Consider the following 144,179-nt stretch of genomic DNA (forward strand, 5'->3'; position numbering starts at 1 on the left):
TATTCCTTTGGTTGAAATAAAGTATAGCATCAATATATATTTTCTAAATATGTAATGTAATGTTAATATATAGTAATCGGGAGAGAGAGGTCTGAGGCACTTACATGCCATGGTGATAAGCAAAGCATAAAAACATAGATAGATTTGATGGCATAGGATTCTAGGATCTCCTGCGTTCTAATCTGGGCTCTGACACTCACACCCCTGGCAGATCACTACAGGCCAGATTCTTTCAGCCTTGCTTGCAATGGATAGTGTCTTACTCTCTGAGTAGTGCTGTCAGGATAGCACAATCTACCCCTTAGTCTCCCCATGCCTCAGTTTCTCCATATGAAAAATGGCTATAACAATACTTACCTGCCTTATTGGAGTAAGGACACCATAAAAAGTTAATATTTGTACATTATGAAAAATGAGATGTAAGAGCATAACATTATGATCTAATATCTGATTTATCTTCTATAACCAGTCCTTGCAGGGAGACTAACTCAATGATCCCATGGTCTTTTTAACTCTAAATTTGTGACTCCGCTGTGGACAACAGTAATTTATTCCATCTTCAGAATGAAGTCTAGAGTTTAGAAGTAATAATCCCAACTATAAATATAAAATGATGGGGTCTAAATTAGCTGTTACCACTCAAGAAAGAGATCTTGGAGTCATTGTGGATAGTTCTCTGAAAACATTCATTCAGTGTACAGTGGCAGTCAAAAAAGTGAACAGAATGTTGGGAATCATTAAGAAAGGAATAGATAATAAACAGAAAATATCATAATGCCGCTATATAAATCCATGGTATACCCATATCTTGAATGCTGCGTGTACATGTGGTCGCCCCATCTCCAAAAAGATGTATTGGAATTGGAAAAGGTATAGAAAAGGGCAACAAAAATTATTAGGGGTATGGAACAGCTTCCATCTGAGGAGAGATTAATAAGACTGGATTTTTCAGCTTGGAAAAGAGATGTCTAAGGGGGGATAAGATGGAGGTCTATAAAATCATAACTGTTGTGGAGAAAGTAAATAAGGAAGTGTTATTTACTTCTTCTCATACTACAAGAACTAGGGGCCCCCAAATGAAATTAATAGGCAGCAGGTTTAAAACAAACAAAAGGAAGTATTTCTTCACACAGTGCACAGTCAACCTGTGGAACTCTTTGCCAGAGGATGTTGTGAAGGCCAAGACTGTAACAGGGTTCAAAAAAGAACTAGATAAATTCATGGAGGATAGGTCCATCAGTGGCTATTAGCCAGAATGGGCAGGGATGGTGTCCCTAGTCTCCGTTTTGCCACATGCTGGGAGTGGGCGACAGGGGATGGATTACTTGATGATTACCTGTTCTGTTCATTCTCTCTGGGGGACCTGGCATTAGCCACTGTCGGAAGAAAGGATACTGGGCTAGATGGACTTTTGGTCTGACCCAGGATGGCCGTTCTTATGTTCTTAAGTACTCATGTGACACAGGACAAGAATTTTGCCTAAGAAATTATGGAAATGGAAGACCACTCTGCTCATATTTATCCAACAGGAAGCAAAAAGCAAATATGTTTTTTATCCATATTACAGCCAAAGAAAATGAAGACTAAACCTTATTCAAAATCTCTGCCAAATGAGGAATTCAGGAATGGTATTTCTTTCTTCCTGTCCTGTTATTGCTGGCCTTTCTGTGATACTCAATTAGCCAACACTAGATAATGTTCCCATCATAATTAATATTTTTCTTCTTTGCCAAGAGTTACAGAGCACATACAGGAAGAAATTCAACAACAATAGAGGTGAGGTTGAATGTTAGCTTCTTTACTGCAGCAGAAAAGGAAGGAGCTACTGTTCACCTTCAGGCAACCTTAAGTTACTTAACAGTGTGGAAAATCTTTCTTCAGCCAGCCATCTCCCTTTCCAGGAAAATGGGATTCTGGACCCAGTGGATTCTGCAGGGCTGGCCTTAAGGCAGGTAAGCAGGGCAGTCGCCCAGGGTGCCAATTTATGGGGGTGCCACTTTGCATTTCCTGAGTGCCACAGAGCACGTTTCAATGTAGAACCACGAGCCATTCCTCTCACACTATGAACTTGGTGCAATGCTGGGAATTCAAGAGGACCTATGGAGTGGTTCCACTAACACTCCTCAGTACAATGCTTTTCCCTTTCAGCTGCCATCCAGAGTGATATATTCTTAACTCTGAAGCCTAACAATAACCATTGGAATGTCAACACTGTTAGCTACTTCACTGTGGACCATTTTAGCAGAAACACCCAGAATGCAGGTGGAGTGTGGGCAGAGTACTTCCACTTCTTTTTCATTCTGTTCTCACCTGGGATGTTTCCACAAATGCATGTTATTTTAGGAGTTAGGCTTTGCAGGTCAGGCTAGGGGTGTGAAATGGTTGCAATGAACCCTAAACCATTTGAAATGCTTCAGGTTTCTTTACAAGCTCTAAGCCCTAACAGTACTCATTAACAGATGTCAATTTTTTAAATTTTACTTCAAAATCACATACAGTTCAATTTCGGTGGGGAAAACTTGGCAGTTTCACTTGAGTTTTCCTTTGAGATGTTGGGTGGGTTCAAAAAACAAAACTAGAGATGAGCCTGAGCTAGAGTCCTGGATTTGAACACTCTGCTCATTCCAAACTATGCAGAAGTTCAGCTCTCTAAATGTGGGTGCGATCTTTCCAGTTGGGTCCTGTGTAGTATGGACTGAACCATTTCTTTTTTGTAAAACCAACTCGAGATTCCTATGAGTCTGTTTTGCGATTGTGAGTTGACATTTTTATTTTAGGATACACTGTCCTTGCTTGCCAGTGTAAGCATATCTTCCTAAGTGAACATATTTTCATTACAAAGGACAAGGCCAGCTCTGAGTGTAACATACAGTTTAAGAAAATGCCTCTGAAATACATTTGCAGGCCCCAGTCTGTGGTTCTTGATACATGTCCCAACAGATGTTTTGAGAAAGGAAGGCCTCAATCCAGCACTGTGCTCTGCATGGGCAGACCCATATGCCTGAGTGGAATCCCAATGAAAGTCAGTGCAGAGCTCAGAAAGCTCAGGCATTTATCCACAGGCAGCTCAGTGCAGGATTCAGACCTAAAGGACTTGCCGTTTTTAGCACATTCATATCATGGACTCATTTTAAAGTTGGCCACATCACAACCTGTTTAAAAAAAATAGAGATTTTTTCCCCTTCTCTTCTTGTTAACAGTCAAGCTGCTTGATCAACAGGAGCACAGACAGCTTCTTCTGTTCACATCCAGGTTATGAAACAGATGAGGCAAGATGTCAATACATGCAGGGAACACAGCAATTCACCTTCTGTTGTGACCCAGCCATGATCGGCTTGGCCCTGTCAGGCTCCACAGCGTATTACTGACATTTAGACTCTTTCTCTCTGACGGCTGCATGGCATTTCAAACTACTCTGGCCCCACTGTGGGTCAAAACATTCTGACTTTAATGGGAGTTCCCACACAACTGACTAAAGGTGGAAATACTGGGGAGAAGGGGAGAAAACAATCAGTGTGTGTGGGTGTGTGGGTGCTCACGCATGCTTTGGCGGGGGCAGCATGTTGGATTATTGAACTATTCTTTTCTCATATATCATGCAGCATCAATGTGCTGCTTCCAGCATTACATCTCCAGGGCTTACTAGAGTAGTTCTCCTGTTTAAACAGGACAGTCTAGACAAAAAAAGATACGCTGACACTGAATGGCATCTCTTGGAAAAGAGTATCTGGCTTTTAACTGTTCATAGGACCACTGTAACGTTCTCTAAACCACGAGACCGTTGTTAGGAAGTGCACAGGAGTTCAGGTCCGACCTGGGGTGCCATTTTGTAACGAGCCGTGGCTGCGTGTGCACACACTGACGCAGACACCAGTTGTAAGCAGGGATTTAACCCTGGGGCCTTCAGCACAAAACCCACAGGCTTCTACCACTTGAGTTAAAAAAGAAAACAGCAACCTGTGTTAGCCACTGGGAGGAGTCCTAATGTTGGTAGCCCATCGCTGACGCTGACAATGTTATTTTCACAATTCTCATCTCTGGCTACGCGTATGACTCTGAAGTCCAAACCCTGATGCGCAGAGTTGGCCGTATTGAGGTCATGGAAAGTCAATATCTGATATTTGACGATGCAGCCTGGAGATGATTTCGTCAACCCCACTCAAATCTGTTACATGCTGATCTTGTCAGAGATCGCCAGTGAGTACTGTTCTGAGCCATTCCATAGAATTCAAGGGTTGGAAGGGACTTCAGGAGGTCATCTAGCCCAACGCCCTGCTCAAAGCAGGATCAATCCCCAACTAAATCATCCCAGCCAGGGCTTTGTTAAGTTCTTTGAGATTAATACCAGTCCACTGGACACTGCTCTTCAGGCTGTCTTTAAAGAGCTTAGATGGATGATTCTTTTTTCTTTTCCCCTGACCCAGCCCCGCATACAAGATCTGTTTTGGGAGACAGCGGTCTTCCACTTTGATGACACGTCGTGTCCACTTAAGTTGTGCTCAGTGCTGGTTGTGTGCATTTCCTCAGTGCTGGTTGTGTTCACCCTTTTTAAGGAAGGGGCTAAAAAAGGTGCCCTAAACACTGCCTGCCCCATAAAATCTGGTCAGACTACCCTGGCTGACAGATCATCCTACAGCGGGTCAAAAAACAATAAACATTCTAGAAGCATGGAACGTCTGCACCCTTATGGATGGAGGCAATGCACAAAGGCCTGAGAGAAGAATAGCTCTTGTCTCCAGAGAACTCGCCCACTACAATATTGATATTGCAGCACTGAATAAGACTAGACGGGCCAGAGAAGGTTCCATCAGTGAGCTAGGAGGCAACTACTTCCTTTTGGAAAGGAAAAGCAGAGGATGAACACAGGATCCATGGAGTTGGATTTGCAATTAAAACATCTTTCCTGAAACAACTTCCTAATCTCCCTGTTGGCCTGAATGAATGACTCATGAAACTTTGATCCCCCCTGAATCCTTTACAGCATGTCACTGTCATCAGTGCCTATGAGCCTACACTGACCAGCACAGAAGAAAGCAAGGAGCCGTTCTACTCTGACCTGGACTACATCCTCAGATCAACCCCTGCATATGACAACTCCTCTTGGGAGACTTCAATGCTAGAGTTGGTAGAGACAGCAGTGACTGGAGAGGTGTGATATGACAACACAAAGTGGGAAAGATGAACAGCAACAGATTCCTCCTCTTGGGTAAATGTGCAGAACCGTCAGCTCATCACTAACACTGTCTTTAGGCAAAATGATAAATATAAAACTACATGGATGAACCCATGGGCCAAACAATGGCACATGATTGACTGTTATCACTCACCAATGAGACAACCGTGATGTCAGAATTACCAGAGCCATGCATGACACAGAATGATGGACAGACCACAGATTGGTAAGAGCAGTGCTCAACCTGCATATAGCCCCTCACAGTGCAAGCACCCCAGCTCAACAGAACAGCCTTCAACATAGCAAGGCTCAAACTAGGGCTGTCAAGCGATTAAAAAAATTAATCGTGATTAATCACACTGTTAATGATAGAATACCATTTATTTAAATATTTTTGGATATTTTCTACGTTTTCAAATATATTGATTTCAATTACAACACAGAATATGTGTACAGTGCTCACTTCATATTTATTTTTGATTACAAATATTTGCACTGTAAAAAACAAAAGAAATAGTATTTTTCAATTCACCTAATACAAGTACTGTAGTGTAATCTCTTTATTATAAAATTTGAACTTACAAATGTAGAATTATGTATAAAATATAACTGCATTCAAAAATAAAACAATGTAAAACTTTAGAGCCTACAAGTCCACTCAGTCATAGTTCTTGTTCAGCCAATCGCTCAGACAAACAAGTTTGTTTACATTTGCAGGAGATAACGCTGCCTGCTTCTTGTTTACAATTTCACCTGAAAATGAGAACAGGCGTTTGCACAGCACTGTTGTGGCTGGCGTTGCAAGATATTTATATGCCAGATGCACTAAAGATTCATATGTCCCTTGATGCTTCAACCGCCATTCCAGCGGACATGCGTCCATGCTAATGATGGGTTCTGCTCAATAATGATCCAAAGCAGTGTGGACCAATGTATGTTCATTTTCATCATCTGCGTGAGATGCCACCACCAGAAGGTTGATTTTCTTTTTTGGTTGTTTGGGTTCTGTAGTTTCTGCATCACAGTGTTGCTCTTTTAAGACTTCTGAAAGCATGTTCCACGCCTCGTCCCTCTCAGATTTTGGAAGGCACTTCAGATTCTTAAACCTTGGGTCGAGTGCTGTAGCGAGCTTTAGAAATTTCATATTGGAATCTTCTTTGCATTTTGTCAAATCTGCAGTGAAAGTATTCTTAAAACGAACAACATGTGCTGGGTCATCATCCAAGACTGCTATAACATAAAATATATGGCAGAATGCAGGTAAAACAGAACAGGAGACATATAATTCTCCCCCAAGGAGTTCAGTCACAAATTTAATTAATGCATTATTTTTTTAATGAGCATCATCAGCATGGAAGCATGTCCTCTGGAACGATGGCCAAGGTATGAAGAGGCATATGAATCTTTAGCATATCTGGCACTTAAATATCTTGTGACGCCAGCCTGTTCTCACTTTCAGGTGACACTGTAATTAAGAAGTAAGCAGCATTATCTCCAGTAAATGTAAATAAACTTGTTTCTCTTAGCGATTGGCTGAACAAGAAGTAGGACTGAGTGGACTTGTAGGCTCTAAAGTTTTACACTGCTTTGTTTTTGAGTGCAGTTATGTAACAAAAAACCTACATTTGTAAGTTGCATTTTCATTATAAAGAGATTGCACTCCAGTACTTGTATGAGGTGAACTGAAAAATACTATTTCATTGTTTATCATTTTTACAGTGCAAATATTTGTAATAAAAAATAATATAAAGTGAGCACTGTACACTTTGTATTCAGTGTTGTAATTGAAATTGATATATTTGAAAATGTAGAAAAACATCCAAAATATTTGATAAATTTAAATTGGTATTCTATTGTTCAACAATGCAATTAATCGCGATTAATTTTTTTAAATGACGATTAAATTTTTTGAGTTAATCGTGTGAGTTAACTGTGATTAATCGACAGCCCTTGCTCAAACACATTGACTATCATGTGCAGTTTCAGCAGCCTTGTGATGACAAGCTTTTTTCATGGCCACCAATCTCTGGCAACCCAACAGAAAAATGGAACTACAAAGATGTGATTATTGATAGTTAAATCAGTGCTGGGGCCAAAGAAAAGGGTATACCAGGATTGGGTCGATGAGAACAATGAGGACATTTCCAGACTCCTAAGTGACATGCAGAATGATTTCACTTCCATCTCAAAGAAAGATAGGTGTAAGTGCCTACAAAGCAAGACCCAGTTTGAACTGAGGAGAATGCAGGATGAGTGGTGGGAGAGGAAAGCTGCAGAAGTTCAGCCTTACGTGGAGTCCTAATAGCATGTATTAAGCCACCATGTTACAGTTACACACTTGTCTTTTTACTCTCCAGTGCAAGCTGCAACGTACCTATCCAAATCATTAGTTAACATATGGCCTGTCACCCTGGCAGATGCTGCCATTTGAATGTGATGGCTTCCCCAAGATCATGTTCTATTACCTCTGCAAACCATTCAGTCCTGTGGTACCTTACTGGAAGCGCAGGAGTTCCCACCCCTGCACACACACTGTGATCTTGGCTGAAATTCCTTTACAGGCCACTGATTCAGACCTGTGTAATTTTGCTATCATTTCAACTACATAAGAAAAACCTTTATTAGATTCTTCCCACCCTAACTCTTATGTGGGGTCAGACTACCCCATGAAGGTGAAGACACAAGTTAGGAATGGTGGGGAGACAGCACCTCCTGGCATAAGTGCTGGAACTATGAGTGCTGGGGTGCTGCCACACCCCCTGACTTGCAGTAGTAATAACAACCCAAATACAGAGTTTCTGCCATCAACAGCCCCTATAATAATTGTTCCAGCACCACTGCCTCTGGGAGGCACTTAAGGGGAGCGCACACCCTTACAGAGTAAAGCATGTACCTCCCGCACAACAAGCCAGCTTTGCCTCCCATGACAGGCCCTGCCTTCTCCCAGCCCCATTTGGGGTGTCCCATGTCCCTGGGAGTGCTAACAGAGAGCAGGTCCTTAACAGAACAGACCACAGGAGCTGCAATTTTGTCCCTGTATGGGAGAAGATATGCTGGATTGGGGGTGAAGCTGCTTGCAGCCAGCCCCCACAACTTGCATGATCAACTGGGGGTGGGGTGAGGAGTTACATCATAGCCCATAGTGTGCTGGAGGGAAATACCAGTCACATTCCACCTTACAGGGCTAGCCACACTCCAGCAGTATTGCAGGGCTCCTCCCTCTGCAAGTGTTGGGATTTCTGTGTGAATGAAAGGTGTTTGGTCCATATCCTCCAAGGTATTTAAGTACCTAACTCCCATTGATGTCATTGGGAGTTAGGTACTTAAACACCTTTGATGACCTGAGACTATAGGTCATAAATTTCATACTGTCCAAATCATGAGTGCTATAGCATATCTGCTGGTAAAACAACAATGACACTAGAAGGATTAACATATGAAACCATACAGAAGCTGATAAACACTCAGCAAAAATGCATATTTTTTAGCATTAATGGGTGAGAATTTGAAATCGCCAACATCAACTACTGCTATAATACACACAAAGCAGGAAAACTGGAATTTGGTATCCACAAAGGCACAGGTGAAAAAAATACATGACTGAAAATTTCAAAGGATACATTACAGGCAGTAAAAGGGGATGTTTCCTTAGGAACAAAGAACTAGCCACACATTTACTACAAGTGTAGCAGCGCCTTGATATTTGATTCTTCTGTTATCTTCCTGATTTTTATTCATACCCTTGACTTTGTTCATATTCTGGGTTCAATCTGTGTTACTCTAAGGAAGTTCCAGTACAATACTTTTCATAGTAACATCCTATCAAGGCACTGTAAGTATGAAATCTCATAGTCACATAGCTGCTGATTGTTCAGTGCACATTAGGAATATGTTCCTGCTAATGTAAATGCTTTATAAATAGAAAAGGAAAAAAAGCAACCTCAGAAACAGAGTTACCATCCTTAAACTATAAGAGTAACAAGTTTTATATAGCATATGACATTAACAGTTGATGAAGAAAGTGCATTTCAAATGACACAAAACAGTAAATTAAGATCTAATATTTTTACGGATGGCAACGGTATCAACAGGTTTAAGAACAAGATGTGTTGGGGAAAATATCTTGAGTGCAGTACAAATAGAAAATCCTACAGTATGTCATATACGTATGGACCATTGGCAAGGAACCACACAGAAAACATACATCCACTGGGAATCGAGTGGTGGTGGAAAGGACAGATGCAAAAAAGGTTTTCAGGTTTAGCAGATAAAAGTAAATGTCTTCTGCCTTTCATTTTAAAGAAAACATACACAATCAAAGAGAATATTACAGATTACTCCAAGAAAGAATAATGATAGATAGAATTGTATATTGCAGGCCTCAATGCCAAAGAAATTCTTTTCATAGCAACACCGTGAAAACTGCATACTTTTTGCATGCTAGGGAACTTATATTTGGTCCATAACTTAAAATTGGGATGTAGCTAGCCAGCCTGCTGGGATGCTGTGAAACTTTGCAAAAATAATATTGAGGCCATTTCGATACAAGATCCCTATTTACAGTTTCAGCAGAAACATATTCTTAAATAGACAACTCTGTACATACCGAGCAGAACCAAAGGGCAGTAGAAAGTAACTGATGTTCAAAAGAACATTGAAAAATTAGATTACACAGTTTGGCAATTTATTCTGATAATGGCCAATTCACCCCCTACTGTCTGTGTAAAGGTCAACACACTAATTCTATGGCTCACAGAGAACAAGCAAAGTATTGGTTTCATTCCTTTAGCATCATTTAAAATGTACTCTTTATAGGAAGATGATAACTAAGACTATTGAGCAAAAATAAAACATTAAGTAGAACTAGATGGTGAATGATGAGCGAGAGGTAAAAGGATATATGAGCATTTCTTGGAGATTTACCTTTTTATTCCTTCTCCCCCTGCCCAAGGGCTCTGTATCAAGCCAACCAGTCCTTTCAGCCAAGGGAAGTTGGCTGGGGTGGTGCCTCTCTCTCATTTCTAAGGCCTGGTCTATACATAGGTTTTACACTGATTTAACTAAATTGGCTTACAAACTGATTTTGTTAAGTTCATACAACTTTTATGTGTAGACAAGGCCACAATCCCTTTGTGATTGTGTGCAACACAAATAACTGAGCATCAAAGAGGGGAGGCAACTGATCCATAGTGACATTCACATATTTTCAATACCTGGAAAGTGTTTGGGTTGGCAGCTAACTCCATTGTGCCTGAGGAGTTTCTATTTAATTGTTTCCAGTTAGGCTTTTAGAACTCTGCAGACTCTCCACTGGATTTACTTCGGGGCCAAAGTAAAATATAGTCATGTTCCTAGTCGAAGCAGTATGGAGAATCTCACAGTGGTTCAGAGAGTGAATAAAGAGTGTACAGATACACAAAGACTTTAACCAACACATGGAGACATAACATTCAACCTGTCATTTTGACAAAATAAAAGCAGTGGAACCCTTCATTTGGTGAGATCAGGGGTGGGAGAAAAGTTATGTCCCACTCTGAAGATTTATGATTTCTTTGTTCTGGAGGCTCTGTCCCTTCAGAAGCTCCAGCATGGCAGCTCTTCTCAATCTGAGCTAACACTGGGGAAACTGGAAAGACAGCTAGTACCCCTTCCTCCTACAGCAAGTAAGAGCATATGTCAGATCACTAAGGCTACTTAAGACAGCTGCTAAGCTGTGGTTATCACAATGCTGGGAACTGACTCTGCCATGCTTACTCCTGCAAAGACAACTTCATTTTAAACAGACGTATATTAATATTTCTAAAATCAATATGTCCAGCTAGTCTTCTCGGGTATTTATAGTGCACAAATTACTGAGATCTCTAGATGTCAAAACCAAGGTATATGCATGAGAGGGACTCAGAAGATCTTGACAAAATGGACTTGTCCTTGACCTATTAGTTTACCTCCATAACTTTCTGTTAATTAAAGTTACATACACCAGGGAATACCACAGGTTTTTGTTCCTTTCTATGGTTTCAGAGTAGCAGCCATGTTAGTCTGCATTTGCAAAAAGAAAAGGAGGACTTGTGGCACCTTAGAGACTAACAAAATTTATTTGAGCATCTCTTCATCCTTGCTCGGGGGTCGCATAACTAGTTACGCGACCCCCGTGCGTTTATGCGACCCCTGAGAGAGGATGAAGGGATGCTCAAATAAATTTGTTAGTCTCTAAGGTGCCACAAGTCCTCCTTTTCTTTTTTGTTCCTTTCTATGTTATTCAGCAAGTTGATAATCAAAAGTAGGCAGTAAATATCAGTAAACTGAAGAAATATCTTAACTGGTTGTTCATCCCTGCTACGCATCTGGCAACTTTATGGTGGGTACAAATTTCTAGAATGGAGAACACTGTTGTTACAAAAAGTGAACAAAAATGCTGAATAGTGTCAATATTTCATTCAAAAGGTGGGAAGGGAATAAGCCAGCCTACACACACAGCATTCTAATGGCCAATAATATACAGACAGATGAGGGCAAGAACATACTTCTAATGCCATCAGTCTAGGATTCCTGGCACCACAATGATCATATCTCCTTCAGCTCTTGAGGCAATATATATGTACTGTATGTAGGCTGTTGCCAGAATACAAGCAAACTTCATAACTGACTGCCACTTATACCATTCACAGGAGCAGTAAGTTAGCTGTTGGCTTACACTCTATGAAGTCCAGTATCAAAGTAAGAAAGCCTAACTACAGCATTTGGTAATCCTAGCATTCCTTATTCTCCTGCTTTCACTGAAAGTAAACAGGTTAAATTTCTCTGATGTAACTATACTTTTAAATACAGTGTTTAAAGAAAACAAATTTGAAAGAATTACCATGCTTACCATCCTTTTCTTTCCTCCATAAACTGTATATTTACAATATAGCTGAAACTATAGGAGTTAATTCCCTACAGTAGGTTATATTAAATGGCACGTATAAAGCATTTTAAGGCAGCAGAATGTTTTAGGAATATCTCAGGTGATGAAAAAGGCTAATATAGTACTAATCATACAGTATTTTAATTCCAAAAAAATATGCCCAGCTATATTGACCCTAGCATCGTAAGGGTTGAAAAACCAAACAAGTATGCCATCAAGCACGTCCGAGGAATCCACTGAGCTTGTCTGCTTCTGATACATATTGTGCAAGCCCTTGTCGCTGCAACTATAGTCAAAAAAGTGTACTCACTATACCTGTGAACCTATATAAAAGATGTACAAAATATAAATGTCATCAGGGCTTTATATTTTCAAAAATTTTAAATAAACACAAAGTATATATAGGCATATATGTTGTAATTTCAGTGTCAATACTAGCACAGAGTTTGTCTCTTCTAAATACAGACCTGTATACTTCCTATTCCAGCACATGCACCTACAAACACATGATCATGCATACAGCTTTACTTTCTGCTGTTTGCAGAAAAGTCAGAATATACAGAACTATACATTGTATCAACTCAAAATAGATTGGCAAACCAAGGAGGATGTCATTCAAAAGTAATTATTTGTGAGCCATTTAAGAAAGAAAGAAAGAAAGAAAGAAAGAAAGAAAGAAAGAAAGAAAGAAAGAAAGAAAGAAAGAAAGAAAGAAAGAAAGAAAGAAAACGAGGGGTATAATTATTTCATCAATAAAAACACTGAAGACTGCAATGATGATCTGAGATTGAAAACGCTTTGCCCAGTAAGTCAAGTGACAGGATTACTTTTGGACGATATACACAGTGTAGAACTGGGTGCTATCACAATCAGAGAACACACAGTTATAAAGAGGCGCAGAGCTTTCACATTTCACAACAGCATCAAATTCATCCTTGAGTTCAGACTACTGTCGTCTCTGACTGAAGTGAGAGAGAATAACTGTGTGCAGTCATTCTCACAGCAGGTGGTGCTGAAGGTGATCTGGATGCCCACCTGGAAGGTAAGCGTCGATTTGCTGGCCGCGCTGGCCGGGAGAAGCCTTTCCCAGTTGAACATTTAGCTGGCACAGATATCTAGAACACAAATGAAACTACTTGCCTTAACAAGTTATAACACAGTCGTTAATGGAATGTAAAAGGAATGAAGTGGCATACCTCAGAACAGGTGGTCTTGGGCTATTAAAAGGACCTGAGGATGTGTTTACATAGCAATGTATAGAATGCAAAGGAACAGACACTTCTATATATAGGAATTCTTACATCAGTTGCAGCATGAGATATGTGGACATGGATGCTAGATACAAGGGAAGATATAAGATTTTAACCCATATGCAAACCATAAATTAATTGCTCTTGCAGGCACCTTTTCATTTTTGGAACTTATGTGGATGAACTTTTATGCTGGTTCATAAACATAACTCAGTATACAACAATACACTGAAACAGGATTCCATGTACCTTTCAGGTATCTTTTGATGGATCCTGTTGTAACTGTCAAGGCTCATTATAAAGGACTGTGTTTCCATTACTGTTATGTGAAGATGTTTGTACTTCATAAATTGTTAATAATGATAATTTATGACTATAGTATCATAGCTGCATGCAGAGCTTCACAAACGTATGAAAGACAACAGTCCAGACTCTGTTCTTTGTTTCAGTGGTATAAATACAGAGTAATTACCATAGGTGTGATTCTTCAGTGCATTGTGCCATGTGTGGTTCTTTATACCTTTGCCAAGTGAGTGCAGGTGGGTTTAAAATGCTGCCATTCTGATTAGTTAGTATTTTACACTCACTTTACATAGGCATAAATGACTACACAAGGAGCAAGACAGTGGAGAGTCAGGCCCATTGGCTTTAGTAGAGTTACTCTGGATTTATGCCAGTAAAAATAAAATCAAACTCTGGCTCATTGTTCTTACTCCAAATATTCACTAAGGAAATTTCCTATCACATTTGCACAGAGCAAAAAAATCAGAAGCTTCTCCTTTTTTCTTTTTTTTTTTTGCTGTGGTAGAACAAAGTTGTTTCTACTGAAAACTATAGGGATGCAGGGGGTGTTGTAGCACCCCCAGGTTTTACGCAGGTTTCCAGCTGCCTTCCCCACTCTGGGGTCCTGGCCCAGCGCCCAGGGCTCCACTGCCACCCTCCCCAGGGGCCAGGCTGCCAGCCCTGTGCATGGGGCTCTGCTCCCAGTTGCACTCCCACCCCCAGCTGTGGCCCCAGCCTCAGCCCCTTTACACAGGTCCCCCCTCCCAGAGACACAGGCCTGCTCCCAGCCCCAGCTCTGGGGGGGGAGAGGGGGCATGGACAGAGGTAAGGGGGCTGGCTTTCAGCACCCCTACTATTAAAAGTGTTCCAACACCACTGCTGCACACTGGTGAAGCTGACCCAAAAAACCCCAAACCAACAAGAACATCCTTATGTTAGGCTCAGCCCTTGGTCAGAAGAAAATCTACAGAATCAAATTCTCAGCTGTTAAAATCAATGTGGCTCCACTGAAGTCAATGGAATTGTGCCAATTTGAATTATACCAGTTGACGATCTGACATACTTTTTTTCCCTATGGGGTTTCACAGCTCCAAGTGAGTCTTCCCCATCTCTGTGAGGCGCTAAGGAGGGTATCACAGAATCATAGAAGTTAGTAGGATCAGCAAAGGTCATCTAGTCTAACCCCCCTGTCAGGATGCAGGATTTGTTGTGTCTAAACCATCCAAGACAGATGGCTGTATCCAGCCTCCTTTTGAAAACCACAGTGAAGGAACTTCCACGACCTCCGAAGGCAGTCTGTTCCACTGTCCTACTGTTCTTACTGTTAGGAAGCTTTTCCTGAGCTTTAATCTAAATCTGCTGTGCTGTAGTTTGAAACCATTGCCTCTTGTCCTGCCCTCTGTGGCAAGAGAGAACAACTTTTCTTTACCTTTTTTATGGTAGCTTTTCAAATGTAGCTGAAGACCGCTATCATATCCCCCGTTAATCTCCTCTTTTCCAAACTCAGCATACCCTATTCCTTCAGCCTTTCCTCATATGGCTTTCATCCCCATCCCTTTGATCATCTCTGTCGTGCACCTCTGGATCCTTCCCAGTTTCTCTACATCCTTTCCTTTGTGTGCTTCCAGCCAGTAGTCTGCCTGAGCCAGTAGTGACGTCCACTTCCCAGCAGCCACTGGCAGGACCAGTAACTTCAACTACATTTTTCAAAATACTTGTTTCATTTTTTTTTTAGGAGTTTGAGAAAAGGGCAACTTTTCTACACTCTGCCAGTAAAATAAGGCCAAATGCAAAATGCTGTGGCTGGACCAGCCCCTCTCTTTCCCCTGGGTCAGTGTTGGGAGCGATGCACAGTCTGGATTTGAAGAATGTGTGAATGCTCCGTTACTGGACACGTATAGAAACCCCAGCATGGCACCTTTAGGAGACAAACAACAGCCATTGTTCTGGAGACTGCTCTCTCAGCCCCTGTAGGTTTTGCCATGGGAGGCTGTGTTAAAATCCTTTGAATGGGTTTTTGAAAACAGTCATGGGAGGGGAGAGCGGGGGAGAGAATGGGCCAGATTCTGATGTTAGCTATAGCAGTGCAAATTTCAAGTAGCTACACTGAGGTTAAACTCTAGATTTACACCAGTGTCACTGAGATCAGAATCTGATCCCACAGGACTCCTATATTATACTGATGTAGCTCCATTACCTTCCATGGAATCACTCCTGATTCACACAGGTGTAAATGAGAAAAGGATCACACCCAAAGTATCTAATATTACACAAACAGATATTTTAAACTGTCCCATTTTAGTGGCTTGTTTCTGAAGTTGGGTATAAATCTTACCTCTGGTAACTTCTGTCTCTCTTTGCCTTGTTTGACTTGCTGCCCAACACGCCTGGCTGAATTCCTCTGAAACTCTTGCTTTCCTTGCTCTGTCTGGAGCATTTCTAAATACCCACTCAATGTCTCACAACTCCCATCTGTGAACTCAGAATCTGACTGTGTCCCCTTATCTTTGCAGCATTTAGAATTATATAAAGATGTCACTGTTGATTTTTCATAGTTTTTCAAAAGTTTTTCAACAACTCCATAGTTTGACCTCGAGTCAGCTGAACGTGGGCGACCAGATAAATTAATTGGTCTCCAATCACGCTCGTGAAGCATATGCCGGTAGCCACTGGTGCTTAGAAGTCCATTTATTTGCTTTTGTTGCCCTGTTGTTCTGGCAGCTTTGGTTGGATTGCAGGGATCCTGTTTCTTTGCTGCAGAGAGTCTGGGATTTGAAACATAAGATGCATTTACAGTTTCTGTTCTGTTAATCATCCAGTCACACCCTGGGCCACAGTGTTTATGATCTCCAGTTGGTCTTTGAAGCTTCTGATTTTCTTGCAAAGATTTGTTGCATTTATCTGTATGAAATACAGTCCTGTTAAATTCATCGATCTTTGCTGCCAACGTTTCATTTTTTGGGGTCTTCTTTGGCAACATTGCAGGGTCACAGGAGTCATTACCATAATGTAAAACATTATGAGATTTAGGGCAATGTCTTCTGTGCAAATTCTCTGTTTGCACCATATTTCCATCTGAACAGCTTTTCTGGGCAGACAACGGGGAAGATCCATTCGGAGTACCTTTTCCAAGCTTGCCCACATCACATGACCATGTGTTGTGACAAAAACCTGCCGCTACACTGCACTCAGAGACTCTCTCTTTTTTGGCTATAGGTACTGAAGCAGTTACCACTGCACCATCTTTCACAGACTTTCCTTCATTTGCATGTGCCACTGGATCTTCACTCTGTTTTGCAAGAGAAGGATTAATACATTTCCTTCCATTCCTATCCTCCTGAACCTTACAGTTGCTTCTGCTGTCTTCATCTTTTACGGGTACTTCAGAGATCTGTACAGCTGCAGAAAGTGAGTTTGTCAGATGTCGAGAAGTGCTCCGTGGAGGAACTGGTGGGGCTTCTTTTTTTGGCCAGGGCATGAAGTCTCTTCCTCTACCACCAGTAAAAGAGCTACAAGGCATATCTTTCAAACCCCTGTTGGCACTCATCAAGTTCTTCCTGTTATTTTGTCCTTCTGTTTCAAAAGTGATGGAAGAAGTTTGTGGTTCATTGCTGGACATGCAGTTCATCTCAGGCATAATAACTGTGTTTTGGGTTTCTTCAAATTCTTCCAGAAAAGGAAGTGACTTCATTCTGTACATAAAAGAAGAGGCGTTTTTAGTGATGAGGATGTTCCTCCTAAGAAGTCATCTGGGGAAAAGGAAGGGAAGGCTTAACCTGTAGACATGTGACAGAGCATGGGGCACTGTCTGACCCCTAAGGGGAACAAAGGATTAACCCCAGCACAGCTTCCCACTCCCAGTACACAGGCACCCAGAAGAAGGTCTTTAAGACTGGCTGTTGGAAAAGATTTTGGGGCAATTCCACTGCTAAGAATACAGGGAAGAAGTCCCACTCTATGATGGAAGAGTTTGAAGGAACCTCAGCAAAGGAAATCTTGCAGTGTACTCCTCCCCTCCATCCCCCAACCTAGGTCCCCTATAAGAGGTTTTACTGTAGGAAGGAGGACGGGCCCTCTAATTTGTACTCAATTCAGTGGGAGTTGGCATGAGTATTTGAGTGAGGAGCGCCTCTGCGCGTAGTCATTGGCTTGTGCAAATGTCTTAATATTCAATGTGAGAGCACAAATGTGTCATTTATGGTTCCATGCAATAATCACATTTTCCAGCACACATTCACAAAGTGTACAGCAGTTCCTTCACAGATATTGATGCTAAAGCAATCATACACTGTGGAAAAGACTGTAGGCTGCCCATGCATGGATGTACTGGGGAAAGACTCCAAGGAGCCCCTTTGTACTTCTTGAATCTCTCAGCAAGAGCCTGGCACAATGTGCGTACATACCTACAAGGCGACAGGTGTTAGCTGCCTAGAAAATTACAGGGTGAGGTCAGGTCTATGCTCAGCAGAGTTGGCTGAGAATGGAGAGGGAAACACAATGCTGCCTCTCCAAGAGTGGTGTAGCTGCCGCACAAGTGTGGGCTTCCCAGGAGCCCCAAGGAGGAATTCTGGCAGAATCAGCCAGAAAACCTTCTGGGCACTTGGCTGCCATGTGGCCTCACCGAACCCCTGCCAGACAGCCTGTCACACCAAGGGCACAATCTAGCCCTCTGTGCACTTTATGTACATCCGTGTGTAAGGAGCAGTGTCTAGCGGTATTTCCTCATGAGGAATCCAAGGGCATTATGTTTGCAGTGGACGGGGTGCTGGTGGAGGGGAAAAATGATTTGCTACTGTTCCTTTCAGCATGCAGCTTACTTCTCCCTGATGTGGCCAGCCATCTCCCCTAGTGTGTGTGTGTGTGCAAAGTGGGAGGGAGGGGAGAGAAGTCACTCCCTGCCCCCTTGCTCCTTGTAGGGAGTATCTGGTGAAAATCCCCTGCAGTCCCTCCAGCATCCAGTGCTGAAATCTAGGTAACCCTAACATGACACAGAGGGGGGACAAAAAGAAAAGGAGTACTTGTGGCACCTTAGAGACTAACCAATTTATTTGAGCATAAGCTTTCGTGAGCTACAGCTCACTTCATCGGATGCATACTGTGGAAACTACAGAAGACATTATATACACAGAGACCATGAAACAATACCTCCTCCCACCCCACTCTCCTGCTGGTAATAGCTTATCTAAAGTGATCACTGTCCTTACAATGTGTATGATAATCAAGGTGGGCCATTTCCAGCACAAATCCAGGTTTTCTCACCCTCTGCCCCCCCCCCCCACAAACTCACTCTCCTGCTGGTAATAGCCCATCCAAAGTGACCACTCTCTTTACAATGTGTATGATAATCAAGGTGGGCCATTTCCAGCACAAATCCAGGTTTTCTCACCCGCCCCCCTTTTTTTTTCCAAAAACCACACACACAAATTCACTCTCCTGCTGGTAATAGCTTATCCAAAGTGACCACTCTCCTTACAATGTGTATGAAAATCAAGAGGGGGGACAGAAATCTTTCATCCTGTCTACTCCACTACTGTGCTAGGGCGAGGCACAATCTAGCCCTACGTAAATGCAGATAACAGTTTATATATTTTGGAAGCACACTGCATTTTTTGCAATTAAAACATGAGTTTGAAACATATTTTGGTTTTCACTGGGATTCCTTACGCTGAGCACTAACACACTGAGCCCTATCCAGCTCCTGACCAATTCAATTGCAAATTTCCCTTAACTTGAATAGCCTCAGGAATAGGCCCACTGTTGCCTTTCTTCCCCTAACATAAATAGGCCAAATGTGTTTTTACCTTCTGTGGTTGGGCTTCTTTCGAATTTCCTCTTGATAGCTGCATAACTCTTCACTAACTTTTGCCAGTTCTTTAAGAGCCTTTACAAATAAAATAATGTTACCTTAGCATGAACAGTAATCTCCAGAATTGTTTTATACCCAATGATGATTTACATGGGAGAGTCCTGTGCAGAAGGGAGTAGCACAGAAATGTCTCCAAGTTATGGACCAAGGTAAATAGCATGCCACTAGTGTATTTAACAAAAGTTTATATATTCAACAGTCACAAACTGAGGGGGAAGGGGAAACATTCCCTGGCTGGGAAGTTGTTGCATTCTAAGACTCAGAGGACATATACTCTGGGTAGAGAGAGAAGGATTTCATCATGTTCCCCACATTTGCTGAAACACTGTTACTGTCATACTTACTGCATTGAGATCACCAGCATAACTACTGGTATCTTTCTTAGGAATTTTCAAGCTGAGGAGGTCTTCATATTTCTCCTGGTTGTCAAAGGCCAGACTGTTCCTTAACAAAACATTGTTTTTCCCCTGAGTTCTAGTTTCTTTACATTCTTGTTCTGTTTTACTGAGCAAACTCTTTTCTTCCATCCGGTCACTTGCCAAGTTATGTCGACAGTTCAGTTCTGCTGTGTCACTCCCTTCTGAAGTAGGGGAATATACAGATAGCTGCAGCATCTTGCTTTGAATGGCCTTATTATCCCGGACATTCATATTGCTCTCCCGCCTTAGTTTTACCTCCTGGTAAAGCTGAAAAGGCAATAAAACACCCTATTTAATCTAAGTAGAATTATGAGCTTCTAGGATAAAGGACCATATTTATTGTCTGCTTTAAACTGTGTTACAAAGCTCCTAAGCATTTTCATTCAGTAAAATCACATATGGGCTGAAAGATTTGATATGTATTTTTAGCTAAGAGATGCTGAGTCCTTAGCGGAATGGCCAATGGACCATTCTGTTGTCACAAGGTGTGGAGAAGGTTTGTTACAATTCCCAAAATCTTTGCTATATTTTAATCAAGGGCTTAGAGCTATGGAATGGGTTCCAGAAGATCTCACATGTTAAGTACCTCTGAGCTTGGTCAGTAATTAGGTGGTAGACTGCCAGAAACACCAAGGTGCTCCAGCAAATTTTGCTGGTCCATAAATAAGTGAAACATCCTCTATGAATCAATACTGAATCAAAATTCCAGGATGGTGTTGGATGGTAATGTGCTGGTGTCTTTTTGATCAGGTCCTGACCATGAATAGGCATTTAAGATCCTCTGACTCCACTAGTAAAAGTAAAGGCATTGTCAGCTCAGGTATGCTGGCATATTCTAATTTGGGGAATTATAATACAAAATATATGTTTAATGGTTGATGGCAGGATGCAAGGTCTGAGCTGTGGGACTGTTTGAGATATTGTTAATTTTATAACCATGGATAAAGAGTAAGAACTTGAGATGTCACTTTGAAGCATTGTACAATGTATATTTCCATTTACTGTCCCTTGCATGCAAAGATCCCAAAGCTCCTTATCAACATTAATTAATTCTCACAACATCGATGTGAGGTAGACAACGGATGTAGCCATTTCTGAGCTGAAACACACCTGCTCTTTAACAGTGCACAGCACAGTCTGTAACACAATTTTGGACAGGCAGAAAAGAAAAATAGTGCATCTGCTTGAAACTGCATAGCAAATACGGGTAGGTAGAATGCAATGACTAGAGTTGGGAATTTGGCTAGGACATGGAGGTTTACATATTCCTGTTTTTATTTGAAACTGTTAATGACCACGAGCGATCATTACATCTCACTCAAAAGCTATCAGACCTGATTCTCCCACTAAGGCTGCTTTACACTGCTCTGGCAGCATAAAGGGGCATTACAGTGTGTGTAAATTACAATTACATTCACTTTAAAGTCCCTTTCCACTGCAAGAGCTGGGTCAAAGGGCCTCAGTGTAATTGAGAATTAGGCCCATCATCTCCAACACCATAGAGCCAACTAACAAACTAGCAGATGATTATTAATTGTAATAATACTCATTTATTATTTATATTACAGTAGCATATAAAGGCCCCAATCAGGTTGGAGCTCCATTGATTTAGATGCTGTAAATGATCGAAAGCAAACCTGATTCCTGCCCCAAACAGCATAAATATACATATAGGGCTCACGTTACTAAGCACTGAAATGTAGTTTGCCACTTCTGTGGCAAAACAAGGCAACTAGTTAACAAATCACAGCAACATCACCACATTTAAGGCAAGAAGTGGAGAAGAATATCATATTCAAATCCAATAGAAATTACAGCTGAAACATAGGAGGCAGACATCACGGAGTTACACTGTAGCCTGAGAGCAGCCTATGTCTGAGTCATTTGGCTCCATTTTCCTTTTCCATTTTATTATTTTCCTTTCATGTGAACAATCTCTTCCTTACATTCCTAGTGGTTGCAGAAAGCAAGCAAGAATATTTTCATGTGTATATTAGAATAAATTTGTGCACTAGTGAGTGGCAGAGGATTTTATTCAGATGACAACTTTGGTGTAAAAGAATAATAAATAAATTACTTACGCTATCCTTGAAAGGAAGTGAATTAGGATTGATAGAAAGTAAATGATCGCTAACAGGTGTAAATATTCTTTGTGTCTAGCCTTTGTTTACTGTAATCCTTTTTTCTAATAAAGGTCGTCAATAAATATAGTAGGTCTTTGCAGGAATAAATCTCTCATTTCCTGAGCCACTCATTCTTTGATTCATGGAATTCCCTTTGATGTTAACGAATAAAGTAGTACATAATTTATCCCAGACAGAGAGATATATTTTATAATGCCTGTATTAGAATTTTGTTGATAAATATGCATTCACCTAAGCCAGTGGTTCTCAACAAGGGGTATGCATACCCATGGGGGCACGCAGAGGTCTTCCAGAGGTACATCCATTCATCTAGATATTTGCCTAGTTTTACAACAGACTACATAAAAAGCACTAGCAAAGTCAGTACAAACTCAAATGTCATACAATGACTTGTTTATACTATTCTATACACTAAAATGTAAGTACAATATTTATATTCCAATTGATTTATTTTTAATTATATGATAAAATGAGAAAGTAAACACTTTTTCAGTAACAGTGTGCTGTGACAATTTTTTGTATTTTTTGTCTGATTTTGTAAGCAAGTTGTTTTTAAGTGAGGTGCAACTTGGGGTACACAAGACAAATCAGACTCCTGAAAGGGATACAGTAGTCTGGAAAGGTTGAGCGCCAAAGACCTAAGCCCCATACAGACATGTCTGCTACCTTTTAAAATGTATGTACGATGCACACTGTGCCCAGAATCTCTGGCTATGGTATATACTGCCAGCAATACTGCAGCAAATTTGACCTAAGACCAATGCTTCAAAGTGACATCTCAAGTTCTTACTCTTTATCCATGGTTATAAAATTAACAATATCTCAAACAGTCCCACAGCTCAGACCTTGCATCCTGCCATCAACCATTAAACAGTGGCAGACACTGAACTGGAAAACGGTTCAGAGAGAAAAACCATGAGGTGGCCTTGGGCTATCATATAAGACTTTAGAAAAATGTTCATTTTTACAGTGTTGTTTACACTCAAAAATCCAAAGTACCTCTTCTATTTTCTTCTGCATGACCTTCCACTGACTTTCCCACTCCTTCCTTTCACTGTCAAATCTCTCCAGCAGTTCCATCTTCTCTTTAGTCCAGTTCTTTTCAGTATTCTCCAGTTGTTTATGTAGGTCCATTGCTGCACTATGAGTATCAACTAAAAGGTGTTTATGCTCCTCTTCTTTCCTCAATGTTTCCAGGAAGCTGGGATTGATTTTATCAGAATAAGTCTTTCTTGTCTTTGATTCTAGCTTCAAGCAAAAAGAAAAAAAAATGTAACAGACAGCCCATTCCATTCATTTCAATTGTATCAAAGATTGCTTGCATGAGTCTATATCAGGATTATAATGATAAACATATACACTACAGTAGAAGTATGGATGAACTGGAATACACAGCAGGAAAAGGAGTTCCAATCCCTTCTCCCCCACAAAAAGTGATATCAGATAACAAATTTAGTCTATCATTCTACATGCTGTACCTAAATAGCATACACATAAGCAACAGTCCTACAAATGGGTAGTATTTAAACTTGCTCTCCTTTAGATGAAGCAGAAGTGCTATGACAGCACTTGATCGTGCAATATACAGAGAGCCTCTTTCAAGATGCTGAGCACCCTCAATTCCCGTGGTCGTGAATTCAAGGCCTTGGAACCTTCCAAGATCTGTCTTTTAGTCAGAATGGCCAAGAATGCTGTCTCTGTGCTATATTTGAACTGTTCACAACAAAACTAGAAATCTAAAGATAGGAAGTTTGCTCAGAACAATTGAGATTTTACACTGGCACATTTAAAAACATTAGTGTTATATGTATACTTTTAATTACACAAAAGAAAACATGCAGTTATGGGGGGGGGACCATAAATCTTTTATGAACATACATACACATCAGAACACAATACAAAAGCTTAATGTATTTTGGTTTTACACGTCTTAATAAATAAATATATTAGTCCCATGGCATGGGCTTGGAAGACAGCAGAAAGGGACTCTATCCCCAACTCTGACTGATTGTGAGACCTTGCATAAATCATTAAACCTCTCTGCACCCCAATTTCCTCTTCTCTCAAAATACAAATCATGATCCCCACCACCCTCTGTAAAAATCTCTGAGTTCTATGGATGGACAAGTGCTAAGTAGCATTGTTATATTATATGTTTCAGAGTAACAGCTGTGTTAGTCTGTATTCGCAAAAAGAAAAGGAGTACTTGTGGCACCTTAGAGACTAACCAATTTATTTGAGCATAAGCTTTTGTGACCTACAGCTCACTTTATCGCATCCGATGAAGTGAGCTGTAGCTCACGAAAGCTTATGCTCAAATAAATTGGTTAGTCTCTAAAGTGCCACAAGTCCTCCTTTTCTTATTGTTATATTATGATACACTTGTAGAGGGAAACCTTTTACCGAATGGTGATAGATTTTATAGACCCGATTCTCACTCACTCAATTTTTACATCAGTGACTCATTAAAAATCAGTAGATTTGCTGCTGATTTACACCAGCATGAGGTTAGAATCACACCCATTAATTCATTCTTGGGAGCAACAGTTTGGTAGCCTGACATGGGATGATGTACTGTATGCACAGTTGTGTGTGTTCCCTGAATTTGGGTTTCAAATCAGACTACTGTGTTAATCTGGTGAACACAGATATTCATATCCATTCACAATAAACTTGCAGATTGCATTGGTTCATGCTCAGAGGCTATATCAATGTTATTTGTCTGGTCTCAAAAACGACTCCCTTTATTGGACATGTTTGTGATTAGTAGTTTGTATCTAATTTTGTAATTCCTTTTGTGCTTCATGCAAAGCTATGCTCAGCCCTTTACTGGGCAAAGCAGATTGATTCAGCTGTGGCTGCTACATGATCACAGCTTCCCACTGTCTGTTTTTTTTCTAGCCAGCTGACAAGTTGACATCTAATTCAGACTCAGCTTCTTTCATTAACAAGTGAGCTGTGAGCTCAGCTGAGGACCAACAGGTTACTTGCAACAGTGTGTTAGATGAAGTCCTGATACCATACATCTCAACTGACAGCATTTAAGGCCTGATTCTACTGCCACCACAGCCAATGGCAGTCATGCCTCTAACTTCAGTACAAGTTGGATTGGGGCCTCAGAGGGCGGGACCTCCCTTCATTGAGCCTCCCTGTCACTCCCTTTCAAGATCACAGTAATACCATAGAGTTATTTAGCTGTGCAATGCAGCGTTTGAACTCCGCTCTTTCAAGCTCCCACTCAGCCCTGTCATTGGAACACTGAGACACTGAGAAAAGCTTCTTCTTTTCTCTTCCATCTTTAGCTCTGCCTGAACCATAGGTGCCAACTCCCTGAGTGCTCTGGGGCTGGAGCACTCACAGAAAAAAAATTGTGGGAGCTCAGCACCCATCAGCCACAGTTGTTCGGGGGCATCGCTGATCAGCTATTTGGTGCCCTCCCCCATCAGCTAATTGGGGTGCTGACAAACAGCTGTTTGGTGGCACAGGGAGGGTTTGGGGGAGAGCAGAGAGCAGTGAGCAGTGGGTGGGTAGGGGTCTCAGGGAGTGGGCAGAGCACAGGAAGAGGTGGAGAGAGGGCAGGGCCTCAAGGGGGTGGTGTGAGGGCAGGAAGAGGTGGAACAAGGGAGGGGTCTTTTGGGAGGGGCTGGAGTGGGGGCAGGGCCTCAGGGCAGAGTGGGGATGGAGCACCCCTGGGAAAACTAAAAGTCAGCACCTATGACTTGAACCACTTCCAAAACAGACTTCAGATCCAGCAAAACACTTCTGTTTTTATCTACCTGGAAACATTCAGGGTAGCTTTACAAATAAAGATCTTTGACACTAACAGAGCTGCTCCAAGACAACTCAGCATTCTTAATATGAAATAAGTCCACTATTAGTTTGTTGTTTAAGACAGGCTCACGGCTTCATGTTGAAGCCAGCCAGTCTATGGAGCTGGCCCCTCTCCAGGGCCAAGGTTCAAGCTCAGTACCAGGGACTGCCTTAAATGTTGATGAAAAACAACTTCTTATATAAGAATTCCATGCACTGAAAATCTGTTGCAATCGAAACATCTATTCATGGAACATCTACAGCCATATCAATATTTTTTTCACTTCACTACTACAAAGGTTGTATTTTTATGGGGGGAGGAAGGTACAGCAGTAATTCACTCTTTTGCTATACTTACTCTTTTAATCGACTTTTTTTAACTTATTCAAGAAACTTCAGAAGAATTAACCAAACTGATCTATTTACTCACTTGACTTCTCTGGACTGATTCAAATGCATGTAGCAAAGAACAGTATGAAGACATAAACTAGAGACAGGCTGAGATACATTTTGCCTACCATTTGCACAAGCCTTTGTCAATGCAACATTTGGAATAACAACTGTGATTCAATCAGAAGTAAATGGTAAATCTTACTGGAACCAATCTGAAAGCCTACATTGCAGCCTAATATTTCCTGAATGTGCTCCTGTCATGCACACATTTGCAAAGCAGGTTAGCATGTCAAAAGACTCTTGATGTTCTTTTAGAGTGATTACTTATCAGGTATTACTCCCTTGCTTACATCCATCTTCAAAATGTGCATATGCCTCATACAAGATTCCATTTAGAAAAATAGAATGGAGACCCTCAACATGCAATCAAGTCCTGGAAAAAGTTAGTTGCAGCTATTTACTTGTAACTGTATCTTCCCTCAAAAGTGCTTCTCTCTTTCATTCATGGTTTCTTTTCCTGTTCATATCACGACTTATTCCCTTCAAATTTCCTCTTAAGATGCAACTACTCATAGTGAAGCTCATGATTGTTGATGTTCGCTCAGATGGCTGGGTGACCATATGCTGCGACTGCTGTTGCTATGGTGGGTAAATTCCTTAGAGGACTTTGACTCCTGTCCCTATCTTTGTCTCTTTCTCTGCTTGTTGATTTCCCAATCTCTAATACTGTGAGTATACTCACTACTTGTATAAAACACGGGGCTGTTCCCACAGGTATTCCACATGGCTTGAGCAAAACAAACAAATGTCAAAAGCCACTGCTTCCTTTTTATTAAAATACCTTTTTCTTTCACATGTGAAGTCCTATCACCCCAACACAGCCACAATTTTAGCTTGCCTTGGGGAGCAGTACAGTGTCTGAAATCTGGCTGTATTGGCACTTTCCACACGTCCTAGACAAGGTCAAAAGCTCATTACAGCAATCAACTTTAAACAAATAATCAATTTTGTCAACATCAGCTGTATTTCTCCTTTCAGCGTACCCTTCTCGCCTCTCAAATAAAAAGGTTTTATGCTGCTCCTGGTCTCTGATGTTACTCTTTCTTCCCTCTACCTCCCCTCTATGTAAATATCAAAAAATGCAAAATAATTTGAACTAAATCTCTGCTGGGGTATGGCAACTTCTAAAAATAATCTGCTGTGACATCAGAAGAGGAGGTGTTATTTTTCAACAGAGATTAACTGGAGTGGATATGCACAGCTAATCAGGTGAACTGATCTTCCTCTGTTTTACTAGTGATTAATTCACAGTAAGATAGGGTGCTGGCTTCTGGATGGGTCTATTTATATTTTTTTAAAGAAGTGGCAGGCATCATAGATTCTATGCACTTTATATTAAACCTATAAGAAACTCTCAGAGTCTCACTCTACTATTTAAAAAACAAAAGATCAAATGTGCAAAAATGGGCTGTCATCTCTGTCTTGTTAATAAATCATTCCATAGTTTGGAAACACTGACTGAACCACTGAACAGCCTTTCCTTGAGAATAAACAACCACCATCACACTTTTAAACTATTATTGGTCTAGATACAAATATCAAAATGAGGCAGATGTTTACAAGAGCCGTTAGTCAAACTGTTTACAGCCTTAATAATGTGTATTGTTACCTTTCTTTTCTATTTCACAAATAAGGCCAAAACTCTTCAAAAACCACTGTGATTTTTAAAAGAAAAGAAAAGAACTTACCTTTTGTGCAGTAAACAATCCTTCAGAAATTTTTCAGTCCATTTTTCAGTGTAGTAGTGAAAGCAGTGAAATGCACAGCTAACTGGGATAAAGAGTTCCAGTTCTGTGAATCCTGATCCTTAAAGAAAACAAGAAACCAGGAAAGAGAGAATTTTTCAATTGGAGCAGCACTTGCAACTCTCTTTGATTAACTTCCCAACTTCGGTTTTGCAAACTGAAAAACAGTTCTGTCTGGCATCATCCCGGCAGCTGGGTTCCATGTGACGTCAGTACATGGAGGATGGTTTTAAAGCCACTTCTTCCAGCCCCCAGCTCTGTAACTTTATATCTCCTCATATTTTGTGTAAACAACTTCAAGTCCAGGACATTTTTAGGTTTTATAGTGCAGCTAGTATTTAAAGCTTGCCAAAGCAACCAATGTTAATGTTAAAGCTATGACAATGGACAATTTTAGATTTCTTTTATTAGTTAAAGGCAACTCTGTGTTTTAAAGAAGGATTCTTTTCTACATTCCACGCCCAATTTTGAGGGATACATTTTAAGTTCTTTAGGAGCTTTGAAGCTAAACCACATTTGTTTAAACAGGCAACTTTTCATGATCCACAGCTCCTCTAAAATACCCACTCTTCCCCCATACTAAAATCTTTACTTTTTGCATTCAATTACATTATCACTTCTGAAATAAGACATTACTAGTCATTGTGTAATCTTATTTTACTTGTATTCTAGGAATGTTGACAATGGCTTGTTCAGAAAATACACAAACATTTTTGCTACTGTATAAGGATATTAGGCCAGATTCCCTGGTCCATTAAGTCCACTTTTGGACTACTTAGAAGCACAGAAACTGGCCAGAAATAGCCAGCAGAGAATCTCCATGCACAGGGGAGCTCTTCACTGGCAGAAACCTGGCAGAGATGGTGGAGATGTCTCCTGTTACAACTGCACCCCTCAACCCTGGCACAAGGGGATGGAGGAGACATCCAAGATTGGCTTGGGGCAAAGAGAGGGTGTGACTAAGTTGAGTTCTGCTACAAAAAATCCTCCTCAGCTACAACATCAGTGAAGGACCTTATGCCAATACAATAAGTTTGAGCTGCTACCCTGCAATGCTTCAGCTGGAGCTGGACAGGCTGGAGGCTCGAGCAAGACAGCAGAGAATCAAGCAGCTACAACCAATGAACAACCACTGTGCCCCTGCTCTCCTGGGTCTCAGTGGAGCAGGGTAGAGTGTCTAGCCCACTGTGACAAATCCTTTCATTTGCATATCTAATTGGATAGTATTGTTGCACTGCATTGTAGGTTATAAATTCCATGCTCACGTGGTATTGGTCTGTGCTGGATATACTGTGGACCTACATCACCTCAGAGGGAACTCTGGCAGCCATCTGCCCCAAGGAGCACCCAGGTGTGCGGTGGGGTGGGCATGCATACAACTTTGCCATCAGCAAAAGCATCAGGGGAATGGAGGCATGTCTCTTTCCTGCCCCTATTTCCCTCTTTAGCCAGTAGTAGTTCTGGAGCTTAGTTGTGCTGAGAGACTGCAACTGAGATTGGCCCCTGCTTGAGGCTGGGGGCTAAGACTCCTTGTGCCCTCACCCATTTGCACACCTGCATGACTCATATTGTGGATGGCCAATCTCCAGCTGTATGCAGTAGCTTCTGTCTGTGCTGAACAGAAGACTGATGGGCATCTGCTATCAGGCATGTGAATGCAATTCCCATTCCCTTGATTGGAAACAATGTTCATGCCCTCAAGAGTAGAATTTGATCATCTTATAGACAATAGGAGTTGCTTGTGGGATCAAGAACATAGTCTGCCCTAGGTGCTGCTGTGAGGAGCCAGGAGCACTTTGCCTACTCAGCACTTTCCCTCTTTGGAATGACAAGATGCGCCTATGTTAAAACACATGTACAGTAGAAGGGTTTCAGCTCAGGGTGCATTTTACAGTAAACACCAAAGTAGGTTGCAGGGAAAATACATTTTTTCTCCTTATATGGTCAGAAAGTAAGTCCCAGTGAAGACATTATTTGGGTGCTTATTCTGCCCCTGTGAAAGATATGCAATGGGACTCGGACTGTTTATACAAGTTTCAAAAGCCATTTAAAAAAAGAACAAAGATGTCTGAATATGACAGACAGTCCCTGAGGAAAATCCTCAGCCCATTCATTTAGAAATCCTTCTTTTTTAAAACCTCAGAGCTACTTTCTGCCCTCAGTTACACTCAAGCAACCCAACTGTTCTCAATGGGAGCTGTGCCTATGTAAAGCAGGGCAGAACTGAGCCCCTAACCCAGGATTATGGATCAGACCCTCCTCTCACAACACTGCAGCTTCAATGGGGTCAACAAGGTAAGTGAGGGCAGAATACTATCCTATGAATTTTTACTCCTATCGTTCCTTAATATAGACTGTAATTCCAATGTATTTAATTACATTTTACTGAATTAGTGCCTGTCATCATCCAAGTGCTGTGAAACAAAATATTAAAACACAGACTCAGCCAAATCCTGAACTCAGTTTTTACTGAAATTAACTTGATATTTGCCTCAGTCAGAGTGAGGATTGACTAAAAACAGTGCAAAGGCTTCAGGGGTAGTCCTGTGAATAATATGATGCTACTCAGTAGGAGGCCAGACCCAAGACCCACTGAAGTCAGTAGGAATCTTTCAGATTACTTCAACAGGCACTGGATCATATCCAGGCCTTGTAAGCACCACAGAAAGAGGTGTATAAGGATTGTAGCTGCTTTGGATTCAGTTAAGAGTGTTAGAAGATTCGAATTAAAATTTATGGAATTGTGAAGGAGCTGAGTTTGTAGCCCACCTCTGCACTGACCATATGCAGCTCCCCTTGAAGTCAAGAGAGGTATTTGCCTGAGTGAGGGCAGAATTTGAGCCCTACATTTTATTTTTAAAGTACGGTTCTACTTGAAAATGACTGTTTTAAAATGGCATCTTGTTATTCAATAGACAAGATCCCTGTGTGACTGGCACCTGCTGGCAGAGTCTACCCGGCTCTTACATGGGCATGCTGTGATTAGGAGGGCACAAGAAGTCTTATCCCATCTGCAACCCATTTAAAGGCCAGGCAAAATTGCAGCACTTGTGCTGAGGGAGTGCAGGGACTCCTCAATCCCCATTCTCCTGGGGGCATACAACATGCCCCTGGGGGGAAAGCAGAGACAGCACCTTGGCCTTCCCCCCAACCAGCCTGCAAAGCAGAATGGGGACACCCAGCTAGCAGACTGCACCCAAGAAAAGGATGTAATAGCAGGCATGTTCCCATTACAAGCTGGAGAGCTCAGAGAAGTTTTCTGCTAAGTGCCTCCTCAAACTCTCACTGAGGCAATGCAGTTCCGCACTAGGGTTGCCAATTTTGGTTGGAAGTATTCCTGGAGATTTAAACACATGATGATCTTTAATTAAAGATTAATCTTTAATTCCTGGAGGGTTGGCAACCCTACTCCGCACTGTCCCCTATTCTGGACATGATCTAGCCCTTAGTGACAAGAAAAGATTTACTACTGTAAGCACCAGAGTCAACATGGCTACAAAGGAGATTCCTGTATTCTATTACTTTTTATACATCAGCAGTCTTGGTAACTAAATTCCATCTGCAAAAGGGGTTTCGTGGAAAATACAAACACTGTTCAACCCCTCTGGTTTCACTGACACCACTGTGAGGGAGGGAAATATCATCCACAATTTACAGTTGGGGGAACAGAGTCACAGCTACATCATGCAACTTGCTCAAGGTCACATTCGAAATCTATGGCAGACATTTATAACTTGTTTACTCTCCTAAATTACAGCATAGTTTACCAATAAGCACTGCATATCTAATGGCAGAACCTGGTCTTGCATATTGTTTCCCCATCACTAAAAGAAAATAACAGTGTCAGAAATTTAAGTCAGTAGGTGTTAGGTGCCTACCTGACATTTCTGCCTTTGAAAATCACCCTCCTATCCCATTATATTCTGGGCTGATAAGAAGAAATGATGTATTATATTCAAAGGCTCTGCTTGTTTGTGTAAACAACCCTTGAAGTTCATGTGCAGTTCATATTTTTTTATAATGCACATTTAGACAGTTATGGTTTTGTCAATTTTTTATTATTCAACTGCTGGGTATATTTTTGCTTCATATGGGCACCTGCTCTCTTCCAGTTCTGATTCTAAAGCACTGGTGACAGATGTCAGCAGACCCTTGTCTTATTATATCTGTAATCTGGAGCTTCAGGCAACCATATTTTCAGAAGAAAGAAATATCTTTGTCCCTGAACAAGATCTTTCAAACTACCATTTATTTTCATCTGTGCAAGTTACTTTACAGTAACAATTTAGAAAACATTTTAGAGGCATTTATTATTTAAAGAATGTACATCTGGATCTTAAAAGGAAACAGTCTTGACTCAATTTCTCTGGTTGCATTCAAAGAGAAAATACATTCAGAATCTACCCAGGTAGGAAATCAGTGAAGGCCAGAGAATGACCTAAAATGTTCATTTTTTAATACTGCTACCATAATGATGCACACATGGCAGTAATCTTTAGGGCTATCAAACAATTAAAAAAATAATCACAATTAACCACAAGATTAAAAAAAATAGTTGTGATTAATCACAGTTTTAACGGTGCTGTTAATAATAGAATACCAATTTAAATTTATTATAAATATTTTTGGATGTTTTTCTACATTTTCAAATATATTGATTTCAATTACAACACAGAACACAAAGTGTACAGTGCTCACTTTATGCTATTATATTTTATTACAAATATCTGCGCTGTAAAAAAGATAAAAGAAATATTTTTCAATTCACCTCATGCAAGTACTGTAGTGCAATCTCTTTATCATGAAAGTGCAACGTACAAATGTAGAATTATTTTTAACATAAACACATTCAAAAACAAAACAATGTAAAACTTTACTGCCTACAAGTGCACTCAGTCCTACTTCTTGTTCAGCCAAAGAGGGGAACCAATAGGAGATTTCTAAAGATAGCTACAGCACTAGACCTAAGGTTTAAGAATCTGAAGTGCTTTCCAATAGCTGAGTGGGACCAGGTGTGGAATATGCTGTCAAAAGTCTTAAAAGAGCAACACTCTGACGCGGAAACTACAGAACCCAAACCACCAAAAAAGAAAATCACCCTTCTGTTGGTGGCACCTGACTCAAACAATGAAAATGAATGTGCGACAGTCCACACTGCTTTGGATCTGTAAGGATAAGGCCATTTCCTGTAGCCATATTGTAAGGCCCAAGGCCTTTGTCTGCAGCCATATTAGGAGAGTAGCAGCCATAAGTCAAGAAGCAGAAAGTCACATCCTCACATTCCATCTAAATTACATTTAAACAATATAATATTGGGCTGTTAAGAAGGCGATCCTGTCCTAATAGTACCCACTATTAAGTAAAGAAACAGATCTTAAGGTGGTTAAAGAAAACTTGATAGCATTCTGTCTGGCAAGCAATCACTTACCAATAGTTGTGGTTGTAAAATCCTGATTTCTTTATTGTTTTGTCTTTATGGTCCCCATTTCTCTATTGTTTGTCTGTATGGTCTCTTTCTGGTTCTTTGATTGTTTCTGTCTGTTACATAATTAATTTTGCTGGGTGTAAATCAATTAAGGTGGTGCGGTATGATTGGTTAAAGAATTGTTTTACAATATGTTAGGATTGGTTTGAGAATTGTTTACTAATATTCTAGTAAAATGATGGTTAAGGTAGAGCTAAGCAGGACTCAAGTTTCACTATATAAACTGGGGTCAAAAAGGAAGTTCTTCGGAACCAACTCCAGGACACAGCCTCAAGATCAGAGCTGCGAGACCTCAACACCCTGCCAACCATGCTGTGCAGAAGTTGGAGTCCCCCAAATGACCTGATCCTGACTGGCCATCAGGGGAAAATACATCTGCCCTAATGTAAGTGGCAAGCACTGTATGCTTAGCGTGCATTCTGTTTTGGTAATTGTTAATAAATAGAGGGTAAGTAGGATACTACTGTGTAAGGCTCTTTCACTGGTAAAAGACCCCACAAACCCGCAGAGTGTAAGGTTACGACCTGAGCCCACAGAAGGGTAAGGACGGGTGCTTAAATTAACAGAGTTACGCCTGAGCCCTAGGGTAAGGGGTAAAGGTGGGTGCCTAAATTAAGAGGGTTACGCCTTGAGCCCTAGGAACTCCGTAAAGGTGGGTGCCCCTAGAGTGTGCAAGTAACAGAGAATTTTGTGTGGGTAATAGATTGTTATCTAGCAGAACCCATCATCAGCATGGAAGCATGCCCTCTAGAACAGTGGTCGAAGTAGGAAGGGGCATATGAATGTTTAGCATATCTGGCACGTAAATACCTTGCAATGCCGTCTACAACAGTGCCATGTGAAGGCCTGTTCTCACTTTTAGTTGACATTGTAACTAAGATGCTGGCAGTATTATCTCCCATATATGTAAACAAACTTTTTTGTTTTAATGATTGGCTGAACAAGAAGTAGGACTGAGTGGACTTGTAGGCGCTAAAGTTTTACATTGTTTTATTTTTGAATGCAGTTATGTAAAAAAAAGAATTCTACATTTGTAAGTTGCACTTTCACGATAATGAGATTGTACTACAGTACTTGTATTAGGTGAATTGAAAAATACTATTTATTTTGTTTATCTTTTTTACAGTGCAAATGTATATAATCAAATATAATAATATAAAGTGAGCACTGTATCCTTTGTATTCTTGTTTAATTGAAACCAATATTTGAGAATGTAGAAAAACATCCAAAATGATTTATAATATCTTTAAATTGGTATTCTATTATTGTTTAACAGTGTGATTAAAACTACGATTAATCACAACTTTTAAAAAATCTAGTTAATTTGTTTTGTGTTAATCGCTTGAGTTAACTGTGATTAATTGACAGCCCTAGTAATCTTGTTATTATTTCACTAGTAGGGTAAGACCTGTTCAGTGCTAGAATAGGGGACATTTGGAAAAACTCAAGCGTGCTTCAGGAGCAGCATTAATGATTCAGGACCTGATTCAATTCTCAAAATGAAGTCACTTCTGATTTACACTACTGTAAGTGGGATCAGAATTAGGCCTATATAAGTGGGACTCTTCCCTCTGAGGCAATATTGAATGAATGCTCCAGAGGCATTGTATTGCAGGAAGAGCTGTCTTTCAGACAGATATAAAGCACAGAAGGTCCTTGTGGTCAAATCCCAAGGCATTTTTCGCAAAAGCAGGATGTTAATCCCACCATTCTGCCCAAATTCAAATTTGTGTTAATTACATTCTACCTACCAAAATTCCTTCTGCAGCTTCAAATAGATGTTAATTTCACTTCCTGCCTTAACTGTGGTGTAACATTTCTGTGCATGTTTTAAGAACCAGTCCTTCAAATGATTACTATGTGGTGTGTAGCCCTTTCTACCACAAATAGTCCCATTTACTTGGATGGGCCTACTCACGACAACAAGCACTGTGCCTGGTAGTGTTTGCAAGTATTTTGGTGCTAAAACAGCTGTATCATTCTACTGCACCTGTGCCTGCATTTCAACGGTTGGTGAAGTGATTCCTATGTAAACTTGTAAAGTGAATTGGTTTCCTTTGTGGTGAAATTTATTATATAGAGGTAGGTTATTACAATGAAGCTGATGATGATGCAGACACCTTTAACATGAAAGCCAGATTTTTAATCAAATCTAAGGATATGTTGTACAGTCATGTTGACTAATATTAATGCTTACTTTAATAAAACAGGTTCATGGTCAGTGGGAGCTCCAGAGCCGGCGCTTGGGGCAGGGGCAGCGCACGGAGCCCCCCTGGCTGCGCCTCCGCCTAGGGGTTGAGGGACATGTTGCCGCTTCCAGGAACCACGTAGAGCCAGGTAGGGAGCCTGACAGCCCTGCACCAACCAGACTTTTAATGGCTTGGTCAGTGGTGCTGACTAGAGCTGCCAGGGTCCCTTTTCGACTGGGTGTTCTGGTCGAAAACCAGACGCCTGGCAACTCTAATCAGGGGCCCTGGAAAAACTGGCACCCCTATGCCCCAACCCTTCTCCCTGGCTCTGCTCACCAGGGTTGGGATGGGCTTTGTCATTTCCATACTGAATCGTCCCCCTCTTCCCCCTGCATGTTTTGGCTCATGGAGAGCAGACAGAGCAGGATGGAGCACATTTTTCCCTACACTCTGGGTCCTGCCTCAGCAGCTGGACACAGCCTCCTGGGTCCTAGTGCCCACCTGTTTCCTCTACAACAGTGAGTGTGTGCGGGTGGTGTGGGGGGCAGAACAAGGGAGACAGGGTGAGAAGAAAAGGGGAGAGGAAGGAGGAGGGGATGAGGAAGAGACAGGGATACGGGAATGGGTGGGTGCAAGAAGCATGTAGCATACCCTGGGCAGCAGCAGCCCCAGCAGGGAGGCAACAACAGCAGTGCCAGAACAGGGACATCACTGCAGCAGACGGTGCCGCAGTGGTTGCCAGCAGCAGCTGGGGCTCCCCCGCTGCACCATCCTGTCCCCCCCAGCACTTACAGCCCAGGTACCACTGTAGGCCGAGGGTGAGAGCCAGTGAAACAAGGGGACTGACTTCGGCATGCATGTGTGCGTGTGTGCATGGGCACGCTTTGTCCCCACAAATATAGCAGCCAAACTACACCTATGGCCCAGGACTGGAGGAACTCTAGCTCCCTGCTGTGGCCTCAGGGCTGGGGGAGTTCTCACTTCCTGCTGTGGCCCAGGGCCATGGTGGGGAAAGGGGACGGAGCTTCTCCAGTCTTGGGGCCACAGTGGGTGGGGGGAGGAGGGGATAAAGGAGTAAGGTTGTGGGGCCACAGTGGGGGGGCAGAATGGGGCTGTGTGTGGAGAAGGGACAGAATGGGGTGGGGGCTGTGGGCAGGGCCACAGGCAGAAGGGTTAGAACGGGGGCAAGACTGCAGGCGGAAGGGGTTTGGGGTGGGGGGCCCCCCACTTGCTCTGGCAAAACCTTAATCTGCCTCTGGCTGGAAGAGCTTTCAGCCACCCTCCCACCCTAGCAGCGGGGCTCTTTTGCTATAATGAACCCGTAGCTATAACGAACAAATGGCTTGGATCCTGATAGATTCATTATAGTGAGGGCATACTGTATAGCTACATCTCTCAGCAGTGTCGATTTTCTGCCCCCCCAAGATATGCAGACATACCGATCTAACTTCCTATTGTAGACCAGGCCCTAGTCTGCAGAGTTTCATTCTGTCAACCCTCTTGTTCAACATCGATACAAGGCCTCTAGGGAGAGTGTGAGATGATTTGGGTTGCAGTACCATATGCTATGCTGATGATATTCAGCTGTTTGGGGCAGATACTCAGCTGATATAAATCAGCATAGTTCCATGGAACCTGGACTCTGGTCTGCTTTCCCAATGCCTAACTTAGAGCATTGAAAGAGTTAAACTCAGTTCAGAAAAAGTGGATGTGACATTGTCAAGGCAAAGGAAGGCATCCTGAGAAACTGATGGGGTTACAAATTCTCTGTCCTATGCAGGGGTATTCCCACCTCTTGATTCAGATGTCACAATTTCAGGGTATTATTGGACCCATCGCTGCTGCTGAATTCCAAGGTAGAAGCAAATCCCTGCAAACAACTTTCACAGATGGATTAAAACTGTTCTGTGTGAATGATTTGTTGTAGTAGGAATACAAATAAATAGTTTTTGTAAAGCATAAAACCCCTATAGAAATCCAGTCATACTGTTTACAGAAAGAATTCTGCACCATTATAAATTAATAAACATATTGCACCAGGGTATAACTTTACAGGAACATTGATACACACACATCAAGATAATTGAGGGTTAACCCAGATTCTGATCTCACACCATTGCAAGCCGAGTGACTCCACTGACTTCAAGGGACTCATTCTGGATTTAAACTTGGGTGAGGGAATTTAGAATCAGGCCCTTATCAGGCACTTTTATTAAATAAACGATGCAGAAAGGTATGAGTTAAAATCCATGCCCAGCATTCGAGGCTCAGATCTGAATGTTCCTTTTTTATTGAGTTGGTAACATTTAAAAATGCCAAACTGATCTTTCCCTCAAAGGAGATTTAAAAACAAACAAACAAAAATCCCTTTGTGCTAAATTTTTTATATGACAAGCTTTAGCTTGGAGAAATATTTTTTTAATTGCAGCATTGCAACTCTCTGGAAATAGGAGTTTCTCAGGAAGTGCTGAGAAATCCTGATTGGGGGTGGGGAAGGAGAGCAAAAGCGAGGGCTTTCTTCTTCAGTGACCTTTCAGTGGATAAGGAAAGTCACAAAGCAATAAGTGAATGTCCCTTTGGAGATTATGAGTGTTCCTTGGGAAAAGATGATCTAGCCATAGCATCCCTAGCCCCACTAATCTCTGATGGATGGAATGGTCCCTTGGGCAACTGGGCATGAATTAGAGAAGCCTTCAGGGTCCTCTGACTTACTCCAGGAACCAGACCAGGTCCTATCCTTCCCCAGAATCTGAGAAATATGAAGATGGTTTAAGGCCACTTTTTCTAGCAACACCCTGGCAGGTCCTCCAAGACCTGAGAACCTGGGCTTACTCGTTATGTGGTGCTCATTACCATCGCATCTGCACACCTCTCAATAATTTATAAAGAAATAACAAAGACAGTTTCCTTTGCTTTCTTCACAAAAGATAGAAGTAAATTTCTTGATTAAATTATAGTTAGGGGGTTTTGATTGTTTGTTTTGTTTTATTTTTGTTGTTATGGGAGAAGAGCTTTTTGAGAGAAAGCTCAATCAAAGAAATGAGGTTTGCATTTAATTCTGTGAAGTTACTACTTTCTTAGCTCCTGTGGAATGAATTCCACAAGTTAGGTCCAAGCTCCTCTGAAAGTTAAGTCTCTAGCACTAAAAGGCATTCCTTCAATTAGCTGATCCCCAGGAGGGTTCTGAATACTAGGACAGAGACACTGACCTGAACTTTATTTATTTGGGAGCAAGTGCAGATAACAGAGCACTGCTGTGATAGGTCCATGGCAACCTATGTTGCTAAGCAGAAAGGCTGCTGCATTTTATACTAGTTGACGCTTTTTCAGGATGTGTGGCTTCATTCCTAGATAATACTTAGTTGCTATGCTCACTCTTAAAAATCAGAAATGCACGGACCACTATGGCCAAAAGGGTGGGCTGCAACCTTTAGATGGGTCACAGATAGAAGTGGCCTTTTTGCCACTGTGAGCAGTCCAAAAGACTCCAGGGTTGAAGACTGATTTAACAACCTGAGGGCAGATGCCTTAGTGGGGAGCACATTACAGAGAAGGCCTATTCTTTGAGGCATTTCCCTCTTCCCAGTAGTATCACCTCCATCTTACCAGAGCTCAGTTTTAGTCAGTTGTTGTTTATGTAAGGGCTGATTTCAGCTAAGCAAAGAGAAAGCTGGAAGATGGTGTTGTTTAGATCTGACATAAAGGAGATGTAGAGATGGGTGTCATCTGAGTACTGGTGTCACTTCAGACCATATTGTCCCCACCAGCTGTCCCAGTGTCCCATGTTGAATAATACAGGGGAGAGGATTGAGCTTTATAGGACTCTTCAAGTGAGGGCTCTACCTCTGCCAGATGTGCTCGCTCTCCATATCTGACTCAATTCCAGTGGCTGCCAGTTCCTGACTTCCTCCTTGAGCCAGGAACCAGATCTGGGGAGGTGAAAAGTCAGGCCAGGGTGGAGTGAGCCAGCAGATCTTACAGTAAGGTAGGGAGGCAAATTAGGGTTAGTGGCCAAGAGAGATGGACTGACATGATAAGGCTGGTGAGCTGATCAATATGGGGTCAGAGGGATAGACCAGGCGAACACTGCAGTTTTTCCTATCCCTATGCCACCTCTCAACCTATGTTTTCACACAAAACTGTCTTATTACACATCATTCTAATTTTGACACCTCCTCCCTACCATTCACCACTGAAGTGATAAGGACCTCAAACAGGATAGGATATAAAGTCCACTCTATAGGCCTGATCCTCAACGGTGCTGAGCATCCACAACTCTCAGCAATGTCAACAGAAGCTGTGGATGTCCCTCCCTGCCAGGGAGCAGGTCACGTATGTGAGGAAGACTAAATGCAAAGTTCCTGTTTTTATCATTTGGATTTGAGCGTCAAATCCACACCACACAGTGGTGAAAAACATCAGTATCAAATGGGCCCACCATCACACAAAATGTACAAAAGCAGTGAAAAACAATTGTAACATACACACTGGAGGTGATTTTACTGTTCACTTGGGATTGCAATACAAATATTTTGAAATAAAGAAAACAAAATGACCCAATCAATTCTAGTAAGTAAAAATGAATGAATACTAGCTAAATTGGCTCAATTTTCTCAAGAACATTTTTATTATAAAAGTATAAAACAATTTTCTTAAGACAAAATTTAAAAAGTTTATATTTTATATTTTCCGTCAGCTTACCTGGAATACCTTGGTGAGCAGAATTCTTATTCAACTGGGTGGCTTTTTTAGATTTGGTTTTGCTTTTTGTTTTTGTTTCACTTTGTTTTGTTCTTTTTTGCAAACAAGTAGTCTTCAGTGTTTTTACAGCAGTGGCTACTACAGAAACTATATCTCTTGTACTTCTTATCTTGGAGGGTGGACAAAATGAACAAACTGAAAATAATACTACAATGAACAGTAAATGATTAAAGGTTTACAGTACAAAAAATAGTGTAAAAAGGAAGACAAGTTTAAATATTGTTGTGTAAGAAAGGGATGAAAACAACACAAGGATGAGAATAAGTAAAATGATAGGCTGGAACATCTGGGAAAGTAAATACAAAGACACAGAGAACGGTTAATTAATAAAAAGGAAACCTCAACATTTCAACAGACTAAGCAGTGAAGCAGGATCTAATACCATATTTGTTTGTTCGTTTAGAAAACACTAAGTTATCAATTTTACTTACATAGTGTGAGCCCCTCCTTCAAATGCTCCATGCACAGGTCTCCTTTTAAATTAATAGGGGCTCTACATGTGCAGAGCAATTGGCTAGGTGACAGAACTGTTGAAAAGGATCTGGGGTTTATAGTGAGTCAACAGTGTGATGCAGCTGTGAATAACGCTAACAACATTCTTGGGTGTATTAACAGGAGTGTTGGATATAAATCATGGGAAGTACTTGTCTCACTCTACTCAGCACTGGTGAGGCTTCAGCTGGAGTACTGTGACCAGTTCTTGGTGCCACACTTTTAGAAAGATGTGGACAAACTGGAGAGTGTCCGGAGGAGAGCAACATAAACAAGAAAAGATTTAGAAACTGACCTATGAGGAAAGGATTAAAAAACTGGGCATGTTTAGTCTTGAGAAAAGAAGACTGGCGGAGGGGGCACCTGATAACATACTTGAAATATGTTAAGGGCTGTTATAAAGGGGACCGTGATCAATTATTCTCCCTGTCCATTGATGGTAGGATGAGAAGTAATAAGCTTAATCTGCAGCAAGGGAGATTTAGGTTAGATATCCAGAAAAAATTTCTAACTATTTCTAACTATAAGGGTAGTTAAACTCTGGAATAGGCATCCAAGGGAGGTTGTGGAATCCCCATCACTGGATTTTTTAAGAATAGGTTAGACAAACACCTGTCAGCAATGGTCTAGGTTTACTTGGTCCTGCCTTAGCACAGGGGGTTGGACCTAACTCTTTGAAGTCCCTTCCAGCCTTTTATGATTCTTTGATTATAAATGCCAGATCGGGTCCATAATCTGGATGAGAATATGGTATAATGTCTTTTCCTTTTGTTAAAAGATGCAATGCATCCGGTCTCACCTTGATTTTATGCAGTGCACTGACAGTAATTGACTCTGTCTGTGACTTTCTGATACAAGGAAACAAATAATTAAATTAGTCAACATATGAATAAGAAATAGCTTTCAGCTTCACATGGCAACAATTCTGACTGTAGGGCTAGAAGTACTGTACAAAGTTAATATAACCTAATATGAGACTTTCTAGGAAAGATCAATAGCAACATTTGAAGTTACTCATGTTAAGATTAGGGTAGTTAAATCTTATTCTTAAGGGCATAAGATGATAGTCACAGGGGTCAGGAAGGAATTATCTCCTTGAATTCAGCATGGCATAACACCGCATGTAGTATGGAGGAGTTCTGTTGTTTTTTGTTTCTTTTCCTTGCGCTGCAGCATAGGCTTGACTCACTCTAGATCAGGGGTCTCAAACACGCGGCCCGTGAAGTTAGTTTCTGCGGCCTGCCAGTTCCCCGCAGCCCTCCCGCCCCCTCAGCGTTTACCTAGAGCAGCTCCAGCCCGGCCCGGTGGACACCTGGGGCAGGGCAGGCTCCCTGCCTGCCTGTCCTGTCCCCACGCTGCTCCGGGAAGCGGCCAGAACCTGGGGGGGCGGGGAGCACAGGGGTCTGGCCCTGGCCACTCCTCCAGGTACCTCCCCCGAAGCTCCCATTGGACACGGTTCCCCATTCCCAGCCAATGGGAGCTGCGGGGGGCGGTGCCTGGAGGTTCGGCCAGGGCAACACACAGACCCCTGTGCTCCCCACCCCCCCAGGTTCCGGCCGCTTCCCGGAGCAGTGCGGCGACAGAACAGGCAGATGGGGAGCCTGCCCTGCCCCTGGTGCGTGCTGGGCAAGAGCCCACCCCCCGAACCTCTGCTGCAGCTGAACCCCCTGCGTACCCCACACCCATCCTGCACCCCAACCCCCTGCCCTGAGCCCCCTGCTGCACCCTGCACCTCTCCGGACCCCATGCCCTGAGCTCTCAGCCGCACCCCACACCCCTCCTGCACCTGGACCCCCTGCCCTGAGCCCCCTGCCGCACCCCGCACCCCTCTAGCACCCCGATCCCCTGCCTTGAACCCCCTGCTGCACCCCCTGGGGGCAGGGAGGGTGTGGAGCTGGGGTGGGGATTTCAGGGAAGGGGTTGGAATGGGGGCAGGGAAGGGGTGGAAAGAGGTGGGGCAGGAGCGGGGCCTCATGGAAGGTGTGGAGTGAGGGTGGGGCAGGGGCAGCGGGGGGAGGGGGCGGTCAGTGATGCGGCCCTCATGCCAATGTACTAGTCCTCATGTGGCCCTCGTGGTCATTTGAGTTTGAGACCCCTGCTCTAGATGCAGTACACCATACTTCATTAACCATCTGATCTGTTAAAGCACTTGCTATATTCTATTCTACAGTTTGTTTTTGGTCATCACCTAGATTACGCTTCCATTTCACTCCCTCAGGCCAAAGAACATTTGTGCACTGACATTATTGGTGATGTCAGAACAACTCTGGCAAACACTGCCGCAAAGCCAGAATGTTCTGTCTCCCACAATAATAGTATCTACAGTATTTTGTTTATTTATTTTTTTAATGTTGAGGAGCCTGTTCTACAAACCCTTCCTTACATGAATAGTCATTACTCACACGAGTAGCCCCATTGACTCCATTAGGAGGATCAAATCCCATGTGACGGACTGGGGGATTTAAAATTAAATCATAGATATTTAGAAATGCATTATAGAGCAAATTAAAGGCTTAAACTATTTGGCAGTATCTTTTTACCTCTAGGCTGTAATAAGTAAAAAACTACCTGACTCACTGACAAAGGTTCATCTGCACTTCGGTCATCTGATGACTTTGGAACTTCTAGTCTGTCGATGAAAGTCTGGAGTTCTTTCCTAAATGCCTTCATCTGTGCATTGATTCGATAAAGAAGCTCATGCTCCCGAATCCTACTGCCATCATCTTCTTCATCCATGAGTCCGAATAGATCCCCATTGGCCACATAAATTCTTGCCTCAGTTATGATGGTACTCGTGTCAGAAATCAGACGATCTATCGTCTTGCCCAGTCGCTCGGCTTCAGAGCGGATGTCCTTCATCTGCTGCCGATCTGTGAAGCTCTTCTGCCACCCAGTTGGCGTAGGATAAAAAGACCTAGTGGGAGTCAGGCACCGGATATTGCGTACCTCCTCAGAGTCGCTTTCCCCTCCAATGGGACCTTCCCTTTTGCGGTGGGGAGGGCGGGAATCATCATCACTTTCTTTTTTCCCTGCATCACTTTCAGCATCACTGTCTCTGGGGCTGCCCCGGATCCCGAGGTGAGAGGCCAAATCATAGCGCTGCATGTTGGACATTAACACTCTGTTTTCATACTGAAGTTGCATGACTTTGCCACTGAGCTCATTGATTTGCATTCGGGCAGCTTTTAGCTCTTCTTGCAGTGCTTCCGTCTTGGCATTATCATGGTGCCTCGAGCTCTCATGGGTGCCAGACTTGTACTTGTATTTATTTAGCTCAGTTGTGATGCGCTTGTTTTGTTCCTCCAGGTCAGCCAAGTTTCTCCTCAGCAATTCTGTCTCATCTTCAACTAGCTGCAAATGCTGCCGTAACTCTGAGAGAGATTCGCTCTGTTCCCCCATGAGGGGATTTGCTGTTCCTGAGAAATCATCTCCTCTTAAATCATCAAGCTCTGCTTTCAGTCCTCTGTTTTCTACTTCCAGTTCTACTATTTTCCTTCCAAGGATGTTGGCTTCTTCCTCTACTAATCTCAATCTAAGTTTGAGTTCTGCTTCTCTTGTGGTAGGCGGTCCTCCAGCTTCACCTTTAGGTAAGGGACTGTCTAGATCCCCATAAAATGATCTATATTTTTGAAGCTCATGTTCAAATCTGTCTTTCTCCTTATCAATTTTAGCCATTTTTTTCCTCATAAGGGCAGCTTCTTCTTTAACAAACTGCAACTGGCATTTCAGATCTTCATTGTCCTCCTTAAAAAAAAATGAAAATAATTTTATGTCAATAAAGAGAGCATCACGTGAAATCAAACAACTTCAAATTAAAAGGTTAACAATAAAAGCAATATAACTTTAGAAGTTAAAATATGATTATAACAATTATTTTTCTACATCTGAAGATGAGATTAAGACAAAAAAGCCTTCTTTCTTTGCTATGAAAGCCTGCTCTGTTCCCAGAAAACATACGTTTTCAACAGCCTTTCATGAAAGACTAAGATTTTATTGGCTCATGATGGGTGGAAAGTGAAAAGAGAGTGAAAGGATACTTTCTAATCTTCGTACCCAACAGGCTGAAAAACCAAAATTGAAAGTCAGTTAAATAAGGCAACAGACCCATAAAAGCATCTCAAAGTCAGCACCCAAAGGGCCAAGTCCTGGAGTCCCGATTCAGATGAAACTCTTGTTGACATCAGTGGGAGTTTTGCCTTTCACCCGGATACTACAAATTGGACTTCTGAGCCCATGCGGAGCCCTACTGCAGTCAATGCACAGGTCCACTTGTACTGTTGTCAATGCAGGATTGGGTCAGTTGTCAAGACTGCAGATTTGGGCCCAAGATCCCCATTTCCCAAACAGCAGTATGATATAATACTAAACGTCAAAACTAACAACAAAAACAAAGGGCCAGATCCTCCGTTCATGTAGACTGGGGTAGCTCCACAGAAGCCTCAAGCTGAGGATCTGGGCTGTTATTACTTCAACATACCTCAGTGGGTGTCTGCTGTGACTTTTTTTCTGATTTTTGCAAGTCTTTGCTCCCTCTTCTTTTCAATGACAGCTACAAAAAAGTGAGAGACATTGAACTTGTCACCAACCATGTATCTAATTCAGTCCCCTTTTCTAAAACATACCAAATCACAGACAATTATTTGGACTGCTTCTTCTAATTCCTGTAATATCACAAACAAGGGAGATAATTCTACCTTAAAATAACACAATAGAAATGCTGTACAAGACACAGTAAAATAGTAACCACTCTTGGTTGCATTTTCAATATTCAAGCATCAAATAATAAATCCTTACAACATCCCCATGAGGCAGGTAACAAACTTATTATAATTCATATTGTACAGATGGGTAAACTGAAGCAAGAAATCCTGGCTTCATTGAAGTCAATGAAGTTCTGCCATTAACGTCGATGGGGCCAGGATTTCACCCAGGGAGCTTAAGTGACTTCTGCCCAAGGCCAAAGAAGGAATCAGAAACAGGCAGTTCCCAGAGATCAGGAAATTAGGCCTCCCTGCTTTCATTTAAAAATATTTAAAAAAATAAATTTTAACACTAGAGCTGGTGAATTAATTTGTTATGAATCAATTATCTGATGGGCTTAGTCCTCTTTTCTGTTCACTGTTATTTGCAAACGAATCCTGATGTATGTGAAAGTATTAATTAGTCACAGGTATTAACCAAATTGTCTTGCTGGCCAGTTTTCAAGTAGTAGAGCGTTTGCAAATGGTTCACTACTCACAGAGTAGGATGGGTCACCAAAGTCACATGACATTGTTCTTCTGGCTGATTAAATAACTGGAAGCTTTTAAATATGGGAATTATAGACATGTAGGCCTGGAAGGGACCTCAATAGGTCATCTAGTCCAGTCCCCTGTACTGAGGCAGAACTAAGGTATGGTCTACACTACAGAGTTAGGTCGATGCAAGGCAGCTTATGTTAACCTAACTATGGAAGTGTCTACACTTAAATTTTGCTCTCATCAATGTAACTGCCCCACTACACGGACTTAATAACTCCACCTCCATGAGTGGCACAAAGTCAAGGCTGATGTAGTTAGGTTGATGCAGTATCAGCGTAGTACTGCACTGCTTATGTGGACAGTTACTGGCTTTCAGGAACCATCCCACAATGCCCAAAACTGACAGTACAATCCATACAAGCACTCCTGGTGAGGACACACACCACTGACACAAGGAACAAAGTAGACATGCACAAGCAATGTACAGTAACTCCTCATGAGTGAATAACTCCTCACTCATGCACTCACGAAAGCTTATGCTCCAATACATCTGTTAGTCTATAAGGTGCCAAAGGACTCTTTGCCATCCTCACTTAAAGTCGTCCTGGTTAACGTTGTTTCCTTGTTACGTTGCTGATCAATTAGGGAACATGCTCATTTAAAGTTGTGCAATGCTCCACTATTACGTTGTTTGGCTGCCTGCTTTCTCCACAGCTGGCAGCCTCCCTACGCCCCCCACTCCCTCCCACCGCCTCCGCCTGCCAGCAGACCCCGTGGATCAACACCTTCCCCCCCCCCCCCCCACCTCCTGCCCACGGCAATCAGCTGGCTTGCAGCGTTTAGGAGGCAGGAGGGAAGGGGGAGGAGCGAGGACTCAGCGCGCAGGTTCCCCCTCCTTCCTGAACACCGCAAACCAGCTGATTGACCCGGGCAGGAGGGGGAAGGAGGGGGAGCCTGCATGCCAAGTCCTCGCTACTCCCCCCTCCCTCCTGCCTCCTAAATGCAGCAAGCCAGCTGATTGCCTTGGGCAGGAGGGAGGGGGGAGGAGCAAGGACTCAGCGCGCCTCCCCCCTCCCTCCCCTGCCTCCTGCCCGCATTCTCAAAACTACGATACCCGCACGAGGAAATAAGGAAACAGATCAGCAGAGCCAGACGTGTACCCAGAAGCCTCCTGCTGCAAGACAAGCCCAAGAAAGAAACCAACAGAACACCACTGGCCATCACATACAGTCCTCAGCTAAAACCTCTCCAACATATCATAGGTGATCTACAACCCATCCTGGACAACGATCCCTCACTTTCACAGGCCTTGGGAGGCAGGCCAGCCCTCGTCGACAGACAACCCGCCAACCTGAAGCATATTCTCACCAGCAACTAAACACCGCACCATAGTAACTCAAACTCAGGAACCAATCCATGCAACAAACCTCAATGCCAACTCTGCCCACAAATCTACACCAGCGACGCCATCACAGGACCTAACCAGATCAGCCACACCATCACTGGTTCATTCACCTGCACGTCCACCAATGTAATATACGCCATCATGTGCCAGCAATGCCCCTCTGCTATGTACATGGGCCAAACTGGACAGTCCCTATGTAAAAGGATAAATGGACACAAATCAGATATTAGAAATGGCAATAGACAAAAACCTGTAGGAGAACACTTCAATCTCCCTGGACACACAATAGCAGATTTAAAGGTAGCCATCCTGCAGCAAAAAAACTTCAGGACCAGACTTCAAAGAGAAACTGCTGAGCTTCAGTTCATTTGCAAATTTGACACCATCAGCTCAGGATTAAACAAAGACTGTGAATGACTAGCCAACTACAAAAGCAAAAAGAAAAGGAGTACTTGTGGCACCTTAGAGACTAACCAATTTATTAGAGCATAAGCTTTCGTGAGCTACAGCTCACTTCATCAGATGCATATCGTGGAAACTGCAGCAGACTTTATATATACACAGAGAATATGAAACAATACCTCCTCCCACCCCACTGTCCTGCTGGTAATAGCTTATCTAAAGTGATCATCAGGTGAGCCATTTCCAGCACAAATCCAGGTTTTCTCACCCTCCACCCCCCCACACAAATTCACTCTCCTGCTGGTGTTTCTCCTCCCTTGGTGTTCACACCTCAACTGCTAGAAGAGGGCCTCATCCTCCCTGAATGAACTAACCTCGTTATCCCTAGCCTGATTCTTGCTTGCATATGTATACCTGCCCCTGGAAATTTCCACTACATGCATCTGACGAAGTGGGTGTTCACCCACGAAAGCTTATGCTCCAATACGTCTGTTAGTCTATAAGGTGCCACAGGACTCTTTGCCACTTTTACAGATCCAGACTAACACGGCTATCCCTCCAATACATAATGCCTTTTGTCTGGCAAAAAAATATTTCCCTGGAACCTAACCCCCCCGCTATTTACATTAATTCTTATGGGGAAATTGGATTTGCTTAACATCGTTTCACTTAAAGTCGCATTTTTCAGGAACATAACTATAATGTTAAGTGAGGAGTTACTGTAATTACTGCAGCAGCTGTATGCCAATGTAAGTTAAGTCAACTTAATTTTGAAGTGCAGACATAGCCTAAGTATTATCTAGACCAGGGGTTCTCAATCTTTTTCTTTGTGAGCCCGCCCCACCAACATGCAATAAAAACTCCATGGTCCACCTGTGCCACAACTGCTTTTCTGCATATAAAAGCTAGGGCCAGCGTTAATAGGTAGCAAGCAGGGCAGTTGCCTGGGCAGTTGCCATGCCACAGGGGCCCCCACAAAGCTACATTGCTCAGGCTTCAGCTTCAGACCTGAGTGGCAGGGCTCAGGGCCTGGACTTCAGCCCCATGCAGCAGGGCTTTGGCTTTCTGCCCTGGGCCCCAGCAAGTCTAATTCTGGCCCTGTTTGGCGGACCCCCTGAAATCTGCCCCCAGACCCTTGGTTGAGAACCACGGATGTAGACCATACCGACAGGTATTCGTCTAATCTGTTCTGAAAAACCTCCAATGACGGAGATTCCACAATCTCACTAGGTAATTTGTTCTAGTGCTTAATTACTTTTACAGTTAGGAAGTTTTTGCTAATGTCTAACCTACATCTCCCTTGCTTCAATTTACGGCCATTACATTTTGTCCTGTCCTCAGTAGTTAAGGAGCACAATTTATCACATTCATCTTTAAATCAACCTTTCACATGCTTGAAGACCATTATCATGTCCCCTCTCGTCTTCTCTTCTCCAGACTAAATAAATCCAATTTTTTCAATCTTTCCTCGTAAGTCATATTTTCTAGACCTTTAATCATTTTTGTTGCTCTGATCTGGACTTGCACCAATTTGTCCACATCTTTAGTGAAGTATGGTGCCCAGAACTACTCTCTGACTATGCTTTTTCAACCAGTTGTGCACCACCTTACAGTAGGTTCATCAAGGCTATATTTCTCTAGTTTGTTCATGAGAAGGTTATGTGAGACAGTACCAAAAGCCTTACTAAAGTCGAGATATATCGCATCTACTGCTTCCCCCCATCCACAAGGCTTGTTACCATGTCAAAGAAGGATATTAGGTTGGTTTGACATGATTTTGTCTTGACAAATCCATGTTGATTTTCCTTATTTTCCTCTAAGTCAAGGGAGGCCCGCGGGCTGGATCCGGCCTGTCTGGGCTCTCAATCTGGCCTGCGGGATTGCCAGCCCAATGGCACAGCAGGGCTAAGGCAGGTTCCCTGCCTGCCCTGGCCCTGTGCTGCTCCCAGAAGCGGCTGGCACCATGCTCCTGCGGCCCCTGGGGGAGGTGGGGGCAGAGGGCTCTGTGTGCTGCCCTCTCCTACAAGCACCGCCCCTCACAGCTCCCATTGGCTGGGAATGGGGAACCCCACCCCATTAGTTACTGCCAGACATACTGACCACTTCCAGGAGAGGCACAGGGCCAGGGCACCTGCCTTAGCCCCACTGTGCACCGCTGCCACCCCAGAGCCGCTCGAGATAAGTGGCCCACACCCCGAATCCTTCCTGCATCCCAAGCCCCTACTCTGAGCCCCCTGCCACACCCCTACAACCTGTGCTGAGTCCCCTCCTACACTATGCACCCCCTCCTGCACCCCAACCCTCTGCTGCACCCCACACCCCTCCTATACCCCAACCCCCTGCCCTGAGCCCCCTCCCACACTCCAACCCCCTGCCCTGAGCCCCCTATGCAACCCCAGGTAGTACTTAAATCTATCCCACCCTGGCATACTCCCTAAGGCAGGGCAGTAGTACTAACATAGTACTAGCCTTCCCTCTGAGGACATTCCCCTCTCTGGCACAAAGGGCCTCAGTGGCAGAGAGAGAAGAAATGTGCACTTCTCTACACCACTGGGTCAAGAATCCAGACACTACCTAAAATCAAAGCTAGCTTTGTTCAGTTTGAAGTCCATACCACATAATGGATCAGGAAACAATGGATCAGTATGTTGTACACACAACCCTGTGCATGACTCTACCTACAGGTCCCATTCATTCACCACCACCACAGCAGTCCCATAACAAACAAGATCCACAAAGTGCAGTGTAGCAAAACTAAAGAAAACAACATGTAAATGCCAGCAGCAACTACAGACAAGCCCAAGGGTGCTCAGATTCAGGGATCCAGTTTGAGCCCATTACAGAATCAGGCGTGATTCATGATGTCCAGATGAGTATATATGGTCAAAATTCAGAGTGGAGAGTGGGCAGGCTAAGACCTGGCATTACACTTTGGAACCATCTCTTGCAAAAAAACTAAGGCAGATGTTCAAATCAGTGGACTCAAGGATGCATAAAGAGATGGAACTTGAGAGTTTCAGCTTCACACATAGGAGCCGACTTCCCCTCTGCCCAGTGGGTGCTCGACACTTCCCCCCTCCCCCCCCGGCCCTGCACCACCCTCGCCCCACCCCCATTCCACTCCTTCCCCACAGTCCCCATCCCATCCCTTCCCCCTTCCCGTCCCCATTTCACCCCCTTCCCCCAAGTCCCCGCCCCTGCCCTGCCTCTTCTCCGCCTCCTTCCCTGAGTGCGCTGCATCCCCACTCCTCCTCCTCCCTCCCGGAAAGTCCTAAGCGCTGCCAAACAGCTGTTAGGTGGCACGGGGCCAGGAAGTGCTGGGAGCGAGAGGAAGGAGCGGGGACACTGTGTGCTCGGGGTGGGGGGGGGGGAAGGAGGCGAAGAGCGGGGAGCTTGGCTGCCGGTGGGTGTGGAGCACCCGCTAATTTTTCCCCGTGGATGCTCCAGCCCCAGAGCACCCACGGAGTCGGCGCCTATGGCTTCACATTAAGCTTTATTAAAGGAAAGTCCCCACAAGCAAACAGATTGCATTAGTACTGCAAACCTTGACACAACAGATCCTTGCCAATGCTGCCCACCGATGAAATATTAGGGGTACTAAAAATATAGTTCTTCTTCATCACCTAATCTCATCTTTTTCATCTCTCAGAGCTCAGCACCTCTCCAGAAATACAAAAGTTATGAAATGCTGAGCTCCAACTTCTCACCTAGGCCCGCCAGCTCCTAATTAAAGACAAGGACTGTCTGAAAATATTCTCACAACAAATAAAACTGGCCAAAAAAAATACCTCATCCAATTTTTCCAGGTTTGAGAAGAGCTAGAAACGTGTTTACTCTTGCCTCAAATTTTTAACAAACACTACAGTCATTTTTGGTAGAAAGGAAACTAACATTTGAACAACAACAACTTGCCTTTATATACTGCCTTTCATTCTGCTCTTCTCAAATTTTAACGATACCCAATGCTCATATCATCCTCTACTGAAATGAAGCAGCTGTTTAACAGCACACAGCAACACTATATAATTTATAGCTGAAAGCAACAAAGAAAACCACATATACAATTAAAATTGAAGGAGTGATTTGAGTCGTTAGATTGTGCCCAATTAGAATGTGGGTGGGACGCTGGGGAGGGAGAGGGAGGACCAGGGGACACATTCACATTCTCCTGTGAAAAGTACCATGGGAATTTAATGACCACAGGAGGTCAAGACCTCAGTTTTCCATATCTCCTCCGAACATAAGAACGGCCATACTGGGTCAGACCAATAGTCCATCTCACCCAGTATCCTGTCTTCCGACAATGGCTAGTGCCAGGTGCTTCAGAGAGAATGAATAGAACAGGGCAATCATCGAGTGATCCAAAGATGACCTCTCCAAAAAAACACAGTGCGCCCTAACAACATGTCACAGCATTGATCCAATACTGACGCTGAAGAGAGAATGTCATCTACTGACTATCAAACACTATATCCTGAATAATAAATTCAACAGGATTTTTCAATGGGGTAGATAGCCATTTAGAACATCTACACGTGCCTGCCATCATTTTATTTTCATATTTCATACTTTTAAAAAACACTGATCCTATTTTCAATGTGTGAAATTATCTACTGCTGCTAACAGATATTTTAATTAATGGAAACTGAACATAAAATAATTAGGGACTGAATAATAAACGCTGGACAAACTAAAAATGTCCTCCCTCTCAATGGAATCAGATTCCTCATGTTATTTTTATTTGGGCCCCAAATGGAAGGAGAGAAAGAGCTTGGGGAAGGCAAGTCAGGGTGACAAAGAGCTGTGATTTAGGATCAGGAAGCAGAGACCTGAGCGTTTTGGGTAAAAGAGAGTGTTTTGGGTAAAAGAGGATATGGGCTGGGATTGAAAGAAGTGAGAGAATACGGAAGGCCAAAACAGAAAAAGGAAAAATAAATTTAAGAGCAAGGCAAATGGAGACACTTGTAGCCTGATTTTCAGACTATGACTTCCATTTGGCACATATAAGATTTTATGCATATACCCTATGTATGCACTTTTGGTGCACTAACACCTGACAAGACAGATTATAGATTCTGTCACTTCCATGTGCAGAATTTTCATGTGCAAAATCTATTTGTCTACAATAGTTACGTACATGAATTCCTTTAGGATATATTTCTCTACTTGTCTCCATTCTTTTCCTTTGGCTGGATTACACCACCACAAAATGAAATGCGGCAGCATCCAAATAACGCCCCCAACTGCTTCTCAACTGCAGCAACAGAGCTAGCACCAATATTTCAAAGCTGGTTTCACACATTATTGGTCGGAAATGTAATTTTTGTGCTCAGAAGTATTTTTTCCTCAATAATTTGAAAACTGTGTTCGATATTTTCGTGTATTCGGATAGCAAGAGCAAAATATTTCCCTAAAACGAAACAAATATTATTGTTTACAGGGAATTAACTATATGTTTATTGTTAATGAAAATATTAAACTGGTTGAACTTTTTTTTAACATGTCCCTTGAGATTTTTCAAATGTACTTTAGATAAAATGTAGGCAGGGACTGTTCCACAAAACTAACATCATTTTAAAAAAATCTACCATTGTATTTAACAATTATGATCAAAAAGATGACAAACTACATAAATAATTGATTTAGTTTGAAGATCAATTTAGTATACTTTGATTTTTTTAAATGTGTTTGTCAGACAGGTTTACAATGAAAATTGATTAAGAATATTTCCGGAATACCTGATGAAACAAATTATGTATCCGAAGTGGAAAAGACTGAGATATGGTCTACCAAATGGTGACTACACAGAGGATTTTAGGGAACTCTCCCACTAGCAATTAGCAACTCTACCAGAATTAGCAACAGTGGGAGCACTAAACTGGCTGTTAGCATTTCTACAACCTGTTGAGTAATCCTGCTCAGAGCAAGTCTGAAGACATGGAGGTAAAACTTCACCACTTTACCAGGGCTGAGCAGCTGAAGCCAACCACATGAGAAACCACCATAACATACAGGGATCAGTGGGTGGCACAGAGCTGCCATAACAGCTCCCACTTCACCCCTGCCCCCATCTTCAGCCAGCACAGGTGTCATGGCCAGAGAAAACGGAATGTAGTTCTTTTACACCTAAGTGATCCTTGGCTGTTGTAATAACTTCTTGGAGCCACTGGAAGTTAGAGCTGGCTTTAAGCCACCTTTGCACTCACCGATATTGGTGCATCTGTCTACCATGCTGGTCTCTAGGCTGCTCTAACTTGCACTTACTGACCAGCCTGGCACAGAGTTGCCCCAAGTTCAGGGAAATGCAAAGTTGGCTTAAAGTCACCTTTGCACCCTTCCCCCAACTCCTGACTTGCTCTGAGCACTTCTTGCCAGACCCTAGGATCTGACCCTGAACAGACACGAGAACTGAAATAATCACTTTACTACCACCTATTAAAAAAATCAAATGAACAGGTATTAGAAACTGAATGGATCCTCTCCAGGCTGGTGACTGAAAATACGTTCTACCCTCAAAATAATATGTTTTAAAATGTCCATTTCATTCCTAAAATTTATCAGCCTTCCAAGACAAGGGCCACACTCCTATTAAACTGTTTCAATCACCATGCTGGGCAACCTGCCAGCAACACACCCAGGGCACTTGCTTTGTCTCTGATGGGCACAAGCATACATATCCTACCAATCCAGGGTTCTGCCCAGCCTACTCCAAGGGCAATATCCTGTGTATTTCAGTACCCTGCCTGTTCACAAGAATGAAGCAGGGAGGTAGCACAGAGGGATATTAAGAAATACAAGTGAATATTCATACCCATGAACTGAACAGAAAGTTGCTAGATCTAGTTACAGCCCTAACAGCCCTGTCAGCGTCCTCTTAATATTAAAAATGGCATATGTTACAGTCACTACTGGAGAAGGGTATGGAATGCAAGTGGCCTTCACCAGAAAGAGATAAATAGCTCAATGTAGTCATTTAAACTAGCTGAAGCCAATATCCCACTTCAGAAGTGAGACATGAAAGTCAGCTTTACCAACCTCTGTACACGTGCTGGCCATGCAGCAGACCCAATTCTGATTTCTGTTGCTTGTGACCATGCACTTTCTGATCAAGCAGAGTTCAGCACAGTGGTGAAAGCAAAGTGTTCTTTCCTTCCAGAGGATATACCCCTTGTAACTGACCACCAAACCTTTCAACTGATCAACTGATACTGATCAAATTCTGAACTGGTATTGATTAAATTCAAAGAAAGTTACATCTAGCCATTTAGTGCTCCCACTGAACCAGATTAAGGTTGAAGGTCACCACGGACATAGTCCCCTTAATCCTGGGGTGCACAGGCAAGTCTCAGAGTGCAGTGATTCCTTTGAACTGAAATGCCTGGCTCAGGGCACTTGGTAGAGCAGAGACTATGGTAAACTTGTGTCCTTGTGCTCCCCCAGTCTGTCTGTTGTATCTACCTGTTGTCTGTCTTACAGTCTTTTTGTTCTGTGTTTGTATACTGCCTATCAAACACACTGTGTGGGATGAATACAGCCTCAGAGATGCACAGTGCTTCTTTGTCAAAACTACACAAGGTGGTTGGTTGGTGAATTTGTGTAGTTATAGATCCACCGACCTTGCATCGACTCAAAAAGAACCATCTGCACTATATTTGTACAGCACTAAGAGGCCTCAGCTCACCTTGGGGCCTTTGGACACTACCATGACGCAAATACATACGTAATAAAATAATAAATAAAATTATACGTACATTAATAAATAATTAATAATAGGAAAGAAGAAGCCCCGGGAAGCTGTGTTACATGGCTTCCTACAGCAAGCACACACGGGTGGAACTGCCTGGGATCCACCGTGTACAAGACCAATAGAAGATCAGGCAGATTTGTAGACAGATCTTCCGGTTGTCTGCAGACCTCTGCAGGCCAGTAGAGCTGAATCCTCCAATGCTGGCAATTGGATCTAGATAATTTTCCACAAACTGAAAAAATATGAAATATAGAGAGAGACTTTGAAGGAGGGGCTTTTCATCAGTTTTGTTTGCTCCCTTCATTTGCTTCTCTTTATTTTCTGTTCCAAGTTGGGAGTCTAATGAAGGCATAGTCTGTTGAATTTCAAGCCACAGTACTTATTAGGCCTAACAGCACCTCCTAGATAGGCCTGGATATAAATCCTTGCCTGCTCACCAGATCCTGTCCCTGCTGGACCTGACAGCTGGACAGAGAGGAACTCCTTATCATGTGGGAATTGGAAAGAATTGGGCCTCACCTCTTGATTCAACCTTCCGCACTGCGACAGAGGGGCCACAAGGGGACACTGCTTGCCTGTGGAAAGAGCCATCTCTCTCCTGAATTGACAACAATCACCACCCACATGTTGCCTGATCTTAAAGAGGGGCTGGCCTTTTCTTTTTCTTGCTGTCTTCTCTGCTGTCCTGTTTGCTTTTCGGGGAACTGATTTGGAAAAACTAATAGCTTTGCAAATAAGCTAGGAATGTTTTCCATCATATAACAAAAGGGAATAAAACAAGCTGGTTTTGTAACGTGCAATTTCCCCCACGTTTAAGCTCATCAAGACAGTGCGTCAGACTCTCCAGAGCACAGTAGGCAGTTTGTCCTGGTGCATCAGTGTAATCCTACCACTAGCCAATAAAGTCATTGCAGTGAAAAACAGAGGTTGGCAGCTTCTGGCACAGTGAGTTCAGGGTGCATGGGTACAGGAAAATGAAGTACTGTCAGGTGCAAAAAGATGTCACACTGATCCTCACCTCCCTGCCTGGTGCAAAATAGATGTATATTAGCAGTGGTACTTTCAGCAGCCTTAAGGATAATCTAAGATACCATGTAAAGGGCTCCCCTAGCTATGAATGTGAAAAGCTCATTTTGACAATAGGCAGCTCAGTGTAGATCTTGATCACTGGTAATGCACTGCTAACCTAGATAACCTAAGCAATCATCTGTCTTCTCACCTATTACCACAAAGGTCACTGAAAAAGCAGATCATCAAAATCTCTCTCTCCACATTACTGGTGATCTGCCTTAGAGTGATACAACGTATGCAAAGGCAGACACATGGTACAGGCTAAGTCTATATACAGTACGCTGCTATAATGTGGAATTAGGAACAGCCACATGTAATAGGGCACCTGGTAGAACCTGGACACTGCAGCAAAAACATCTGCTTTGGAATGCAGCGTGTTCAAACTTGAAACAAAAGGATGGGTTTGATGCCAGAATACGTTGCCAACTCACCATTTCCATCAAATCTCCACAGAGCGTTCCCGATTATGTAGCGCTGCCATGCGTAGTGTGTAGAGAAAGCAGTCACGCCAAAAATGGAATTCACTGTGGAGACTTTGTGGACTAATAGGAATGTTCTTCTATGGCATATCCATTGCTTTCTGTGCTTATTTACAGTTACTGGCCAGGATGCAAAGGCATTTTTGGTGCCTCACCATGTATGGCTTCAGCTCCCAAGGGTCTGGATGCTCTACAGTTCCGTATACAGTTATGACTAGCCATTCTAATGGGAGAGGGATCCCAGGTGCTCTCCCTACAACACAGCTACTGCATATGTGACATAGCTGCATAATAGCTAGACTGGTATCACTACGACACTGAACAGACAGCGTATCCCAGCCGGTAATTGTGAATAAGAACTTAAACCAATGATATACCTGTATAAGATTCAGAATTGTGCTGCTACCAAAGCGTCATATCCTCCATAATGTACTGTGCACTAAATAGCAGTCATGTGGAGTCACGTTATGTCACTTGTTGGGTTGCAGAAGTTCCATAGCGGAGTTGTTTGTAGCAAAAGGTGGTCAGGTCTAAGAGTGCGTGCCATCTCTACCTCTTCTACAGGCTCTTCTTGTAAATTCTTTTTTTTTGGTATACTCAGTTTTTCAAAAATCACCAATAGACCAGATTTGAATGCTCACCACCTGCTGATGAGAACCAGCTTGTATTCATGCAACTTTGTTAATTCCATCACAATAGAGACTGCAGCACAGAACGCAGACAATACTCTTAAGTACTCTGACCACAACATAAATTACAGATCACTGGGAATGCACATGAATGTGCATACTGATGCAAAGTACATCATGTTAACTTGCCTGTGCTAAATAATTCCCCCTTCTGCATAAAAAAAGTATGCAGATATGCAATAGCTGGCCTAGAAAACAGCAGATGTACCAAGACAACCAGAGAAAGCGCTTAGCACAAAACATATGAGCTATCACTAGTCACTTCACTCCTAATGTGGTCACCATACAACTGCTATTTCTCACTGTAGATGGTGCACTATAAGGGAAACCCATTAGTGGTCAACCAACAAGAAAAAAATGTCCCCATTGGTCTGATGAATGGTATGTGCCTACCACATCACTGGATTTGGGTTTCCCACCCCTCAGGGAAAATCCTGTCACCCTCTATGGAACCGCATCAAGATCCTTACACCCAACTTTGGTGCTGAGGCTCAATGGAGAGTCACATGGAGCACTCTGACCACGCAAAACAAACAGCTCGTCATTGATCCTGTTGAGGAACCACCGGGTTTTATGTCAGAAAGACTGGTGCAGATTGAATCGCATCAGGACATCCCATGGGAGATGTGGACAAACCCTCTTCAAATGGAAAATGAGGCAAACACCTGTATGTGACTGTGGTCACCAGGCACCAACGATAGAGCACATCACATCTGAATGTCCCCTTTGTTCTTTTGCTGGGGGCCTGAAGGACATTCACCAGCTCACTGCTGCGGCAACATGCTGGCTATCACACTTAGATATAAATTTGTAATTGTTTCTACCTACCCAAGCCATAAGAAAGAAGAAGTTCAAAACCACATTGCCATTAGTGCACTGTCTCTAATAAATCACTTAATTGGAAATCCAAACTTCTAGCACCAGTTAAAATGTAAAAGGTTCAGTCAAGCCTGTAACACCTACTCCTGGTAATGAGGTTGCCATGATGGTCATCATCAGTCACACTCTAGATGTATGTATACCTGTCCCTGTTACAGGCAACAGTGATGGGAGCAGGTGCACAGCGAATATAGTCTAAATGCAAGCACTCATCTACGACCTACACAAGCATCCATAACATGTACTTATCATCCTAAACTGGGTTTAATGTCAAAATAGCTAAATTCATTAATAAAATGATACAATTATGATCAAATAAGGCAATATGAAAAGGTTATCCACAGGTTTCTCTAACATACCTCCATGTGTGCTGCCATCACTACTAATGGGAAATTTTTCACGTAATATATAAAAGAATCTCCGCAGAAATAAAGACTTATTTATTTTTAAAAAATTGGTCCAATAGGCTATACTTACTCTGTTACTTCTTAACCATGGCTGCAGTGTTTGGCACTCTGATTACAGAACATTACAAGGACCTGGATCTACTAAGACACTGAAAATGTCAGAGTTTTCTGGCTACTGAGGCAGTGAATACTGTGACAAGTTGAAAACAAGCCTCCAGCTGGCAATGAACAAACACCAGAAATCCTGCCTGCAGCTTCATACCCCCAACTAGTGTCGACTCCACTGAATTCAGTGGAGAGGTCTGACCAATCACTGAGCATAGTGAAAGTACTGCATACACCACAGCTGTGCTGTACTTCCCATGATGTATTTCTACACAGCAAAGAAAAATCCACGTCTGGCCCTTGCCAGCTGACTCAGGCTCACGGGGCTTCGGCTGCAGGGTTGTTTCATCATTGTGTAGACTTCTGGGCTTGGGCTGGAGCCTGGCATTCTGCAGGATGGGAGGGTCCCAGAGTTCCGGCTCCACCCCAAAGTTCTACACAGCAATGAAACAATCACACAGCCTGATCCCTGTGAGCACAAGTTAGCTGGCACTGGCAAGCCACGGGTTTTTCTTTGCTGGGTACACATACCCCCAGTGGCTCTATGTAATGTTCAATGACATACACTACAAATACATAATTCAACTGCATATACTCAGTCACAATGCCTTAAAAGAAGAAAAGTGCCCTGTCCATGTAGTTCTGCAGTCAGTTTACAAATAAAATCAGAAGTGAATGGCGAATTGCTTAGAAAGTATAGGTATCATGCTAGTAATGAATGCAGAATCACTACAGAGATGTATGCACAATTCTGTATAATTACTTATATGCAATATTACACTACAGAGAAGCTGTTTTGCTTGCAGTATTCACCATTGACACATGTATTATCCATTCTCTCTTGCACCTCAAGAAAGAAAGAAAGAAAGAAAGAAAGAAAGAAAGAAAGAAAGAAAGAAAGAAAGAAAGAAAGAAAGAAAGGTCAGTCAGCCTACATATAAGATATTTGCTTCAGCTGACTTTTAATTCTTAGCACATATTCACATATAAATAGCTACTTCACACAAAAAAGTTACTGTGGTTGCAGATCACATTACAAAAAGCTCAGTGCATTAGGAAAAATGGCATAATGGTAGAATGGTACCAACTTCTACCCGCCTCTACATGTTGGCTGTGATGAAGGTTGGCTTGGATAATGTGTCCACAATGGCCTCTGCAGTATCTCTGTCTAACAGATATAACCTTCTCCCCCTCCAGAACAGAGGCCTATTCTCTGACAGGTGCAAAATGCGTCATTGACGTTGTGGACCACAGAGTACATCCCAACTAAAGAGCCCCAATATTATAACCAATGTCCTTATCATACTTCACAAACTCTTGTTTTTATTGAGTGCATTGGAAATGAATGCAAATTCCATTATCAGTTGTGTGCAATAGAATCTATAAACTGTGTTAACTCACCTTTGAAAGGGAGATTTTTTTTTCAGCAACTACAAAAGAAAGGACTACGATTTCTGCACCAGCCAAAGACTCAAACTGTGATCATAAAGGCAGAGACCCTTGCTAAATTAGCACCTTCCACCATAGGTCACTAGAGTTCTGTGTCATTTGGCTATAGCTTATTGAGAACGAGTATGTACAGCTATGTTAGGTTCAATCAGCTTACCTCATTTTGCAATCATTGTGTAACTTACTAATGGAGGTTAGCAACCTTAAAAAGGGTCATTTTGAGGAAGTTACAAATGAGCAAGTTGTTGATCCGTTATACAGTTAACATCATAATTCCTTTATATAGGAATGGTCAGAACTTGGATTAGCTGCCTACTGCTCATCTGCATTACAGAATGAGGTCCTGCCATTTTCCTTCACCTGATTTTGCATTTGAAATTGCACAGACATAATCCCAGAAGGACCAAGACATGCCTCACAGCACACATCTGTATTGCAATATGCTTCTTATTCCTGGCACTGTTAGCAGGATACTGCTGAAACACAGGACAAAGCTTACCTCTATAACAGTATATTCTATTTTCCAGCATGGGGCAATGGCAAGCAACCTAACATTGTGGTGCTTTGCAGGAATACAACTAGGAATGCTGGTAGCTTTGACGCTCCCAAACCCCAGTCAGGAAAACTACAGTGACAAATTCCATGTGCAAAACAAAGGGAGCTTCAAGGCTTCTTATTTGCGACCTGAGCCACCTCGTTAATTAGCCCCTTGTTCTGTGCCATTCTATGCTTACTAGCAGCACTGGAGAATCTGGCCTAGCAATATGCTTTCACTGAAGAGTTAAACTTGAGACCAGGAGAAAGAAGTCCTAAAGACAGCAGTGGCCATGGATATAATAAATTACATGAAAGCCATGACAACTCTTCCTTTGATCTGACAGAGCTTGAGTTTTTCAACTGTCAGCAGCAGGTTGCAAACCCTATCTATTTTCCCAGGCTTTTCTTCAGGGGGCAGGAGGCATTGAGGGAGTGAGCTGATCACAGCGCGTTGAGGGGTAAACAGTTTTTAACTATTATTTTTCATGGCCTTGAAGAGATTTTCAGTAAAACAAAGTCTATTTTGAAATGTGTACTCATTCTGTAAAACAATGTCTTTGTGTTGATGAGCAATTTTTGATAATTTGAAAAAAAAATTAAATTACACTGGTGCAAATTTAGCTTTTTCAGATTACCAAAACATTTTTAAAGAAACTATAATCCTCCAGTGAGTGCCCTGGAATCCATACAGGGCCTGCTCCATTGGCTCAGAATCACTGGATGATTATTACTAATATTATTTATACTGTAGTAGTGCCTAGAGTTCCCACACTATACAGACATATGACAAAAAGAAGGTGCCTTTGTGAAGAGTTTACAGTCTAAATAGGCAAGGTAAATGCTCTGTCTCCACTTCTATTATGCCCCCGTCAGATAGAATGACCAGACAGCAAGTGTGAAAAATCGGGACAGGGTGTGGGCGGTAATAGGTGCCTATATAAAACAAAGCCCCAAATATTGGGACTGTTCCTATAAAATCAGGACAGCTGATCACTCTATCATCAGGCCCTCAACACACCACTGTGCTTGGGGTTGGTGGGGAGGAGCCATGGTGTAATGTATGACACCCAGAGATTCCCCTTTATGTCAAGGGAATCCCTGGCTACCTTCTTACAGTAGCCCTCTGCCCCTTTGTGTCATATGGGGAAGAAGATGGATCTGGCCCTCTCTGTGTTGTTTCTTTGAGGATCTAGACCAGTTCTATAGAAACGTGCCAAAGAAATGTTCTTTGAGATGGTACTATGTAATCCCATAGAGAATGGCTACAAAGGTATGTAATAAACTGAATCAATCAATATGACAAAAAAATGACAGTGATAACAGGGATGAGATAAAAAATTCAGGTCATATTATCTGAGGAGAGTTAAGCAGAGAAAAAAATCACTCAACTCAGATGATGAGCTATGAGAAAGGTAACACAACTGATGTAGAACTAGCTAAACTGGGTAGCCCCGTTTTATGACCTTGGCTTTTAAGTTAAACCACCAAATTTCTCATTTGAACAGTCAAGTTGGCAACTAGAAGACTAAAATATGAGTGCCCATATATGGAACTGGAGTGAAAGTTTGAAAACTGATCCCCAATGGATCCAAGAAGGGCAACTGAGACTCCTATATAGCTCTATAGCTCCTTATGGGGAGATGTGCTCAGCACTGTCACAAGCTATCACAAAGCCTAAAAGAGATTATCACATGGTAGTTGGTTCAAACTGAAGCCAAGCAAGACTGCAGTGATGCTGGTGGGAACGGGGATACACTTTAAGGAGCTAGATATATTTTCCTCTGTTTGCTGGGCTAGTACAGTGCCTCGGGGCCTTAATGGAGTCATCACTAATACTGGATATCACTACTGGATATTCAAGTGGCAACCATAGTATAAATTATTCTCTTTTTCTCCAGATTTCTAGGAAATCATATCCTTCCTTTAGGAGGAGGCCCTACCAACAGAGATGAATGCATGCATTCATTGCCTCCACACTTGACTACTGTGACTCACAGTACCTGGACCTAAAGGTAGTGGCAACATGACAGCTCCAACTTGTGCTGAAAACAGAAGACCAGCTCTTTAGTAGGAAAAACTACTGAAAACACATGACACCAATGCTCCTCATCCTTCACTGGCTCCCACTTAACTTCAGGGGTCATTTCAAAGCCCCTTGTCTTAATCTTTGAAGTCCTCAATACTCAGGGTCCAGCTGCACTAAAGACCACTGCACCATTCATGACCCATATAAACAGCTGTGTATACCAGTTTTGCTGACCCTACTCCTGCACAAAGGAAATGGATTAGATTTACTCCTCTGCCACCTCACTTGGGTCAATAAAATTCATCACTGAGTCAATTATTCTCGTGGACATCAGAACTCTAGTGATGAGAACAGTGGTTCAAAGGCAAGTTGCTCTTATGCTTAATGAACTGAATTGGGATGCAGGACATATGTGTTCAGTGCCTTGTTTTGCTACATATTTTCACAGTGACTCTGTGCAAATCACTTACTCTCTCTGTGCCTCAGTTCCCCATCTGTAAAATGGGGATAATAATACTTCCTTTTTTCACTCTTTGTCTGTTTTATCTATTTTGATTGTAAGCTCTGTGGGACAGGTATTGTCTCTTTCTTTTGTACATTGCCTAATATAAAGAGGCCCTGAACTCAGCTGGGACTTCTCTGCACTATCATAAAGTAAATCAATCAATCAATCAATCAATCATCACCACCACCACACATGGAAAGTTGGGGCTGCCCATATCAAGTAAAGAAAAAAAGAAACTCAGAACAACATTATGCTGGCATTAGGAAGGAAAGAAAGTCAAAGCCACTACAGTATTACTATGTCTTCAAGTTCAAACAGCTAGCAGCTTTTAATAAGGCAATGCACTGGGGCAATTTTATTCTGGTGATCATAGGTGATGACAGAATTACTTTTAAAGTATACCATTTCCCTCAGTTTTAAAGGTATCATACTTATATTATCTTCATTATATTTGCCAATTTGTATTATTTTCTGATAAACAGGCAAAACTGCTAATATAAATTCCTTGTAAACTTGGGGACAATTTGATGACGGTACACCAAGCAGCACTTGGGAGGCACTGTCACCCTGAAAAGGTCCTGTTAAGACTTTTTTCTGATGAAAATCTCCTTGTAGGAAGGCATATTTTGAGCCTGAAAAAAATATTCCAGTACTATTTTATAAGTAGTTTGGAGCCCATATTTTCAGTGGCCATCAGGCTGTTCAGTTTCCTCTTCGATAAACTCAGTTTGCATCACACTGGTATATACTTCTCAAACTTTTTTTTTTCTGCTTCTGACACATCATTAACACCCTTTTCAAAAGACTTAAAGGGAACAGCTACAATATATTTTGTTGTGGAGATTACCTTGTTTTTCAACACCACAGTTTCCTTATCTTTAAAGCACCTACATGGAGCCAAATTCTGATAACCTAGATCCCAGTGAAATCATTGGGAATATTCACAGAGTAAGGTATTAGTTACGGTGACCAAGGGTGTCAGAATCACACCCACAGACTTGGAGCAACATCCATATTCAGCATTTGTTTTAAAAGAAAAATATTTGGGAAGCCAGTCATGTAAGCCCTGAACATATGGGACTTCAGTGGGGGTTGGGGGGTGGTCTGTCAGTCTGTATATACAGTGCTTACAGAACACCAGGTTTGGGGAGTATTTTGGAAATATTTTGCTAAATAAATCCTGGATTTAATTTTGCTTCTCAAACCTTTTGGAAATAAAATATCTTAATTATGATTTTTAATTAAGCTTTCACGAAAGGCAACAGACTGAGAACTCTGATAACTGAAATCCTCTAGGTAGGGATATCATTGGTAGATGTTTTGCTATAGAGATAGACTGAGCCCTCTGTCCCTGGAGCAGACCCAGGAAGAAACTGTGATTGAAAGAATCACAAATCCTCCCCTGCTGCCATCTTGTGCCAGGAACAAGTAAGTTATTAGAACTCCAGAAAGGGTGCAGCTTACGTCTTCCAAAATGGGCCTGGCCAACTACTCTAGCTAGTGAGTAGAGGAGCAGGGCTAAGGCCACATCCATTTCCTACCCCTCTTTTCCCCTTCCCTGCCCACCTGCTTGCAGGGTAGTAAACAGCTAGAGCACTCCCAGCTATCTTTGAGACACCACATACTTCCTGAGGAAACTACAACCCATCGGTGATCTTCCAGAAAACACCCTCCTGGCCACTATGGATGGAGAAGCCCTCTACACCAACATTCCACACAAAGATGGACTACAAGCCGTCAGGAACAGTATCCCCGATAAAGTCACAGCAAACCTGGTGGCTGAACTTTGTGACTTTGTCCTCACCCATAACTACTTCACATTTGAAGACAATATATACCTTCAAATCAGCGGCACTGCTATGGGTACCCGCATGGCCCCACAGTATGTCAACATTTTTATGGCTGACTTAGAACAACACTTCCTCAGCTCTCGTCCCCTAACAACCTTACTCTACTTGCGCTACATTGATGACATCTTCATTGCGCTACATTGATGACCCATGGAAAAGAAGCCCTTGAGGAATTATTCCACTATGATTTCAACAATTTCCATCCCACCATCAACCTCAGCCTAGACCATTCCACACAAGAGATCCACTTCCTGGACACTACTGTGCTAATAAGCGATGGGCACATAAACACCACCCTATACCGGAAACCTACTGACCACTATAGTTACATACATGCCTCCAGCTTCCCTCCACGACACACCACATGATCCACTGTCTACAGCCAAGCTCTACGATACAACTGCATTTGCTCCAACCCCTCAGACAGAGACAAACACCTACAAGATCTCTATCAAGCATTCTTACAACTACAATACCCACCTGCTGAAGTGAAAAAACAGATTGACAGAGCCAGAAGAGTACCCAGAAGTCACCTACTACATGACAGGCCCAACAAAGAAAATAACAGAATGCCACTAGCCATCACCTTCAGCTCCCAACTAAAACCTCTCCAGTGCACCATCAAAGATTTACAACCTATCCTGAAAAATGATCCCTCACTCTCACAGATCTTGGGAGACAGACTAGTCCTCACTTACAAACAGCCCAGTCCTCGCTTACAGACAGCCTCCCAACCTGAAGCAAATACTCACCAGCAACCGCACACCAAACAACAAAAACACTAACCCAGGAACCTATCCTTGCAACAAAGCCCAATGCCAATTCTGTCCACATATTTATTCAAGTGACACCATCATAGGACCTAATCACATTAGCCATGCCATCAGGGGCTCGTTCACCTGCACATCTACCAATGTAATATACATGCCATCATGTGCCAGCAATGCCCCTGTGCCATGTACATTGGCCAAACTGGACAGTCTCTACACAAAAGAATAAATGGACACAAATCTGACGTCAGGAATCATAACATTCAAAAACGGGTAGAACACTTCAACCTCTCTGGCCACTCAGTAAAAGATTTAAGGGTGGCAATTTTGCAACAGAAAAGCTTCAAAAACAGACTCCAATGAGAAACTGCCGAGCTTGAATTAATATGCAAACTAGATACCATTAACTTGGGTTTGAACAGAGACTGGGAGTGGCTGGGTCATTACACATATTGAATCTATTTCCTTAAGTTAAGTATCCTCACACCTTCTTGTCAACTGTCTAAATGGGCCATCCTGATTATCACTCCAAAAGTTTTTTTCTCCTGCTGATAATAGCTCATCTTAATTAATTAGCCTCTCACAGTTTGTATGGTAACTTCAAACTTATCTGTATATATATATATCTTACTATATGTTCCATTCTATGCATCTGATGAAGTGGGCTGTATGCTTATGAAAGCTTATGCTCTAATAAATTCGTTAGTCTCTAAGGTGCCACAAGTACTCTTGTTCTTTTAGCTAGAGAGTGGAGGCAGCACTCCCCAAAAGACTTAGACCCAAAATCCAGGTAGGCCAAACAAGGGGATCATCTAACCCATAATGTTTATTGTTTGGGGTGTGGTCTGTTGTATTTAGTTAACAGGTGTTTACTATTGGTTCAAGTCTGCCATCTTGACTCACATTAAACAGTACCTTACTATGCACATACTCCTGTTCATTTCAAGGGAACTAACTGCAGTGTTAAAAATACTACTCAGTATGAGCAAAGGTGGCAAAACCAGACCTAAAGCTGTTAGCATTTACACAATTAAACATATCCCCACATAAACTGGTCAGCTTATAAAAATTGACTGTATTCCCAAAGACAACTGTGAGACGTACAGTTCTAAAATAAAATAAAATGAATGTAACCACAGAGCAGATTACAAAATTCTCCACATCAGCTCCACCCAGGCCCATTGAGAAAAAATTGTTTGCTGGGGACCTACTCCCATTTCACCCCATTTAGAGATGTGTTAGGGGCCCCCCTGAGCTCAGGGCCCTAATACAATTGTCCTCTTTTCTCCCCCCTCTCATAAGTCCTGCACTCCACCAATTACACTGGCCACTGCATGGTCACAAGAGGCCTGATGTTTTCAGTTGCTTATATCTTTGCTAAACAAACTGTTTATGCTGAAGTTTTCCATGCTGTGTGGTGTGCTTTAGGCTGATTTTTTTTTTTTTGAAAGTTTCAGCCGAAATGGCTCAGCCATTTCTGATAATGAGGCTAGGAAAAATACATTGTTTTGCCAATATAAAAGAATTCTGGCAACCTTTTCTTTGAGAAGGTCCAGCACACTCATAAGAACGGCTATACTGGGTCAGACCAAAGGTCCATCTAGCCCAGTATCCTGTCTTCCAACAGTGGCCAGTGCCAGGTACCCCAGAGAGAACGAACAGAACACGTAATCATCAAGTGATCCATTCCCTGTCGCTCATTCCCAGCTTCTGGCAAACAGAGGCTTGGGACACCATCCCTGTCCATCCTGGCTAATAGCCACTGATAGACCTATCCTCCATGAACTTATGCTTGGGAGCAATGATTTGAAATATTGCAAGGATGCATCCGATGAAGTGAGCTGTAGCTGTAGCTCACGAAAGCTTTGCTCAAATAAATTGGTTAGTCTCTAAGGTGCCACAAGTCCTCCTTTTCTTTTTGCGAATACAAACTAACACGGCTGCTACTCTGAAACCTAAAATCTCTGAAGATTCCATGTGTGCTGAGCATCCCCTCATAGCTCCTAATGCTGACCAGCTTGTACACAAGCCATCCCCACAGCATGGTTACAGGGACAAAGCCTGGGCCAGATCAAAGCTGGGCACTGGAACTGAGAACAGGGAACATTTCTCCCCTGTGCTCTCAGTGACTCTTGCCTGTTGGCACACAGACAGCAGGGGGAAAAAGCCACCTGACTTGAATGCAGAGGGAACGAGAGCTGGAGTGGGTAGGAGGGAAGGGAGCAGACTGGGAAAAGGAGCCTAGTGAGACTGGAACTTGGTGGCAAAGTCAGGGAAAAGAAACTGTGACAGGGATTTGGAAGAAGGATAGGGACTGGGAGCCACGATGGACACTGGGACATGTTGGGCAAGGAGCCTGGGACTGGAACCCAGGACAGAGGAGGTTGGGAGACAGACGGGGAGAGTGATATTGACTAAGCAAGGAGACTGTGCACTGAGGGAAGGGGAAGCTGGGATTGGGTGTTAGTGAAATAAATAGGGAGCAGAGGAGACTGGGAGCTAGCTGGGGGGGCGGAGAACACTGAGTTCAGACTAGGAGCTGCAGGGAACGGGGGAGCCTGAGACTAGGGACCAGGAGGAGGAAATGGGAGCAAGGGAGGTGAATCTGACAAAGACCCCAGGTGCAGGGGTAGAACTGCAACTGGCTGGACAAAGGAACCGGTTCCAAAGAGGCAAGGAGGGTGGAGACTGGGACAAGAAGCCAGGGACACAGACTGGATGAGGAGTCCAGGGAGGGAGACTTGGAGCCAGCCCAGCAGGGGAAGCAGAACAAGGACTGAGAGGAACAGGGGCAGAGGAAGACAACTGGGGACTGGGAGACAGGAGAGATGTAGATCAGATGAGGAGTCACGAGCAGATATCTGGAACTGATTGGGCAAGGAGACTGTGGACAAGGAGTTGTGGAGGGAGACAGATACTGTCTGTCAAGGAGATTGGGTGTGACTGGGGAGAGACTAGGGGGAGGGGGATGGGACTCAGATGCAGAATGCCAAAGGGGAGACTAGGGCTGCTGGGCATGGAGACTAGAACTGGATCAGCCTGTTCCTGTCTGAATCCGCCTCACCATTTCCCTGTCTCAGTCCCCACCTTTCCAAGCTCCTCACCTCTCTGCATTCCAGTCAGGCTGTTCCATCTTCTCCTCCACACTGGCAGCCTGGGGGGGAAGAGACACTGAAAGCACAGTAGAGACAATCTCTCTCTGTTCCCAGTTCTGGTGCCACAGTAGCCCCAGCAGCCAAGAGGAATAATTGCAGGGAAAGTTCTGCTCAGCCCTAGAACCCTGGGCTGGACCACATTCAGTCACTCTATAGGGATGACGTATGCACAATCCGGTTGACACAGAGGATCTGTGAGGGATTGGATTCATACTCACTGTGAATGGAAACATCTGAGAATTTAGTTGCCAAAGTCTAACAAATCTTTAATGAGCATGTGTGAGCTGAAATTTTTCAGTGGCCTATACCTCGGCCAAATTTGGATGTATTTCCAAGGGGACGGCAAAGGCACATCCCCAGCCATATTTCAAGTACTTGTTCCAAAGCAGGGAGGCACTAGACCTTGTCAATTAAACAGTTGTAGGACATTTTTTTTAACATAGCAAAATATATTTTTCCTTAATTTCATTCTTAGAAACAGATGAACCATTTTCATGAAATTTTTAATAACAACATTCAGCCTGATTAAGACCCTCAGTGTGGAAAATGTCAGCACTAGCCATTAAAGTTAGACACAACTATAAGCAACTGAAAACAAGATCTTATAACCGGAAATGTTAAGCAACTGTAACTACAGACATCATTACCAGAAACACAGATAGTACAAATATGTGAATGGAGTAATCCCATTTCACCCATAATTATTTCCATTAATAAGTTAATATTTACATGAATTAACATATTCAGACATATGAAGTGCTAAATATCATGGGCTAATTTAATACTATTTCTATTACGTTAGCATCTAAAGGTTTCAGCTGAGACCAGGGCCCTATTGTATTAGGCACTGTACAAACACATAGTAAGAAATAATCTCCATCCCAAAGACTTTGTCACCTAAATAGACCAAGGGTTGGAGGGAAAACAAAGAGGTGAAGTGACTTGCCTAACCTTACCCAGAAGATCAGTGTCGAAGCCAGGAAGAGAAGCCTGCTTTCCTGACTCCCAGTCCAGTGCCCTACTCACTAAACTACATGGCCTGTTTTAGACTCTGTTTTCATGCAGTGCATAATAAAAGATCATCCACAGGTGGACCACTCCTTCTCAGAAAGGCACAAAGCCTCCCAGGGCTTCACTTTTGCACTGGAGAAGGGATTTCTGAAACCCATTTATGGGGTTTAGCATTCTCCCCCAGCCACCAGCCTACTCCATACCTACTCTATTTCTCCCAACAGGAAGCATCTAGGGCAGAGCACCTATACAGCCAGGTGCCTGGCTGCAATTGAATTTGGCACTAATATGGATGTACAAGATGGGGGAATCCTTACTATCTACTACACCTCTGAGAAATTAGATAAAGACTACACAAAATGTAGCCCTCAGTAATTAATTCCTCATTATTATTATGCCTTTGTCAGCTTTAAATAGTAATATATTTGCTGACCTAGATAACTGCTCTACCTCTAATATATATTTAATATTAAGTTGCATATCTAATGAACTGAATTCTTAAAAAATCTAATAAATATGCTAGAGAACCCAAATGAATTACAGAACCTGTATATCTACCATCTTATGCTCCCTGCAATAAAAATGTTACTATTAATGATAATTATTAATAATGGGGCACAGATATAATCAATTAGTAGTAATTTGCTACAAAGAAAGGCTGAAGCCCCACCGTGCACATGAAAAATCTGCATTGTGCACTGCAGCTTAACTGGCCTGCTTCCATCTGGAGATATGCAGTGGTAAGGTTGCTAAGCAAAGAATCTGCAGGGTGCATTAAATAGGGCATTATTGGACTGCAGGTGAGAGCAGTCAGTGGAAAACACAGTTCTATCACATGCTACCCCAAAACAGCTCCCTAAATTCTGATGTCAAACTGACTGCAAGCTGTTGTGGTCATGAGCAACATTAATTTCCACTCATCAGGCAACACACCATGGTTCCTTCAATTTTCAACAGTTCCAAATGCAGAGAGGAATCTGATACTAAGTGTGTAAGTGTATGTGTGTGCACACATACATGTGCTTGTCTGTATGTGTGTAAAAGTATCCAGTATCTGGATCAATCTCTGCACAACCCATGTACCTTTAATGCCACCTGCTTGCAATATGGCCAACCCATCTTCTTTAATAGCAGCCTTAAAGGCGTGGCATCTTTGCTATGAAATGTTTGGCTCCGATCACTCTCTGCTTGGTGAGCTGAGGCATGCTAAATAGCATGAAAGGTTTCCACACTTTCTTGTGTATCATTTGGCATATCTCTGCTATCTCCACACTGTTTGTCATAGAAAAAGAGCAAACTCCCAACAGAAGTTACACTTCAATGCATTTTAAAGAACAGAGAGGCTCATTACTTTTCCAATACATGAATTTAGAATTTCACATTTTTCCAGCAAATTTGATGACATGCAATATAAAAGATATTCAAATTACTGAGACACATTCAGATCACAGTTACTCTGTTGTAAATCAAGAGTAACTGTGGAACTAGAGTTCCAAAGAGAAATAATTCGGCCTGCTAAACCCAGGGCTGTGAGTTCAATCCTTTGAGGGGGCCATTTAGGGATCTGGGGCAAAATTTGGGGATTGGTCCTGCTTTGAGCAGGGGGTTGGACTAGATGACCTCCTGAGGTCCCTTCCAACCCTGATATTTTATGATTCTATGATTCAATTCACAAGAAAATAGGAAGCCACCATTGTGGCAGTCTGATGATATCACTGAAGACACGAGAAATGTAGATCAGCATCTGAAGGTATGAGAGGCAGCAGACATAGAAATCTGGTGTAGATAAACTCTATTCTACTTCAGAATTATTTGGGTGGTTCTAATGGTGGTTTCATGTTAACTTTACTTCCATAGTTTCTTCATAGATGCTGAACTTCAACTTCAAGCAACACAAGACAGGAAATCAGTACTCAGGAAATCAGTACTAGCTTCCTCCACTGTTCTTCCAACTGGCAAAAGGCTTGCAACATGCATAACATTAGACTTTTCTTCAATATCCCTCTCCTCTGTCTGAAGTGCTTCTCCTCAACCACCCTTCTCTATCCCCAATCCTGTGCTGAAAATCCTAGCCAAGGTCAGCATCCTCTACTCCAGGTTCCTGCTCCACATGGATGAGCATCAGCAGCCTGATATTGAGGTACAAGTCTCTCTCCTGACTTTTCTGCTCCAGCCTGATAATATTCACCTACCCCATCCTCAGGGTGCAGCTCTCCAATCCAACTCAGTATAGAGATACAACTTTGCCTCTCATGACCTGTGTCTGTACCCAGGGCCCTGATTTCTGGTGCCCAGTCTCCAAAGGGTGCCCCATTTCTCCTCTCTGGCCCAGTGTCCCCATTCTGTGATAACAGGTATCATCAGTGAGCTCTGACCTCCTGAAGCTATTACCAAGGAGAACATCACCAACCTCTAATCCATCTTGGCTTTCTCCTTCATCCTAGAGTTCCAAGGAACCTTCTTGCTGAACCAGAGAAGGGAAGTGACAGATACTCAAGATACAAGGAGAAGTGAAAGATATGAGGAGCAAATCCATGGTTCAGTGGTATGGGATAGAAGTGTATACAGAATAGATCCAGGAGGAGATCATAGAAGCTGATGATGACAAAGGCCTATTATCAAGTTCATTCCCCTATATGTATAAGATGTAGATCCCTAATAGATGACGTATGAGATATTAAACTGACACCACATTTGATCTTAATTCGAAGACCAAGAGGAAGCAGGTTGTGAGGTAGACGCTAACCATGGCATAACCTTCAGCACTGGATTGGGGCAAAAGAATCAGAAGTAGGACTGAACCCTGAACAGCAACCCAGGGAGTCTGAATGGACTGAAACTGGGGAAGGTTTGGAGCAAGGCTGAGTCTAGCAACAAGTACTACGGGTAACTAGAGAAGCACCACAGTCTCATACAGCAGATGGGTGTGGCAGCTGAGAGCAGTGGTATTTTACAGTGAAGACCAGAACAAAATAAGGATAAGTGCAGGGTCCTGCACTTAGGACGGAAGAACCCAATGCACAGCTACAGACTAGGGACCGAATGGCTAGGCAGCAGTTCTGCGGAAAAGGACCTGGGGTGACAGTGGACGAGAAGCTGGATATGAGTCAGCAGTGTGCCCTTGTTGCCAAGAAGGCCAATGGCATTTTGGGATGTATAAGTAGGGGCATAGCGAGCAGATCGAGGGACATGATCGTTCCCCTCTATTCGACATTGGTGAGGCCTCATCTGGAGTACTGTGTCCAGTTTTGGGCCCCACACTACAAGAAGGATGTGGACAAATTGGAGAGAGTCCAGCGAAGGGCAACAAAAATGATTAGGGGATTGGAACACATGAGTTATGAGGAGAGGCTGAGGGAGCTGGGATTGTTTAGCCTGCAGAAGAGAAGAATGAGGGGGGATTTGATAGCTGCTTTCAACTACCTGAAAGGGGGTTCCAAAGAGGATGGTTCTAGACTGTTCTCAATGGTAGCAGATGACAGAACGAGGAGTAATGGTCTCAAGTTGCAGTGGGGGAGGTTTAGATTGGATATTAGGAAAAACTTTTTCACTAAGAGGGTGGTGAAACACTGGAATGCGTTACCTAGGGAGGTGGTAGAATCTCCTTCCTTAGAGGTTTTTAAGGTCAGGCTTGACAAAGCCCTGGCTGGGATGATTTAACTGGGAATTGGTCCTGCTTTGAGCAGGGGGTTGGACTAGATGACCTTCTGGGGTCCCTTCCAACCCTGATATTCTATGATTCTATGAAAACCAGAAGAGGAAGAGAGTCTCAAGCATGGAAGATGGAGCAGCCTCTGATTTTCATGTTCTTGACAAACCAGTTACTAGCTGGAAAAGCAATGGAAGGAAGTTTGTGGGGGTGTGGCAACGGACACCACTTTATCCTCTATTGACAAGTGTGAGTATCAACACCTGCAAAGAGAACACAGGTATTGTGTACATGAAACCATTGTTAAATTAAACAAAACAAATTCTAAAAATAATAGAACTTACCCTACAACGCTGAAAATCTCCTGCCTTTCTTAGCAACTTAAATACATTTCTTCAGTCTCTAACAAGATCAAACTAGCAACTGGAATTTCTGTTGGGAAGTCTCACTAAAATGGCAGCCAGAATGGATATACTGAAATGGTGAGTTATTCCTTAAATCTGTTAGGAATATTAATTTTTAATCCACACACTTTTTCTTGTTAATGCTTGCTTTGTTACCTTTCAATCTGCTATGCTATGTATTGCTGTTGCAGACTTTTCTGTTTATTTTCTTAGGAAAAATCTGGATACTCTTGAACCTGGGGGCTGGGGAAGAGGATAAAGAGCATTTTCTTCAGCCTAGCACATGTGAACCAGTAACGTACAATACAGACCTAACATTTCATTGAGCACTAGGCTGAAAGAACAGCTAGTGCACTCATTAGCATTCCAAAACTCGAAGGGAATGTAGCTAGGATGGGAACATGGCCAGGACCTAGCTCCTCTGCATGCCTGCTAGGATCTGACAGCAGTTGCTGCGGGAGCACATACTCCAGCTTACAAAAGCAGGTGTGCAGGACACGATTCAGCACATTTACACTAAAACTCCCCATAGCATTCTTCATGCATCTGCCTTGCATAGGCAGAATGTCTCAGAGCCCCACGGCTTAGCTCTGACAGCTCCACAATCCCACAGCTTCAGAAAAAAAACAAGACAACAGTTTGGTTATGTATGTCTGTGAAATGATATTAACAGCCCATTTAATTTCTCCAATATGTTTACAACTTCTTAATAATCAAGCTATTCAACCTGACCATTTGCCACCTTAAGTTCTGCACCCTCAGAACTCCCATAACTGCAATGGATATATGGAATATTAGTTATTTCAGCAATGGTAATTTCAAAACTTCCAGCTGGATTAAAAACAGTTCCCATATTTTGAAGTATCACCAGTAAATAACACTAACCTCCTTCACTTTTTCCAGTTCATTCTGTAGAGCCTGTTTAGTAATCTCAACTTCTATAAGCTGCTGTCTTAGCTTTTCATTTTCATCTTCTGTTGTAGCTCGTTTTTCTTCCACATTTTCTAACTCATGATGAAGTCTTACTGAGACATCTTTTGCAACCTAAAAGAAAGGGTGTTTGCAAAAATAAATCATTAAATACATGAAAAGTATGTATTTCTGCAGTACCGTCTGAATGATCACTTCTGACTTTTTTCAGTAGAAGGGGCATGGAAGAGATGTGCGGAAGCCAGAGTCGACCAGTGGGATTCTGACTACCTAGGAACTCAGCCTAACTTTCATTAAAGTTAGGAAAGAAGATTTTTTCCATTGACTTCAGTGGGAATTGGATTAGGCCCTAAACAAATACTCCATCTCTGGATTCCTGGGTGTGCACAATGAAGCAGTAACTCCACCATCCTTGGAAACTGTACTTGAAGGGGACCGAATGCTGCATTGACAGTCCACCCAACTCCTTCACTGACCGCTCCCTTTCCTAATGCACCCTGCCATGTCCCCTTCAGACAGTTAATGTCCATGGAAGCACTGACTAACAGCAAGATCTACCCTCTCCAGCCATATGAAGCACAAACGAGGGGACAGCTCCTCACTTCCTCCCCCCATTTAGGCATGCAAGGTTGGTCACAATCTGGTCCTTATTATTGCTAATTATTTTAATTTTAAAATAAGATAAGCCTTAGATTTTGTGACCAGACACCTGTGTCTAACACTAAAATTCAGTATGTTTTTAAAGTGCATAGAAGCATTCATGGTTTTTGTTTTCAATTTTGAAATGCATAGACACAAGGAGGAGGGTTTAAGGCAGGGGTGAGCAAACTACAGCCCATGGGCCACATCTCGCCAGCGGGACCGTCCTGCCCGGCCCCTGAGCTCCCGGCCAGGGAGGCTCACCCCCGACCCCACCCCCCGTGCTGTGTCCTGGCCTCCCCCACCCCGCAGCAACACCACCATGCGGGCAACAGGGCTTGTGTCCGCCCACCTCCCAGGCTTTCAAATAAGCCTGTCCTGCCACTCTGAGCAGCATGGTAAGGGTAAGGGGGCGGAGGGGAGAGTGGGTTGGATAACGGGCAGGAGGCCCTGGGGAGCAGTCAGGGAACAGGGGGTGGTTGGATGGGGCGGAGGTTTGGGGGACAGGGAATGGGGGTGGGTTGGATAGGGGGTGGGGTCCCGGGGGGCTGGGGGGGACAGGGAGCGGGGGGGGTTGGACAGGGGGTGGGGTCCTGGGGGGGGCAGATAGGGACAGGGGTCCCGGGGGGGCAGTCAGGGGACAAGGAGAAGGGGGGGTTGGATAGGTTGTGGGGTTCCAGGGGGATGGTTGGGGCGGGGGGTCCCGGGAGGGGGCGGTAAGGGGACAAGGGCCTGGGGAGGTTGGGTAGGGTGTGGGATCCCGGGGGGGTAGTTAGGGGCGGGGGGTCCCGGGAGGGGACGGTCAGGGGACAAGGACCAGGGGAGGTTGGATGGGCCGGGGATTCCGAGGGGGGCAGTCAGGGGCGGGAAGTGGGAGGGGGTGGATAGGGGACAGGGGCCAGGCTGTTTGGGGAGGCACAGCCTTCCCTACCGGGCCCTCCATTTCATTTCGCAACCCCGATATGGCCCTCGGGCCAAAAAGTTTGCCAACTACTGGTTTAAGGAAATGTACCAGGACCCAATCCCTTTTTTCACTTATGTAAATGACAATTATGCCATTCAGAACATTATATTATAACTTTATGGCACTTTTAAAATGGTAATAACACATATATCAAATATTTAGGTAAACAACAACAGCTACGATGACTTCGATACAATCATTTTGAAATATGTGACGTGTTAGTTTCTTTAAAATTTAAAGACACAGTTAATCCTTCGTTGGTGTTTGCATTACTTAAGTCTGAGCTCAGAGTTCTCACTTTTTATGGCCAATACAATATTTATTGCATGTTTTTAATACTCTGTTATATTTCATGTACACCCATACACAGACCTCTAAAGAAAAAAATATTGCATAGAAAGCAATGCAGAAGAATTTTATCAAAAAAGAGTTGCAGCTAGTGCCTCACTCTTTCATGACAGGAAACACAACTGTGTGTAAAGTACTGATACAATAGGCTGCAGCATTCATTCAATGACTTCCCTATCCCTACGCCCCACCTCTTACACACACACCCCGCACGCACACCTTGGCGGGGGAGGGGGACCATCTTTGCTGAATTCCGAGCAGATCCTAGGCTAAGGGACTGCAGGATAGGGTGAAAATCACATTAAATCAGAGGATTAGATCCTGACCTCCTTTCCCCCCCCTTTTGTGCTTAGTTGATCAGTTGGGTAGTTCTCCAACATAGGGATTCCACAGGTAGCACCTGTTACCCTCCTTCCAAGCCCTGGCATAGCAGGAAACTCAGATATATGGCCTAGATTCTGCAACCCTGAGACTGAATAGCATTTCATATCCTATTTTGACAAGATTACCTATTTGGCTGACAAAGGTACGGTACCTATATTGACATAATGTATTTAGACCTCTGTAAGGTTTTTGATGTAGTCATGCAAGATATTCTGATTAAAAATCATCATCCAGTGGGGTCATTTCTAGTGGGATCCAACAGGGATCTGTTTTTGTCCCTGTGCTATTTTATGTATTTATCACGCATCTTGAAGAAAGCATAAAATCAATTGTTGGTTAAGTTCGTAGATGACACAAAAACTGGTGGAATGGCAAATAATGATATGGGCAGGTCAGTTCTATGGAGCAATCTGGATCACATGGTAAGCTATGCTCACTTGACCAACATGCATTTTAATATAGCTAAAGGAAAAATCAAATATCTAGGAAACTAGACTATAAGTCACCTTTGTATGATGAGGAACTTTATTTTAGAAAGAAGTAACTGAGAACAGGACTTCGGGGGCATGGTGGATAATCAGCTGAACATAAGCTTGCTGTGCAATGCAGTGGCTAAGACAGCAACTGTGATCCTTGAATGTATACGCAGGAGAATATTAAGTTGAAGTAGAAATAATATGTTTTTATCATTGTATATGGCATTACCAAGATCACTATTGGAAAACTGTGTCTGGTTCCGGTGTCCACACTATTAAAAGGATGTTGACACATTGAAAAGGATTCAGAAAAGAGCTACAAGAATTATCTGAGTTCTGGAAAACCTGCTTTACAGTGATTAAAGCATGTATTTAGTTTATTAAAGAGAAAGTTAATAGGTGATTTAATCAGAGTTGATAAGTACAGTGACAAGATTTCTAACAGTAGAGGTATATAATTCAGCAGTTAAAGGCATGTGGTGAATAGAAACTAAAGCTAGACAAATTCAGATTAGAAATAAAATACAACAGACTAGAAATAAGGCACAAATTTGGCCCAATGAATATTTAACAATGAGGGCAATTAATCATTGGAACACCTTGCCTATGAAACCAGTGGATCCTCCATCATTTGAAGTGATTGGTTTTCTTTCTAAAAGATTTGCTGTAGCTCAGCCAGAAGTTAGGGACTTGAGGCAAGAATCCCTTGGTGAAACTCTATGGCTTGTATTATGCAAGAAGTCAGATTAGATGATGGTAATGGTCCCTTCTGGCCTTAAGATCGATGGCTGAAATCCTGGCTCCCACTGAAGTCAATGGGAGTTTTTCCATTGACTTCAGTGGAGGCATGATTTCACCCTATGAATAACTTACTCATACAAATAGTCTCACTGAAGCCTGAGTAAATACTATAATGGTCCCACTGGAGTCAATGGGACTATTCAGTTGGGTTACAAAAGCTGGCCCATAGGGTGTAAGCTGTTTGTTTGTAATGACCTAAAAAGGTCCGAGTGTAATCACTCAGGGAAATTACTCAGACTCCCACTGACTTCAACAAGAATTGACTTGAGTAAAGACTGAATAAAAGATGAATCTGACGCCCAAAACATGGCCCATAAAATTCTGCCCCCCCAAACCAAAGGGTAAGTCTGGCCTGCTATACCCTGTGCTTCTTGCATGGTCGAGAAGATGTGTGCTTCAAACTGATATGGAGCAGCATGTCTGAGTCAGAGAGGATATGGGAGCACCATTTTGTCTCAGCACTCAGTTCTCTCCTTCTTCAACCACCCACCCACACACTGAGACTAGGTGCTTCTGTACCTTGAGATCCTGCTCCATGCTGCGCAGGAGCTCTCCATCAATCTCCCCAGTCTGTGCATAGCGGAGCCTCTTGCGCTCAGCCTTGCGGAGCCGGTACTGTAGGATTCGGCAATTCTTGTTGGCTCTCTCCAGTTCATGACGCATTTCCTGCAGCTGACAAGCATCCTCCTCGAAGAAACTGTCCCTCATCTCATCCATCTCAGTCCTCAACTCATCTATCTCATTCTGACACCCAGTCAGGCACAGGAGGAGAACACAAACGGATGGACCAAGAAAATAAATATCAGAGATACACAGATAAAACATAGGGAAATGTGGCTAAAATGGAGCTGGAAAACAGGTCTTCTCCCTCCATGCCCATTAAAAAATAAGACAAATGGGAGAAACAGAGGGCAGTAAAAGAGATACTATGAACTAAAACACATTATTGCCCTTGTATAGTATTATCCCGATATTATTATAAATCCTCCCTCTCATGAGCTAGCAGAAGAAATAGGAAATAAGCAGAGATCTAGCCCACGATGCTTTGTATCTGCTGTGCAGCATTCTGGCCACCCACAGATGTGGAGCAGCAGAAGGGGTTGGCTAACCCGCTCTCCCCCCTTTTACTCCCCCCATCACTCCCCAGGAAGGGTGTGGGTGACAGGCCTTGCCCCTTTCCAGCTCAGCTCAGAAATCTCCCCAAAGGAATCTTCCCAGCCCCACCCTCTACCTCTGCCGGGGGTGGATGCCATGTGCTGGGCCCCCATCTTGGGGGCAGGGGATGGAGAACCCAGGCATTGCCCCTTTCCACCCCCATGGCCGGGTTCACACCCTTGTAGCCATCCTTCTCCACCTCCCTAGGGGAATAAAGGGGGGGGGACTCTCTCCCATCCCCCACTCACCTTGAGGGTCTCGTTCTCCTCCCGCAGCCTCTCCATCTCCTCCTGCAGCTCCTCTTGCTGCGGCGGGCTCGGTCTCCCGCCGTCCCCAGCGCCCTGCTGCAGCCCCTCGAGCCCGGCCGCCGCCATGGGCGAGGGGGCGGAGGCCAGGGGCGCCTCGGCCGGGGCGCCGCCGCCGCCGCCGCCGGGGACCGGGTTGCCGCCCTTGGTTTGCATCTGGGCCGCGGCCGCCAGCCCCCGCCGTAGGTGGAACTGGATGAGCTCAGTCTGCAGGCATCCCTCCCGCCAGCACCCGCCGCCGCCCGCCGCCCGGCCCTTGCCTGCGCCACAGGAAGATGGAGGAGCCGGGGCCGCCTCCCCGCCTCCCCGCTGCGGAGCCCGCCCCGCTTTGCCCCTCCAGTTCCTGGGCGGCGGCTGCAGCGCGGCTGCCCCCTCCCGCTCGCCCGCTCCTCCTGCCCCTCCTCCTCCTCCTCCCGCGGGCGGCGGCTCCTCGCCGGCCGGCTCCGTGGCTGGGGGCGGCGGCGCCGGCGCCCGGGAGGCTGCGGCGGCCCCCGCCGCGTGCGGCTGCGCTTCAGCACCAGCCGCCGGCTGAACAGCTCCCGGCAGCGCCGCGCCCCGCAGCAGCGCGGGCGGCGGCCTGTCCGCCCGGCCCCGGCCGCCTCTCTGCCCCGGCGGCGGCCGCGCCCCGCTGCCTTTGGAGGCGGCGGCGGCTCGCGGGGGGGCGGCGGCGGCGGGGCGGCTGTCCCGGGGGCCCGCCGGAGAGGACGCTCGCTGCTGCTGCTGCTGCTGCTTTCTGCTGCTGCCCTCCGGATGCTGGCGAGGCTCGGAAGCAGCCGCAGCGCCCCCGGCAGGCGGCTGGTTCATCGCTGCTTGCTAGCGCCGGGGAGCCTCGCTGGCGGCCGGCAGCCGGGGCATCCTCCTCCCTGGGAGCTGGGGAAAGAGCAGCACGGAGAAGGGGGGCGGGGGGGGGCAGAGAGAGGCGCACACGCTCAGCGCTCGCACCGGAGTGAGCGCGGCACACCCGCAGCCGGGCTTGCTACAAGGAAACCCAGGCACGGAGCCCCGCGGGGCAGCACGTGCCCAGCCCCAGCGCTAGGGAGGGGGCGCTGCCCGCAGGCTTTATGTTGATGCCGCCCGCTCTCTCCGAGCTGTTAGTTAGGAGCCGCGTTGCTGCTGGAGAGGGAAGACGCCTGGAGGCCAGAGCGCTTTGTTCCAAGCAACTCCACACAGCTGTAAACTCGGGCACCTGATTTCAGTCCCCAGCCAGTTAAAAATTGGTGTGCTCTGCAGACATCGCCGTCTGGGATGGCCAGCCAAAGTCTGGTCTCCTTTACACCCATGTAAATTCGGAGTAACTCTGTTGAAATCATTTGAGTAACTCCGGTGTAGCTGAGATCAGACCCTGGCTCCTTTATGTCAGTCTAGGGGACATTTTTTTCTGCTGATGTCACAACTCGTCGTTCCATTCAGTACGGAATGACAAGTGGCACTTGGCTCGTACTCCTCTTACTTGCTTTGTTCACCCGGGCCAACGTTGTTCGGTGTGTATCAGCTAGAGATGCTAATGTATCTCTATCGTGCTAGAAAGGACTCACCAAGCTGTCAAAAAGGACATTGGCAAGAGGGGTGGGGAAGGGAGTATTTTATGCTCTTGGGGTTGCACACGTGAAAATAAAAACCAGAAGTTCCTTTCGCCCTAACAGGGACTCTCCCAGCTGTCTGAAGGGTTAGCCCACCTAAACAGAGGAGTCGTTACTAGCCACGCCCTTAAACAATGGTGTGGGTTATGGTTATTAATATTACTAAATTAACCTCTGACCCCAGATTTGTAATTAGTTTGTTGTCCGGAGGTGCTGTAACACTAGTTCTTAAGGTTCATATGTGAAAGTTTACTTTTCCCTCCGATTTCTCAGTGATTATTACATTTATTAATTTTGAGAAGTCTCTCTCTGGCCAATTTTACCCATCTTTATATTTAAAAGGCTAGGAAACAGAGAACACATTTAGAGTACTCCAGGGCTGACTGTTACTGTGGTTACCAAATTACGCTCAGTTGGCAACTTTTTTCTATATTAGCAAAGTGATAGTTTCCATGGTCACAATCGATTATAAAAAAGGATATTTATTGGGTGCAACCTTACAAAGATGTTTCTTAGTATAATCTGAAAATGATCACTGTGATTAATAGCCTTTATTCAACTTTTATTTATAGTGATAATTTATGCAAAAGTAAAAACCTTAGGGGTCCCAGTAAATTTCGAATGATCTAAAATTAGCTGAAGCATTAAACAGTAAAGAGAGAAACCTGAATTTGGCAAGGCCATTCTATATTCTGTACCAGTTAGATAACTCTGGAACATACTCTAAACTATGACACTGCTTATTGCCAGGGATGTATTGATTACTGTTACATGCATTGACATCTGCAATAATGATTTTAGTTAAAGTATTGAAAATTAATGTTCAGGAGTACATAATTGGGCAGAAAGTACCAATATATTAATTGCCAGAAGTGGGGCCAGGGGCTATACTCTATTAATTTATAAAAACAATTTATGAAATGTTCCTTTACATTTCTGTTGCCTATTACAAACAGAATTTTAAGCTGCTCTTTTCCAGAATTCTCTTATTGAAAAAGCCTCTTTTTTCTTGCAATCAAAAACTGCATATAGAGACGCTGAAAACGGCTGTAATCAACTTGATTTCAGTATCTTATTCATTACTATGACTTTTAGGTGTTGCTGAAAATTAAACCAACAAATCTATAACCCTACACGCTACCTGGATTTCTTCCTGAAGTTTCACTGCAGCAAAGTCATCAAGCTCAGCAAAGATCTGCCAGGAATATAACTTGAATCCCTCGTGTCCCAAATTCCAGCACCGGCAGACTTCTATACAAATTAAAGAATCTTTTTAATGCAACCAAAATCCATCTCCAAATAAGAATTCCCCATTCCCTCTGCACAAACTCTGCAATAGAATCAGCTCGCTAGAGGCAAAATCACGTGGCGTCAAAAGAGGTGACAGGACGCGGTTGCGTCTCTGCAGGTTTTCCTGCTGGAAACAACTGCCAAGGCGGAGAGAAAAAAAAGAAGAAGAAGAAGAAGAAAAAAGAAAGGAAAGGAAAGGAAAGGAAAAGAAGAAAGAAAACAAACAAACCCCAACTGCAAACCAGAGAGAGGTTCATAGTTTTCACCGGCCAGTGTGGAACTAAATCCCCGGAGACAGAAGCAGCCAGGAATTCAGAAGGGGCTTCCATTTAATTTTTTCACTCTCCCAGCACAGATCACGTCCTTCTTATTCTAGTAGGTTTCAATGTGCTGCACACACTGCAAGCGTGTTTATTAAAGCTTGTTGGTGCTTCTGGCTTTTGTCCCGATTTTAGGATGCAGAAGGAAGAGGGCGTTTTCGCAGGGTTACCCTAGATGATTTACAATGTGTTGAGTTTTAATCGTATTGAACATTAATAAAAAAAAACCAAAACAAAAACAAATCAAAATACCCGAACACCAACAATGGCTCTACTGTAAGGCAGTCTCATTACTCACCACCACTTTGTCTGCTGCTGGGCTGGTAAAATGCATACACACACGAGGTACCAAGCTGTGCCAGAGTATCTCAGAGAAATGCAGCAATATTCCTGAGCTGACCTCACTGGGCCTCGGAGAGAGAGGGTGGGGGAGGGAGGAAGCAGCAAAGGGAAGAGAAAAGAAAAGAAGAGATTAAACGACAAGAACCACGCCCAGGCCTTGAGGCTCAATTGCAGTTCTCCTTAGCGGCACATGGCAGTATCGGATTGCAAGGCAAACAGGAGAATTAGGTTGCAGTAGATGGAGACAATTTTCCTTCAGAATTCATTCCAGGGAAACAATAGATTTCGATCAATTATTTATTCTTCTTTTTAAGGAAGACTAGCATGAGGAGACAGTGATGCCAGACGCCTTCTGATGCAGCAGCAGGATGACAACAACTGGATTTTCCTTTGTTCATTTCCTTGATTTGCATTTCAAGTATAGCAAAATCATAATTACATTTCATTAGCAAACTCCTAATGCAATTGGTAAAGGTAGAGAGACACTGCCAAACTGTTCTCCTCTGCTAGAGATAATTCAATATGTAATTAATTAATGTATGCTTTGATTAAACAAGCTGGTACTTCATTGATGAAATCCTAACATATTTGGTAAAAATAGAAAGAGTGCCATTCTAATTTACTAAAGACTATTCAAATATTTATTTATTCTTGTGAATATTATGTAGATTTGTCTACATATCCAAGCATTATGTGGCCAGTATCACTTTGTATCTGAGTATCTCCCAAGTATATCAAAATAAAAACAACAATAAAAATACCTCTTTTTCTTCCTTCTGAGTTTTATTACAATGGGGCTATAGGAGCAACAGGAGGGAAATCAGTGGGGGAATCTGCTCAACACTTTAGATGTCTATACACAAATGCAGGGAGTATGGGGAATAAACAGGAAGAACTGGAAACATTAGTACATATGCTACATTATGACTTAATTGGCATCAGAGACTTGGTGGGATAAGTCTCAGGACTGGAATACTGGTATAGAGGGATATAGCTTGTTCAGGAAGGACAGGCAAGGTAAAAAGGGAGGAGGTGTTGCATTATACATCAAGAAAACATACACTTGTTCTGAGGTGCAGAAGGAAGTGGGAGGCAGACCAAATGAGAGTCTCTGAGTAAAGACAAAAGAGGGAGAATAGGAGTGATGTCATAGTAGGGGGCTGCTATAGACCACCAAATCAGAAAGAGGAGGTAGATGAGGCATTTCTAGAATACATAACAGAAACATCCAAAATACAAGACCTAGTAGTAATGGGGGACTTTAACTATCCAGACATCTGTTGGAAAAGTAATACAGCAAAGCACAAAATTTCCAAGAAGTTATTGGAATGTACTGGGGACAACTGTTTGTTCCAGAAATTAGAGAAAGTTACCAGGGGAACAGTCATTTTAGACTTGATTCTGATATACTGGGAGGGAGGAATTTGTAGCAAATCTGAAGAGTGAAGGCAATTCAGGTACAAGTGATCACAACATGATACATTTCATGATTCTAAGGAAAGGAAGGGGTGAAAGCAGCAGAATAAGGACAATGGACTTCAACCAATCAGATTTTAACAAACTCAGAATGTTACCTGCACACTCTAGCCACCCACCTTTACCCTTCTGTGGGATCAAGGCATAACCCAAATCTGTTACTTGCGCACTCTAGGGCACACACCTTTACTCTTCCATGAGTTCAAGGTGTAACCCTGTTAATTTAGGCACCCCCCCTTTCCCCTCCTAGGTTCAGTGAAAGAGCCTTACATAGTAATATCCTTAATCTCTATTTATTAACAATCACCAACACAGAATGCACATGCTAAGCATACAATGCTCACCACTCCCAATAAGGCAGATGAACTTTTCCTGCTGGCCAGTCAGGATCAGGTCATCTGAAGACTCCAGCTCATGTATGATATAGTTGGCAGGTCTGGCAGCTCTGATCTTGGGCTGTGTCCTGGAGTTGGTTCCAAAGAACTTCCTTTTGGACCCCAGTTTATATACTGACATTTGAGTCCTGCTTAACTAAACCTTAATCAATTATTTTATTAAAATATTGCAAAATAATTTTTGACCAGTCCCAACATATTGCAAAACAATTCTTTAACCAATCATACCCCAACAACTTACTTCCTTTAAATCTTGCAAAATTAGTTATCCAAGAGACAGAAACAATTAAAGAATCAGACAGAAACCATACAGACAAACAATAGAGAAGTGGGGACCATAAAGGCAAAACAATAAAAGTATAAATTTCACAATCACAACTGTTGATAAGTGATTTTTTGCCAGACAGAATGCAATCAAAGTTTTCTTTAAACATCTTAAGATCTGTTTCTTTATCTGGTGATGGTGGGTGCTATTAGGACAGGATTCACCTTCTTAATAGCCCGATATTACATTATTTTAATGTTATTTAGATGGAATGTCAGGATGTGACTTTCTGCTTCTTGGCTCGTGGTTGCTGCTCTCCTAATATGGCTTTAGAAAAAGGCCTCAGACCTTACAAGAGAACTGGTAGGTAAGGTCTCATGAGAAGAAAATCTAAGATGAAAAGGAGTTCAGGAGAGCTGGCAATTTCTCAAGGAGATAATATTAAAGGCACAACTGCAAACTATCCCAATGTGAAGGAAAGGTAGGAAGAATAGTAGGAGGCCAATATGGTTCCATTAGGAGCTCTTACATGATGTCAGAAAAATAAAGGGAAGGGTAACCACCTATCTGTATACAGTGCTATAAAATCCCTCCTGGCCAGAGGCAAAACCCTTTCACCTGTAAAGGGTTAAGAAGCTAAGGTAACCTCGCTGGCACCTGACCAAAATGACCAATGAGAAGAAGACAAGACAAGACAAAAAGGAGAAACAAAGGGTCTGTCTGTCTGTGTGATGTTTTTGCAGGGAACAGATCCGGAATGCAGTCTCAGAAACTCTGTTAAGTTAGTAAGTAATCTAGCTAGAAATGCATTAGATTTCCTTTTGTTAAATGGCTGGTAAAATAAGCTGTGCTGGGTGGAATGTATATTCCTGTTTTTGTGTCTTTTTGTAACTTAAGATTTTGCCTTGAGGGATTCTCTATGTTTTGAATCTGATTACTCTGTAAGGTATTTACCATCCTGATTTTACAGAGGTGATTCTCTTACCTTTTCTTTAATTACAATTCTTCATTTAAGAACCTGATTGATTTTTCATTGTTCTTAAGATCCAAGGGTTTGGGTCTGTGTTCACCTGTACAAATTGGTGAGGATTTTTATCAAGTCCTCCCCAGGAAAGGGGGTGTAGGGCTTGGGGGGATATTTGGAGGGAAGACGTCTCCAAGTGGGCTCTTTCTCTGTTCTTTGTTTAAAATGCTTGGTGGTGGCAGCATAGGGTTCAAAGAAAAAGCAAAGTTTGTACCTTGGGGAAGTTTTTAACCTAAGCTAGTAAGAATAAGCTTAGGGGGTCTTTCATGCAGGTCCCCACATCAGAGTGGGGAAGGAACCTTGACACATGACCTTAAAATCAAAGAGGAATCCTACAAAAAGTAGAAACATGGTCAAATTGCTAAGAAGGAGTATAAAAGAATAGCACAGGTATGCAGGGACAAAATCAGAAAGGCTAAGGAAAATGATTATACTTAGCAAGGGACATCAAGGGCAGTAAGAGGTTCTTTCCATATATTAGGAGCAAGAGAAAGACAAACCAATTTTCACTCCATGCATCTGAAGAAGTGGGTTTTTTACCCATGAAAGCTTATGCCCAAAAAAATCTGTTAGTCTTTAAGCTGCCACCCAGCCTCCTCATTGTTTTTGTGGATACAGACTAACACAGCTACCCCTCTGAAACAAAAGTGTAGGTCCTCTACTTAGTTGGGAAGGAGAGTTAATAACTGATCACTTCAAGAAAGCTTCAAGAATGTGTGTTTCTCTTCAGTCTTCATTAAAAGGTTACAAATACTCAACACAATTAATATTAACAGCATGGAGGAAAGAATGCAAGTCAAAATAGGGAAAGAACAGGTTAAAGAATATTTAGATAAGTTAGATGTATTCCGATTGACAGGACCTGATGGAATTCATCCTAGAATATTTACAAAATAGCTAAAGCAACCTTGGAATTGCTAGGAATCATCTTTAAGAACTCCAGGAGTTGAGGTCCCAGAAGACTGGAGATGGGCAAACATAGTACCTATCTTTAAAAAGTGGAACAAAGAGCATCAGGGGCCTTATAGACCAGTCAGCCTAACTTTGTTTAACAATTTGTTCCAATATCTTTCCAGGTTTCAATCAATTTGTAGGACACTGGAGGACAATAAGGTAATTAGGAATAGCTAACATGGATTTATCAAGAACAAACCATACCAAACCAACTTTATTTCCTTCTTCAACAGGAGTATTTACCTATGGATAGGGGAGAAGCTGTAGATGTGATATATCTTGATTTGAATAAGACTTTTGACAGTCCCACATGACATTCTAATACAAAAACTAGGGAAATGTGTCTAGATGAAATTTCTATAAGGTGGGTGTGATGCAGAAACCCACAGGTGGTTCATTATTCTATTTCAGCAACTCCTGTCAGGCTTGATATACTCACTACGTCTAACACACTGTTGTCATGATATATATCCAGAAGGTGGCACATAATACTGGAAAACTAATAGCTCATTGATCATTAATATTCTTGCATGATGTATGTACAGCATGTGTATAAAGAATAATTGATACACTAGAATTATGTTCTTAAAATGTGATTGGCAAGCAATGCATTAGCCCAATCTACACTAGACAATGAAATGTGTATTTTCCGACTAGCCTGGTTGTCAGGCAGAGCCAATGAAGATGCAAAGAGAAACTCGTAATATTACTATACATTCCCCAGCATAATTAGCGAGTTCTATGTGGATCAAATAACTATATAAATAACAGACAGAACTGTTTATTACAGAACTTCTGGAAAACAGGAATTTGGCCACATTTTCCATAAAAATATCGAGAAAGAGGGAATACTGCTTTTTGAATTTATTATATTTAATAACTTAATTTAGGTCTTTAAACATTTACCCATCACCAAATTTGTTGGCAAAAAACAAACAACAAAATAACAGGTTAAATAATGTGGAATGACAAACATGAAATATTTCTGGCGGATGAAGTTTGGAAATAAATCCAGCACACTGTAAAATGAACTTATTAATACTGAACAGATTCTATCAAAGAAAAATCAGATTATAAGACTAGTTGAATCTACAAAGTGATAGCCATTCATATCACTCACTATCACACATTGTTTGGTCCTGCCCTTGATATCCCCCCTTGAGGGCCAGCTAGAGCTAGTTGAAAAATCTTCAGATAAATGCTCTTTTGTTGAAATCAGAACAGTTCATGGGAACAGATATATTTCAACAACATTTTCAATGGGAAAAAGTTTCAATGAACCATTTCAACTTTGCTGTTGTAGCCATGTTGGTCCCAGGATATTAGAGAGACAAGGTGGCTGAGGTCATATCTTTTATTGGACCAACTTCTGTTGGACAAAATTCTGTTCTGTGTAAGCTTGTATCTCTCTCACCAGCAGAAGTTGGTCCAAAAGTTCAAAAGCTTGTCTCTCTCATCAACAGATGGTGGTCCAATAAAATATATTACTTCACCCACGTTGTCTCTTTCATTTCAACTTTCTCATTTCAGTTCAAAAATGTAGAAACATGTCATTTTGATATGGTAATAACATCTCATTTTTACCTTATAATTTTGATTAGTTTTGAATTGAGTGTAAATTAAAATATTTAGTATTATATTTTATTTATATACTTTATAGTTAACACTTTAATATAGAAGTTGTTTCAATGATGTTGAATTGATTTGGTTTGACAATGTAAAATTTGAAAATAAAAACATTATTAAAAAAATATTTCAATAGCTCTAAATTGAAATTTTTTGGCATTTTTATTCCACACTACATTTTGAAATTTCCACTTTTTGTTCATATTTGCATTTTTTTTTCAAAATTTTCGCATTTACCATAGAACAAAAATTCTGGTTTCTGGCTAGCACTGAGGTTTACCGCCTTGGCCCTCAGGTAGACGAACTAAGCTGCCATATCATCCTTTCTGTTAGACTCTGCATTCTTGGCTTTGATGAGGATGAGCCCATACTTATCTCTAAAATGTGTCCTAATAGCTCTTACTCATCTTGTGTAAATAGTCTCACTGAGACACTGGAAAGTTCCCCATCCCTCTCATACACCATCCTCACAGTGGAAATCAGATTTAGCTTCTATCCGCCTAATGGAGGAAAAAAATCATCCTGTCTAGGAGAGACAACCTGACTTGTTCTCCCAGTACAAGGAGATGCAAGAAATGTTAATAAAAACTCTTTTTGGTTAAGTTTTATTGTAGGTGTGACCCGATGCCCCATATTCTTCAGCAATATGCTTATGATATGAATATGGCATAACTAAGATATGTTTTGTGCAAGATAGGTCATGTCAGGTATCATTGGAAAGGTTATGATGTACTGACTATGATTATCCTATTTGTATGCATGTATCATTTATGTATATGAAGTTAGAATACTGATTATGTAATCATTACAACTGAGTTTTAACCTGGGGAACGCCCACCAGACAATATGCAAACAGCCTGGATGGGCCATTAGGAAGGACAATAGGACTTTGAAGATACTCATCTCCCTCCTTCCTGAGAAGCTTCCTGGGATGCTGCTTTGACATTGCAGGGTCATGTGATCATGTTACCTGGTACAGGATACCATCCTGAAATGCTGGTACTTTTCCACAGGAAGGGGTGGGGGCCAAACTAGGAAACAAAGCGTTCCAGCCACATGCAAATCCTATTTAAGGATAGGGAGTGAGTTAATCTGGGCTCTTGTCCACTGCCTCCCTATCCAAGAAGGAAGACTGCTGAAAACACCAGAAGAAACAAAGGAACTAAGCTGGGGGAGGCAGGGGTTGAGCCCAGGCGAGAAAGGTCACCCTGTAAAAGGAATCGCTGGAGATTTAAGCTGCAAGCAGTGCAGTTTACCTTCAAGAAACTCTGTAACCTAATTGAAACAACATTTAGGGTGAGAAATTATCCAGTATTCCTTAGGGTATTAAGTTTAATTTGCATGTTTTGTTTTATTTGATCAGTAATCCGCTTTGATCTGTTTGCTATCCTTTATAATAACTTAAAATTTATCTTTTGTAGTTAATAAACTTATTTTTTGTTTATTACATAATGCAGTTTGTGCAATTCATGACTCGAGGGTGGGGAAAAAAGCTGTGCATATCTTCCTCCACACTGAGGGAGGGGGCAAATTTCATGAGTTTACACAGTATAGATCTCCATATAGTGCAAGGCAATATAATTTTAGGTTTACACTCCAGAGGGTGTGTGCACCAGAGTACTGAGCAATTCCCTGAGCCGAGTCTTCCCACACACAGCTGATTGCAGACTCTGTGTAATTCTACAGCGGGGTGCATCCCTACCTGTGTGTGTGTGTGCAGCAGGGCAGGGTGAGGGAGCCCAGGCTAGTGGAAGGGGTGGGCTCAGTGGGACCCCAGCACATCAGGTGGTGGGACGGGGGGGTCCAATGCATCACAGTAGGTTCTCATCAGACAAGCTAATGAACCTTCACTTAGACCTGGTCTTCACTTAAAAATTAGATTGACCTAGCTACATCACTCAGCTGTGAAAAATGTCAAACCCTGAGCAGTGTAGTTAGATTGACGTAATATGCAGCGTAGACGCAGCTAGGTCGACAGAAGAAGTCTTCTGTCAACCTAACTGCATCACTTGGAGAGCTGGATTAACTATATCAATGGAAAAAACCCTTCAGTTGATGTCAGAAGTATCTATGCTACAGTGCTGCAGCTGTGCTGCTGTAGTGGAGTGACAGCCGTAGTCTTCACTTCCCTTCTCAAAGAGCCTTTGTCTTCTTTTTCCCTTCCTGTGTCTCCCTATCTTCATTTCTCTCATTCTTCCTCCTCAGATTTGTTTTCATGTAGATCAGTACGTTGTCGATTCAACATTGTGAACCTGCAACCATACTGTTGCTTTTTTTAAAATCGCTTTTCAATTTTGCCTTGAATAAATTGAAGCTTTAAATGTTTCAATCCACAACTCTCCCTCCCCCTCCCCCCCCCACATACACACACACTGTTGTTTGCTCATACGGAGAGATGTTTCTTTGTCCAATTTGCTTTTTCTGTACGTTTGAATTTTATTTACGCAGGGGATGGAGATCTTAAAGGAACGAAAAAGAAGGAAAAGTGCATCCATTCATACTATAGTCACTTTCTCTTGGGCAAAAGTATGAGTCATCTCACACTATGCGCTAAACATCAGCCAGATCAGGCCATCAGGAAAAGACCATTAGGATTAGACCATCAGGAAAAGAAACTTCTAGAGCTGAGAGCCTTCAATCAAGAATACTCTGGGCCTGATGTAGGACCCTGGTGCATTTCTTCTCTACAGTTCTGGTGGCCCAAATGGGACTGAAAGTTGATTTTAAAAAGGCAGCTAAGGATTCCCCTTGTTCAGGCATACTAAGGTCAGGAGGAGAAGTTGCTGGAGCATACTTTGTTGCACTGGCAATTCCGGCTATTTCTATAGGGTTGCTCCTGCTGGCTCAAGTAAGAGAAGCCCTGAGGCCCCCAGAATCAAAAGCCAATCCTCCTCCTCCTCTCCCTGCAGTCAACTGTACAAAGCACAGTTTAAGTACACCGGAAAAATCTTGTCCTCTGCCTCTAATCCCTGCAAATTCAACTCTAAGGACTTTAACTCACCAGTTGAAGCAGTTTCTAACATATTTCTAAACCTTCCTATAAGGCTGACAGTAATTTGGAAAAAAAGGTGAAGAAAACATGAATTCCTTAATTGTTCTCCTTTTTCATTTAAACTAAGAAAATACAAATTGTTTTCTGTTTCTTTGTTTGTTTTATGCACATAAGAGACCTACACAGCAGTAAATCACAGTAAATAAAACAGAAGAGCCCTTTGTGGGTAATAAGAGTTTGGAAAAAAGTGTTATGAGTTGGGTGGAAACTTGTTATGGGATTGAGGTTGATAGGTGTGAGCTCTTCCTTCAGTTCACATAACTGTAAAAATAAGCCCTACTGAAGGGAAAAGGAGCGTGTGAACCTGCTCAGGAGCTTTTGCTGCATATTGTGGTAGGTGTGTGCTGGGGGGAGGTAGACCACAAAGAGAGACAGCCTAACGGAGCAGCTAAAAGCATGCTGGCTGTTCCTGGAAGAAACCTGGGTTTCTGGGTCAGAGGTGCAGGCTGAAAAGAGTGCTTGTTGGTGCTGGGAGCAAAAAAAGCTGTTTCCTGCCATTTGATTCATTCGGCATTCAGAAACACAGGACTTTGTACCTTCTCTGTAAATGAACAAAATGCATCAAAGTAATACCTGACTATCACTAATTTCTACTCCCAGCTGGAAGACGCACAGGGCCCCAAACTGACTAGCCACTCAGGTCAAACGGAGCAGCAATGGGAACACCTCAGTTTCTCCAATTAAGTAACATACCATTTTAGGCCCATAGGAGTTATGGAGCAGAAACATGCATTGGAAGCACAAAACTGCTTATTAGTTCATAAGAAGAAAAGGAGTACTTATGGCACCTTAGAGACTAACCAATTTATTTGAGCATAAGCTTTCATGAGCTACAGCTCACTTCATCGGATGCACGAAAGCTTATGCTCAAATAAACTAGTTAGTCTCTAAGGTGCCACAAGTACTCCTTTTCTTTTTGCGAATACAAACTAACACGGCTGCTACTCTGAAACCTGTTATTAGTTCATAGTCACAGTTTGGCACATCCATTTGACCAAATTGTAGAACTGATCCATGAAATTGTTTTTAATTGTTCTCTTTATTAATATAACTTCATAAGCAAAGTTTTATGAATGAAACAACATTCATTCATAAAGCTGGTTACCCCAATAACTGGCTAATTGAGTTTCACTTTCAATCGAATTGCTGCTTAAATCGCTTAAACTTACACTGTTTCAACATTGTAACTTCTGCTCACTGTTTGTTAGTCATTATACTTGTCTATATTGTAACTTCTGTTCACTGTTTGCCATTCCTTACACTTGTCCATATTTCAGAGTAACAGCCGTGTTAGTCTGTATTCACATAAAGAAAAGGAGGACTTGTGGCACCTTAGAGACTAACCAATTTATTTGAGCATAAGCTTTCATGAGCTACAGCTCACTTCATCTACTGCATGCATCCGATAAAGTGAGCTGTAGCTCACGAAACCTTCTGCTCAAATAAATTTGTTAGTCTCTAAGGTGCCACAAGTACTCCTTTTCTTTTTATTTGTCCATATTGTAACTCAAACTCCACTTTAACTTGTCTCAAACTCCATTTTAAAATGCTCACTCCATTTTGTAAAAGCTTGCTGCAACCTTCATTTTTGCAAAACCTTGCTGAAATCTTATTAGTTTAGTTTAGATGTGTGAATGAGGTATGTATGGATGATGGAATCAACCTCCAGCCCCAGCCTGTCCTGATGAAATAAAGTGTAAACACACAACGGCTGAAGATGCAGACAACAGCACTGACAAAGTAAGAGGAGTCCGCCCTCAAAAGAAAAGAATAAAAGTACAACTGAAGAAACATGAAAGCCAGGTCCTAGACTGAAAGTCATGTCTGCACTTGACAGTTGATCAATCACACCGGACCCAGAGGCAGCGTGACACAGCAAGACCTGTAGACTCTGGATTCAAACTAAAGCCTCCTCCAGTGCTGGGAGGAGCAGGAGCCTCAGCCACCACATCAGCACATTGAGGACCTAACACGTGACAGCAGGCCCAAGTGCCGTGCCGGCAGCGCTCCCAGAAGAATGTGTGACCCCGTGTGTCGATTGCTGCACATCCACCAGCACTGTTACAAAACTGGCCGCCAACAACCTAGTAGAAAAACTGACCAGGTGGCAATCCTAGCAGCTGGGCCAAACCTGAGTGGTGCTACGACCCCCAGCATGCCAGATCACAATACCACTCACTCAAATTTGCCCTCCCCCCATCATGACAGAGGAATGGCCAGGCCAAATTTGAGTGTATGGCATTGCAACCTAGCACAGGGGTTGCAAAGCCACTGAGATTTTTTCCGGCGGTTGCCTCCCCCCACCACTACCATTTCCATGGCCTATGACTTTACTCTTGCTGTCCTGTCTTCCCACCCACACAGACATTTGGGCCTTAGGCATGTGCCTCATTTGCCTATGTCTTCAGCCAGCCCTGTTCAGGGGGTGGTGGCTTGGGGTCCACTATGCCAGGTTTATAAAATTGGGGATTCTTCCAAGTTGGGAGAATCACCAGCTGGCTAGCTAGAGCTGCTTCCTGGTCTGGCATAAAGGGACTGCATGGGCCATGATCTAGCCCAGTGTCTCCAGCCCGGAGATAATGAATGTCTTGCTATTTCTTGCTGCTTGAATTTAAGGACATTACATATAATGTGCTGTAATACCTTAGTCAAGTAAAGCTTAGTCCTTTTATTCCAGTATCTATTGTGTGTTTCCAGCCTCACAAGAAATAATGTGATATATAAATTAAAGGTATCCTTAAAAACAGAAAAATCTTTGTCTCTGGCAGCGGAGAATAAAACTAGATGATTGAAGATTTAATCCTTTACTTTGTTGACCAGAATTTATTTCTAATAATTAACAAAGGTTGTAAAATACAGTATTCTGTTAGCGCTACTCTGGCTAATAGACATTTCATTCATGCTGAGGACTGCAGAAAGTTTGCTATCCCGGTCTTCTACAGTGATCAAATGTACCCATTGTTTTAAAAATGTGCTTGTACTGAGCAGGCCTTAAAACAAGCTAAGCCATCCACACATTCATCTCTGTCCCTCACAGACTTGCTATTCCCTCTTTTGTTATCGGAAACTATTTATATTATAAATGATTCATGAATGAGAAATGAAAAATGTTATTTACACTGAGGAAATGAATCCCACATTGTTTAAAGCTTTCTGTACCATGTACCGATGAAGTGAGCTGTAACTCACGAAAGCTTATGCTCAAATAGCTTGGTTAGTCTCTAAGGTGCCACAAGTACTCCTTTTTTTTTTTGCAAATACAGACTAACACGGCTGCTACTCTGAAACCTGTACCATTATAGTCATTGTGGCTCTTCTGATTCTTTATTCCACATTTGGGTCTCAGAAATGGGAGTTATGCCACAGCAGCACTTTTACATACCTACCGAAACCCTATCATACATAAATTGCTGCAAGAACTATTCGTCTTGATGTTATATTTGTGCCCACGGCACATTGATTACATAAGAAAGCTAATGGTAATGTAAGGATGTAAGTAATTCTATGTCTGACAAGACCAAAATGTGAGGTTTCTGTGGATAAACCAGCCCTATGAGTAGAGTGCACATTAAATCCTCACATTTATATAGTATGTTGACTGAAAGCTAACGGAAATAGTGTCCCTGGTAGTTAAATGGAAATAAAAATGTTACCCGTATGTTGAAATAGCTGACTCCAAGAAGAGATTGTAAATCCAGTGTACAAAAACAAAGGTGACGTCCAACCCTGAAACCCCTTATTTGAGGAGCAGTTCTGTCTTACCCACGTAGTCCCATTCATTTCCGCAGTAGTCAATGGGTCTACTCTTGTGGGTGCTGGTTTGCCCCGAAGACTAAGGGCCAGATTGTGCCTGCCCCTAGCAAGGTTGGAGGCAGAAAAAAGAAGGCTGCAAAGAGCCTTTCAATTCATTGCGTTTTCCAGGCAAGGTCTAGGGATAGCTGTGGTCCCTGCACTCAGGGTAGAATCATAGGGTTAGAAGGAACTGCAAGGGTCATCTAGCCATCAACCCCCTGCCAAGATGCAGGATGTGTTGTGTCTAAGCTATCCAAGACAGATGGCTATCCAGCCTCCTTTCGAAAGCCTCCAGTTAAGAAGCTTCCACAAACTCCCAAGGCAGTCTGTTCCATTGTCTTACTGCTCTTACAGTCAGGAAGTTTTTCCTGAGATTTAATCTAAATCTGTTGTGCTGTAGTTTGAACCCACTGCCTCTTGTCCTGTTCTTTGTGGCAAAAGAGAACTTTTCTCCATTTCTTTTATGGCAGACTTTCAAGTATCCGAAGACCACTATCATGTCCCCGCTTAATCTCCTCTTTTCCAAACTCAACATACCCAGTTCCTTCAGTCTTTGCTCATATGGCTGGCATTCCATCCCTTTGATCATCTTTGTTGCTCACCTCTGGATCCTTTCTAGTTTCCTCTATGTCCTTTCCATACATTGGCAACCAAAATTGGACACACTACTCCATCTGAGGCCTAACAAGCACCAGGTAGAATGGCACTATCACTTCCCATGACTTGAACTCTAATATATTCCAAGCTAAGGATTCTGCCCTTCATGCACCCCTAGAATGCAATTGACCTCAAAGAAGGTGTGGAAGAGCCTGAGTTAGCAGGGAATGATGTAGTCAGAATGTGCCCACTCTAGCTATCAACCATATTTAAAAGAATGAAGTGACTAAACAGCTGATAAAATATTCTACATCTCTTTGGCTGGGAGATTTGTTTTTATTTTTTAATCTATAATTTATTCTTCGTTAATATTAATTTAATTTTAATTTCAACTATGCTAATTTGGGAAACTTGTTTTGTTAATAACTGGATACACCTAATTGCTCAGACAGGAACTATATCACATTTGTTTTTCATTAATTCCTTCTGAATGGTCATCCTCTTTGTGATGATTGATCTTCTCCATGGTTGTCTATGTCTTTCTGACGTTATGCTCTATAACAGTGATTTATGCAGTTCAACTGGTATTTCCAGATCAATTAATAAAATTTTCAAAAGTACCTAAGCGCTAGATCCACAAAGGGATTTAGGCACCTAACGGCCACATTAGGCACTGAAGTCCAAAATTTCAAAGTTCAAAATGCTGTAGGTGCCTACATTCCTTGGCACCAAAGTTTCTGTTGGTAAAGTCCCCATGGTACATTTTTGCTGGTGGGCATGCTCAAAGTTGCCTAAGTCCCTCCACTGCTGAGTTGCTCATTCCCCCTGCCCCGGCAAACTCATAAAACTAGAAATTTCCCTGCCTATCTTGTGTAAATGGCCTGATCCAGAGTCTGTCCCAGAATGCCACTGTGCTTGAGGGAATAACAGCAACAGCCCCATCACCACCATTTTTTGCAATAAAGTGCTGACCTAGCTTAGGTGCTTAACTCTGGAAAGGGGTCACAGTTATGAATCCTAAATAGAAATAAGTGCCTAAATCCCATTGATGGGCAGGGATTAGGCTACATCCCTCTTAACATGTCCTACTGGATAGCTTAGGTGGATCTAGTTAGCATGCTAGTTTTTGTGAATCCTATTCTTAGGGTGCCTAAGTCCATATCTGCACTACAGCGGCACAGCTATGGTGCCATAATGTCACAGTGTAGATGGGTCCCACATCAACGGAAGAGTTATTTTCTGTTAATGTAGTTATTCTACTTTTCTGCGAGGCAGTACCTAGGTCAACAGAAGAATTCTTCTGTTGGCCTAGCCACATGTAGGGGTTTGGCATCCAGGGGGTGAAATTTTTCACAGACTTGAGTGATGTAGCTAGGTCAAGCTAATTTTTAAGTGTAGACCAGGCCTAGTTCCCCCTATGCATTGTATAAGGAGTCAGGGTGTTTAAAGTGGATTCCAGGGGTGGAGGGAACGCAGGGTGCCTAAAGATTGTGAATTTCACCTATGTGACTTAGGAGCCTGTGATAAACGAAGGGCAGGGGAGCTACCTTTTATGGACACCCAGCCAGCTAGTAGCTATAAAATTCCTCTTAGTAGCTGTTCTCTAATTGCTCTACCTGTAAAGGGTTAAAAAGTCTCACTGCTATGCATAAGTAAAAGGAAGTGAGTGGGCACCTGGCCAAAAGAGCCAATGGGAAGACTAGAACTTTTTAAAATTGAAAAAAGACTTCTCTTTTGTCTGTCTGTTGTTGATCTCCCGGGGAGAGGTAGACAGGGCATCAGCTAAGTTGTAAGAAGCTTGGTATGAAAAAATCATCAGTATCATACCTAGAAACTACTCATTTAAAACCTCAGATATGTAAGTAGATCAGGAAATGTCTAGGAAGATGCTATTAGGTTTATGCCTTTTATTTTGTTATGGCTTGTGGATTTCTCTGTGCTAACCCCAGGTACTTTTGTTTTGCTTGTAACCTTTAATTTGGACCTCAAGAAAGCTATTCTTGGTGCTTAGTTCTTGTAGTTGTTCTTTTAAAATCCAGCAATAGCCTGAATTCCCAAATGTATTTTCTTTCTTTTTTTTTTTTATTATCAAAATTTACCTTTTTTAAGGACAAAATTTGATTTTTGTGTCTTAAGAGATTTGTGCACATGTTGTTTAATTAGCTGGTGGCAACATCTTATTTCCTTTTTTCCCCCCTCTTTCTCAGCTCTTCCCCAGAGGGGGGGAATGAAAGGGCTTGAGGGTACCCCACAGGAAGGAATTCCCAAGTGCTCCTTCCAGGGCTCTCAAAGGGGTTCTGCACTTGGGTGGTGGCAGCATCAACCAATCCAAGGTCAGAGAAAAGCTGTAATCTTTGGAGTTTAATACAATCCTGGAGTGGACAGTATTAATTTTTGGAATCCTTGCAGGCCCCCACCTTCTGCACTCGAAGTGCCAGAGTGGGGAATTAGCCTTGACAGAGCCGAACTATCATTTGCAAAAATTATTTATGCTTCTAAGTACTTTTGAATTAGTGTCCATCTACATCTTTAGACTCCTAAATACCTTTACAAATCTAGCCACAAGTCACTTTCAAAAATTAGGGTCCTAAGTCATTTAGTTGCTTTTGAAAATTGTAGCCAGTGTTTATATAGATATGTATACCTAGCATTTCTTCATTCCCACAGCAAGAGCTCAAGGTTTTATCTATTAATGTTTGTACAGTGTTTAGAAAAAACTGGATTTAAACTGATGTAAAAACTGGAATCATGCAGTGGTGAATCAGGCCCTGTCTGTCTGTCAGTTCTTCAATATTCCTAAAGCGCATATCATTCATTGTACTATCTAGGTGTTGTATTGTATCTTGGCATGTTACCTAATACACAGCTCCTGCAGCTGTTGTGGAGTTTAAAAAGTTCAGGTACATGTCAAAATAATAAAAGAGAGAGTGCTGGTTTGCCACTAGGTCATTTCAAGCTGCGTAGGTATTTTTCAGGGTTAAGAATACTTGCCTATTGTCTGATTCAGCCACTGTATATGAGACCAGCACCTTCAGAAAGTGGTTTTCCCCAAATATTTCTCTCTTCTTACATTGACACTGCTTTAAAAGGTTTTGAATTATAGGCAATTTTGCTAGAATCTGTTATTGTATCTACAATGGCTTCTGTTCTCTCTCTGGACTGCCTCAGAAGCGTTTTTTGTGTGAATGAGGCTGGAGTCCTGGTTTCTATGGATACATCAACCACATGTCACCTCATCAAACAGTTGCAACCTCTCTTCCACATAGTGGTTAGCTTGCTTTCAATTGAATTGTTATTTCATGGGGAAGGGTAAGAGGCTAGGAAGAGGGAAGCGACATTTTTAAGGAGGAGTGTGGGAAATTAGAGGAACAAAATATTTTACCTTTTTTAAAGCTGTCATTCACATTTGAAGACTGTAAAAACCAAAAAGAGTACAAGCATAACTCTTTCAGGACAGGTTCCCCATGGAAATTGTGCCCCCGCCACTTCAGGACTCCCTTATGCACTGCCCAGAATCTAACAGAATTACACTAGAGATCAGACACGAGTCCAATATTATTCTAGTCAGTGTAAATCTGGAGAAATTCCATTGAACACAACCTATTTACTATTGTTAAAGCTGTTATGGGTGGGATTAGAAGGTCCAATGGAGTAATGTTGGATTTATACCAATGTAACTAAATTCAGAATCTGACCCATAGGTTCTGTCTCCAGCTGACCCTGAGCAGATACAGGAGCTTGAGTCATGGACAGCTGATGCTGTCACTAGTGGGGGACCAAATCATCACATGATAGTCTTGAAATGCTCCTTCTTCAATTAGAGTAGGGTATTGATTCAAAGATACTCTCAAAGACTGGAACTTCAGATAATACATTTGAATGACGGAAGGAGGAGCAAATAGCCCCCATCTCTGTCTTTGGAAACTGAAGTGCTGGGTTAACTTGGTACCTGGCCCGGCAAGATTAAATCAAAATAGCAAATATTTCCAATGCCTGCAGATGGGACACTAGATGGGGAGGGCTCTGAGTTATACAGAGAATTCTTTCCAAGGTGTCTGACTGGTGGGTCTTGCCCACATTTCAGAGTCTAAGTGATCACCATATTTGTGGTTGGGAAGGAATTTTTCCCCAGGTCAGATTGACGGAGACATTGGAAATGTTTCCACTTTCCTCTGCAGCATGGGGCACAGGTCACTTGCTGGTTTGAACTAGAGTAAATGGTAGATTCTCTGTAACTGGAAATCTTTAATCAAGTAATTCAGCAGAGATTATGGGCCTCTTACAGGAGTGGGTGGGTGAGGTTCTCTGACCTACAATGTGCAGGAGGTCAGACTAATGTGACATACCGAGGTGCCATCTAGACCAGTGAGGGCTGTGGCACCCCTGCCCTCAACCTAGGTGCCTTACAATGCCTTCCTAAAGTAGCTCCCACCTGGACTGCTCACAAACAGCCTTCCAGCATGCAAGTCATACCTTGAATGTCTGTGTGTAACTACAGCCTGCCAGCCACACTTGGGTTACACTCTGGCTCTCACCAGCCTCAGTTATACTGCAGGGTGACCCCAACATACTCCTAGTCCCAGATTTTCCCCCCAAAATTTATGTCTTGTACTGTCCAGCCCTCTCCTGGACAGTCCAAATATATTAAGTCCATTATTCCTTTTAAGGGAATAATATACATCGGCTTCCCATCTTAAAAGGAGTTATCCAGATACTTTAATTTAAACACACTGGGTTAAATAAAATAATAAAACAAGTTTATTAATTTACAAAGAGATATATTTTAAATGAGTACAAGTAATGAGGCATAAAAGTCAGAAATGGTTACAAGAAAATAAAGATAAAATGCGCTCTAGTGCCTAGCTTAACAAAACAAACTCTATTAGATTTAAACACCACATGCTTCCAACAGCACTCAGACCAAACTCTTCAGGATAGGCTGCCCCCCAGTCCAACAGCTGTTTCCTTATTCCTTTGCCTTCGCAGGTGCAGTGAATGCTAAGGGGAGAGAGAGAGGAGTGTCTTGGGGTGTTTGCCCCTCCATTTTATCGTTTCAGTCCCTCTTTGAAAAGCATTTTCAGCTCAGAACTAAGAATCAGGGGGTCTGATGGAGGAAGGAGACCTCATACTACTTCTTTGTTAAGACACAGATCTTTGTCCCTGTCCCCCTTTTTTGCCAAATAATGACCACTTTTTAGATGATGGCTGATCAGCTTTGTTGTCACCTAGCTGTAATGTCAGCTTGCCCTTCATCTTTGAGAAACTAGTTTAGCCACTCCCAGACTTATCTGAAAAACATAATTCCGCCATGATTTCTCCTTAAGTTCATAACTTTACACATAATGTTGCATTTTACCATGATACTCCTTATCAACATGTTATGAATTTTCAAATGATACCTCCACAAGGATTGCCTTGCACAAAGATTATTACAATAATATGTAGGGTGTGAATAAGAGGTGCATTCCATCACAACTAAATGATCACAGTGGTCCCTTCTGGCCTTAAAAATCTATGAGTCTATAGTCTCGATATGCATAAAGTCTATTGTCTGATAGATTTCTTTCTTTCTTTCTTTCTTTTTTTTGACAGTTTTGAACAGTGAATACCCCTGCTTATACACAGAACTGATACTGGACAGGTGATGGCAGTTCAGTTTCAGCCCCACTGTCTTGACAATGTGCTTCCAATCTGACCTGGTGGACATCTGTAGGAATGGAGCGAGTTTAGTCTCCAGGTTAATTCAGTCTTGTCCTCTCTTTGGAGACAGTCAACAAGGGTATCAGTTGTGGTCTGTGTGATGACATGGACATCTATCCACTAGAAACTCAACTGAACAGTTTAAGCAACCTTATTACTAAAGAACAGAAAAAGATTAAATGATTTGCCCCCATTCCACAACACCACGTGGCAAATGGTGATAGACCCCAGGTCTCCTGATTTCCAGCCCCTTGCTTGCCACAGATGTAAATATATGAATTGCAGTTTTCCATTTCAAAATAGCCTTATGTTTTTGTGTCAGCAATACCATGACATTTTTCTTCTTACAGGAAGCTATGGGGGGAGGGGGGGAGCGTTTCATAATCTGACTTGGCATGGGGCAGACATGTGAGACTGAACTTTGTCCTATGAAAGTAAATAATACTTTGTACTTGTACGGAACCTTTCACCAACTCATGGTGCGTTACATAAATTATTTAATTAAGTCACGCATTCTTCCAATTATGTTGATTTACCCTACTTTGAACATGTTCTGTTGCTCCTTTCAATGTCTAAAGCTGTTGAAAGATTCACCACCAACAAAACACACACAAAATTATATTTACAGACTTCTTTTGACTCCAGAGGCTCTCTGACAGGAATAAATGGCCTCCTCCTATTCATCCGCTGCTGCAGTGATGAATCCTAATATGAATCTCCCTCATTGAGAGATGTTTTGTGAGCCATTAAGGATACGAGCACTGATGTGTGAATCTGATTTTGATTACGTTTCTTTTTTATTGCCTTTATGCTGTATTTTCTAAGCCTTGTTTGAGATCTCTAGAAGTGTAATAAAGCAACGGCTAATAGACGGGACTTAACATTCAGTACTGTTTATGCAATCCAGCTGAAGTATGTACCAAAAATAATGCTGTGGGCTCTCAGAGGTGGGAACTCAAGAAGTTATTTAAGCAGCCTCGTCTTTAAAGCCTCATAAAATAGGGAATTACATTGTTAGGGATTTTGATGGTCATACTGGAGAAATCTAATAAAGTCAGTGTAGCAACTCTTAGCTAATGGATGGAATAGAATATCATGGGCCTGCACTTCTGGGTGCCCCCGGCAAGGTGCTGAGCACCCTCTATTTCCCCTGGCATTAATGAGAGTTGAAGGCACTCATATGAAGCATGTGTAGATGTTCATCTGCTTAGAGTTTAAAAAACTGGGGGAGGGGGGAAAAGGGTGTTGTGGAAGAACTTAATATACCTTAGATAGAGAAAAACCTCTGAAAATGAAAGCATTATAAGAGGGTACATTGTGGTTCTTATTAAAGAATGGAAAGTTTGTATTCACCAGTAAAATTCTTATATTCTTACTATACATACATTTAATACCACAAAAAACAAAGCTCTTAGCTGCAGCTCTCTGCTTCGCTGAGCAGTTACAGAGCCCTGTATTCTAATACCGAGGGTGACCTTTACTTCCACGACTCTTCCCTCCCCTCTTCCACATGCTTCCGCAACAACAGCAGCTACTCCACAGGCATTTCCTCACAATTATATTTCATCTTTTCCTCTGCCATACATATTTGTCACAATGACAGTCTGCTCGGAGTATCTAGCGACGGGAAGACTACTAAATCCAGCCCCTTACCTTTGGCTTTTCATATGCATTTTCCCTCTCCCTAGATGCCGATGGTAAATAAGTGTAACCCTTCTGCCCGTCAGAGTTGGCAGCAACAAGGGCCGGGTTCAATATCTAGGGGATCCATTCCAATAACACAATGCAAACCGGCTCGAGCCCCCACCCAGTGACCTGGGACAAATATATACCACCCCCGCTGGGCACCTCCAAGAGGCAATACTTCCCCTCTCGCAAGCACATAGTCTGAGTGTAGCAAAAGCCTTTTAATAACAGAGAGAAACAATGTGGCATTATGTTGGGGAAACACCACCAACAGGATTCATAACACAACCCATGAGCAAAAAAACCCACCCCAAGCAAATTAGGGCATGCCCCTTTTCCCTTTTGTTCTTGAGCCCAGCAACCCCAAATCACCCAAAGTCCCAAAAGTCCAACCCAAAAGTCTCTATCCCTGGTCAGGGCAGCCCCAGAGTTCGAAAGTTTATCTGCAGAGCTTTACCTCCCAACCTGGGTGGAGATGGGCTGGGGGAAAGAGGCACCTTACATGATCTGAAGCTGACCGCCCCACAGCTCCATAGGCCTTCGCTTCGCTCTGCCAGCCGCCCCACGAACTCCTTCGCTCAGCTCCGCGGCCCACAAGCAGCTCCCACCATCCCACGAACTGCTCCACCAGCCGGTCCACAAACTGCTCCACGTCCCACCAGCAGCTCCTGCCGTCCTATGAACTGCTGCACCAGCCTGTCCACAAGGCACTCCAGCCATCCTGCAAACTGCTCCACAATATATCTTCAGGCTCCCTCACTACTTAACACAATGCTCAGTGATTTCAGCTCTTAGTCAGTTCAGCTCTTTGGTGAATTCAGCTTGTAGTAGGGGAGCCTCAATGCCGGTGCACCATTAGCCCAAAGTGAGCTCAGCAGCCTGCAACTAGACTCCTAATGGAATCAAAATTAGCTCTGATATTCCACAGTGGAGAGAGGAGGAAGTGCAATTAGCATGTAAGGCCCTCACCATGCCACCAAGTATTAATACTTGTCCCCAGCCTCTCTCAATTCACAGAGTTTTAAAACCCATGACCCTTGCCTAGCGAGTGCTACTTAGTTGATGGTGAGTCCCTCCATCATAACAAAAGGCCACGTACAGTTCCAAGCACAGTTCCCATAATCAGGGTAATAACAATTTATTCTTCCTGCCCCAATAACAGAGACACTGGGGATCCCACAGCAGCCAAAGTAACCATTTGGGCAGCTATGGCCTCATTCTAGGCGGGGTGGGTGTGCCTATGCAAATGAGATCGGCCCCTGAAGTTCTTTTCCACAACTTGCCACACCTCACCACCAGCTGTCAGGGTGGAGCTCATCCTGACACTGCTTACATCAGTAACAGCTGCAATGAGTGATAGCTATTGATACAGAGGCAGATATCTTACTAGAGGAGATACATGGGCACATGTGGCATTGCTAAGTATAACATAATCTTTTTGACTGTGACTGGAGTGGGATACATTTAAAGAAGCATTTTCTCAAAAAAAACAAACCCCAGCAGAATTTTGTCCCTTTCCTGCTCAGAAATTTGTGATCTCATTTTGTTTTGTAGTTTTCATCTATGCAAATAACTCCCAGGAAAAGAGAGTGGGGCCTCCAGAGCAGCAGGAGGCCATGGAAGATCCAGTATAGCAGGAAGGAGTGTGGCAAGGAAGGAAGCCTCCCTCTAGCCCAATGCGGGAAGGGCAAAAGAAAACATGGGAATCCAGAAATAAGAAGAAGCAGCAGAGTTTAAAAGAAGATGAGCACAAAATACAATTTTTCATATTTATAAATTGTATTCCAAGTATAAAACAGTGCTGTGCATAGGGGTGGGGTTTGCTACTGAACTATGATGATCATATAAGTGCTTTCTTAAATCAATATCAAATCCACTTGAAGATAGATTAGCAACACTCACAAATCCTCCCTTCTCTCTGGATGCCTCCCGCAGCCAGATAACCCTTTTCCCTATGCCATCACATATATCCAGGACAATAATAAAATCACTTTAAGCATGTTCTTATAAAGGATAAAGTAACGAAAATGCAGTAACTCACATAAGAATGTGTAAATGAGATGAGATCAGCTGGAACATACAGAAAGCCAGTGGCCTTCCTTGGCCCTTATCTAATCTATTTTATCTAAGCTAATGTACTCAATGCTTTTTTTGCCTCTGTCTTCACGAACAAGGTCAGCTCCCAGACTGCTGTGCTGGACATCACAACATGGGGAATAGATGGCCAGCCCTCTGTGGAGACAGAGGTGGTTAGGGACTATTTAGAAAAACTGGACGTGCACAAGTCCATGGGGCCAGATGAGTTGCATCCGAGAGTGCTAAAGGAATTGGCGGCTGTGATTGCAGAGCCATTGGCCATTATCTTTGAAAACTCGTGGCGAACGGGGGAAGTCCCGGATGACTGGAAAAAGGCTAATGTAGTGCCAATCTTTAAAAAAGGGAAGAAGGAGGATCCTGGGAACTACAGGCCAGTCAGCCTCACTTCAGTCCCCGGAAAAATCATGGAGCAGGTCCTCAAAGAATCAATCCTGAAGCACTTACATGAGAGGAAAGTGATCAGGAACAGTCAGCATGGATTCACCAAGGGAAGGTCATGCCTGACTAATCTAATCGCCTTCTCTGATGAGATTACTGGTTCTGTGGATGAAGGGAAAGCAGTGGATGTATTGTATCTTGACTTTAGCAAAGCTTTTGACACGGTCTCCCACAGTATTCTTGTCAGCAAGTTAAAGAATTATGGGCTGGATGAATGCACTACGAGGTGGGTAGAAAGTTGGCTAGATTGTCGGGCTCAACGGGTAGTGATCAATGGCTCCATGTCTAGTTGGCAGCTGGTGTCAAGTGGAGTGCCCCAGGGGTCGGTCCTGGGGCCGGTTTTGTTCAATATCTTCATAAATGATCTGGAGGATGGTGTGTATTGCACTCTCAGCAAATTTGCGGATGATACTAAACTGGGGGGAGTGGTAGATACGCTGGAGGGCAGGGATAGGATACAGAGGGACCTAGACAAATTGGAGGATTGGGCCAAAAGAAATCTGATGAGGTTCAATAAGGATAAGTGCAGGGTCCTGCACTTAGGACGGAAGAACCCAATGCACAGCTACAGACTAGGGACAGAATGGCTAGGCAGCAGTTCTGCGGAAAAGGACCTAGGGGTGACAGTGGATGAGAAGCTGGATATGAGCCAGCAGTGTGCCCTTGTTGCCAAGAAGGCCAATGGCATTTTGGGATGTATAAGTAGGGGCATAGCGAGCAGATCGAGGGATGTGATCGTTCCCCTCTATTCGACATCGGTGAGGCCTCATCTGGAGTACTGTGTCCAGTTTTGGGCCCCACGCTACAAGAAGGATGTGGATAAATTGGAGAGAGTCCAGCGAAGGGCAACAAAAATGATTAGGGGTCTGGAACACATGAGTTATGAGGAGAGGCTGAGGGAACTGGGATTGTTTAGTCTGCAGAAGAGAAGAATGAGGGGGGATTTGATAGCTGCTTTCAACTACCTGAGAGGTAGTTCCAGAGAGGATGGTTCTAGACTATTCTCAGTGGTGGAAGAGGACAGGACAAGGAGTAATGGTCTCAAGTTGCAGTGGGGGAGGTTTAGGTTGGATATTAGGAAAAACTTTTTCACTAGGAGGGTGGTGAAACACTGGAATGCGTTGCCTAGGGAGGTGGTGGAATCTCCTTCCTTAGAAGTTTTTAAGGTCAGGCTTGACAAAGCCCTGGCTGGGATGATTTAATTGGGTATGGGTCCTGCTTTTGAGCAGGGGGTTGAACTAGATGACCTCCTGAGGTCCCTTCCAACCCTGATATTCTATGATTCTATGATTCTATGATCTAGTCCTGACAATCAATACGGGTCTGTCTTATGCGGGTAGCCTTAATACAAATTACAACATTCAAGTCAAATTGTGTAGTATCATGTTTCTACAAGAGCCAAAATGACTGAAAACCATGGGCCACACCCTCAGCTGGTGTAAATCAGCAGAGCTCTGTTAAAGACGCTGGCTCTAGTCCAATTAATCCAGGATCTGCCCCAAAGTACTTAGCTCCAAGGACTACTGCCTATTCTGCTGAGCTAGCAAGCAACTGGACTGAAGACATAAAATGTACAGAAGGGTTGTATATTATGATATACGAAATAGTAGCAACATGGTGATGGGAGCCCAGGCACTGCTGTACCAAAATCCATACATGCCTTCTCTTTGAATCTTTAAATAAACTTAGTGCTTATGATTTACAGTCCTGATTCTGAACTCACACTGGTTTTATACCCATATAACTGCATTGACATCAATGGAGTTATTCCTATCACCAGCGTGAGATCAGAATCATGTCAAAGTCTTCTCTTTAGCCACAGAACAGGTACACAGCATGGGCAGAGGCAATGGCAAGTTTCTGCATCATGCCCCCACCAATATACCTCAACCCTGTTCCGTGGCGGTCAAGGCCCCGAGGGCCTTGTGTGGGTTTTGTTTTCTTAAGTGTATATGTTTTGTTGCATTGATGCTACCAAAAATATAAGCCCTGGTGTAAACCACTATAGTTTTACCACTATATCATCTAATCCTGCTCTAAAAGCTTACAGTTTCCTAGGGTAATTGCTGCCTTAGGATGAGTTTCAGAGTAGTAGCCGTGTTAGTCTGTATCCGCAAAAAGAACAGGAGGATTTGTGGCACCTTAGAGACTAACAAATTTGGTGCCACAAGTACTCCTGTTCTTCTTAGGATGAGGGTGATTCAGTTTTCATGCTCATTTGAATCCTCAGCCTCTCTTCTAGTCTGACAACAAATGTCAGTTGTGATAGATATGAGGTCTGTAATAAAAATGCACATTTAACACAAACAACTAACAATACTTGGTTTATTTTCAGATTTGCCAGTGTATTAAAACAAATCTGGTTATAGTCTATCATCTTTCTTTGCTAGTTAAAATTGAAATAAATACAATATAGAGGTTGTAATATAATTATATGGCATCATCTAGTGGTCTTGTAGAGAACAACAGCATCCTACAGTTCCGTCATATTTCACTTCAAGGCTGGCATTTCAGGCAAATATATTTTATTACCAATTTCATTATTTCTAGCTGTGTGTTTGTGAACTTTAAGAAAGGTGTGTACTATTCATTTAGCAGCTGTGTAATCCCACGCACTGCTTGTGTGCAAAAACGCACTACAGAATATCAAATTTATTACTACAAAGTTTTGATTGCAGATGAGCTCAAGCCACAACATTTGGATCTGGATTTTAAGTACTTCTAAGCTTGAGGGGGTTCAGATCTGGGTAAGGGATTAAGATAAGGGCCATCTCCAATTCTCATATTGTACGTGGTTTGGTCATTTTGACACTGATTTGAGAGCTGGGTACTATATTCCTGAGAATAAGCTAGAGAATTTAAATTACTTTCCCAAAGCCAAATGGCAAATCAGTACAAATTTACAATGATCGGCCCTATTCAAATCTCAGCTTCTTAAGATCATTGTTCCCAAGAATTTCTGTATTTAAGCTCTTGCTTGGCACTTCAAGGGCTGGTCTACACTGAAAAGTTACACTGGCATAACCACATCTCTCAGAAGTGTGAAAAATCCACACTCCTAAAAGACGTAGTTAAAATGACCTAGTCCCCAGTGTAGACAGCACTATGTTGATGGAGGAATTCTTCCATTGATCTAGCTACTGCTTCGTGGGGAGATGGATTATCTAGAGCAACGGGAATGTCTACACTGAAGCACTACAGCAGTGCAATGGTGCCACTTTAGTGTTTTAAGTGTAGACATAACCTAGCATTTCTTTGGTTCTGCATGGCTGCATCCATCTCTCAAAGTCACTTCCGATCCAGTGCCACTCTGTCTCAAGGTGCCTTGCCACACAACAGTGACACTCCCAAGCTGTTACATCTCATAATTCTACCTTATAAAGAACTCTTTATTCTTAAAGACAATAGCAGCTGTTAATTTCTGTTAAATTCAAACAGTGAATTTAATTTAACAGACTTGGTGGCTGCCATATTATGTCTCTAGAACTGCGGTGGAACCACCTCAGCTCACAGCTCAGACCAACACCTACAACAGGGCAGAGAAATGGAAGGGAGGTCATGTGGTGACAGCCACCCAGCCTTTCTATAAATGCCTCCTATTCTTGGTAAAACAATTAACTCCTTAACACGTGAACTAGAAGGCAGCATAGTCACTTCAGCGAAATGGCCCTTCTGAAGATGCTACCAAATAGTCAGAAAACTGGGTCTTAAGTTCTATCATGTAAACAGTAAGGTTTGTGGTTATTCCAGGCTGATCCGAAAGGGAATCCCATTGAAATTCAATGCAAATTGAGCAACTAACTCCCAGCCCTAATTTCTTGTGGCAGGGAACTCCATAGACATGGGCCTATGGATTATAAAGCTAGTTCCTCACAATATTTAGCCTTGTTGTTGACAGTTTCACGATTCTGAGTAAGAACAGTTGTCATCCGAGATCTTGTGCTTCTAGTCGTCATGTTTGTTTTTAACTTTCCCACCTCCCTTTGATTTTTACTGAAGTAAAGAAAGGTTCTCATTACTCTGCTTAGGCGAGTGCACAAGGGGCCACATATTTCCCCTTTTGCCAGGATGTTACATAAATCCACAAAAATTGCTATTTTCCTGCCACCTCCCAGCTACTGAGCCTGTCCATTCTATCTTTTAGGAGTCTGTATGGCTTGCTGAGTTATTGGGCAAGCAGGAAGCATGCAGCAGCATGAGGGGCAGAGGTATAGTTTGTGAAGGAACAGGAAGAACCTGTGGAAGGAGATGGATACCATCCTGAAGCTCCTTAACTGCATGGGAGCTGAGCGTTGCTGCTGTAGGGGTTAGGAAAGTGCATGGCCTGTGGACCTCCTTAGCTGCACTGCTCCTAACCCATGTCAAAATGCTTTACTCCAGCTTTAGATGGCAGCTGCATCCTCCTAAGAGCCCCTGGTCTCCCCTGAAAAAAGAGCTTGACATCCTTGTGCCTCTGCCTCAACCCAGATTGCACAGCCCTAAGCTGGGAGAGCAATTAAACCATATAAGTAATGAACTTTAGCAAATAATCTACACAATTCAATGCAGATCTGCCCCATAAATCAATGGGCCTTGTTGCACAATTTAGGTCTAATGTGCTGAATACTACAAGGTATCTTAGATGTAGTTGAATAGCTGTCAACTCTAGATGATTTCATGCCATTGCTCCATCCCCACGGATATGAGTGGGGAAGTGCCATGTACAAATCAATGGCTATATATGGCCCTGTATCTCACTTGTCTCATTATGCATGTGGTATTGGTTTTGTTAAATTTGCTTTGGAGCATGTGAAATGACAGCATATATGAAACTCCCTGACCAGAGTTCCTAGTGCCACTGAGAATACTGGGGAAGGTTCTAAAAAGAAATAAAATGGAAGCTGGGATATGGTAATGACTGTGTCTATCTTAATGTGAAATATTTATCAGACTCACTTTTTCGAAAAAAAAGTGTCACACATTTGTTTAAAAAAACCCAGGCACTACTGTTCTCTGCTCTGTGACATAATGTCTCTCCATAAGCTGCTCAAATTGATGCTTCAAGATCATCCTTACTTTGTGTTCCCTGTCATCTCTGGATCTCTTTCAACAGCCATACTTTCCAGGCATCTCCCACTCACTGGATACATCTCCACATTGCATATACATTCCCTTGGTCTGAAGTGCCAAGACTGCACATTTACATTTCAGGCAGAGGCCATGTGGTGGGGTGACCACCCCACCATGCCTGGAAGGGCTTAAAACAGCCCTAAGAGAGGGCTGTAGCTGGAGGAAAGCTAGGCTGATTGGGGGGAAGTAGCCACAGGTGGGGCCACGCCCCAATCAGGCCACAGCTGGCCCTATAAGAGGACTGTTAGCCAGGAGCTGAGACAGACACTCTCTCTAACTACATGGAGAGAGGAGGACGACCACCTGGCTGCCTGGGAAGCTGAGGCGGGTACCTAGGGCAAAGCAGTGCTGGGGAATGGAAGGGGGAGCTCCTGCCTAGCAGAACCCAAGCTGCAGGCTGAGGTAAAGGCCCACTCAAGGGTACTAAGGCTGCAGAAGAGCTGCCCAGACTTAGACAGAGGCAGCTGGTCCAACCCACCTTGCTGATGATGAGTGGTACAGACTGCAATCTGTCCCAGGGAGCAGGGGCTACACGATGACTGACAGTAGGCACTGAGGCAAGGGAGGGGTTGGGGGTTCCTCTGGGGTGGGAGACCCAGACTGAGGCAGTACTGCCAGGGGGCAGAACCCTAATCTAGAAAGGCACCGGGGTCTGGGAGGGGCACGGGGCCAGCAGCAGGCGAGACACCGACTGGCATAGGGCGCTCCTGGCTGAAAAGAGCTAATTCCCTGGACAACCAGCAGGAGGCACTGCAGCAGTGAGTTGTCACCTGGCCACAAAACATTGCGGCATGACAGCCACACAATACGCATGAATCTGGATTTAACTCTGTTAGCATATGCTAATTTTTTTCAAGCATTTACTCTGAACAAGATCCTGAAAGAGTGATGCTGGAACTGGAAGGACCAGGGAGCCTTGGCCCTCCCACTTTTTAGACCCTGCCCTCTTCCTCTCCTCTTCCTTCCCCCTCCACCCCCCCCCCCAAAAAACCCCTATCACTTGGCCAGGTCAGCATGGAGCCCTGGCAACTGTAGAAGCCACACGGACCTTCCACCTGCCCAAGATGCGGGGGGGGGGGGAGGGGGCTGAGAGTAGCCACCCGCCTGTGTCCCTGGCTCCAGGCTCCCTGCCCGGCCCAGAGCAGGTGGAGGTGGAGGGTCCGCGACTCCGCACTGGCTCCCCGCGTGGTTCTCCCGGACCCAGCTTCGGCTAGGGGAGAGCCTTGGATCTGGAGTCTGGCCATGGTAAGAGCCGCACAGGCAGCTGTGGGGAGTCACAGCGCAGACCTGCCACTGTAGCCGGTAGGGCTAGCCTGCTTACTTGCCTATGTAGCTTTTCTTATAGGTTTCTTATTTTCCTATGGTTTTGATTATTTGTTTTATTAGAATAGTTTATAATAGTTTATATTAAAGTAGTTTTGCTGTAACGCAAGGGACCTACAAGCCATGTCCTGTATGTTGAGCTAAGGCAAAGTTAGCATACATATGTCTGGGACTTTTCCCCTGGATAGATAGTGATGTGTTAAAGTATAAGGTCCATATATGTCTGAGACCTTTAACAAAGATAGATAAAGAATGTGTTGAAGCATAGGGGGATTTCCTAGGTTCATACCTTCTGTAAATGGGTACACCACAATGAAAAAAACAAAATAACTGGGAGGACAAAAACAAACATAAGAATAATCTCATGTCATTAATGTGTATATGTCATCAATACGTACAAACATACCAGCCTATGGAGTAAGTGTACCCAACATTTTGGTGGGTAAGGGAAGTAAGTCTGGACATAGAAGGAGGGTTCAAGCTCATGCCCTGGAAGAGGGATGACCCACTATGCCAAGGGAGCTTCTAGGTTTTCTAAACTTCTGTGCTTCAGAGCTTGTTTTCCAAGTTTTCTAAGCTTCAAGCTTCTTCATTCATAGTTCTTTGTTTTACTAGTCTATTAGTCTGTGAGTTCTCAGTTTTAAGTGAGTGAGTTAAGTAAAACTCCAAGTTAGCTTTGATAGCTCTTAGCTCTAGCTTCTCCTAAGCTCTACACCTCCCATTCAAGCACTGAGGAAACTGGACCTGAACTCTCTTGGCATGCCAGAGGTGAGGCTGGTCCTGTGTCTCTTACCACCAGGTTATCAAGGAAGGGTGTGAGTATATTAATCAAAAGCTTTATAGTATATCATACCATATGTATCTTTAGAATAATAGTATTGCATTTGTAACTGATTATTTTACCATTTAATTACTATTTGAGTAGAATTCCATTTAGCTCAATAAAAGTCTTTAAGACCATATTTGTCTCAGTGTAAGCATCCTGTTATACCCCCAAGGGTCCTTTGCAAATCCTGTGTAGCCTGATTCTGGGACAAAAACCTTATTATCTTCTAATCAGATTAATTGGTGAGCCTATAACCCATATTATCCAAATTAATAATATTAACTTCCTAAAATCAGGCAACACATTGGTGGGGGCTCCAGGAAACAGGGACACAGGCCATGGGCTGCTCTCAGCAGGTCCCCTGCACCATGGGCTAGGGTGGAGGGTCCACTGTGGCTCCCCACAGCTGGTGTGTGTTAGCTCTCTGATACTGGCAGCCCAAGCGCTCCTCTCTCAGCTCATGTGGGCTCCGCCGTCCCTCTGCAGGTAAGCAATAGGCACATTCCAACCTTGAGCCCTACAAGTATTTCCTGTAGCATCCAGCCCCTGCTCCACTGGAAATTCACAGAATTCCAGATCCTCTGTTTCCAAAGGAACAGTACACAAGAGTTTACTAGTTACACCATAGAACACAGGTTCTCTTAGCACACAGCACTTACACTTGCTTTCTCTATTAAAAAAAAATCTAAGTTTATTTTTCAAAACAGATTCAAATGAGAGCAAGTATTGGAAACAAAGGGTAACACAAAATAAAATCTTAGCACAAATACTACAGCCTAAACTTAACTAATAGGACATTGTCATAACAGCAAAAGATCCCCAAAATCCTTCCAGCGTATTATAGTCAGCCTTGGCTGTTCATGAAACAACCCTACTGTCAGCTTACTTCCTTAGTGAAAGATTCCAAGGTGTCCCTTAGCAACCCCAGATATATTTAAAAAAAAGTCCTTTGATCTCTATTCATAAACCAGCCACCCTCCTGCTGTGTGATCCTTCCTATAGATTTTGCAATCCCATGTTAATTTCTTAATCTAGTGTCTAAGTATGCAGATATATATTTCATAATGGATACCTAATACTTCATTTGCATATAACCAGGTAGAGCGATAAGCAACTCCAGGCTGAAAGGAACAAGTGGGGCCAGGGGTGAAAGGGAGCCGGTAGGGGTTGGTACTGCGTACTGGTAAGAACCCGCACTGGCCCATACCCAGCCCACATTAAGGCACTGCCGTGGCACCGCTTTAATGTCACTGCCCCTTTTGCCTCCCCTGTCAGCGGCCCTGCTGGTCGGGTCCGTAAGGGCAGCCGACAGGGTGGGAGGGGGAAGGGGCAGCAACATTAAAGCGCTGCCATGGCAAAGGACCTTGCAGCTTTTTAACAGGCGGGGCGGGGGGCAAAGGGAGCAGCTGCCCTGGGGCCAGCGATTTAAAAGGGCCCAGGGCTCCGGACGCTGCTGCCACTACTGCAGCAGCAGCGTCTGGAACCCTGGGCCCTTTAAATCAACACGGGAGCCCCAAGCAATGTGGGCCAGGTGGCCTGGAAGGGCTGGCTGGGGGATGCTGACCTCCCAGCTCTGCCCCCTCTGCCTGAGGCCCCACTGCTTCCTGAGCTAAAGGCATGCAATATTGGATTATGCTTTGTTGAGGATCTGGTCTGGTAAATTAGGGTCTATCACCTCTAGATTGATAGTTGAAAATATGGAAATGCAGATAAGATTATTAACAGGATGTAAGGAACAGGCATTCCCCAGTGGGAGTTGAAGGTGAGGAGATGAGGTTTTGATTCTTAATGGGGACCTAAATATCTGGCATGGAGGATTAATCTCCGAATGAACAGCTGATGATCCCAAAAATGTATGTGACCAAAGAACCTTTAAGGAACTGTGAAAATTGGGGTTAAGTAACCCACCAAAAGAAGTTTTGACACATTAGTCCAGTCTTTCTCAAACCACTGATTGATTATAAGCAATAAGTCAGTGTGCTAATTAGAAGCAGAATAATAGGTGATTGAATGAATTACAATGTCACAATGACCCCAGTTATAAGTAACTTAACCTGAACATATGGCAATGTAGATTAGGCTCCCAATGGAGAATTAAAGATCTTATCTATGGATTTATCGCTCTGCGGGAAGCTGAAGATCTGGAAATATGGCTTAGGCCCTACTAGGGAGCTGATGATCTGGGCTAGTGGATTAGGCTCGGAGTGAGAAGTTGAAGGTTTGGAAATATGAATTAGTCTTCAAACAGGGAGCTGAAGATTTGACCTAGGGAAATAGGTTCTGAATGTAGAGTTGAAGATCTGGAATGCTGAGGTAGGCTCTATGAGGAAGCAGAAAATCTGGTTTGATGTGCAGACTAGTATGTGGCCACAGAATCTTTTAGCACCTGTGACACATGGGCACAAGTAAACTACCATCAAGAAGTCTTGACATGTCAGTCCAGTCATACCTTTGATTTAATACAACCATTTGAACTGTTTGCAAATAGCTGTAGAATCAGGGACATGACTGGCATCACAATGGCCCTAGTCAAGAGTTATCTGACTAGAAAATATAGCTTTGTTGATCAGGCTCCCACTGAAGAAATGAAGATCTAGAAATGACTAGGCTCCAGATGGGAAGCCAAAGATCTGTTCTAATACATGTGAAGATCTGGAAATGTGAATTAGACTCTGAACAAGGAGCTAAAGATCAATGCTGTTGATGTAGAGTCATTAGGATTCTGAAGATGTAGCTTGAGATCAGTGCTAACATGCAGTCATGGAACCTTTCAGGCCCTATAAAAATTAGGACTTGTATTGGTTGTAATAAGTCAGTGGATCAACTGCACATGATAAATTAGCTGGACAATAATTGTAACTATTCATTGAAGTACATTAATGCTACAATAGCCCCAGTTAAAAGTAACTTGACCTGGACATCTGGCAATGTAGATTAGGCTCTAAATAGGAAACTGAAGATTTGGAAATAGGGATTAGGCTCACAATGGGGATCTGAAGGTCTGGAAATATGAATTTAGCCCCCACTAGTGAGCTGAAGATCTGGGGTGGTGAATTAGGCTTTGAATAAGGGTCTGAAGATATTAGCTGTACTCTGAAAGGGAGCCTTTGATTCAGCTCAGAATGTGGAGCTGAAGATCTGGCATGGTGAAGTAGGCTGTCAATGGGGAACAGAAGGTCTAAAAATACATAGCTGAACAGCTAATAATGTGAATTAGGTGCCAACTAGAATGCAGAGGATCTAGATATGGATTAGGATCCATATGAGGAGTTGAAGTTTGGTAAATATGGATAAGGCTCCTACTAGTGTTGCAAATATCTGGTATGATAGATTACGCTTTTAATGTGAAGTAGAAGATCTAGAAATGTAGATGAGGCTTCTAATGAGATGCTAAAGATGTGGTCTGTTGGATTAGGCTTTTAATGTGAAGCTGAAGAGCTGGCATACCAACTTTGGTTTTGATTTGGAAGCTAAAGGTCTAGGTTTATGCCCAAACCAGTACAAAAGCACAGAACCTTTCAGGACCAAATAACCTACCAATGGGACGTTTTGATATATAAATCCAGCCTCTCTCAACCACTGATTTATTTCAACCAATACAGTGTCACCTTGCAAGTTAGCTGCAGAAAAATGGTGATGCTTGGTTGAGTTACACAATGGGCCCAGTTAAGTTACCTGATTGGAACAGCTGGCAACCTGGATTAAGTGCCCAGTAGGGAGTTGAGCATCATGCCTACATGAGTTTGGCTTCAAATGAGAATCTGAAAATTTAACAAGATGAACTGGTATCCCAGTGGATAGTTGAAAAGATGGAAATATGGATTAGACACAAATTGGAAGTCTGAAAATCCAGATTTGATTGCTAAAGGACACTTGAATTTATGGCATGATGAATTAAGCTCCAAAAAAGGAAAATGAACTGTAAATGTGGATTAGTTTCAACTAGGGAATGGAAGTTCTGGCCTAGGGGAATAAACTCTGAATATAGAGCTGAATATCTGGCATGGCAGATATGTCTAAAGTGGCAATAGCCTCAAGTCTAAAGAGACCTGACCAGAAGCCCTTATTATGTAAATTAATCTCCCAGTGGGGAGCTAAAGATCTGGAAATGTGGATTTCCCCTCACCCCCGGCACCTTTGGCCCCTAATAGCTGACACAATGGATTAAGCTCCAGATGGGGAGTTGAAGGCATGTAACAGTGAATTCTGGTTTGATTCATGAGATAAATGTCTGTCTTGGTGGGTTAGGCTCCCAAAAGGGAGCTGAACATCAAGAAACATAGATCAGTCAGCAAATGGGTAGCTGAAGATCTGGTACTTTGGATTAGGTTCAGAATGGGATCCTGAATTATTGGTTTTTAGATGAGGCTCCAGATGGGAAAATTGAAAATCTGTTGAGACCCGGTGTGCCTGGGGCGGCCCTCACTGGACATGCCAAGGGCAGGGCAGGCTGCTAAAAGGAGAGCAGATATTCCCAAGACTGGTGGGCAACCCTGAAGTTAAACTCTCCAACCAGTCACAAACTGTGCTTCTGATCCCCCACACAGGTTATCAAGAAGCTGAAAAAAGAAATCACACAGCCCCCTTTATTGCATTCCAGTTCTCTGGCTCCCAGTCATCACATAGGCCCAGTACTCTGAGAAGTTATTTTAAAACTCTGCTCACATATACAAAATGTTCTTCTGACCCCAAAGGGTCAGCCATATTACCAGGTCAATATGAATTTGGATCTTCCTCCAAATACCATGCTGCCAGCTGATCCTTTAGTGTCTAAAACTAAAGGTTTATTATAAAGAAAAAAGAAAGAAAAGAAGAGTTGTTAAATGGTAATACAGTCACATGCAGTCTATATGCCTACTATTCTACTATCCAAATTTATCCTTCATGCTTGCTTATCTAGAGCCCATTGTGGTGTGCACTGGGCCTTATTTTCTAAAAGGCAGAATTTAAGGGTTGTTTGCCATTTCAGATAACTTGAAAAAGGTGAATTTGGTACCTGATCTGCCTGCACAAATATGGTAATTGTGTATGAATTGGAAATACAAACACACACACTTTTATTCATGGCGCTGGGCTTCTGCCCTTTGCTGATCATGCCCACTGTGTCTATCATGTCCCTGGCATATCCTAGCTGTCCCCTAACTCTACCTTGCAGCATCATATTTTCCCTCTGGTGAGCTTGGTAATCCCCACATTACCGGAACGACACCCCAACAGACCTGACATTTGTTTCCAGGATTATCCTGTGTAGGTCATTTCTGAATTGGTCCTGGAGAGTAAATAAGAGACTAATTTAGGGACAAGTTCTACGATGTGAAGCCACTACAATGCACCCTGAATGGACAAAACATGCTTGCGTCTGGCCTCTGATATGTTCTATTTGTTGAACCTGGACTGTTTTCCTATAACCTGCAAGGCTAAAGCCACAAATACTAAGTGGCAAATGACTATCAAAGGGTGTAATCTGATGGAAACTTTTCTTACAGCATGCAATAAATACATCTTGGGCTAAACATCCATTTATTTCATAGGGCAGCACCAGGTTCATGTCACTGTCATTCCCTAATCCAGGAGACTGGTTTATATTACCTTGTGTACACAAAACCCAAACTATGTTCAGAGTTCTTTCAAAGAAAATAAGCATTTGCAGTTTTTCTCATATGGGAAAAAAAAAAGTAGATTTAAAGGGATTTGCTTGTTTAAATACTGCTCTTTTGCAATGGTTGTTTTTCTGAGAAAAAGCAGTTGAAGATGACAAAATTCCAAAATGTCAGAAGGTCAAAGTACCATAGTAACAGTTTTCTTTTTGTTGAAGAATAATATATGCAGAGATCAGGTTAAACAGAAGTGTCTCTTATTCTTATTCAGATTCCACAAGGTCAGCAAAGGAATTTAGGAGATAAATTTTTCAGGCGCAAGTGATATTTATAATTATTTTATAAAAGCTAATGAAAGGAAGGCATTTTAAATTATTTAGAATTATGTAAATTAAAAACAGCCTTAATGGCTCTAGTTCAATATTGATAAAGGTTGGACATACTCCAATGCGCTGTGTCACAAATAGGGCTTGCTGCTGAGGCAGAGTAATAAAGTTCTCAGCTCACTGTCACTACTATACCATCCTCTGCACACGCTTTATCAATGGCTACCCCCTCCTCCACAGACCTTCTTTCCCACTAACAGCCTCATCAATCTTAATCTGAAACCAATTAAACAAGACAGACAAAGAGAAGGATGACACTTTGTAAAAGACAGGGAAAACAAAAAGGCAGACAATGCTAATGTTCAAACAAAACTCCTAACACTGCAGGGATCCAGAGGAGCAGACCCTCAAGACTTTGAGCCTGCAGATCTGAGCTGCACCTTGTGAGGGGCATAAATTAGAAGGGGGGGAAGGCAACAGTGACTGTTCATCTCCCTTGTGTTTCCAAAGTTCTAGCCTGGTTTAATGGACAGCGTGACCTCTGGCCTAAAAATGAGAGCAGCCACAGAGACTGCCCAATTTATGGCTGCTGTCCATAGCTCTCTAAAGAGACATGCTGAATAGCATTACACAAAATAGCTCCTGCACTATGGGAATTCCCAGGAGGCAGGATTCACCAGGCTTCTGGTCCCTTTATGCTGGATCATACCCCAGATTCAGACCATTACATCCATTTCACAAGAGACTAACAGAGTAACTTTCTAGTGCCTTTTAAATGGTAGAAGAGCAAGAGTTTCTGGTGGTTTCACTGCATGGACCCAATAAGGATCTTCAGCAGACCCCTAGGCAAACAGAAATAATGTCTAACTAATGTTTCTAGTGCTTCTTCACAGTGGAATCTAGGCAACAAAATCAATTAAAAGTAGCAACAGTAGCAGATGGTGATTAAAAACTGCTTGATTATGACCATCTTCTGTGCCCCTCTTTGTAAGGTCACATTAAAATGGATCATTAGAGAAGAGAAACATAAAGGGAAAATAAAAACATCACAGCAACTCTGAAGAAATCGTTATGGGGTGCTCCTAGCAACTCCATAGTTAAGGGCGAGTTTAGATTTGTACCTAAAGCAGGACTGAAATCCCACTGTTTCACAGTTTAACTTAGTTTTCAAATTTGGCACAATTACTTTTCAGAGGACAATTCAATTTTGTAGGAGATTTTCTGGATGAAAGACTTTACTTTTCCAGAATAGATTTTGCAATAACATTTTTTTAAAATTCAGTAATTATCTTACCTTCTCATGGCTCAAATAAGCTTAATAATGGAATAATAGAGACTCTTCAAACTTTCCAGATTGTTACATCTCTTAACAAATATGTGAGCTTTCAAAGTTAGTAATGACTTTTGCAGTATTGCCAACCCCAACAGTGCTAAACCCATGACTCAAGTCCCCAAAATAACACTTTGGGGTTGTTTTTTATTTTTATTATTTGCTTTCTGATGTTGGAATCTTTAGGACTCGTATATTTAAGCTTTTCTTCATAGCCACAAGCCATTCCCAGAAGATAACCTCATTCCAGCTGGAGCTGTAATAAAAATACAAAATACCACAAGATGCATGATAAAACCTTGAGATTTGGCTCAGCTGCTGTCATAAATATAAAGGGAAGGGTAAACCCCTTTGAAATCCCTCCTGGCTAGGGGAAAGCTCCTCTCACCTGTAAAGGGTTAAGAAGCTAAAGGTAACCTCGCTGGCACCTGACCAAAATGACCAATGAGGAGACAAGATACTTTCAAAAGCTGGGAGGAGGGAGAGAAACAAAGGGTCTGTGTGTCTGTCTATATGCTGGTCTTTGTCGGGGATAGACCAGGAATGGAGTCTTAGAACTTTTAGTAAGTAATCTAGCTAGGTATGTGTTAGATTATGATTTCTTTAAATGGCTGAGAAAAGAATTGTGCTGAATAGAATAACTATTTCTGTCTGTGTATCTTTTTTGTAACTTAAGGTTTTGCCTAGAGGGGTTCTCTATGTTTTTGAATCTAATTACCCTGTAAGATATCTACCATCCTGATTTTACAGGGGGGATTTCTTTATTTCTATTTACTTCTATTTTTATTAAAAGTCTTCTTGTAAGAAAACTGAATGCTTTTTCATTGTTCTCAGATCCAAGGGTTTGGATCGGTGGTCACCTATGCAAATTGGTGAGGCTTTTTATCCAACATTTCCCAGGAAAGCGGGGGTGCAAGTGTTGGGAGGATTGTTCATTGTTCTTAAGATCCAAGGGTCTGGGTCTGTAGTCACCTAGGCAAATTGGTGAGGCTTTTTACCAAACCTTGTCCAGGAAGTGGGGTGCAAGGTTTTGGGAAGTATTTTGGGGGGAAAGACGTGTCCAAACAGCTCTTCCCCAGTAACCAGTATTAGTTTGGTGGTGGTAGCGGCCAGTCCAAGGACAACAGGTGGAATATTTTGTACCTTGGGGAAGTTTTGACCTAAGCTGGTAAAGATAAGCTTAGGAGGTTTTTCATGCAGGTCCCCACATCTGTACCCTAGAGTTCAGAGTGGGGGAGGAACCTTGACAGCTGCTGTTGAGCCAGATCCTAAGTTAGTCAAATTGGCATAGTTCCCCTGAAGTCAGTAGAGCAGCACTGAATTTCACAGCTGAGGCTCTGGCCCATTATAGTCAAGGGAAAGTCAAAAGCTCAAGACACTCATTAAGTGGTGTCATCAGAGATAATTCAACCAATCCTCACCCTTAACCTCCAGCTAATTTGCATGCCATATTTCTTTTGGTTGACATAAGTCAGCAGAGTGAAGGGTTTTGTACCTGTATGACTTCTCATTGGTAGATCATCTTTATGTAAACAGAAAGATAATGGATTGGTCCCAACTGTCTGTTTTCTATTGCCACATACCTAGGCATACAACTCTCTACCATGGACCTTCGTGAAGACAATACAACTGAAGAACAGGAGTTATGGAAAATGGCAAGAAGAAAGATGATGCTTTGACATGTTGAGATAATTACAACAATTTTGTAATGTTTTTAACCCTTAAATTACTCTAAATTTCACTAGGAGGGTGGTGAAGCACTGGAATGGGTTACCTAGGGAGGTGGTGGAATCTCCTTCTTTAGAGGTTTTTAAGGTCAGGCTTGACAAAGCCCTGGCTGGGATGATTAGGTCCTGCTTTGAGCATGGGGTTGGACTAGATGACCTTTTGAGGTCCCTTCCAACCCTGATATTCTATGATTCTTATCTACTCTCAGTCTTAACACCAGTTTAGCATCGTGTTTTGTCTGGGAACTGAATTAAGACCTGTGCTAAGAGCCATCTTGCATTGTGCTCTAAAAGAGACAAAACACAAATTCAGCCTGATCTACAGCTGGTATGGCTCTTAAAGCTGCAGACTCTGTCAAAAACACTTTCCCCCCATCTAAATGAGAATATCATCCTGGATGCTGTCAGCAACTGTATCTTTGTTAATTATAGAATTCTCAGTGTGGTGTGAAAAGTAAACAGGCCATCGCTCATTGAAAGCTTTGAAGTAGCAAACTAGGCTATAAAATTGGATTCAGAATTGCATGGGGAGCTAGTGCAGAATGCAGAGCACTGGTGTACAGATCTCATCAACCTGTTCCATTCTGAAGACAGGGTGCTGTGTAAATAGTATGACCCAGAGCATCTGTATGGCCTCCATAGTTAGCCCTAGGTACTGCAATGAACCTTTTGACTCACTATTGGCACTGTGTTCCCCCAGTTCAACATCCAATCAGTAGAGGGCTCTATAGTACAGGAAAGAAAAACAGATCTGACCAAGTTTGGGAAATTCCAACGTGTTGCCAACTTAGTCATTTTGTTGCTAGATTTACTGACTTTTTGGTTTCCTTAGCAAGGAAATAAGTGTCAAAGCAACCAGTGACAAATCTAGTGACTTTCACTGCCAATTACAGTGATATTCAGAGAAAGAAGTAGCCAATTTGTAGAGTCACAAAATTATTCACAAGTAGCTCAATAGTGTTAATAAAATCCATTCCATGCTCTCCTCGCCAGCTAACTTACCTCCCCCACCCTGCCCACTTCATTAGCCATGTTTCCCTGTATCACAATGTGTGCGCTACTTACTACAGAGCAGTGAGAAAGAAAACGTTTGGGTAAAAACAACTATCCCAGATTAATAGTGTCAATAAAGGAGGTTTTGGAACAAATTGATAAATTTTAAACAGTAATAAGTCACAAGGACCAGATCATATTCACCCAAGAGTTCTGAAGGAACTCAAGAAATTGCAGAACTACTAACTGTGGTATGTAATTTATTGTTTAAATCAGTCTCTGTGTCAGATGACTGGAGAGTAGCTAATGTAATGCTTATTTTTTAAAAAAGGCTCCGAGGAGATCCTGGCAATTACAGGTAGCTAAGCTTAACTGCAGTACCAGGCAAATTGGTAGAAACTATAGTCTGCAGAACAGAATTATCAGAAACATAGATAAATACAATATGTTGGGGAAGAGTCAACACAGCTTTTGTAAAGGAAAATCATGCCTCGCCAATCTATTAGAATTATTTGACGGTGTCAACCAGTATGTGGACAAGGGTAATCCAGTTGATATCATGTACTTGGACTTTAAGGAAGTATTTGACAGGGTCACTCAAAGACTCTTAAGCAAAGTAAGCGGACATGTGATGAGAGGAAAAGTCCTCTCCTGGATCAGTAGCAGGTTAAAATTTAGGAAACAAAGGGTAGGAATAAATCATCAGTTGTCACTCTGAAGAGAGGTCAATAGCAGGGTCCCCAAAGGATCTGTACTTGGACCTATGCTATTCAACATATTCATAAATGATCTAAAAGAGGGAGTGAACTATGAGGAGGCAAAATTTGCAGATGATATAAAATTACTCAAGGTAATTAAGTCCAAAGCAGACTGTGAAAAGTTACAAATGGACCTCACAAAACTGGGTTACTGGGCAACAAAATGCCAGGTGAAATTCAGTGTTGATAAATGCAAAGTAATGCACATGGAAAAAAATAATCCCACCTATATATACAAAATGATGGTGTCTAAATTAGCTGATATCTCTAGGAAGATCTTGGAGTCATTGTGTATAATTCTCTGAAAACATTCTCTCAATATGTGGCAGCATTCAAAAAAACTAACAATGTTCAGAACCATGAAGAAAGGGATAGATAAAACAGAAAATATGATAATACCACTATATAAATCCATAGTACACAACACATTGAATACTGCATACAGTTCTGGTCTCCCCATCTCAGAAAAGATATTTAGAATTGGAAAAGGTGCAGAGAAGGGCAACAAAACTGATTAGGCGTATGGAACAGCTTCCATACGAGGAGAGGTTAAAAAGACTGGGATTATTCATTTTAGAAAAGAGATGACGGTGGTGGGGGGGAGATATGATAGAAGTCTATAAAATCATAAATGGTATAGAAAAAAAAGTGAATAGGGAAGTGTTATTCGCCCCTTTGTATACCACAAAAACTAGGGTCACCCATTGAAATGAATAGGCAGAAGGTTTAACAAAAACAAAAGGAAGTACTTCTTCACATAACACACAGTCATCCTCTGTAGCTTGTTGCCATGGGATGTTCTGAAGGCCAAAAGTATAACTGGATTCAAAAAAGAATTGGATAAGTCCATGGAGGATAGGTCCCACAATAGCTATTAGCCAAGATGGTCAGAGAGATGCAACTGCATGCTCCAGGTGTCCCTAAGCCTCCAAGTGCCAGAAGCTGGTGCTGGATGACAGGGGATGGAACACTCAAAATTGCCCTGTTATACCTGAAATATCTGCCACTGGCCACTCTCAGAGACAGGATAGTGAGCTAGATGGACCATTTATGGCTGTTCTTATGTTGAACTACAACCAACAGTCCCCAAATACAGACCTTTGGGAGGGGATTCAGCTCATGCCCAGCTGCTGTCTCTGCCCCCATACTCATTTCCCCTGATCCTTCTAATAGGTCAGGATTAATTGCCTGCTGCATTCATCCTGAAGTTATATGGTTGTTAAAATGGACATTTAAGCCATGATTTTCAAAAGGCGAAGGGAGCTAGGTACCCAAATTGCTTTGAGTTTCAGTGAGATTTTGGCACCTTGGCCAGAATCCTCGAAGATATTTAGGTACCCAACTCCCATTGAAATCAGTGGGAGTTAGGGACTTAAATACTTTTAAGGATCTTGGTCCTAACTCCTTTAGGTTTCGGAGTAACAGCCGTGTTAGTCTGTATTCGCAAAAAGAAAAGGAGTACTTGTGGCACCTTAGAGTCTAACCAATTTAGCCTCCTTTGAAAATCCCAGCCTAATAATTAATTGAAACTCAAGTTCTAAAAATAAACAAGGTTTAGGGATCCTGTATGTACGGATAGCTGGAGCCACAAATAGGAAGTTTCAACCAATGTTCCCTGTAAACTGCCTGGCTAGACAGAAATCTTGTATGTACTGCACAGGTCAGAAACCATGCCACTTACGCTTCCTCCATACAGCCCAGCAGAAACAGCTACCTGTCAGAATTAACTACTGGCAATGGTTTCAACACAGCGCTCCACAACTTCAGAGCTGCGGTTGACAGGACCCAACTCACATGCTCACCACACACTTACCCTCTCCCCTCCACACAACTCGGCATACCCCTCACTGAAAAAAAGGCATAAGCCTGCCCAAGGACAAAAATGTATTGCTCAGTAGAGTGTGTAGCCTGCTCACTACAACAAATTTTTAGAGGGAACATTGGTAGCAGGAAGTTACTTTCAGTTTTCCTGACAGAGGTTGTCTAGGTATTGGGCTATATTATGGTTTTACCCACAGCCCAGTACTGCATTGTCCAAGGAGAAGCACAAGTCCCCTCCCTACTGCTCCCTCATTTTTGCCCCCTGCCCTTGTTATTGTCTCTCAGCTTGCCATGCCCCCCCTTGTTTTTCCCCTTTTGTCCCCTCACCCCCATTTTTTAAATCCCTTCTCCTTCCCCCATTTTTATCCCCATTTTGTTGGAGAAGAAGATTGTTATGGTAGGAGGGCAGCAGCTTCATTTATTCCTGCTTCTTTCCTCTGTTGTTACCGAGCATGTTCAAGTCCCTCAGAGCTGATACAGCGCCAGAGATCCTTCAGCTCCCCATCCCTGCCTCAAAGGCAGCATTGGAATGGCAGGGGTATGAGCATCACTCTTGGTATGCCAGTCTGACAGAGCCACGTCAGCTTCATGGGAAAAGGGGCAGGGTGATCCAAGCTAACTGACTTCATAGGTAGCCTGAGCCACCATCCCGCCCCTGCCTTCCCTGATGAAAGCTCATACCTACTCTGAAAGCCCCAGATACCTGTATAAGATGGTCCTACCTGACATGTGTGTGTTCCTGGGGCAGCACTCTCTTCTCCTTGTGCTACTCACCGCCGTTGCTCTCAGTCCAACAACTGTAGTAGCACTAACCCAAGAGGATGTCTGCAAAAACGATGTCTATCCTCCTCTGTGGCATCAGGCTCCTGGAAGCATAGAGGATTTCCCAGTACATGGCAACAAAATCTTCATCAGTGCCTGGAACTATCTAGAGAGACTGGGAGTGTATAAGATCTTGCTCAACTATTCAGCTAAATATTTCACCACATCTGGATCAAATAATGTTGGCAATATCCTATGGGGCTTGCCTCTGCAGCTTGGCTGGCAATATCATACAGGTACAAACTCTCTCCTTAAAAGGGCTGTAATAACTAAATATTTAATAGATAAATGCAGGTTCGTTATTTTCATGGTCTCTTACTTGCAACCAGTACAGTCCCATACATTCTGAATTTTGCTTTACCCAGAAGAGAGTTAAGTTGCTAGGTTGGAAGGGAACTTTTGAGATGAATGCAATGTCCTTGCACTGTTGAGCAATAGATACGGGGACTTGAAGTTGCCTTGCTGATATGGGAACATATTGCCACATACAATGTTAATCAGAAGCCAAGTATGTTTTTTAAAATTCCTATTAGGCCAAAAATAGAGGTAGAAAATTAATAGATTAGTGTCTTAATTCACTGCTTTAAAAAGCATTTCCTGATCATCTAATTTTATACTGGATATTGCAACTCTGTTTTTAAAATATTAACTGATTGTTTTTGTTGTTGTTTTAATTTGGTAGCTTATCAGATCTTCATTGGTAGCTTCAGCATAATTCCTTGAGTGGGTTGAAAATTTTTAATTTTTTATGAATTTGTTTTTGAAAATATTTTCAAAACTTGTCACTTTTTTCCTTTTTGACCAGCTTAAAGTGCATGAGAGATTTTTTGAAATGTCAAAGTTTTAACAAAAAGAGTTGTGAAAAAATTCATGAAAACGTTTGTGCAGGTCAGCCAGGCCTAGTATCTGAGGGCCCAGTCCACAAAAGCCAAGCAACATCACTATTTTCAATGATTTGTCATTCTTGTTGTCAGTCTTAGTAGACTGCAAAATGAAAGTATATATGTGGTACAGGGAGGCATACCTATGCTAACCAGATTAAAGCTAGCCTGCCGGGGAACCTGGGTACATACCTGGGTTGCTAGCTTATGCTGAAACCCACGCTGCCATGTCTACAGTGCTGTTGTTACTGGTATTAGCAAGATTAAAATTAGCTTAGATATGCCTATCCATGCTAAAATCACATCTTCATTTTGCAGTGTATACGTACCCTAAAGGTCTCTCCAGGTCAGATATGAGGCACATTAGTAAGAATTTTATGAGGAATCTTGCCCTGCTACTTACTGTAGTGTAACTGTTCTGTGGATACAGAGAAGCCTCCCAATTAAAGGTGGTGTTAATTCCCCCCATTTCATGTGTTAACAACTGAATTTACCAGGGCTACCACTCAGGAGACTAAATTTTCTAAGAAATTTCCTAGCTAAAAAATTGTTGGTAAATTTTCAAGTAAACATTTAAAAATCACCCTGTTCTGAAATTCCCTGCCTTCCATTGCACAGTGTTGGGAGACGGTCCTAACTTAAACAATGAAGTGCTTTTGCATCTTCCCAGTGCCATTGGGGAAATATGGAAAAAAGTTTTAGCTAAACATGATAGCGTCAGTTATCTATTGTAACAAGTTTCAGAGTAACAGCCGTGTTAGTCTGTATTCGCAAAAAGAAAAGGAGTACTTGTGGCACCTTAGAGACTAACCAATTTATTTGAGCATAAGCTTTCGTGAGCTACAGCTCACTTCATCGGATGCAAATTCTGCCTAGCTGTTCCTCTCTGCTCCCAGATTTTCACGGGAGGTCTCTTCCTGCAAGTGCCCTCTGATTAGAACCCCACTGCTGAAGCACATGGGAGAGTAGGAGCCAGAGTGCCCATTATAGGATGGTCCATGCAGTCAGCCAGGATGGGACAACATTTGGGGGCAGTGCCAGAGCTCAAGTCCTCACATTGGGCAGTAGTATAACACCCTAGGTATCAGCACACAATACTCTTAGCAGTCTGCTGGTTTCTTCTCTGACAAGTTTTTCAGCAATTCCTCAGAAGTAGCTAGAGTTAAATTTTAATTACGAACATACCTCCCACACATCTAACCTGTAATCTCCATATTCTAAATTAAGAGAAGAACAATGGAATTCATCATGCAGGGACACTCTCTTTAATTGCTTTGTTTTGTAAAGCGCTATGGATATCTTCAGCACTACTATGGAGGCTTCGGTAACTAGTGAATCTATGAAACTGTAGCTAAATATAGTTAGGCAACAGTCTCCAGGACTGTCAATATATCATCTTTCTAAAGCACTTAATTCACTTTAAAAAGCTGAACTACAATCAATTTCGACTTAGATTTGACCCATATCATTGACTAGTTTCAAATTAGGCTCCTAGTAGGGCTGTCAAATGATTAAAAAAATTGCGTGATTAATCGCACTGTTAATAATAGAATACCATTTATTTAAAGATTTTTGGATGTTTTCTACATTTTCAAATATATTGATTTCAATTACAACATGGAATACAAAGTGTACAGTGCTCACTTTATATTTATTTTTATTACAAATATTTGCACTGTAAAAAAACAAAAGAAATAGTATTTTCAAGTATTGTAGTGCAATCTCTTTATCATGAAAGTTGAACTTACAAATGTAGAATTATGTATAAAATATAACTGCATTCAAAAACAAAACAATGTAAAACTTTAGAGCCTACAAGTCCACTCAGTCCTATTTCTTGTTCAACCAGTCCCTCAGACAGGCAAGTTTGTTTACATTTGCAGGAGATAATGCTGCCAGCTTCTTGTTCACAGTGTCACCTGAAAGTGAGAACAGGCATTCACATGGCACTGCTTCAGCCAGTGTCCCAAGATATTTACATGCCAGATGCACTAAAGATCCATATGTCTCTTCAGTGTGATTAAAACTGCAATTAATCGCAAATAATTTTTTTAATAATTTTAGTTAATTGCGTGAGTTAACTGTGATTAATTGACAGCTCTAGCTCCTAGTTATTTCATTTTGGTTACACAATGTATTGAAATATAATAGAAAAAGGGTCCCCAAACTTTTTCATGGTATGGATGACATCTTACCAGAGGGATTGTTTTGTGGATATCTTCTCACCGTTCATGATTACATGTCTTCCCTAAGGCAAGTACAGCAATTGTTTATATATAAAATAGTAATAAAAAAGGATTTAATGTATTTTAGATTTCATTTAATGTGATTTGCCTGGCAGAAACAAAGGAGAAAAACACCACCACATACCCAGCTCATTCTCCACAGACCAAATGCTCTACTGTCCAGCATTTGGGAACCTCTGTAATAGCAGATATTTAAGACCCGATTCACCAAAGCACATGCGTAAATAGTTTGCTTAATAAGCATGGGAATACTCATGTCACATGCTTGAATGTGTGTATAAGTGAAATGCTGAATTACAATGAGGTTACTCACATAATTAACATTAAACACATGATTTAAATATGTTGCTGAACAGGAGAGGATTACTTATGTTACATCCTTCAAGTTAAACATGTGCTTAAATGCCTTGAAAGAATCACCAGGAGACTGTAAACATGTTTAACATGAAGCACGTGTTGAAGAGTTTGGCTGAACAGGAGTGGGATTACTCAAATGCTTAATGTTGAGGACACACTTTTGTGCTTTGTTGAGTTCAGGCCTTGGTTTGGGAGTCTCAATTCATTGGCACTACAAGAGGCATTGATTGTGAAATTAAACTACCATATGAACAGTAACCATTTTCTTTCACTGAGCCAAATCCTGCATGCTTTGCTTATACAAGAAGTCCCATAGGCTTCAGTGGGACTGCTCCTGTGAATAAGGTGAGTAGCATCTGGCATTCCATTTTGTTTTGATTCAGGCAGGCTAGCAGATCCTTCCAATGTTACCACCTGCAGCCATGGCGCTGGACAGCATCTGTGCATCTCTGTCCGAAGCTGGTGGGCCTGTAAGTACATGTTATTAGTTTGCTTTTATTTGGAAAATGAGTAATGACCTAGAAGGCAATTCAGAGTCTCTCATCCATTTGAACTCCACTTCAAAGTAATTTCAGCATTACATGACTGTGCAGTGAAAGGTCACAGAACAATACATAAACACAAGTAAACTAAGACTTCTTAACCCTGAAACTTGTGGAGGTTTAAATTCTCAACCTTAAAATGGGGCAGTATTCTGAAAAGTGAATAAAAATGGCAGAGTGGGGTTCCATATTTGACATCTATCAATGACCCCAGATCCAGTTTGCTCATTTTAACTTCCAGCACCACAGCCAGTCAATGATGTGAAAGTCAAGCTGGGTTCTTTTCTGGTTCATGCATCAGCGTGAAGAATAAAAATCCTGTGGAGCAATTCTATCCTCAGTTGCACCTTCCCAACTCCATTGTTGTCAATACGATTGTACTGGGGCCAATTGGACAGGAGGAACAGGAGTAGGCTAATCCCACAGGAAGCAAGCCTGTGCTCTTATCACCTCCTCCCCTCAGAGCATGTGAATCCTTTCCTGAGATAAAAGCGTAAAGCCACCAGCTCACCCACCAGGTCTGTAGGAGGTGACTGAGGTGACTGCCCTGACTGAGCATATGATTGCCCAGACTTTCATGTGGAAGGGAAAACACACTGCTCCTACATCAGCAGTTTTCAAACTTTGAGCTGACCCACCCCACCCTCCCCCACTTTGAATTACAATTTTTGGTTGCACCAGTCCCTCCCGCTATGGGAATTTGATGGTCTTTGAGGTAGAACCAGCACTGGGCATGGAGGCTGCCAGGACTGGAAATCAGCACGGGTGCAGAAGATGTTAACACTGGCCCACAAACTGGGTAGCCCAAAAAGGTGTCAGGGGTGGAGGTGGCACTCCCTCTCCAAGTCCTGCTGTGCAAGGATGGCACCAGCTGCCTGGCATCGCTGATTGCCCCCCCCAACCTTCCTCCATGGCCCCCAGGGAGGTGCACCCCACAATTTGCAAATCTCTGTTCTACATACATCCAGGCTTGTTAAGAGACTTTGCAGTGATACTGGCAGTTGATTTATTGCCCTTTCCTTTAGGCTTATGAGTTCCAGGAGCTTATGTAACAGGTCTTCTGTTTTCCAAAAAAAGCTGTGCCAAAGTTTGCAGAAAAACAAAGGCTGCATTCTTTACCGGCTGAGGATTTGAGTGTCTTAATTTGCTATTCCACTCTCCTTTTAATTCATAGACATATGGAAATAAGCTCCAAAAACACACATTGAAACAATATAGCCAGTTTTTTTCTCCCCGAGCTGGCCTTACATGGCAGTATTTCTAGTCTTTCTACTGAAGCGTAACTCCTCAAAGAAAGAAAAAGGATTTTTTTTTTTTAAAGAAATCACTGATTTCTTACTGGCCTGTTTCTCCTTGAGGGCTACCCACATGCCAACTGAGAAACTTTAGCTATTCTAAAATGAACCATAAAAAGCATACTTTTCTCTGTTTACATATCCAAAAATGAATGAACCTGTTCAGAGATTTTAAAGAAATTTCTATTTTATGTCCTGGGTAAGATTTTCAAAAGCATCAAAATGATTTAGATTCTAAGCCTCATTGAACGGCAATGGAATCTGAGCTTGGCACTTTTGATATGAGGCTTAGGCTCCCAGGTCACTTAAGCCTTGCAATGCTGAGTGGAGTAATGCCTGAATACCTTCAAAAAGTTGGGCCATAGGTGCTTTTGTAATTTTATCTTGTGCCTTTTTTCAAAAAGGAAACTGACAGGTAGGGAAAAAATGAGAATAATCCTTTACAGCTTAATATGAATATTTGAGTTTAAAGACACTTACATGGAACCAATGTTTGTTAAACAACCCTGTTCTTTTAGATAAGGCAGGCTTTTTCCTACAGAAAACTTCAATCTTCAAATTTTTATGATCTTTTTTAATGTTCAACCAATAGTCTATCTCCTTTAAAAAAAATAAATCTTTTCCCTCCATCACTTCTGTCCCTCACTCCCGAATCTCCCCTGCTCATATTTTCCTGTCAAGTGACCCTCCTCCTGCTCCACACCACATGCTGGCTGGCTGCCTGGATCTACTTCATCCTAGCAACCTCCCATGCCATACACATTTTTTTTTGGAGACTTCTGTAATTAAGAGTCTGGCAACAAGTCAGACCCTAAAAATATACATCATGTGACCAGTGGGTGCTCAAAGTTACAAAGAAACATAGGAATTGCCATGCTGGATCAAACCATCTAATCCAGCATCCTCTCCCTGACAGTGGCCAGCATCACAGAGGAGGGTGCGAGAAACCTTGCGTTAGGATAACCAATTTGAATGGGTATCATAATGTCATCAGGTATTCTTAGCAAAATAGAAACATCACTTTACTTTTAACTGTGTTTACGCTACCTCTCTTCAACAACATAGTGCAGCACATTTGCTACACAGAGCTCACAGTGTGTGACTTTTTTTGCTATCTTCAGAAAAGATGATTAAATAAACTCATTCCTGTAAGAATGGAGCAGTGCAAGTATGGGTGTGTGTTGAAGATTTTTTGAAACTAGCAAGATACATGTAAAACACCAGGGCTAGATCACTTTGCTTATATGTTGCATTTGTCCCCACCCCCATCCTTTTCTCCTTCTTAGATTGTAACCGTTTCAGTACTGGGCTCCAATCTCAATACATGTCTGAAGCACCAAGCAAACTTTTGGTGCTACGTAAATGGGAAAAAAAAATGTCAGGCTTATAAGTGTATGAAGGTAAATATGAGTTTAAAATAAGAGCTGTAACTTGTAATTAGAGGTATGTATGCATACCTTCCTTCCATTCCGGTTTTTATATCATGCCCATCATCAGGATAAGTCCCTCCTTCTGAGTAATAGAGCATTGTCAAACAAGGAGTACTGCTCACACTAATAGGAGACATGATGTCAAACCTTTGGTATCCTTCTGACGGAGTGTAAAGCTTGAGGGCATGAGCAGAGTGAACTGCATACTATATTTTAACTAGCATCATTCTCGTATCATGGAAATGTGTCTCCATAGGAAAAGAAAGAGGCTATATGATCTTCAGTCACTTTTTCCCCAAGCATGCAGTATAAATACTCCACAGACTTTCAGATCTGGGCTCAAACACTTAAATAGTCAGAAATAAACCTACTGTTACCACTATCTACTTTCGACCACTGGTTAGTTATTTCTGAAAGCCTGCCTCAGAGTGACCCACCAAAACAACCACTATACTTATAAATAAAACCATATTTGGGGGCCATTCCTGAATTTCTTGTGCACCTAAAATTCAATGAGTTTGAGGGGCAAAGGAATGCCAGGAGACTGGGAATAGGGAGAAGAAAGAGAAAACTCTTTCTTCCAGCAACTAGATGGAGATCAGAGACTTAAAAACCAGGAGGCACCCACAATCTATATGCTGTTAGGAAGCAAACAGCCCCATACAATGCCCACCAGAGGGCACCCTGATAAGAGTGTCAGCACCTTTTCGTTTCCTAGATGCTAGATGTGGGTGCTGGGCTTCTCTCCAGGATAAGGCCCATGGAGCTAATTTTCATGAGTTTAGTATTGTGCGAGTGTCTGGTAAACTTTTGAGCCCTGTACATGGTAACATTTAAGGGCCTCATTTTTCAAGTTGCTAACCCATCCTGCAAAATACTGAACACCTTCAACTCCTATTGACTTAACAACAATCGAACTATCATGTGTAAACGACTGGTGATTTTAAACATTAGCACAGAGGCAGAATCTCACTGTTTTCTCTAGGTAGGCATGTTTCATTCACTTGCAACTGTCATCTCTTTTTCTTTTCATGTGTTATTATAGCTGTGAATTACTATCTGGGTATTATACCATTTCTGGGTGCCACGGAAGCTGGTTTCTTTGGACAGTTGCAACACGAGATAAAAATATTACCACCAGAAGAGCTAAGAGCAGACTTCTGCTACAGCACTGCTGACTGCCGTTCCCGCATTCCAAAAGTCATGGATGCATGGAAGGCTTATTTTGAGGTAGATCATCTTTTTTCTGTTGTTCATAGTTTGTGACAGATGATACCAGAACATTGCTTTTTAAACTTATTATTAATGTTTTTTAAGAATCAGAGGGCCTGATTCACATCTCATTAATACCCGTTTCAGTTAGGAGAAATCCAGGTGAAGTCAATGGAGTTACCATGATGTAAAATTAGTTAGAGAGGAGTATCACGTCCAGAATTTTTAAGGTTTATAGCTTTATTTCTTCACTTTAAATAATTCTATGTTTTGGAGTCTGACTCGAGAGATTGTTATGCTAATACTTATACTAGTAATTTGGGAGCTGTGCTATGGCTATACAAAGAACAGAAATGTGATACAGAATCTTCTCCTTGAGAAATGCCCTTATCCTACTTTTATATGATCCCTTTGCTTCTTTTGAGTGTCAAAAGAGTTGTTGAAAGTTTCACCCAGAAAGACAGTCTTTTGTACACGTACACAGTCTTTCCCTCTCACTTCACACCTTTTCTCTAAAAGAGAGGTGACAGTTTCTTTTCCATCCCAAGTTTCAATAATGATTCCTTTACTTACACTTCCTCTCAGATTTTCAGTGAACAGCCAGAGATGCAAGTATTATAATGTCCAGTCCATCAGAGACTCAAAGTCTAAAACAAAAATTCTCTTGGTAAACTAGACAGATGAACCAGAGAGCGGAAGGGTATGACTGGATCAGTCATTACAGATATTTGTTTTCTTAAGTTTATTCATCTGAAATAATATGTTTAAAAGATTATAATCAAAGAACTAAAATTATAATCCTAACCTAAAAGACAGCTGGCATGATACATTTTACAGCTAACTTTCTTTCTGACTTCCTGAAAATCTATATCAATGCACTTGAAAGTGTGTAAGAGACTGCTCAAGTCAGACCAAGAATACAAGGATTGTAGCATAGAAAATTCCATGATGTCAAAACACAGAACTCTTGTTTATAATAAGACATTTTAATAAAAATGTCCCCACTATTGCTAATACCAGTTCAGCTCCACAAGTTTTGGCAACATTGGGAACCTACGGGAAGTGGTGGTGTTTTTTTTAAAAAAACCCAACATATCCTAACAATTTCGTGGGACCTCTCCATAATCCAAAAAATCAACTAAAGCCACTGCACAACTTAATTTAGAAATCAGTACCCACTGACTGTAGCAGAAAGAGGTAATCCAATTGTACCAAGCCCTTTGTTTATTGTTGACTTGTTTGTTTCTTGTCTTCCCCTTGGAAATAATATCCTCAGCTGAATCATCCATTATAAGTACAGCAAACTATAGAAGAATTCAGTCTAAACATTTTTTCCCCAACTCTAGCAGCAGTTTCCCATATTTTAAAAAGCAAAGTGGGACTGTAATGAAATGTATCCATTTAAACAGGAATTTTGAATAACAGAATGCTTTCAGGTTGCAAATCAACTATTTCAGAGTCAGAAAAAGCACCACTTTAGGAGTAAATTACAATGTGTGTCATCCAGTTTTAGGCCTGATGCATAAGTTACTGGGTGAAATTCTATGTCGCGTATTATGCAGAAGATCATCCTAGATCATCAGAATGGCAACCCTTGTCCCTCCCTTTCCCCTCACCCCCATTTTGTCTTCTAGATTTGACCTGGCTCCATTGAAGTCAATGACAAAATCTCACTAACCTTAATGATTAGTCATGATTTCACCCTGTAAATTTATTAATCATTCTTTCTCCCCCCCCCATGTCAAATATTAAGCTTTAATCGATATGCAACATGACCACACTCTAACTATTTAAAAGCAATTTGCCCCAGTTAAACAAAACACTTGTCAAAATAATTGTTTTGCAAGTAACTAACTACTATGTATTTTTTTAAACTAGTCTCACTGGTAATATTTGTATGTTCTGCTTTTACTTTAGTATCTATTATCCACTGAACAGAAATCTGAAAGGCCCACAGCATCTTCCTTCTCAATAGAAAAGGATGAAGCATTGCATTACTTGTGGGAAGCGCATGTAGCATCCATCGCTTATGCAGTTCCAAAGTTCAGAAACAGGTAAGAGAAAGCCACAAAAGTAAGTTCAAAAGGGGATGATTCCCCAGTTCCATGTCCATTAGTAGGCACCATATTTGCACGGTTTAGTATACTCTTTCTTGCTCATCATGCTCCTGACTCTTTAGTTATATTGTAGTGGTACGTGTTCAGCAAGATTTGTATATTCAAAGAGTGACAGGGACTGCAACATGAACGCTCCTTCTAGAAAATGGCAGGGCATCAAACAACCTAAGACATGGCTGAAGTGGCAAGAAGACCAGGAGATGTATCATTCTGGGGCAGTGTATACAATGACGGAATTAACTGGAATTAACATCCTCAAGAATGGCAAAGCAGCTGGTATAGATGACATTCACAAAGAACAAATCAAATACTTCTGACCAGCAACAAAGATCTGGTTATTCAAGTTGTTTAACACACTCTCAGCCACACATAAAGTCCCCAGTGTCTGGGGGTGAGCATGTGCCATGGCACTCCTTAAGCCAGGGAAGAATGAAATGGAGCTGAAGAACTTAAGGCCTATAACCACTGCTATGCCACCTCTACAAACTATATGAGCATTTCATCTTAAACCACCTATCACCACTTGCTGAAAAGCAACTAATCCCAGAGCAAGCTTTGAAAAGCGTATGGTAACAGGCTCTGTGTTTGCCGACCTATCAGCAGCAAACGACACAGCTATGTTAAAATTGGCAAGATCTGGGCTCTCAGTTTATTACACCAAGAACCAATTGTGGACCAAGCCAGCCAAAACACAGGTGAGTCTGTTCCATTTTTGGTACCATGAGGCCAATAGACAAGTCAGCATCATCTGGAATGGGGTACCATTTGCCCTCTATCTACCTACGAGTGATCCTAGAACTCTCTCTCTCCTTCAGGGCACATGTGGAGAAGATAAAAGGCAAAGTTAGCACCCAGGATAACATACTCAGGAAGCTTGTAAATTCAAAATGGGGAGCCAAACCAGCAACACTAAGAGCCACTGCACTTGCACTTTGCTATTCAATGGCCAAATACGCATATCCGGGGTAGAAAAGATCAACTCATGCAAAGAAGCTGGATCCTGTTCTGAATGACAGATGCTCCTACATCACAGAATGTCTAAAACCAACAAATGTGAACAGCCTTTATGCGCTAGCTGGACTCGCTCCACTGGATATCAGATCAGTCACAAACAAAACGGAATGATTACAACAGGTCAACAATACCAGACATCTGTTACGTGGCTATAATGTAGTAGTGAGCCACCTGAAGTCATGGAAAAGCTTCCTTGCTGCAACAGGCCTGCTTAAAAAAAATCACTGACTGTCGCACAACTGGAAATGTAGCACATATAACTAGAAATACTTATCAAGGATGTCAAAATGCACATTGACATTGCTGGACACCTTCTCACAGGCACGGAGTAGGGTTGGTTGACCTGGAGATGTTTAAATCACCTCCGAACAAGAGTTGACTGGTCAAAAGTCAATATGTGGAAGTGGGGCTACTCCAGTGACCCAGGCACATGTGACTGAGGTAAAATACAGACCATAGAACATCTGTTAGTCTTCCAGCTTGTGCCAGACTTCACCAGAGCCAGAGGCCAGGCCATATTATGTGCCCAATACTGGAAAAACCTATGACTTCAGTGGAAGGACATTGGAAGAAGATGGGCCTGATCCAGAGCCCACTGATTTCAACAGGAGTTAACTTCAGTAAGTTTTGGATTAGCCTCCTAGAGAGATTTAATGAGTGACTTCCTCCAGTCCTTTCATCTACTGCCTCCATATTCACCACTTTGGTTTGCACTAAGCACAATCATTTCATCCTGTGTACACTCTTATTTACGCTTTCCCCTTGCTTGCTCTGTACCTCAGTTTCCCTACTGTTAGGTAGGGATAATGATACTGACTGCCTTTGTAAAGTACTTTGAGATCTACAGATTAAAGTGCTATATGAGAGCTAATTGTCATTCTTAGTATTATTTTAGGTATCCATTCAAATCTTTCTCTCACTCAGTTGTTTGGGTCATGATACTAACTCAAAACCAAGTTAGATAAATGATACCACCAATGCTACCAACCATATACAGGAGTGAACTTGACAGGAAATCTGCAGCACTGCCCTTACAATAACAAGCATTGGAACAGTATTATTCTTGCATCTATGCATAGTCCTAATCATTCTGCCATCATGTGTAGGAATTAGAGCTGGTTGAAAAAGCAAATTTTTTTCACAGGAAATTTTGAAAAATATTAGGTTTTTTTCTGAAATTTCCCATGGAAAATTTTTAGTTTCTTGAAAAATGTAAACAAACTAAACATTTTTGGATTTTTGCCCAAAGGCCTTGTGACAGGTTTGCTCTACTCACCACTGGATGGTGCCGCCTGCTGGCAGTTCTGGAGATTAGCTTGGTCAGACTGATGCCCTTTCCAGTTGTTGCATGCTGTCCCTCCACCTTGGTCTCTGTCTGCAGCCCCTCTCTTGCTCCAGGAGCTGTTGCATCCCATTTCTGACTCAGCCCTCTGGCTAGGTCACTATCGTGGTTTCCCCTTCCGGGGCAGGAAGTCTCTTCTCCAAAACAGGCGCAAGGAGTCTTCTTCCTGTGCACTACTTCCCCGGTGGCTAGTTGGGGAACCCGAGCCCACCCACTACTCTGAGATCTGGCTCAGGCACCCTCTAGTCAGCAGTTAATGTCTGTTCTCCCCCATACCTTGTGGCATTTCCCTGAACCCTTTCCTAACCTTCTGGTTCTCCCTTCCTTCTCTGGGTCTGCCAGATTCATGGCTCTATCATCCAAGGGAGCAACTGCAGCCTCCAGGTCTCTGCAGCCTCCAAACACTTCTCACTCCTTCCAGGGAGTGACTGCAGCCTTTCCCAGCAGCCCCTTCTGTTGCCAGCCTCCTGGCTTTTGTAGAAGCCCTGCCTGTCCCTCACAGGTGAGCTTCTAACTAGCTTTCTCCGGCTTAAAGCTCCCTTGCTTGCAGCCTAATTAGCTGATTTGGGCCCACCTGGCCTAATTCAGCTCTTGCAGGGCTTGTGTGAGGAGCACACCCCATTACGGGCCTGAACATTTTAACCAAAATAAACCATTTTTACCAAAAATGTTTGTTTTAGTCAAAAAGCCATTTTCTGTTGAAAAAAAAATGATTCTAGGATAAAAATTTTAGCCAGCCCTAGTAGAAACCATCAGAGAAACACAAGTCCTCCTTTTCGTTTTGCGGATACAGACTAACATGGCTGCTACTCTGAAACCACAATTATATAATGGAGGCACTGGTCATGACTCCATAATTAAGGCTGAATCCACTTTGCATGTAAAGTACGGATTCAATGAACTTCTTTTGGATGAAATATACAGCATATCCTCCTCAAACTTGCAGTGGTTATTCTCTGTGTACATCATTGGTTTTCTGAGAATTTACAAGAAATCCATTCCTTAGTTTGTGAGCCAGAATTAATTAAAAACTGGGTGGTTCTTTAAGAAGTTTAGCATCTTTGTCAGTCTTTTCTTTGCCCCAGATAATCTTAGCAACAGAATAATACAGGCACTTCAAAATTTCCTTATATTTAAAATTAAACTGAAATCCTGTTCAAAGGCTACATTTAAATGTGGTCATAGTTAAGATATTAACTTAGTTTTTATTATATAGGTAACAAGCAGGCTCAGGTAACTCTTAAGGAGGGCCACTGTGATTTCAGGTAACTCAGCCAATCATCACCCTTCCTCTACTGCTAATTTGCATGCTACAGTTCTGTTAGTCATAATGACTCAGTGTTATGAGGGAGACTAGTCACACATATCAAGAATTCTCATTGGTAGACTACGGAGACCAGATGTCACTGCTCTTTAAAGTTTGCATGGCCATATTCTAGGTTGGGAATCAGTGCTTGAAAGGCTCCACAATAGCACTTCAAACAGCTCACTTGCACTCCAAGGTAGCACTGCCAGGGAAACTGAGGCAGGAGCACCCAGGGAGCCCTTAAGGCCCAATGATATTGGGTCTCTGGGACTAAGCTTTCTCTGCTACCCCTTTCACATATCACTGGTCTCACTAACACAGTCCTTTAAAGCAAGAAGTCATTTATGGATTAAGGCATCTGACACGTTAGATGTAATGAAATATAAATGGGAGATTCATGAGCTCTGGGTAGGATTAATTTACCTGTTAACTTTGAGTTTTTATTTCTTTCAGCTTAAAATATGTCTCTGGCCCCGAAGCAAGTTTTGGAGAGAATTGGGCTAATGCTGTGGATTTCATTGCGGCTACACATTTTTCAGCAGATCTACAGAACACAAACTATTTCCAGGCTTTCTTACCACCGCGGATGCTTTCTGAACGTGATAAAGCCCCATTCATTAGTGACTTCAGTCCAGAGCAGAACAAAGTCTTGCTTTTATTTTGTGTTCTTCACAAAACAAATAAATTGACAGGTATGCGCCACCCATATTTTGTGTGTATATTACACCTTATCCATCATCTGTATAGTAAAAAAAAAAAAATCACAGGTAAATGGGTCAACCAACAGAGTGTGTGGAGACAACTTTGATTAGGGATTGTGTGTGTGTGTGTGTGTGTGTGTGTGTACGTACACCAAAGCAACTGACTTCATGCTTTTTCTCAATTATCAAAGGTATCATATAAATTTGAGTCTTCTTTAAAGTTAACATGAAAGCTGCAAAATCAGTTACACAGCATCATCTGATGGCAAAGTTTAGAACTACAAGCTCCTACGGTTCCAGTTCATTTACAGTTACACTGCTTAAATCTCTTTATTTAGTTCCCTTTATTTAGGAAAAGAGGTCGGCATCTTGAAGTGAAAATACAGTACTGTATAAGTATAGTGATATTGTAAAATAAGGATATTATATAATAAGTCTGAAAGAAATCTTTAATCCACGCAGTATTCATGTACAACAATACAGAGCACATGTCAAAATTGTTCCTGTGACAGGCTCTCTGATTTGTGAATTCAGTATGTGCTTGTGTCATTCTGATGCTTCTTTGAGAGCTGTAAGAAAGATTTCTTGCTGTAAAGGCCTTCTCACAGGAAACTTTCAGAAATGCCACAGAACTTGTATTCAACGAGCACTGAATAAATGTAAGAGCTGGATTATCTATAGAGATCTTTCTTTTAGATGTGCCTGTCTTCATGGAACTTCAGCACGAACAAATTTACATAAAACAATGGTCTCTCAGTAAGACTGTCTTCTCTGTCCTTCCTTGTAATGCCATTAGTGTATGTTTGGTAGCAATTTCTTTTATCAATTGGCCATCTGTAGGATAGTTATTGTATAGGAACGGGTTTTCTGTTTAATTGTATAGATGAGGACAGCCATGGTCAGTCTGATGTCTGCTTGGAAAGGGCTTCTGTAGCTAGGGACACCTGCCAATCTACCCTGAAATACTTGAGGCCCACTGAGTAGTTTCGGAAGCAGGATTAGGACTTCAAATTGCATCTGAGTTGAGATTGGAACCGCTGCAGTGACTGGAGCACTGAAATGTTGTTTCCTCATCACTGAAACTCAGATGCCAGGCTGTGGCAAGTTGCTGGCCTTCACTTTCAGCTCCAGGTTTTAGTGATATCAAGCTTGGAATTGACCACAGTATGGATCACTATGGCCAGCTCCACCTCTGACCAGGATGGGGTGAAAGTGCCTTGCCAGCCAAAGATGATGCAGGGGATTTCTAGCCACGGATGCCATTTGGGTGTCCAGGAGTTTGAATAGTCCAGAAGGACCCTGAGTCTGTCATACCACTTGATTAGAGGACTGACACATTCTACTGAGGGAAATGTGCTTTTGGATAATCATTCAAACTTTTATGCTCTTGCCACTACTGTCATCTCCATCTTATCTGGATTAAATTTCAGCCAGCCACTCTTCATCCAGGTGCCTATCTACTTCAGACATCGGGGAAGCTAGGTGACGGAGCAGCTGCCCTGTTCAGTGTGGAAGAGATGTAGAGCTGGATATTATCTGTATTTTCAGACTGTTCAAGATCACAGCCCCAAGTGGGTGAATGGTTGCATTGAATAACATAGGAGAAAAATCTGACCCTTTCGGCACTCTGCAAATGGGTGCTCTAGAGGCAGATCTCCACTCTCTGTGATCTGTCTGACACCAGAGATCAGAGGGAAAGCTCAGCCTCCTGTTAA

The 144,179-nt window shown here is 42.5% G+C and overlaps 3 protein-coding genes across 5 annotated transcripts in view; 1 reads left to right on the plus strand and 2 right to left on the minus strand.

Annotated features, from left to right (window-relative positions):
• Positions 1-15,141: 15,141 nt before the first annotated feature.
• On the minus strand, positions 15,142-23,172 carry KIAA0408 (the record flags this gene model as incomplete). Its single annotated transcript, XM_084624931.1, has 5 exons — positions 15,142-15,306; positions 15,945-17,301; positions 19,411-19,490; positions 19,820-20,161; positions 23,038-23,172. 5 exons carry the CDS (start codon positions 23,170-23,172, stop codon positions 15,142-15,144), a joined length of 2,079 nt encoding a protein of 692 aa, XP_084481057.1.
• Positions 23,111-84,469, minus strand: MTCL3 (MTCL family member 3). 3 transcript variants are annotated; one of them, XM_084625125.1, is made up of 8 exons: positions 80,699-81,562; positions 79,815-80,039; positions 75,639-75,797; positions 45,451-45,522; positions 43,542-44,717; positions 40,422-40,590; positions 27,990-28,107; positions 23,111-23,282 (listed from the first exon to the last, which is right to left on the minus strand). In XM_084625125.1, the coding sequence occupies exons 1-8, from the start codon at positions 81,557-81,559 to the stop codon at positions 23,255-23,257; spliced, it is 2,808 nt and encodes a 935-aa protein (XP_084481251.1). In that variant the 5' UTR covers positions 81,560-81,562; the 3' UTR covers positions 23,111-23,254. The 3 variants fall into 3 exon arrangements, with proteins under 3 accessions (XP_084481251.1, XP_084481252.1, XP_084481250.1); XM_084625126.1 differs by having other exon boundaries at positions 23,150-23,286; XM_084625124.1 differs by lacking the exons at positions 23,111-23,282; positions 27,990-28,107 and adding exons at positions 83,477-83,586; positions 84,244-84,469 and having other exon boundaries at positions 40,454-40,767; positions 80,699-81,625.
• A 43,442-nt stretch (positions 84,470-127,911) lies between these two features.
• LOC311518863 (protein LEG1 homolog) overlaps positions 127,912-144,179 on the plus strand; it is a gene marked incomplete at its 5' end in the record, with an annotated part of 18,087 nt that continues 1,819 nt past the window's right edge. The window contains 5 exons of the mRNA XM_084624932.1: positions 127,912-128,257; positions 131,889-131,975; positions 135,818-136,002; positions 137,902-138,038; positions 142,217-142,455. Coding sequence (XP_084481058.1) covers positions 127,912-128,257; positions 131,889-131,975; positions 135,818-136,002; positions 137,902-138,038; positions 142,217-142,455 — 994 coding nt within the window. The remainder of the gene's footprint in view (positions 128,258-131,888; positions 131,976-135,817; positions 136,003-137,901; positions 138,039-142,216; positions 142,456-144,179) is intronic.

Source organism: Lepidochelys olivacea (genome assembly GCF_965140295.1).
Source record: "Lepidochelys olivacea isolate rLepOli2 genome assembly, chromosome: 3".
NCBI lineage: Eukaryota > Metazoa > Chordata > Testudines > Cheloniidae > Lepidochelys > Lepidochelys olivacea.

What these genes read in the sequence shown, in the direction of transcription:
- MTCL3 (XM_084625125.1), bottom strand. Translation starts at nt 81,559, where the DNA reads ATGAACCAGCCGCCTGCCGGGGGCGCTGCGGCTGCTTCCGAGCCTCGC. An exon ending in AACCTTTGTCAGTGAGTCAG is followed by an intron (nt 40,591 to 43,541) that starts GTAGTTTTTTAC and finishes CCACCCTCCAAG; the next exon opens with ATAAGAAGTACAAGAGATAT. An exon ending in TGCTCACCAAGGTATTCCAG is followed by an intron (nt 28,108 to 40,421) that starts GTAAGCTGACGG and finishes GTTTTCTTTAAG; the next exon opens with GATCAGGATTCACAGAACTG.